The 126336-nt window shown below is 44.6% G+C and overlaps 4 protein-coding genes across 10 annotated transcripts; 2 read left to right on the top strand and 2 right to left on the bottom strand.

Moving 5' to 3' along the window:
- Positions 1 to 15715: 15715 nt before the first annotated feature.
- Positions 15716 to 76552, bottom strand: kcnh1b (potassium voltage-gated channel, subfamily H (eag-related), member 1b). The gene is made up of 11 exons (XM_040147171.1): positions 76480 to 76552; positions 67057 to 67180; positions 66841 to 66947; positions 65778 to 65906; positions 64277 to 64395; positions 57694 to 58086; positions 50692 to 51121; positions 39614 to 39813; positions 38839 to 39091; positions 31923 to 32119; positions 15716 to 22164 (listed from the first exon to the last, which is right to left on the bottom strand). Exons 1-11 carry the CDS (start codon positions 76550 to 76552, stop codon positions 21316 to 21318), a joined length of 2874 nt encoding a protein of 957 aa, XP_040003105.1. The 3' UTR covers positions 15716 to 21315.
- Positions 76553 to 79789: 3237 nt separating this feature from the next.
- Positions 79790 to 92131, top strand: rcor3 (REST corepressor 3). 2 transcript variants are annotated; one of them, XM_040145166.1, is made up of 12 exons: positions 79791 to 80161; positions 80267 to 80323; positions 82371 to 82448; positions 82541 to 82593; positions 83251 to 83412; positions 84291 to 84415; positions 84842 to 84920; positions 86659 to 86874; positions 88446 to 88523; positions 88743 to 88800; positions 89422 to 89666; positions 90600 to 92131. In XM_040145166.1, the coding sequence occupies exons 1-12, from the start codon at positions 80038 to 80040 to the stop codon at positions 90981 to 90983; spliced, it is 1659 nt and encodes a 552-aa protein (XP_040001100.1). In that variant the 5' UTR covers positions 79791 to 80037; the 3' UTR covers positions 90984 to 92131. The 2 variants fall into 2 exon arrangements, with proteins under 2 accessions (XP_040001101.1, XP_040001100.1); XM_040145167.1 differs by lacking the exon at positions 80267 to 80323 and having other exon boundaries at positions 79790 to 80161.
- Positions 92132 to 94122: 1991 nt separating this feature from the next.
- traf5 (Tnf receptor-associated factor 5) lies at positions 94123 to 107060 on the top strand. 4 transcript variants are annotated; one of them, XM_040145161.1, is made up of 11 exons: positions 94123 to 94912; positions 97503 to 97775; positions 99351 to 99414; positions 99847 to 99948; positions 100722 to 100886; positions 101171 to 101248; positions 101950 to 102024; positions 102116 to 102208; positions 103030 to 103170; positions 104609 to 104771; positions 105698 to 107060. In XM_040145161.1, exons 2-11 carry the CDS (start codon positions 97507 to 97509, stop codon positions 106282 to 106284), a joined length of 1737 nt encoding a protein of 578 aa, XP_040001095.1. In that variant the 5' UTR covers positions 94123 to 94912; positions 97503 to 97506; the 3' UTR covers positions 106285 to 107060. The 4 variants fall into 4 exon arrangements, with proteins under 4 accessions (XP_040001095.1, XP_040001094.1, XP_040001098.1 ...); XM_040145160.1 differs by lacking the exon at positions 94123 to 94912 and adding an exon at positions 95396 to 95765; XM_040145163.1 differs by lacking the exon at positions 94123 to 94912 and adding an exon at positions 95964 to 96017.
- Positions 107061 to 108655: 1595 nt separating this feature from the next.
- On the bottom strand, positions 108656 to 123389 carry LOC120799786 (NACHT, LRR and PYD domains-containing protein 12-like). 3 transcript variants are annotated; one of them, XM_040145151.1, is made up of 11 exons: positions 123279 to 123389; positions 120763 to 120888; positions 120581 to 120658; positions 117963 to 119724; positions 117669 to 117842; positions 116483 to 116656; positions 114585 to 114758; positions 114028 to 114201; positions 113253 to 113426; positions 111171 to 111217; positions 108656 to 111062 (listed from the first exon to the last, which is right to left on the bottom strand). In XM_040145151.1, exons 1-11 carry the CDS (start codon positions 123331 to 123333, stop codon positions 110536 to 110538), a joined length of 3465 nt encoding a protein of 1154 aa, XP_040001085.1. In that variant the 5' UTR covers positions 123334 to 123389; the 3' UTR covers positions 108656 to 110535. The 3 variants fall into 3 exon arrangements, with proteins under 3 accessions (XP_040001085.1, XP_040001086.1, XP_040001087.1); XM_040145152.1 differs by having other exon boundaries at positions 120581 to 120634; XM_040145153.1 differs by having other exon boundaries at positions 110809 to 110925.
- Between the last annotated feature and the right edge of the window lie 2947 nt (positions 123390 to 126336).

The raw sequence follows: 126336 nt of genomic DNA, 5'->3' as shown, positions 1-126336 counted from the left end.
CCTTAAACGGGTCAGTGGACATTTTCCACTATTTTCTGACATTAGATTGGCCCCAACGATTTATCAACAAAATAATCAGCAGAGTACTAATGAAAATGGCGGTTAGTTGCAGTCCTGTATTTAATGTGGTTTGCATATATATGAATTTTTTTTCTTTCTTTTTTTTTAAGGGGATGGATCACAAAGTGAAACGGCTCCTCTTTAGATTTGAGGAAAAAATCAGGAGACTTTTTTTTTTTTTTTTAATCATTTTTGTCAACACAAAAACTTTAGTAGCACTTTTTAGTAAAACCATTATAAATGGTTTTACTAAAAGCAACTGGTCAGACCATAAAGAAGCTGCTACGAGACTCAATCGAAAAGTACAGTTTCATCTTCACATTATCTGTAAAGGCTGTTTCACTGCAGTTGTCATAAAACTATAATACAAAGTTATGGATCAGTGGGAAGTCACATCACAACCTGTCAGTCTTCGCTGAAAAGTTGGTGGATTTTTGATTCCCACGTTTGGCAACGTCCGAAATTCAAAACACTTCATCTATGTGGCAGATGTTGAGTTTTTGCCTCACAGAATCACGACATGCTGGGATGATAAATGCTAAATACAAGCTAGCAAGTTTTTAATTTTCTTTTTTTTATTGCAAAGCATCAAAACCACCGCAAAAAATAAAGCATTGCACAATAGAGGAACCCAAAGGCAGAAATGACTGAATTGGATGTAACTACATTTTACCCCCGTTCTTGACGGAAAGGGAGCAGCTACGACCCGAAACTTCTCGTTTGAGAGCAGCTGAAACACAGTCGACTGTTCAACAGTGTAGATTTTTATGCGAGCAGCAGGGTTAAACCAGAAAACACCTGAAGGCTTTTAATTCGTACTGTTTTCATGCTTTTACTCCCCTCAAAATCTACACTTCTAGCTAGCATGTTAGCCAGTCAGCTTTTTTCGCTTCACATTCTGCTGAAGACCTAATAATTCAGTAACACAATCCGTTTTTCCCTTTTTAATAAATTTGCTAAAATTTTTATCATTTCTGTTTTTGCTTTGCCATTATCGGGTATTGAGTGTAGACCCATGAGGGGAAGAAATTAATTTAAACGATATTTTCTGAATGAACAACCTTGCTCGTACTCCATTGGCGTGTTCGTAGAATGACAACACAAAACAGAAGAAACAAGCAAATCAGTGGATCCATTTGAGATGCAACTTGTGGAAGCTTTGTGGACGTGACGCCATAAAAGGGAAAATATTGGATGAACAAACGGCTTATGTATGACTTTGTAAAATGCAGCAACCTTACAGAAATGTTGGCTGGCCACGGACGCACGGAACGTCAATTCTACATGGGTCCATTCAAATTCATTTCAATCAACCATGTATCATCATTCATTTAAATATGAGGGGTTTTTTCTTAAAAAAGCGACCTCCCTAGCTAACATAAGCTAACTAAAACCAGATCCACGTCCAAACTAATTTCATTTCTAAAACTGTCTACATCTCACAACCACAGCTTTAGTTTAACTCGTCGTTACAGTTCTCATGTTGTTATTCTGCAATCGTGAGTTTGATTGGCAGAGTAGAGGTAATGTGCCATTACTTGGTGTCAACACGGTGTAAAGAAAGCTCAGTAGCATGTTAGCAGTTAGCTTTATCCTAACAGGTATAAAGAGAAACCGATGCTTAGCCAGCTAGCTAGGTAGCAGCACCTTCCAGAGTTTATATACAAAGCTCCCAACACTTTATTTGAACAATCTGAAAGAAAAGTTTGGTTTCGATTTTCACAGTCTCCGTAGCAGAACTGGCTTTTCAACAAAGTATAGCAACACGGCAAAAATTAAAGCGGAGGTAGTAGCAGGAGTAAAACCTGAGTGCACCACAAGGGTAAAGAAGTCCAGACTATTCTGCAGTCGGCGTTGGTGGACTACACATCATGTCCACTGAGCCGCTCTGTTCATAGATGCAAAGGTTTGGTGACACTTTTTTTTTTTACAACAAGTCGATATGATTAACAAAGATTAAGTCTCCTTGATGGGTTTCCCCCGTGAATATTTGCAAAATGGCCTATAATAGAGATTCCTCAGGTACCTTTAAATCTTTTAAGTCGGGTCCTTTATTTTAAATGTTGAACGACAATAAAATAAAGCAATAAAAAGAAATTAAGGTAAAGTGAACTTAATATAAAGAGTTACCATGTTAGATTCAACTGTCAACATGCCGGATGTGTTTTTTGATTCGTTTTGAAGTAAATCGATCGTAGGAAAGTGACCACCCCATAGCTACACAGCTACCGTGACAGGATGGGGACTGATATCACACAACCACACCTACGACCTCAAACTGTGAGAATCAAGAGAAATTTAAAATAGCCGGTAAGAAAAGGACCCCAGCGCTGAAGATTTAGCTAGCATGCAAAACAAAAAATAATGTGGTGCGGGCATTTAAATAAACCGGCCAGTCTGTCTGCGGTGTTGAAAGTTAGCTACAACAACAAAATGAGACTTCAAAGGCTCCACTTGGACAAAAGAAAATGTTTTTTTTTTCTCCATTTTATTTAATTGTCTTTTTCCTCCATATAATACTTCAAATAAATCAAACTAGTTTTTAAGCACACCGTTACGTCACGATTTAGTAAGCTCATTACACAGATCTCTGACTTTCCAGTGTCTGATCTGGTGATATGTCTGACTGGGACCCTCCTGACCAACTGAATTCTTTGTTCCACTAAAACTGCTAGTGAAAGGATGGTTTTTCGGCGAGATGCCATTTAAATCTGCGTGAAACTTTCAGCCACATGGCAACGGTTGAAGGCAGAAAAACATAGCACAAACCCTCATTTCCTGAGTCTTGTCAGGTGATAATATCAGTCAGTGACGTCCCACGTGAAGCGAACGTCTCCAGACACTCCCACCGTTTTGAGCGAGTGGTGTGGCTACGATTACGTACAGACAAACACAACGAAATGAAGCGTTTTTGTTCCAAAACTTGTTCTACCCACTGAATGGAAAAAAACAAAAACAAAAAACAAAGTTTGACCAAAACCTAGAAGGTCCAATATGCAAATGTGTCTGATTTAGTCAGTTCAGGACTTCAAGTGCGTATCCTGCAACAACAGCACAGATAATTAAGCAAATTTTTCCCCGTTTCTATTGCAGACAGTGCCATGATTAGCAACCTCGTTTCTCAGTCGCAGTGTCTGAATCTTGACATTACAAAACTTCCACATGACGAAAAGTTGAATGTTGTGACGTTCACATTTCTTGCTGTATGTCATGTAAAGCTTCGTGTTGTTCGGGAAGTGGGCTACTTGAAGGGTTTTGATCTGACAGAGGAATGTGAGGCAGGAGCTGGCCTCCCGTCAGATTCGAGGGTTTAATCAGCAGCCGGTTCTGGCTCTTCTGAGACTCACAACACAACAACCTGGCAACCTGACGGTCTGAACTAAGAACACAGGGACAGCTGAGATTGTTCTACCAACAGTTTCTCTTTGGGTAGGAATGATGTACAGGCAACAGTCATTACAGTCTAATGAGCCAAAACAGATGGGAATTTGAAGAAAGGGGGTGAAGCTGGCAGTCCAGGTCTGGTGTAATCCGGATTAGTCTGGGGGTCTCAATCTCTGTGGTGTGTCCTCTGGTTTCACTCTGTTTTGTGGTTCCTGGATTTTAGTTTGTTGCGGGGGCAAAGATCCAACACACAGGTCTTCCTTTTCTTTGTCTTCCATATTTGAAAAGAAGATCCTCTCCATTAAGGACTCAGGTGAAGTGGGGCATTCGGGTGCAGGTTCTGGAAAAAGAGAAGGAACACATTGGATTTTTGATGGACCGCATCAGTTTTCTCCTTTTCACTCAGACAATTTTCTTCACTTTCACCGAACAAAGAAAACAAGCAAGAAAATCCGAACAACCAATGAAATTCCCTCAACATACAATGGTACATTGTGAAGATGGAAGCTCAACTCTTCTAGCCGGTTGAATGTGGCAGGCAGAGGTTAGGTTTAGGCAACTAAATCACTTTGTTAAAGTTCAGGAAAGATACTTCGAAAAAGACGATGTGTCCTGTTTCGTTCTTAAAGTCAGCATCAGACTTTCTAAGTATTTAACCACCATCTCTCCTGAACCTTAACCCAGAGCTTTGTCCTGCCTAAAGACGACTTTAGCAGATACAAAACCCTTTAACAGACGTGTCCTGCTGGGAAAGTTTCCCTGAGATGCTATTACTCCAGGGAGAGGAGAGTCCTCATCATTGAAGCTTTTCCTCTGGTCAAAGTGAAAAACCACCCGAAAAAGCAGAGAATGAATCCACAACAAATCCAGAGTCACGCTCTCTCCTCTCAGACGCTGGATGACTCTCGTTGGCGTCAAGAGTTCCTCATATCTGTGACACGGGCAGTTCTCAGCGGCTTGACAGATGGTACGGTCCGTTTCGACTCTACGTTTGGTAACTGGACGCTGTTAGGGCTGATCAACTCAACAAACATGCAATAAACCGCGAGGCTACGAACAACATGAAGCAACATTCTCTGGAGGAGCCGTTGTTACACGGAGGCTCCCTCCATTCTAACAGGATTTCTGATCTCGTGAACATGTAAGTGTCTAGACCTCAAATATAAGACAACCCTACTTCTACTTTTTTTTTTTTTCATAAACATCGTTTCCAGAAAACACATCGGCTTATATTTGAGCTAAAATGCTACGTTGACTGAGCATTTTAAACACTTTGGGGACTAATGAACAGTTTGCCAATCTTTCCAACAGCTGTTTCCTCGTTTTGTTGATTAAAAACTGTGCTCTGGACGGCATTACGTTTCTTACAAAGCCTCCCACGTCCGCCAATACAAACGACTTAAATACGAAGAGAATGACTGCAGGCTGCAGTCAGAACTGAATCTTGGGGAAATTCGCACCGGTGCGGTTGTCGGAAGTGCGTAGTTAGTAGGCTCGCAGAATAAAATCGTATCACACGAGTGTTGACACAACAGCGAAACCCAGACATCTGAATAAAACCTCGTCCGTTAACCTGGCAGATATTCAAGCCTGTTGTTGAGTCCCCAGTGTCGTCCTGTTATTATTTTTAGCTACACCCGCCTGGACTGACTTTTTAGTCCTCACGGCCAGTGGTGATTAATCTAGTTTCTCCTCCTTTATTTTATAATAAACTGCAGTACAGTTCAGCGTGTTTGGTTTATTGGTTCGAAAAGATATTTTGTCAGTTCTGCGATAAGATTGTTGACATCTGATGACATTTGCAGCTATAACATAACCTGTTTTTGCCTCGTAAACATCACTTTTTCCTCCTTTTCGAACCAGTTCCTGTGTTTTCGTGGATGGAGCGGTTCAGCTTTCTTCCATGCAACATAAGCCATATTTACCGCTTACGTGGCCTTTGCTACTTTTGTGCGCTTCATCCTTTTCCTCCTCATGAGGGTCACCTGAGGCCTCTTCAACCCTGCGATCAGCAGCAGCAACCTGGGCCGCGACTTGGTGAGCCAGCTTCTCAGTAGCGTCCCCTTGGGAAACCTGCGGGAACCACAGCAGTCAGTTGCAGCAAGGACATCTGCAGAGCTGGTAGGTTTTTGACACCATCTGGTTATTACTCATTTACCTCTTAGTCTTGATCTATAAAATCACAAATATAACTGAAAGCCTTCCTCACAGTCCAGTAAAAAAAAACAAAAAAACTGTTAAACACCATTTCAAGCAATTTTACGGTAAATTCAGTTCAACTTAAAGATCTCTCAGTATGTGTCCAAAAAGACAAACCTTTAGAAAATTCAGCCAAATGAAGATTTGTTTTTTGTTTTTTTTTAAGGCCATATTAATGGTTCTAAAGGAGGCTCATGTATAGAAATATCTCAACAACTACCGGATGGATTGCCATGAAATTTGATCCAAACATTCATGTTTCCTTCAGGGTGAATTGTAATTTGTCCGGTTTTGGTTTATGAACGAATGCCTGCAGAACCAATGAGACTCCCATCAGCCTCAGCTGGACTTTGTGTTTACTGCTAATAAGCTAATTTTCCAGATCAAAGTTGATATGATAACTAATAAGTAATCTTCTCTGTGGTTCTTTCAATCACAGCTCAGTAGAAGAGACTTCTCCAGCAGCTGAGGTCTGTGAACACAATCAGAAATTAAAGATCCAAAACAGTTCAGCTTTAAACCGTTGTTCTCCTCAAGGCCTGATGAAGAAAACTAAAGGGTAAATGTCTGCTAGTGGAAACCATCTGCCGTGATCGAGAACATGGAACAAAAACAGGAACTAGGCAGAAAATGCAAAACCACCGTCACATCAATGGGAGGTAGCGTTTTTTTTAACGGTTACTTTTCTCAAGTCAGTTTCAAGCCTCTGCAAATAAACTTTTTGGTAACGGACGGAAAAGAATGGAAACCAGTGGCGAACTGGAAAAACATGAGACGCATCAGTGGAACGTCAACTGTGCTAAACAGGGCTGAAACGTGCAAAGACAGACGGATCTTTCAGTAACTGTTGGCTCAGTAATATCGGTATACCCTGATCATAAACACCGGCGGTTTCAAAGGTTAACAGTTCATGGACTTTCTGTCCCACAGTCTCATGAGACATCATACACTGCTCTATCTTTTCCAACTGATCCCAATGGTGTGAGTATACACCGATCAGCCACAGTGTTAAAACTGGCAACTGGCCTTAACGCTGTGGCTGATCAGCGTACGTATCTATATCAGGCCACGTATCCGAACTTCGGATTGAAAACTTGTTCATTCTCTTCAGCATTTTCTGTCGTTTCTTCTTCTGCTCCAATGGGTCAAGAAACACAAAGAGTCAGACGATCAGACAGATGGAAACGAGTTTTAAAAGGACCCACATCCTCAATTTCAAACTTCTTTTTATTGATGTCGATCATAAATACAAAACTACAAAAATAAGATGCAAGTTGTAATAAACCTAAATTATCCTTCAATCAAACGGACATTGCAGAGGCAAACCAATCTGCCAGGAAATTAAGTTTGTTAGCATTTTGAGACCTTTGTTTTTTATTTTGCAGCTGTGACAGTGATGAAAAATTTAAATATATAATATATATATATGGGGCTAAAACTAATGATTATTTTCATTTTTGATGAATCTGCTAATTATTGTTTCGATTAACATCAGAAGACAGTGACGACGAAAAGTCCAAAACCAAAAGAAAAAGGGAATATTCAGTTTGCTGGAATGTAAGTAGGTAATGTATGCAATTTCTCATTTTGAGAACCTGGAACCATCGAGTTTCGTCATTTAGTCTATAGAATGTGAAAAGCTGCGAAAAAGCTTCCCAGAGCCCAAAGTGACGTCCTCACGTGCTTGTTTCGTTCGACCGACAAATCCTCTTTCACTTACTGTCGTATACAGATGAAGGAAAGCAGCAAAATCCTCCTGTATGAGAAGCTGGAACCAGCAAATATCTGGCATTTGTGCTCGAATTTGTGATCGATTTTCAAAGAGTTGCCGATTAATATCCGATAGCCTTCGGTTGACTAATTAGTGGACTAAGTGTTGCAGCTCTACAAATGTACGTTTTACACCATATATTTCAGAGCAGCAACACAATGTCGATTTTCGGACTTTCGTAGGTGCGGCCTTTTGTCCACGTCGCCATCGCTGTTGTCTCTGAACTTCTAATCCGAGATTTGACGCCTCGCGGCCCAAGAACTGCCTGACCAGTCGCACCGATCCAAACCTCGCGCTCTTTCAAATGAGAATGAGCAGGACAGTACCTCAACCAGTAACACTCCTCACCGAAGCACCATAGCAAAGGTTTTTTTAGCCTCCTTCAGACGCCAGCCTCACATTCTTGACGAACGCACTGCAGCTTTTTAACGGCAGTGGTGTGTCGAACGCCACGGCAGCTGCAACCTTTGTGTTTTTATACGAGTTGTGACCTGCTGAGCGCGATGGAAAAGAGAAAAAACCTCTCAATTGTTTGGACTTTGTGCTGTTCGAGCAAACTGAAAAACCAGCCAGAGAGAAATCTAGCAACGTTTAGACGTGGAAGGGCCTTGCTGACGCCATTGTTGTCGCCTGTGGGGCTTGACGTTAAATGTACCGAGGGTAACATTGTTTGTGTAGCTGACCCTGTGCACCCCCCCCCGCCCCTTAGCCCTCATCCTTTTCATTATCCTCATGTGATGAGCACCGGTTTAGCTCCTGGAGGTTTCAGAGGCAGGAGGATGATGCATCTTGACTTTTTTATTGAGTTGATTTCCTCTCCTCCATGTGAGGATCAGCTGTCGTCTTCAACACCTCTTCAGGTTCGACTTGAGTTCAGGATCCAACCTTGTTTCTGACCTCGTCTTTACCTTTCAGACTTTAGTCTTCTCTCGTTTTTTGTTTTCCCAATTTGTTTTCTTTTGTTGAGTCTTTTCTTCTCGTTTTCTCATTCTATTTTATTTTGTTCTTGTTCTTTTTTGCCCTGTTCTGCTCCTTACTTTTTCTTGATTGAGTTTCCCTTCTAGAAATCTCCTTCCTTTGCAGAGCCCTCTAATAAAAACAGGTTCAGTGCCTTACCTTCTTGCAGCTCCTCAATTCAAAAAAATCCTTGTCATAAATCAGACCATCCTGCTTTTGCAGCTGTTCTCTTCCCCCTCTTGTTTGTCTTGTCAGGTTTTCTAACGTCATCCATGTTGCTGTTTTCCCCCTACTCAAGCCTACCACCACCACCACCTCCTCCTCCACCTCCTTCCTCCTCCTCCTCCTCCTCCTCCTCCACAGTAGACATCTTTGTTGTTTTCTGTTACTGACCGGTCGCCGATGTCCTTAGAGTCAGAGGAACCAGGTAACTTTGACATTCTCCTCGTCCGTCCGGCCTGTAGCAGCTAGCAAGAGGAGCTCACTCTTAATATCTGAGTCACCTAACAAACAGGCTGACAGATCATCAGCAGCAACGTCACAAACGCTCCCTTCTGTCTGTTCCAGCATGAAAAGAACCATTCATCCCAAAACTTAGTAATCCACGTGAGAAGTTTATTTTTACAAACACTCACACATATCAGAGAATAGAGGTACCACTAAGTTGTTTTTCTGTGCAGCGGAGCAAATTTTTCAAAGCCGATCTCCAACTTTACGGCACCAACAAACCGAAAACACTTGTCTTAAATTCATCAGGAGTCCAAGTTCTCACTGTGAGGCTCTGAAATGTGTCGAGCTTTAAAGCTTTAAAAGTGGAACATGGGGTCCCAGTTGATGTTGTCCACATCCAAGCTCTCCATCACCTCCGCTCCTCAGCTGGGCACACAACTTAGCAGTACTCTACCTCCACTCCCTACCCCTGCACAAGGAACGCAACAGAAAGCAGTCCTTACCAATTGACCCCACACATTTGTTAGGTTATGCCCCCGGCGTCCCTGCAGAGGCACATATATGATCCCGGCTGCAGTTTTTTCCTCTCACACTAGAAGGTTCAGCCAGGATGCAAAAACAAATCTGCTAAATAATAGGAGGCCATGAACTGGGAGAGGGGGGGGGGCTTTAAAAAGGAGGGTCCACTCAGCACTTCTGACTGCGAGAGGCAACGGGTGATCCCAGGACACACAGCCAATCAGGGAGCAGACTTTACCTGTTGCCATGACGCCCGGCAGTGACTGGTATAAAGAGGTCCGGGGGGGTTTGGAGAGCGAAGGAAGAGGTTGTGCAGCCCCCCCTGTGCAGGGCTGCACAGAAACAACTAACACCTGCTGCGCCGCTCACATGTACATGTCGAACACGCCAACATCCAACATCCCGTCCGATTCTGACTAAAGCTACTCCATTCTGTATTCACTGGAAAAAGGAAGAGGCTCAACATCCAGGCCTCCGTTGCGCTCCATTCCTTTCTGTCCACTGTAGATGTGAATCTTTCTTTTTGGATTCTGTCTGAATCCGCTTGGGCATCGGCGGCACAAATAAGGCAGGCGAGAAGTGAAGTGAAGTGAAATGAGCGGCGGTCAGAACGTGTTGAGCGTAATCATTTAGACAGGTGTGAGTTTCTGGACAGCTCCACAACATATGCATAAATGTGCCGCTGTTATCTTGGCATTTCTAACAGGTAGCATTTTCTCTTCATTTTCTCTCGATAACGTGTCCGTCCAACAAATCCGATGAGTTCGTTTGATCTGGACAAGACTGGATTTCAGCTCTCAGAAAAGTCTCCTGATACTTTTAAGAATTTAATACCTAGATCCCCCCCGGAGCAAATATATCCTCCGTCATTTTGAGAAATTCAACATGAGTAGGGGTTTTCTGAGGAGATCCGACGCTCTGTATCAAGAGATTGTAAATACCTCCAGAATCGACCATACCCCCCCCCCACATCCAGGCCCCCAAGCTCTACAATTCTCCTTCTGTACCAGGTCCTCCTGGGAGGGAGCGACACATGTCACGTGTCCGGCACATGTCTGTGGTTACGGTGGAATTTCACCTCAACTTCGAGTATGAGCAGAAAGCAGCGATGAAAGAGGCCGTTTTAAAAAGGTGCCTAAAAGATGTCTGGGCGTCGTGGTCATCAGGTGATTCAGGTCGGGACAACTTATGATAAGTCATAACAACATTATACTCACCAAGTCAGAAGCCGGGATGTGGAAACACGGTGAGATCACCAACAAGAGGCCGGAGAAACACCAGCAGTCAGACAGAAGAGACGACAGCTTTGTGCTCCGACTGCTGGACATAAAAAATGGAACAAAATCGATGCAGCACAAACAGAGATAAACGTCTTTTTTATTACACGCATTCGTCTTCCTTGACTAAATGTGGCGCCTACTAGAGATGGAGTACAACAGCGTTTTATGGAAAATGAATTCGTTTTCAAATCTGCTCATTGAATCTTTACGAAGTAGTTTGTTCAGTCGGGACTGAAGACATCTGTAACAAAAGAATCAACTTGACTCTTAGTGAATTTATCCCTTTAATAAGACAACTGATAATTTTAATTGTGGTTTAAGGACCATTTAATTAACCATCAAACCTGAGCCTGGAACATTCTGCTGTGACGAAGGATCATGAGGATTTCACCACGCTTCTGTCACTGCTCCGTGACCTGCATTAACACACTAAAGGCCTTATACAGCTGTTTTCACATATGCAGTGGCGCCTCGCGACACCTGCCAATGAAAAACCCACCGCGAAAGTTCATTTCATCGCTTACGTTTCCATAAATTTTCCTCCTCCACTGTGAGGTTGTGAATTCTGCTCGGGAGCCCCTGATCCAGGTCTGCCTTTATTCTGTTGAAGTGATGTTTCGTGGGATTTGGCCGAACTTCCCCAGCAAGGAGAATACGGAGGTAAAACGGGCAATTTCCAGAAGCATGAAAACCTGTTTTGGTCATTTGGAGCTGAGAAGACGTCTCGGTAGTTATTCAAGTTTTATTACAATGTAGGACAGGTTACGATAACGCTCAAGTAATTTGTGCTCACCAAAGTAAGAGCTGGGATCCGGGAACACGGCGAAGTCTGACGGGCAGTGGTTGGGCAAGTATTCGGGTAATTTTACTTAAGTAAAAGTAGCAATACCTCAAATTAAAAATACTTGATTACAAGTAAAAGTCCAGCGGAAAAAGTAAAGAAGTGTCCTCAGATAATGTACCAGCAGTAAAAGTTCGGGACCAGACTCACTAGGGGTCTCTGTCACTTGGAGGTAATTTGCTAAAATGACTTTTGTTTTTCAGTCTCCTTTTATGAGGAATATGAATTCATTTGAAATATAGCTGAAACAGCAGCCGTTTACGCTGATCTTAGCGAACACCATTTAATCCCCTTCCGGCTGCAGACGAACTAAACCGGGCTTCAGTGGGTTACGGCCCCGATGGATCAGTATGACACGGATCACAAACCTGCTGGACATACAGTAGGTTTTAAAACTGTATGTGGGGAGCAACATTTATTTTGAAAGCTGACTGAAAGTTTCCCTTAAGCCATCTGTAGCCATTGCTCCATGGAGCATCACCGCTCTGGTCCAGGCTGAAACATCTCAGCGACTGTTGGGACGGCTTGTGGTGAAATCTCGTTCAGACGTTCATGTTCCCCTCAGGACGAACCCTAATAACTTTCACTGATCCTCTGACTTTTCCTCTAGCGCCATCATCAGGTCAACATTTGAATTTGTCCAGTACTTTGGCTTACGACCAAACACCTGCACAAGTAAGGACGTTCCCATCAGCCTTTACTCTGTGTTTAGTGCTAAACAGCGAATCTTAGCAGTACATTCACTCACGTGCTGTACATAAGGACACACTTGAGGTACTTGAGTATTTAAGTTTTATGCTATTTTATACTTTTACTCCACTGACATGTCAGTGGCAATTGCATTTTTTATTCTACTACATTTATTTTGCAGCTGTAGTTCCTGGTTACTTGCATGAGCACGTAAAATACAATCCATGGTTAAACAGTCACTTAAACCCAATAGTATATAAACTGGGTAAAATTAGCTTTTAATATAGACTAATAATCCAATAGTGTAACATATAAAAATATATTACCGGTCTTGGACGCTGCAGCATAGTGTGTAAAACATGGTGACACGTACGTACTTTGTCTAGATTTTCAATGCGGGACTTTTACTTGACGCAGAGTTGTTTTAAATACTTCTTCCTCCGCCGTCAGCATGTTAACACTGTTCCTGCGAGCATGTTCAGCTTGACGGCGTTAACATTTAGCTCAAATCAAAGTACGGCCATGCGGGGCTGCTAGCGCGGCTGTAGACTCTGACTTCCTAGGATTAAATATTCTAAACTCAGTGTTCAGTACCGGCTTCCTTTTGCTGGCACAAGCCTCGAAGTCACAGACGTATGTTCCCAATGTTCAAGAGCGAGTCTGCATATTAATCCGTGCCTTTATTTCCAGTCAACTTTTCCCACCAAAACATGTCATGTGAGTCCTAACAGACATGTTGATTTAACTAAATTCCTTTAGTAGACTTGATTTCTTGGTAGTTTCAGCTTTTTGTTTTAAATTAAAGTCTTAAACTTTTTTCCCAGTAATAATGGTCCGTCCTCCATTGTTTGACCTGGTCTAATCTTCAGTTCTATGAAGGATGAAACCTCTAGGGACCAGCCGGCCGTAACGTCCGCTGGCTGCTCTGTAGAGGGCGCTGTGGCATCAGGATAACGCAGAGATGCAGATGAGGGAGGAGCAGGGGGGAGGAAGGGGGAGGCTGTAGAGGCACGTTTAGTCTCAGACTGAGAGGATCACCCTGCTGTTCGTTCGCTGCTGCAGAGATCAACCTAGAGGAAGCGAGGAGGGGGGAGGAAGGGGGAGGGTGGCTGGCACTGCAATGCAGATCGTCAGATGAGGAGGGAGGGAGGGAGGGAGGAGGGAGGAGGGAGGAGGGGGCTGCCGGCTCTGCAGAAAGCAGATTTTTTTTTTTTTTTTTAATTCAAGGGGGAGGTTCAGGGATTCCCTGTTGGTTTGGAAAAGATCCAGAAGGAGGAGAAGCAGCGAGACGAGTCCAGCTCAGGAACAGAGAGAGAGACAGGTGGAAGAGGAGATACATGTCCTTTAACGTCTAAACGTTTAAAGAACTGATTCACATTTTAAAACAAAGACATAAATGATTGGACAAAAACGACCTTGATACGAATCTTCCCGTTGATGTAAGTGAAGAACACACAGCGACGTGTCCTGATGTAAGAAAATGACAGAAAATAACATCAGGATTTATCCTTAAACACTCACATTAGAAACAATGAATGATAATTACGCCGTGATCACGCACAATCCTGGTTTCTGATTGGCTGGCGGTCGGAAAAATCAAAATTTAGTTTCACCAAATCCGGGCTCATCATAAGTTAGACTGCAGGTAACCAGCCGGCTGGTGAAACTCACCATGAAAAACAGACTCAGGTGTTTTCCACCTGCTCTGTTACTTCTGTGGAATTCATTTATTTATCTCATACAGACACTTCTGATCTACACGAGCCCGATACACGGTGTTTGGGTGTTAGGGGATATTTAAGTGTAAAAATAAACTCGCCACTGTTTTGAAAATGATCTTTGGCATTTCTCAGCTGATGTCTACCGTCACTGTAGCTCACGTATACGTCAGCACTGATTTATCTGTGATGAGCTGAAATTGGTGGATGTTGGTCTGATTTACCAGTAAGACACACACACTTCACGGGGACCTGGCTGCACGTATCACTTGTCTTTACATTATCGTGCGGTTCTGGTGTATAATGACACCTGATAGCGCATTACTACTCTTATCAAGAACATCCCTCACTGGGAAAACAACATCTGTGCTTGTTTGTTCAAAGGCTTTAATCTTTCCTGTTTACCTGAGACCTGTAGTGGTCCTACGAGCAAAGGAGGACCTGGCATGGTGCAGTTGCTTAAGGAGGAGGATTCGTTTCGTGAATGGAAACTACGATGAAAAATATTCATTGTTGAGCTTTTTTTCAGGACAAAAACGACACGACTAAGTAAAAAGTAACCCTTGAAAATGAGAAATATGGCGAAATGTTTTTCGTCAACGGATAAAAACTAAACGCTAATGTGAAAGACAAAAGGACAAATGAACCAATTTCTGTTTTGATGCAAAGTCTCCAACTGGAGTTAATTTAACTGTTTGACCTGTTGCGATACTGTTAATAAGAAGCGTCTTACATTCAGCAATGTTAAAAAAAAACAACCTATGAAAACATTCAGGAAGCACGGCAACATTTATAAAAAGGTAAAATAATGTAACATTATCAAGCGCTGTGGATGCGGATGTAATGCTAACGATCTTGTGCTGCCATCAGAAGGAACGAGTAAGTTCCAGGATTAACGTCGTCAGTCAAGCGTCCAAATCTCCCTCTGGATGTTCGCCAAAGAAACATCACTCTCAAGATAAACCCAGACCATGAACCGTACTTCAGTAGACCGGTGAGTGAATCAGCTTCTGGAAGATCAGCCGCTCTGCAGTGGACAGTGGACAGCGGACAGTCTGTTGTATTACTGCAGAGAAGAGTCACATGGACGCTGGGTGGCAACAAGTAGACGCTGGTTTTTCCACTAACCTCACGGTAGACAAGAACGACGCCGTCAACAAAAATCAAATGGCAAACATTTGACTAAAACTAAAACGCATTTTTGTGAAGAGACTAAAACTAGATCAAAATGTCAGACTTGGACGCAGGAGACCAACAGTAAATGTTGCTTTATTTTGACCACGTCCGCCATCTTTGTCTAACCTCCAACAAGTAACCAAACTTAACCACACTTTTACCACCGAGGCGGCAGATCAGAAAAATGCTCATTTGAGTGTTTTTGTTTTCACGATTTTGCATTTTTTAATCAAATGTAATATATTTTTAAACTGTTTTTACCCACTTCTATTTTGTGCTTATGCTTTTTGTGGTTTTATCTTGCGTTTGTTTCACAAGATAAACCAATTACCCCCAGGGGAGAAATAAAGTGACCGATTGACTGCAACCCTCGATGCGCAAACAGTATCATCCTGTCAATCAGGGCAAAAGATCCGAAAACACTCACAAGTGTTTTTGTAATGTTCAAATGTGTTGTTTTGGAAAGCAATGACAATCCACCTGGTTCTTGTTTAGATGTGCGTACATTCCCTTTCGCGTATGAGCTGTTTCCTCAAAACCAGAATGATTTGTTGTCAAAATCAGTTCATCATTCCGAGCAGAAGTTAAATGGAAACCGCTCCAAAAAAAAAAGAAACCAAACTACAAAAATTACAAAGTATAAAATAATTTATTGTTGACATTTGATACGAGTTTTTATAAATACTCTTTGTGCTGATACAGTTTTCATTCCTGACAATAAGTGAAGAACAAATTCAGAATATATCTGTGGTTACAACAAGGTTTCTCTCAAGCTTTTCCTCCAAGTTGTGAATTTCCAAAACAGCACATACGTGATACTGATAGAGACTTTGTACCATTTTAACACAGAGGTGCTCTTCATGCACAGACGGCGGTTGCTACATACATGTGACCCACAGCAGAAGGTAGTAAAGTTTAGAGAGAACGAAACCTCAAAGTCCTTCAGATATTTAAGAAGCAAGGCAAAGTCAATCAGTTTCAGTCTTTCCTTAAAAAACAAAACGTAACAAAACAAAATAAAAACCCAAACAAAACAAAACACGGGTTTCAGACACCAGCGTCATGCAGGGACGACAGACGACCAAAGTGCATCAGTGTCAATACCGGCAGGGCTTGTGGGACGGCGTGAGATAAACTAAGTACCACAAACAACAACCAGTCTCTCAGTATGAACAGCATACATGGCAATAATTGCATATTATGACGATATATTATATATCACACCTACACAGGATACAAGAGATACCAAAGTCAAGACAAACGTACATCTCAGATTATCATTTAGACATTTCAGGTGAGTACATTTTTAAATGTCAAGTTACGTTTCCACTGATTAGCAGGAATAAAGCATCAAATGTGTCATGATGCTCCGGACATTTGATGTTTTAGCGCTTAAGTTCTCAGTTGTGACTGGATTTGATGGTAATTGTAGATAAGCCTACGTTTGTTCCGTTATCATGTTTGCAGATGATACTCAACTTAAAGCCGCAGAACATAACTTTTTATTATAAAAAAATAGGATTTATTCTACGTTATCAATCTAGTTTGACTAAAATCTGCTGTTAAATAATGCCGGGATCGGGGAGCAAACACTCCTCTGTGAGTGCTCAGTTCAGCTCCGTGTTGAAGCCAGAGCTTAAAAGGGCCGGTTAAACTCAAAACGACCATGGATGCTATTCTGTCTATGATGGGTGTTTGTCTAGATAGACATGGTCATGCGGTCATAAATTTGGCTTCGCAGACCTTCGCGGACATAGCAAGATGATGAAATTTACGTCAAATGGAAAACCCGTCACCCATGTGGACACGTAAGGTATCATTCTAGCATCACTGCATTCAGCTGTAGTTTCTCTGACATCCACTAGATTCAGGACCACGAAATCTCTGATTGTGTCAAAATGAACTGGAAAACCTCAACTTTTATCTTCAAATACAAAGTCCTGCTCTCAGTAAATAGTAAATATAAAATTCCTAATGAATGTTCCATTAAGGAGATACAAAGATGATAAAGACAAAATATGTTTGGGGGGTGAATTTACCTCAATTAACATGGGCGTCAGCCTATCACACTCAGCTGTGATGGTTGCTGCTTGTAATGTCTCAGCTCCACACGGATTTCACCCCATATCAGGATTTTCCAGTAGCTGACAGAGATGGTGACGAGCAGTAAAACCCAAACTCCAGGATTCAGAGCATCCCCTCAGAAACCTGTGGGAGAACTCAGAGACACTACAGAGGAGCTCGCACAAACTGTGGTGGCCAGTGGTGGGTGTTGTGGCGATGAAGGTGAGGCTAGCAACCACACGACAGGAAGTCAGTGGAATACCCATGGAGGAAAGCAGGGAGAATAAACCGAGATCAGCACTGAGCTTTATTGTCGCAGGTCAGCTGCATTCGTCAGTTCGTTTGGAGACACTTTTAAGGACACTCAGCCTCCATGACTGTTCACACCAAAATTTTGGGTGGTGCTGGACCCCTCACGCTGAGCGATGTAGCAAATATCAGCAATGTCACTTTTTAAGTTAACGGTGGTGACTTAAGTTTTCAGCTCTTGGCCGGACGATAAGTTAACAGTTCATTCAACTCTTCTCTCCTCTGAGGAGCACTGTACGAGATATGTATAAACTCTATGGAAAAATCTTCAAATCTATTTTGCCTCTGTAAGCAAAGCCACTGATGTCAATCAATCGGATCGATTTCTGCCTGAATCGCTGTTGTGTCTGGGCTCTCAGAATAACCTGATGACTGACGAGACGTGTTGGATGCAAACGTGACCAGCTGACTAGAGGAGGGAGAGACGAGTGAAACCAGTCGTGTTTCAAGGGGAAACCGTTGCATATAAAATCATTAAGGCTGACTGCGCTGAAAGCATTGGAACTTGGAGGGAGGCACAATGAAGATGTCGAAGCTAAATCCAAAGGAAGAACTGGCGATCCATGAACATCTGGTAGACTTAAAAAAACAACATGGAGGATCAGTGCTGAGACATTCAGCGGGTTTGAGTGCACGAATGACAGCAGACGACTGATCACCAGTCGCCGCTGTCGCTCTTCTGTGGACATTTGTCCAGAGGTGAAAACGTGGAGACACTTGTTTTCCGAACGCATCAGTTCATCGTTCACCTTTGTGTATCCCTCAACATGTTTCCCCTGCAGTTTCCCCTGTTGCTACGACTTGCCGCCGTTCAGGCTGAGCCTTCAGAGGCACGGCCAGCGGGTTCTGGAGAAGAAACAACGTCCTCCAGCAGTGAACGCACAACGAAGCAGACTCACAAAATCATAACAAAGATGTAAACGTTTGAGGAGAGGTACGACATTTCTCCCAGAGGAGGCACTGACTGACATGCTCCTCGAACACAGAAACGTTTTACCTAAAAGACTGGTGCCAATGACCAAAACGTACGGGTGACCTGCTTCATAACACAAAAATACACTTCTGTTGTTGTTTTGGAAACTTTCAGCCCCTCCAGCGTTCAAATGTTAGTCGATGCAGCTTTAATTGTTCATGAAATCTGAACAGATTTCACTACTTTTCACATTCAGGATGCTACTTGGCAAAAATCAGGGAGTGTATTTTTAAATAAGTGTATTTTAAATTCTGAAAAACGAGCAGAGGATGATGAGAAGAAGCTAACTTTCACTTAGTTTAAGGCAGCCACTTATTTCAGATAATTAAAACTTGAAGCAACACCGAATACTTCATGACTGCAAGGAAACTTCATCAGACTGATACAGTCGTCGTGTACAGAGTTTAGGTGACAGGCTGCAGTGTTCGGGCCGGACGGTAACATTACCGTCTACAGTGTTCTGTAATTCCCCAAATTTTCAACCCCTTTACAGTCATCCAGTCGGACCATGTGTGTGCAAATGCAGAAAAACTCACCAGCTCTAATCCACACTCTTACAGCACCGGTCTGATGGTTGTTTCCCAGCATGACGGAGTCTGCCTATTAGACAGAAATCAAATCTTCCAGCAGTTATATTGGGCATATCGAAAACAAGAACTGGAAATGAAACAGGCAGACCATAAACACCACAAACTACATCCAATCAACTGGTTTTGGTTGCTGATAGAGAACTCCAAATTATATAATACCTATAATACCCCACTTCCACCTAGTATTTGCATGTGATCTGAGTCAAGATATCTGATTTGGATCAGGGAAAACACGTTAATGCAGGTGAAAATGCAATCAGGTAGGCCAGACCAGATCTGGAGGTGGTTTAGGTCAGGCATAAATGACATCTGTTCAGTTTGGACACATTTTAAAAATGAGAATCCACCCTGTTATCTCAAGCTGCCTGTCAAAATAAAAGCCACTGATGAGTCCCTGCTCAGCAAGGAAAAATAGGTAGAGCTCGCACAGCAGCATCACTTCAAGAGTCTCTCCAGTACTACGATGAAAAACACGAGGGTCGTGGGCCGAATTGGCTCCAGTGCTAGGAAGCCACTCCACTGGATCTGATTATCCTCTTACAGCAAAAGTGAGCCTGGTTAGCTTTTAACTGTCTCCGTCTGCCACGTGACCCTGACCTTACATGTCATAGTGGTCCCTCGAGAGTATTTTGCATAACTTCCCTTGACCCAAGATGCGCCATGTGGCTGAAAAGACTGCTGACCCGGCCTACCTAGCTTACATGTTGAAATCAGATCACACTGTGGGCAGAACGGAGATGAGGAGAATGCTGCTTAATACCAAGCAAAGGCCTGTGAATAAATGTCATTATGCTGATAACATATCCAGATACAGATCCCATGTTAATGCCAGGTGGAAACATTTACACTGGGGTCTAAATACTATATATTTTTAAATAACATCAACGATTTCTTTCAAATACCTAAATTAAAGAGCATATGTACTGTAAGTCCAAACATATTACACTAAAAATTCAGATGCATTTAGGCAACCATAGACATCAGAATTATAAGCATCAAATATGTCTGTTCTTTTAAATTGAAGAACTCAATTATTAATGTGTTTGAATTTGGATGTGTTAGACCTGATCTCCATTCAGAGCTGGAGACTCACTAACTTGGAAACATGCAACTTTATAAAAACAAAATCAAAAATCAAGACTAACCAGTCAAACGTCCAGCTCTGTGCAAGAATGAAACATCAACATCAGAAACATTTAGGGCTTCATTTCTACCGTGCTGCATTAAATCTTTCACATTCACTCTGGATATACAGTAAAAAACACTGCTGATCCAATTCATCAGAGACTTCTCACTGAAGTCTTAACACACAGTGTTTCAGTCTGCATGAAAGTGGTGATAAATCCCAAATTCTCAGAGGAAAATGGTGCTAATGTCAGTTTCTCTGGTCAGATAGCATGTCTCACTGAGCAAAACCGTTTGACCATCAGCTGAAAGTCTGGTCCACAGTGTTCTTTTACCAGTTCAACAGCCTCCTGCTTTGACTGAAAGGCAGTCTTTTGACTGACGCTCTTAACAACCAATCACATGGCCGTGGCTTTGATATGATGTTCTGCAGCCGTCAATTCTCAAACATTGCTACCCAGAAAAACTACCAGCAAAATGTGGAGCCAGCGAAACCATGGCCACCATTATGTTTTTGACAGTTTTAAAGGTTTGGGACTTTATAGAAACAAGAATGCTTCTCAAATTGGCCTCTTCCAGTAGTTTGTCTAAACTGTAGTCATCCTCATGGACTGTAAATTTCAGCTTCTCCCATTTCACAATTTTACCCAAGATTACATTAACATCTATCTTCACTTTTACTTTCACTGAATCAATGGGATATGTCTCTGCTTGATTCCAGCATTCTACCAGTCTTGCCAATGAGAGTGGACCCTTCGGTATCTGGAGGCTCTGAGCAGCTAAACAGAGTTTGTGGACCAGACTTCGTGAGACCAGGTCAAAGTCGTCACCAAATCACAGTGCCAAAGTCCCTTTTAAAAGAATAACATTTAAGCCATCTGTTATTATTGCCGATATCCTTTAAAGGTCTGCAGGCTCCAAACTCTCCTGAGAACCAAAAGTGCCATTGTTACTGCCATGACTCTTCCTATAATCTCTGACCAAAGTAAAAATCGGACTCATCGTCATTCCAGTTTGACGTCATTTCAGTCTGCAACGTCTTGAACGGCGGAATGATGCTACGAACTTAACAAAGTGCTTTTGTCATCTGTGTGATATGGTCATTGACCACCATCAGCAAAGCTTCACACTGCAGCTAGAAGCTCTTCTCTAACATCTGTAAGCTGAACTGTTCAGGTTTGATTCTCATGGACTGATTCCACGTCGAGTTTAAGAGAAGCTGTCCTTATCGGAGTCGGGGGAGGGTGGCCGTGAGATCTCGAAGAAGGAGCCCGACGACTTCCTGGATTTCAGAAGTCGAAGCATCTCGGCTAACTGACCTTCCAGCGCTGCCATGCGACTGTTCAGAGATCTGATGTCTCCTCTTAATTCTTGTTTCAGCTCAAGGAAACAGGCTTGCATGCTCTGCTCCGGTATCGGACAGAAGACCCTCTTCTCTTCAGACTGAACTGGACTCCTCTCCTGTGGTGTTCTGGCATCGCCAACATTGTCCAAACGGAGGTCGCTCTTTGTGATGCCACTGTCGCAGGAGTCGGTTTTCTTGAGGGACATCTCGTCATGAGACTTAGTTCTATCGGGCAGCGTTTCCATAGACTCGGCCTTGGAAACGCTGCTCCATGACTCGGCCTTTACAACTGACTCCTTGAATCGTCCCCAGCCTTTAGCTTTTGGTGGCTCTGCGGATTTGCAGCCGGTCAGGTTTCCATTTTGGGTGGCGGGAGTGTGGAGCATGACTCGGCTAGAGGTCCTGCATGAAGAGGATGTGGAGGACGTCGAGGAGGTGGCTGTTGTGGCTGGGCACTCTGTCAACATGACAATACTGGTGGAGGCCAGGACCTCTGGACCTCTGGCCTGCTCTAGCTGAACGACACCTTTTTCCACATCACTGGCACCCTGACCAACCCGCTCGGCGGCAAGTCGGGCTTCCTTTTGCTGTCGGAAACGCTGGAAGAGTCGTCGGACTGGGTGGTCCGGAGGGAGATTCAGAGGAGCCTCGTTCTTCCTCTTTAACATCTCCTCCTCCTCACGCTTCACATCACTGATCTTCCGGAAGACAATCTGTTAAAAGACATTAAACCAGAGAAAGATTGGAACAGTTTCACAAAAAAAAGTCTTGACAGTGCTGTTCTTTGAGGGAATGGAGACTCAAAAACAGAGAGAAGGAAGCTTCAATAGAGTATAAACTGCTCCATAAAAGAGACATGGTTTACACACATTTAGGAGACAGGACGACTTGATACATGATAATACAGCTATTAATAAACTGTGGAGACTTATTGTCCCATTAATGACCAGGCTAGCATTAGCTTGCTTGCCAACTGAGAGTTGTAGGCCAGCTAGCGGCGAGAGGTAGGGACTCACTTAGCATTAGCATGTTCTCTGCTGGCTAACATGTTAATTGAGCCCTGAGGGAACCACCAGGTGATGCATGCTGAGGAAATGTTTCATGTTGCGTGTTGCGACGCCAAAAGATCCGAGACCAGATGTGAATAAGAGTTCCACCCAGAGCTTCAGGCCATCGTTTAAAACTGCACGTTTAACAGTGTCAAATGGAGAACTCACATCTGAAAGTGTGTTGATTGAGCATCTGCTGCTTCTGCTGTTAAAACAAGTTCATTCATTATTAAAGAAACATCTCTGTGCTGTACAGAGCTCTGACACCTGACTGGAAAAAAGAAAGAAATTATGTCAGAATCCTTTCTCTAAAGCTTTGATCTTAATGTCTGTGTAGAGAATGCGAAGACAGTTCAGGATTAAGGATCTTTATTCAAATTACTTTGGTGTGTAAAGACAAACATGAGGGGAGAGAGAAAAAAGAAAAAAAAAAACTCCTCTACTCCAAACATATTTGGTAACGTGAGTCTGTTTTGGAAAAGAAAAAAAACCCTGATGTGTTCTCTAAAAGAAGCAGAGGCCACTTTTGACGCATAAAGATGAACTCAGTCCCAAATTAAAGTCCTTTTCCAGTAAACAAACAAGTCCTTAAACATACTATGAGGTGTTTGCTGTTAAAACAATACCTTATTAATTTTGTATGAAACTGCTGTGTGTGTCTATTAGCTGCAATATGACTTCTGGCCACTCAGAATCTCGACACATTTCGGCCTAAAAGTAGTAATTAAAACTTTTCAAAACTTTTAAGGTGGGTTAAGGTAGGAAAAGATGGGAACTACTGGTCTAACACACATAAAAACAGTGGTATGGTCCTATAATTTCCTATAGCTATGGCAGGTGTGTCAGTCATCCAGGTGTTTCTTCTGCTTCTGAACTGAAGGTGACATTACTGCTGTACTTGCTTTTAATAAATGTGTCAAAAGCGTCAGATAATTGACTTTTAACGTACATCAACGGTACCGTGGGACTATTTGCTACATTTGACCTCTGCTGAAGCTGACGACGGCCTGAGTGTGTCTTTATTCTGCAGCGACAGCGCAGGGTGGCGGCGGCGGCGGCGGCGGCGGGGTTTTCCCCTCGGTGATTCAGTGAGCTCCTGACCTGCTGAAATTGGATCGTGTGGGCTAAGCAGCAGCAGGTGGACGGTTCTATCGGAGAGCTCACAGAGGTGATGAGAAGAGAGGAACACAGAACGTGAGAGAACTAATAATGTTCAACCACCGCTGGTCTGTTTCCTCTGATACAAACAATATATTAGACTGCTGCTCCTGTGCTCTGTTTTTAATATACAGCAGGCTGAGACTGCTCTCTGCTCTAATACACATCAGTCCCACAGTCCGCAGGGACTCTCGGTCCTAAACATTTAAAGAACTCTGTTATTACAGCCTTAAACCTGCATTTACTGATTTTTTTGGACACTTGTTTTCAGCAGAAAAAAAGCTGTAAAAAAATCACTGACATATCATCACATTTTAAGTTGATATGTTGAGCTTATTAGCAAACAGCTGCTTATTTCCACATCCAGCAGTTACAGAGCAACATGATGATTCATCTGGATCTGGTGTCTGTGTCCACCTGATGAATTCAAGTCCAGTACTCCCTCTCTTTTAGCTCTGGTTTTGGTCTCCACCAGCTCCTGAGGGAAACATCTGGCTCCTCAGCTGCTAAATGCTCCACTATGTTCACCAGCTGGTCTCTGACTGGGTCTGTCTGCTGTTTGCTGCATATCAGGTGGTGGACAGGGGCTTTTTTACAGCCATTTCTCTGAAAACATCTGGCTGCTGCTGCTGAAAACGACGCTATGAGAGCGAAGAGAGTGAACCAGAGCAGATAAACAATGAGCTGAAACTCACTGTGAAGCTCCGTGAAGCCGAGGGGAGCCGAAGATTCAGCTCGTAGTTCTCTGTAGGTTCATCACTACCAGAGACTCCTTTTCCATTGTCATTTGTTACACTGTCATTATTAAAATATTAATTATAGCTGCTTTAATTTAGATTTCAGAACACCTTTAAATACAAATTATTTCTTAACAATTTCTCAAAAACAAACCGTAATTTCATATTAATTATAGAGAAGAAAGAAGAGAGAGAATATACCAACCTACTATGTGAACCAGCAAAAGATACAGTGGCTGAGTAGTTTGGGAAACATGCCAATTCTCTTTCCTGCTGAGTTAGGAGCTAAATCCAGCAGCCAGCCAGTAGGTTTAGCTTAGCATAGAGATTGGAAACAGGGCTTAACAGCTAGCCTGGCTCTGTCTAAAGGTAAGAAAATCCACACATTGACACATTGTGGTGTTATGGGGGTGGAGGCAGTGGAACATGCGTCCTCACAGCAGGATATACTGTGGCGGCTTCGTATCAGTGCTGAACATGGTCAACCCCTGATGGTCTTCTCCTTCAAACAAGCTGCGTCCTGTGAAGTTAAACACAGGAGTGTCTGTGCTGGACACCTGAGATTTTTTGATCCCAGAAATCTCTGTTTTTAGTTCTTGTAGCTTCTACCTAAATCTCCGTGGTTTGGAGTTTAGCTCCACTCCTGTGTTCCTGATCCAACTCTCAGCCTCATTGTTCTGTTTACTCATCTGCTTCAGCTGCATCAGAGTTGTGTTTTCCTGCTGCTTCACAATAAAAGCCTCCTGCAATTGGAAAGCTTTTAATGTGACGTATCAGCAGCAGGAGACGTGTGTAATGTGTTCATCATCGCATCAGTGGAGCTTCTTTAGTGTTCTTCTTCAATACAAACAAGTCTGCACAATAAGGTATTGACATATTCTGCGCTAACTTGTCAACATTTTTTAAGCGTGGCAGGGAGGATTGGTGCAAACAGAGAAAAGCGAAAAGCACAGTGAGCTGAAAACAGCTGCAGGTGACAGAAGCCAGCACCACCTCCAACACCTCATCACGGTAAACAAAGCCTTTCACTTTGCCGTGCTGCGCTGTGGAAAAACACTCACACAGTTCCAGCTCGGTCCGCGTCGTCGTCGTGGCTGCTGACGGCTCAGCTCGGCGCCACAACCCCCGCTAAGAGTCCCGTCAGCGCCCCCTACAGGCTTCAGGGTTCATTACAGCCTCGATAGGAACAAACAACATCCCGATGACTTATCCCTTCTTAGAGTCTCATAAGTGGTGGAGCTAAAAATGTAAAGTTTGTCACGAGGATGGCGCTGGAGGAAAGATCGCGGAGTCATTAGAATTAGAAGGGTTCGTCCTGTGGGGGACAGGAATGAGGACAGGACGTTTTCTAACAATGTGACAAGGAAATTCTTATATTTCCTTCGTAAGTGTGGAAATTTTGAAAGGTCAGGGGTCAAACAGCCCGTGGGTTGAGAATATTTCAACATATTTTAGTTTACAAAACAAAACAAAAATCTCTCTAAAAAATTCCTAAAGACAAAGTGAAGAAATGTGGAAACATCTCACCACATCTGCTGATTTTTTCCCATTTAAAAGGCTGAACGTGAGACTATGAATCTCATTTTCTGCGCAGCTGCTGTTGACTGTGTCGAGATGAGGCTCTGACTGTGAGCTGTGTGGAAGCGGTAGTCTGAGGGTTTGGAGGTGAGAGCTGCCCGCCAGGTCGTTTCTCCTCACCAGCGTCATTATTGCACAGCCAAGCAGAACAGGACACGATGGCTTTCACATCGATTTACAGCAGAGAGAGAGGGAGGCTGTAAAACTAACCAGGGGAGAGAAAGAGAGCGGCTTCTGGCCAACATCAGTGTTTCAGACGCCGTCTAGATTCCCTGCTCTGCCCTGTGTTTGTTTTCATTTGATTTTATTCAACCTAAAACTCTCTCTATATTAAAAGAAACAGCTTCAATTCAAAATACTTTATCTGTCCCTCAAGGGCCAATTTATGGCAAGCGAGTTTGCAAACAAAAGTACACATAGACAATTCAATAACAGTATTTTGCCCAATTTAGCCCAAGTTTAAACCTTGTAAAGAAGCAGCTTCTCTATGACATGCACCTGTCTGAACTGTCATTTATTAAATATTCAGACAGTCTGGAGATCATAAATCTGTTTTTCAGTGCAGTGTCCTTTCGTTTCAGCTGTTTTCCAGAAATGAGGGTCAACATCTTGAAACCAGACACAAATTAAGACTGATCACTGCACTAAAGACAAGAAAACTGCACCTGACGATAGAGTTTTTTTTAACTTGTTTTGGAAAATGACTGCAATAACCTTGAACTACTGGCTGAGGTTTTGCTCGTGTTAAGAGATGACTTAACATGGGTTTAAAACGGACAAACGAGGGATTTTTGCTAGTGTGTGATGCTGACTGATCATCTCCTGCAGATTGTGTCTTTGATTCAATAGCAGAGTGTTGGGGGGTTTTTGGGGGTTAGGTTACACCCGGGACCTGGTTTAAAGAGGCCCCTGTTAGCGTTGTGAGAACAGGAAAAGAAAAGAAAAAAACTACGACAGGATAATAAACTTGATGGCATTCACCTATAACTCACTGATTTAATGCATCACACTGAAGATATGGTTGTTTACAATAGTTTGGAAAAATTCAATATTTTGAAGTGAAAAGTAAATACATTCATTGACTAAAAAATTGGGAGGGGGGGCAACAACAACCGTGGGCTCATTTAACTGCGAACAAGCTCAAAATTATTGAAAACTAGAATGGCACTCAGTGGAACACGCACCTCCGCCAAGGCCAAATGTCAACGAAAATGTCGAAAAACGCCCCGTCTCGCAACGTCAAGGAAGGCAATAAAAGAATTACTGGATCTGCCCCTTTAACCGGATCCACACCGAAACGTAATGGGTTCTTCCCAGGACCATGTCCCATCCCTCCACCAAGTTTGGTGCAAATTGGTTCAGTACATTTAATGGTAATGCCGCTGGAAAAAACAAACAAACAGACATATATAAAACTAGAAAATGTACTCAGTAGAGCGCAGACCTCGGCCAAGGCCAGTGTCAAACAACACACACCGGACTTCAGAGGGAAAAATGGAAATTCACAGTAAATGATCCAGATCTGCCCCAATACCTCTCTGTATAATTCAATGAGATTCAACAATTACTGGTCATTTTATGACTAATTGCAGTCGAAGGTTTTTTGTTACTTTTTTCCCGGTTCATTCTAAAGAGACCTTGGCGTATTTATAAGCGGTAGTATGATGTGTGTATGAGCGGCAGACTGCACCTGTATAGAAAAGGATTAAGATGTGGTCGCGTATCGGTAGGTATACTGGTTAAACGACTTTCTTCACTTCCTTTTTGTCTCCGCGACGTTGTAAGTGTAAAGAGGCCGAGTGTTTTCTGAAAGCAGGTGCGAGGGGCGTCTGACCGGGTGTCACCTATCAGGTGTTTTCTCTTCATTAGGAAAACTACAAGTAATTTCAGTACCTGTGGTTTTAAAGCAACGATTAGTTCCGCTTCATCTCAGTCCAGTGAAACGTGTCCTTCATTTCATCACGTGGCTCCAGACAGAGGCTGATAATTGATCGGGAATCCTGCTGGACCCCCATCGGACGAGGACAGTCCTATCATGTTATCATTTAGGTGGAGCCTGAAGGAACTTTATTGTTTCCCTGATGGTTTATAATCCGTGTCAAGGTTATGACGTGTGACCGGCAATAAAGAGTCAGAAAGTCTGTTAAACTCGGTGCTGTTTTCCCAGACTAAAGCCTCGTCAGTTCAGCGTTTATCATTTTAACATTCGAAAGTATTTTTTACCATAACAACAACTATTCCGTTTTTCTGTGAGACTCAAAATTCACTCTAGATTTAAATGAGAAGCAGAGACAGTGAAAGGACGGAATTAGTGAAAGCAATGGTCAGGTGAATTTGCACGCATGACATGAACAGGAGGCCTGGACATGAGTCGACTGATCACTTGTTAAATCTGTAGATCGGTGCATTGATTGCTGTTGTTTCGATCAACAGAAGGTCTTATTAAATGGACCTTTCTGGGTCAAGGACTGGTTAACTCCCGCAGCTGATAACCAGAGGGGGGAAGAAGAGGACGACAAGCAGCAGAACGACACAGACTCAACAAACTGCTCAACTTTATTAAAGTCTAATTAAACCCTCATCAGGTCCAACAGGATTTGGACTTCAGCTGTTAGCCTGTTAGCATTAGGCTAGCAGTACCAGCCTTGTCTCTGTTAGGTCTGACTGTTCCACAGAACCTGGCGCCGGTTTTAAAGGTCCTCGTCCGATGAGGTTGGGGGGTTGGGTGTGGGAGGGGTGGTTTCCACAGACCACACTCTGGACAATTTTCATAGGGACAGCGTTCTTCAATGGAAAGTAGTTCCAGTGAAGAACAGCATTGGCACTGCTGGATTTTTATTTATTGAAATGTATTGAAAATTTTTTTGGATTTTTCAGGAAGAAAATCCTCTGCACCAGACTCCACATTTTTGCACTGAGGCAAATACAGTATCTACAGTAACTTCGGCTTGGAACAATAAATTTTGATTTCATTTCTAAGTCTGCTGCCTGTTCCTCCTTATTTTTGATTTACTTCAGTGATTAGATACGTAATACTCTACCGGACACGCCAGAGAAAAAATGCTGCGACTCTCCAGAGGAAATGATATATGGATCCTGGAGGAGGTTTGACCTGATGGGGGACGTTAGAATAAAAACGTGTAGGCAGTAAAAAATAAGGTCACAGCTTCTCCAACTGACATTGTTTGTCTGATTTATTGATTGGTTCCATGGACTGAAGTCAAGGGTTTCAAATGATATGATATTTCCAGTGTGATGTTTAAAGCCCAGACCAACAGACATGCAGGTTCAGGTCTGTTCAGGTTTCGATTCATGGGCTGATTCATTTATTTCAATTTTTAAAAAGTGTGATATTATCAATGCTGACCTCGCTGAACGGGTGGAGACAAACAGTGAGAGATGGTTTCTGACTAAATCAGACGTTTCAACATTTAACGTAGTTAGAATGTGAGAACAACCTGGGATGTAACTCAGTTGTACGTCACTTTGGACACAAGCATCTACCGCATTAAGAAATGTAATCGTGAATGTGAATCACGGGGTTCGATTTGACCTCTAACAAAGAGGCCAAGAGCTATCAACATGACTTCACGTGGTCTGGTGCCATAAAATGAACTCAGTTAATTCAAGTGAAAGTCGTCAAGTCTTGATTAGAAATTTAAAAATAGGTAAAACAAACAAAACTGTCTGAGATTCATCTGCAGCTTATGTGCTGTTTGCCATTTTGTCTTTTACTGAAAAATCCGCCACTGCAGTGAAATAATATCAAGCTGTTCACGCTGCAAATCAACTTTCTGCAAGTGAGAGCGAGTGAGAATCAGCATCAAGAAAAAACAGTGAGGTGGTTCTAGAGAGTCTTGAGAAGTCATTTGAGCCTCGTTTGCAGACAGCGGACCTTTTATGTGATGAATGTACGAGCTGTTGTGGAATATGCAGATTGTGTTTTCAGGAGTAGAATCATTCGACAGGTTTGTGAGAAACGTCTCTGTGGTCCCGTTTCTCACGACCGGGCCCGTCGTCTCATAATCCGTCCGTGCCTGGACCCAGATAAGCAGCGGAGAAGGACGGATTAACCACGTCGAAAAATAAATACTCGACTTGTCCCTTCAGTTTTTTGCTAAAATCAACACTTGTCCATCATGATGTTACTGTCTGCAGCAGGCGGGAAAAACCATCCAGGACCTTTGTAAATGAAACTTAAGACTCTTTAATACCTTCTGAGTCTTTCTTTGTGGGAACTGAGTCTTCTTGGGACCGGCAGATACCCAGTGTCGGTCGGATTTCCATGACGTTTTCAGATCAAATACTGTTCGTATCAAGTCTTTTATTAAAACTAATCATAATGTCAGATAGAGTTTCACTCTGGCCTCCTCAGCATCAGGAAATATTTTAGGATTTAAATCCTTTTTTTTTTACACTACCCTTAAACGGAGAAAGGAGATGACAAGTCCTGCACCTACAACACGATGGAGGAAACATCTGCCGTGATCAGAGAGCCGAACCGACAACGGCTTCGTTCTATTTAGGTTTCTTTAATTGCCAGACAGCGGTGTGGCTGGTTCCTGTTTAAAGAACTTCGCCGCCTCCGGTTAAATGTTTGTGTTTCTCTATGAACTGAAGCTACGGGTTAGGCTGAGCAGAGCGTGTTTGAACTGCAGCAGCAGTCGAGGTGTGAACACAGCGGCCTGTCATCATCCACCTCCACACTGTTAGCTTTACTGACATCGCACCCGAGAACAAAGCGGCTTATGTAAAGTCTTCGGGCGACAACAGACCGATCCCATCGCCGAGCTGCGAGACGACCCGAGGTCACGTGACTCTCGCACACACTCAGCTCGACACACGAAAACGCACAATCGTGACTTTCTGTGGTGTTTTTGTCCCCGTGGTCTGATTTTAGCAGCATATTGGTCTTTCATTCAGTCATTTCTGTCTGTGACCGGGTCCTAAAGAAAAGACAGACTAAGGATGCTGTTGATTTTTACAGCGGGACTGAAGATATCCTGAGTAAATACAGGTTTAAACAAAGTAAAAATAACAGAAGAATCTTAGTGGAGCTATTTCAAGTTCAGGATAACACTCAGCAATAAATATTGACTGGTTCCTACTGGCACCTAAATGTTGGCACGGTGGAAGAAAAGAAGACTGTGGGGAACAAGAGTGTAACGACTGAGTATTTAACAGAAAATGAGTAATACATTTACACCATATATAGCACGTTTTTTTGTAAATGCTGGGGACCCGCGGGTACAGAACAATGGCGTTAGCAACCTTTTTTCGTACTGTGTGATTAATAACAACGATGAGGTTCTTTATCAAACGCTAAAGATCAGATGTGTTTGATCCACCGACGTCTATATGTTGTATTACCACATGACTTTACTATGCTACAGAAACTTGCCACAGCCATGATGTGTGTACCTGTGAGGAGCGGCGGCGGTGCTGGATCAACCTGCCTGCTAGAAGCCAACTTTTACGCATTTTTCCCGACTCGTCTTTACTCCAAGCCACACAGTGAAGTAGGAGACACAAATATGACTAAGAAGTCCCAGTAGTGTGGGTGTAGCCGTCTGCTGAAGGTGCCCCTGGAAACTGTGTTTTCTCTTACGCGCACACACAGCAATGTTTGTTAATGAGCGAAACTACAATTGATATTTTATATTGCACACTACGCATGAGGTCCGTGCGCTGTAACGTAATCTCGCCGTTCTCCCCTTTTCACACTTTCATTACGTAAAACGAAAACACCATTTTCCCCCCAAATTTCAGGTTTGTTTCCCGGTAGTTTCTCCCTCGTTTCCTTCCGATGCACCGACATCAGTGGGAACCAGTAAATATTTTATTGGTACCTGATTCAGGAAGCTACATTACACTGTGAGGTGTGGGGCTGTATTATAAAGTGTAACCCAGTTGAGTGAGCCCGTGAGAGGATGACGTGGACTGACTCACCCGCTTCCTCAGGTTGTAGGTGAGGACCAGGTTTCTGGCAAAGTGGTTTGCGAAGTTGGAGTAAAACTCCAGAACTTTCTGCAGCGCGTCTCGTTTGATGATGTGGAGGTCACAGTAGGTCAGCGCTCGGACGTTGGCGCAGGACTGAGCCAACGTCATCTCTTTCCAGAAGACGTCGCCGAACACGTCACCTTTACCTGCAGACAGACAGACAGACAGACAGACAGGTCACGGATCTGTCTCACCTCCACAACAACCCTCCTGGAGGTTTTAGCAGCTTTTACCAGCAGATCTGAGGCGTCAATGCAGTGTCACAAATTTCACATCTCCACCAAATCCAATCCTGTTTTTGAAGCTTTGAAGATGATAAAAGCCCAAAACATTTTAGGGTTGCAACTAACCATTATTTTCATTATGATTCATTCTGCCTATTATTTTCTCTATTTATCATTTAGAAAATAGAAAAAATATCCATCCCGCCTTCTCTCGAGTCCAAGGTGTAAAAACCCAAAGATATTCAGTTTACTAAGAGAATATAAAAAAAGAGAAAATCGGAAAAGAAGAATATTCGAGAGGCTGAAAACGGCACTTTTTCGCTTGAAAAATTACTCAAACGATTAGTTGCAAATGAAAACAGCTGCTGATTATTTTTCTGACGAGCAACTAATCCATTAATCGACTAATCGTTGCATCTCTGGAGTCACAACACAACGACCGGGTACAAAAACATATGAGGTTTTCTCTGCTTATCTGAACGTTTGAGTCGGACTGAGAGCGAACCAACGACAAACAGCAGCGACAACATGCTGCCGATGCAAACTCCACACTTCCTGTAGCTGCTTTTCACAATAAGGGACCTGCGTATGGCTTCGGTTGTAGTCATCAGACACTGGTCTGAACTTTGCATTTGAACATTTGAACAGCTTTTTCACACCGGATCAGAATCCTGAACCGTAATATAAACAGAACTGCATGTGCACCTGGTTTGGACTCTATCTGACCCTTTAGTTATGCAATGTCATCATACCAGCGTCGCATACTCGTACGATGCAAGCTAACTCAGTCAAACGTGTTTGTAGCAACACGTAAAGGAAACATCAAACCCTCAGTGAGCAGCCAGGCCCTGGTGGAAACAGGTAAAACCCTGGATGCAACGGCCACTTAGAGGACAGGTTCAGAATTTTTCTAATCCCACCTAAAATTGAAACAACTTTTCCTTGCCGTGATCATCCCTGCTGGAAATACTGGCCACTGAAAGATCCACTTCTAATACGCTCCTGGTGTAAGTGATGGGGGGGAAACACAAAGAGGGAATTTTCTACTATAGACTGTCACTTTGGAAGATACCTACCTACCGTGTTGGTAAGAGACCACTACGGTAGGTAGGCATCTCCCAACCCCCTTTTTCTCAGGATATGAAACGCTTTGACACTTATCCTGTTGTTCCCTGATATCTCATTAATTCGAGGAGAAGAGAGGTCTGATCATTGAAGCCCTTTATCTCGTATTAGTGAGACATGAAACATGGTCAAAAGCCACGTTACTGGATCTGGTCTCCTCAGAGAGACGGTGGAGGCGTCAGTTTGCATTTTTCTGAGCTCAGTCGTCCGCGACGGCCGTGACTCTCGGCCGTTTGACAGATTTTCTCCCTGGTTCATTTCTGCAGTGACGACGTCGGGAGACCCGGCCTCATTTTCAGCCCTCATGAGGTTATTACCTGTGTGGCAGCAGAACATGTTACACCAGCCCTGGGAAACTCCTGCAGGCTAAACTGAGCCGACCGAGCACTTTTACTCTTTTACTCTGGAAGACTCACTATTGAAGGAGTGAAAACACTCGCCAGCTACAAACAACCTGTAATGCAACACTCTGTCGAAGACCGTGTTACACCGGTACTCTCCGCGTTCAGAAAGAATATCTGATGTTGTCAAGACAACACCCACTTTCCAGACACAACGTCCAGCAAAAACAGGGAAATTGGTTTGTCTAACTCAGACCGTTAATCCTCACGTCTGCTTCAGATAAACTGAACGATCACTACAGATTCTGTCACTCCATCACTCATGGCGTAAAGTTCAGAGGGGGTCATTTAATGACCAGTAAGAACAGGAACAATGATAAGATCAAGCAGAACCTGTGTGACTAGTCCAGATGGGCAGCTGACTGTTGTTTTCGCACAGACCTGAAAACCCGTGAGCCTTTCTCGACAACAACAGCGTTACCGTGCTGTTCGGCGTCGGCTGATTGGTGCCAGCATCCTCCCGCTTTAGCTTTGTGCTGAATCATAACAGTGACACTCAGGCTGACAGAAACCGCCGCACGAGATTCACACGGACGGCTGCAGAGCAGCTGCTGCTGCTGCTGACAAACATCCAGGACCTGACATATAAAGCCTTTCAAATTTATCTGTGAAAACACAACATTGAACACCGAGACGGCGGTTTTATTACGTTCTGTATATCTTTGATCAAAGTCGACAGAAGCCTCTTCAGCTCAGGACAGATTTTCTGAAATCAAGAAATGAAATTCCCTCTAACTTTCTACATTTTTCCTCGTTTCAGGAATTTTCCACAAAATGAACGTCTACATCATCCGCTCATTGTTAAAATAAGTAGCCTTTATTGTATTTGCAGATTATTGGACAATAAGTGTCGCAATGCATTTTTTCTGGTTTCTGTGTTTGTTTGTTTTTGGTGTGTGTGTGTAACTATGAAATAAAATTGTCTAAGAGTCAGAATAAACTAGATCACATGGAGCAATTGCAGTAAAGAAAATATTATCAGGCTAAAGAACTTGTTAGGATGGAGATTTTTTTGCAGTGTAACTTTATGACAGATTACATCTAAACATCGGTGTTTTTGAGTCCCGGTGGTCTGATCCTCATCATTGTTACAGCGTCAGTCTCTTTCTCCGGGCATGTTTTGAAAAGATTTGTCTGCGTTTCTGCGGAGGAACAAGCGGAATTTGCCTGAAACACGCCAGGCCGATCTGAGACTTATCATCCACATCTTCGTCGTCTCTCTTCTGTCGTCTCTGGTGGAGACAGAAAGAGGGTCAAAATGATAAACGCTGTCATTAATGAAGAAGAAGAAGAGCGCCGCGGTGAAAACGCACATTTATCAAACACACATTTATGGTTTTGATGCAGCCTGCAACTGCTCTGAGAAAACATCTGTCTTAATGCGAAAAGAGGAAGTGAAGCTGAGGTGAACACGGTGACTTTAAATAGTTTCTAATGTGAAACTACAGAGGCAGCGGTGCACGGCTCACTGAGAAATCTGCTGTTCAAAAATCTAAATATTTATCCAGAGAGGAACTGAGGCTGACTCGCTCCACTGATAACACATCTCCTCTGGTAATCATCTGGAAGAAGAGCCAGAGATCTGAAGGGCAGAAGCAGGTCACCGAGGTGCAGCCGGCCTGCCTGAGTTCCTCTGAGCGTCTCAGTCACAGCGAAAAACAAAACAAGGGTGGCAGGATGACCAGCCTCCTGGCTGTAATTCTGAGTGAGCGATATCACAAATGTTTAACCGCTACAACATCTTCCAGTAGCTCTGCCGCAGAGGTGTCAACAGACTGGACTTTACACCGTCTGCGTGGTTTTCTTTCTTAACAAACAGCTACAAATAGGGAACACGCAAGCATCCTTTATTAACCAGGTAAAACTCGGTTTCAAAAGAGACCTGAGCAAAGTCTAGCAGCAGGGGCATCCAACATGGAATGTGAACACCCCCAAGTCAAAATAACCGAGTCAAAGAAGCAATGTTCTCGGCATTTTACAGTATCGAGAAACCCCACAGGTCCCAAAAAAGCACCCAATAGTGCAACGGATGCCGAACGACAGAGCTCGGTCTAATCCCAGAGTTAAATTCCCTTCTGTGTGTGATATTAAATCCTCATGGGAGCAGAACCACAGCATGACAACGGATGAGGATATCTGGGGTGAGACACTGCTATTCTTCCTCCGTCTGCGCCCGACACTTTTCCACTTGGATATGACCCTACAAGACCACACCAGCGTCACTGATAGATCTGTGTGTGTGTGTGTGTGTGTGTGTGTGTGTGGGGGTTAGTTATGATGCCCTGATCTTGCTGTTAAAATCCTATGTCCATTCATGGGGAATGTTCCAGAAGAGATCGTCGCTATCACTCCTCTTTTGGCTTCCTGATACCTTCGAGATTGGAAGCTCGTAACTGGCTCGTGTGATTTTATACCTCCTGGTTATTTTATTCATTGTTTTTATGCCTTTTCTGCAGTTTTACTTTATCATTTTATCACGGTAGCTCACGTCCTCTGCTAAAGCTCGTTCTTACTGTGTTAAGAAAAGTGCTGTGCTCTTCTTATGACTGGATGAAATTTCACTGGCTCACCAAAGTTAGTGGGGCTCATTTCCGTTGGGAACGTGAAAGTCTGAACCACATCTAATGAAACATCCAGAAGTTGTTGAGATTTTTTTAGTCCGAACCAAAGCAGCGACATCCACAGAGCCTCAGAGCGAGTTTGTAAAAAAACAAACTCCGATGTTTGACGCGGTTCGTGTTGACGCCCGAACACTGCTGAATATCAGGGAGCTGGTAAAGAGCTGGGAGGTTCTGCCAACGCCCAGAGTGAGCTGCATAATGATTCCGACAGCTGTTCGTTCAGCCGTTCTCCACCTCAGCGGCCTCCTCCATCGTCTTTCCCTCAGTGCGTTTCTGAACCGGTGAGCGCGTTCCCTCCGCCAAAAACCAAACACCAGGCAGCATGTTTCGGAAAAAACAAAAAACAACAAAACAATCCATGCATAAAAATGATGTTTTGCTTATTAGGGCCCTGGAGCGTAATTCCTGCGCACACTGACGGAAATAGTAAACGCGTTTAGTGTTTTGTTCTGCTCGTGGCAGGTGACTCCGCGGGATTCGGTGTTTTTGTTTCAGAGCTCAGGTGTTTCCTCTGGAGAGAGGCGGAGGCGGTGCCAGCTGGCAGCAGCACAAACTCGCTCTGAATGATCCATTTCTACTTCCGCGAACAGAACACGCTGACATTCCCCTTCTGATCCAGCTGAAGCAGATCTTATTAACCTTCGAGGGGTAGGTTATTACTTCAAATTTAGTTGGAGCTTCTGTTGGTTTTTCAGATTCACTAGTGAAAAGATCTGAATCACTCATTAGAAAGATTTTTCTCTTCCTGAACGGTTATTTCCCCTTTTGATCTGAATCGTGGATGATCTTATATCAGGAGCAGGGGGAGAACAACTGTTTCTCCTCATTTCCACTCAATCACACGTGAGACTGAGTTTAATTCAAATATATTTACATTATTTACACTTTCCCTAACACATCATTTTTATAAATTATAAAACATTCCAATCACAACCTGCATAATTAAGTCCTGAATTTTAGAACAGAATATAGATAAAGACAGACGCAAACAACTAGGATTTCTAAGAAGCGTATTCTGACAGTAGAAATGGCAGCGAAGTCAGCTGTAGTTGGACTGATCTCTACACGGGCTACAGAATAATGCAGTGTTTTAATAACTGTGCAGGTGTTTGCCAAACAGTTTTTGTGACGGGGAACATGAAGAGAGACGTAATAAAAAAACAAAACACTGGTGCACTGGCAGAGCTTAGTGAGCAAATATAAAGAGCCGACCAACAGAAGCCCCCGACAGAGCTGTAAAACCCGACTGACAGCTGATCCAGCTGTGATCCAGCTGTGACGTCTCGCTTCCCTAAAGCTCTCCTCGCATCTTTCCCCTGCATCCCACTTCAAATCATCAGCGGGAGGGAATAAGATGCAAGGAGAAGACGCGAGTGAGGGAACGAGTGGCAGGTGCGACTTGACTGACAGGTGACTGGAACCAAACCCGCTCTCTCAGGTTTGGGCCTGAGGTTGGGAGACACGTTGTGGAACAGTGGAGCAAACATGAGTTCACTCTTCTGCTGAAGGTGTGTGTGTTTGAGAGGTTTCCTGCTTTTCTGATTTTATACATTTAAACATTTCATGCTCTTTTACCCACATCATGAGGTTTGGGAAGCACGTGTGGAAACAATGGACTCGTTGTTTGACGTGTTTAAAAAACACATTTTTGACTCTGTGAACTAAAGATGAACATTTGGATGTAAACTGGGGTTTCGATAGACAAGATTACTCTAAAAATGTATTAGATTCCACTATAAATAAATCAGCTGAACTTCTTAAGCACCACTGATGCATTCAGTATGTAGTGCCTGCTCGGACACAGTGCCATTAAAGGAGAAACCAGAAGATAATCAGTGGTTTCACTTCTGTTTGTCAGCGCTGTGAGGGGAGAAAGCTGAGCCCGAAAAAGAAACTTCGTCACACACGATGCCTTAATGCTAACGGCGTTTTCAGCCTGCAGAAGGAGTGAAGTTACTAACGATCTCTGATTTCTGGTTTTTCTCAACAGAGATAGAGAAACCCATCACAGCTGGAGCCCCTCAAAATGGCACTGATGAGAGAAAACAAAACATCAACTAATAAATCATCATCGCAAACACTGTTGCGCTCTATTTGCAAAATTTTAAGAGCTAGATTTCTCGTTCTGGCTGAACCGCATCAGCGGGGGCAGCCCTATGATCACGAATGCTCCTGACTGACTGAGTTATAAAGTTACACCATCAGTCTCGGTTTCACACTTGTTCCGTTGGCTGACAACAGAAACAGACTAACATGTAGATGAGAGCAGCTTTATGGGGAATTCGGCTGGATTAAATCACCGTATATGTCAGAACAGAGAGGAGGATAGAAGCAGATGAAGGGCGGATCCAGCCATAGACTAGGCTTTGACCAAGTCTTGTTTCATTATCTCATCAAAGCTGAAAACTTCTTCCAAAACTGCCAGGACCCTAAAGTCTAACCTGAAGGTTCTTGGAACCAGGCTTCGAGTTCAGTTCTCAGTCAAGTTCCTCACCTAAAATGGCCACCACCTCGTCGTCCTGGATGACCTCCAGTGACCCCGACACCACGAAGCAGAGGCTGTCCACGCTCTCTCCGGCGTGGTAGATGAGGTCGCCCGGCGCGCTGTGGATGGTCTGGAACTCCATGGCGAGGGCTCGCAGGCAGCCGTCACTGGCCAGCCGAAACGCCGGGTGCTCCTTAAACACCTTCCTGTTGAGGTGGACGCAGATATCCGCTCGCATGTCCTTGGGACAAATCTGCAGCACCTGCAGACACAGTCAGATCGACCTGAGGTTACGCAGAGCCAGACCAGGACAGCATCAGTTATACTGTGACACATGTCCAAAAAGAAATTCTATTGTAAAAAGTACGCGGACAAACCTGGACTTTTGGTCTGGGCCCATTTGGTTGAAATATTAATGCTGCAACAATGATATTTTAGACAATAGTGTGTTTCCAACTTTGTGTCAACAGTTCAAGTTAGTCTCTTTCCTGTTTCAACATGACAACGGAAATGGTTTTCCCAGTTTGGTGCGGAAGAACTTGACTCGCCTGTACAGAGCCCTGACCCCAACACCAGACTATGAGCCAGACCTTGTCGCCCAACGTCAGTGACGGACCTCACTAAAGGGCCCCTGGTGACCAAAAACAGTCTGCAGAAATTTCAGACAGTGTTTGAAATTTAGGATCAAAGTCTCACATTGTGACTGCTGACCAATCAAAATAGGACATGAAATGACGGCGAGTATCGGCCAACTTTGACAGCGACAGCAGAACTGAGGTGTTACCTTGTCCGTGTCGATGCCTCTGGACATGGACCAGGTGGACACGATGTAGTCCATTACCCGCTCGCTGAGGCCTTTGGGGACTTGGTAGAGTTTGAGGAAGTCTCTCACGCTGTTGAGCATCTCGTGGTAGCGGTTGGTGTTGGCGTACATCTGCTGGAAGATGGTGGTGACATTACCGAAGATGGTGGCGTACAGCAGCGCTGCAAACAGGAAGTAAAGACCGTTTTGTTTTTTTTGTTTTGCCTTTGTGAAACTGACAACCACCAACAGTGATGGAAAGTAACTACGTCGGCGTGTTCGGCTGTTTCTGTACTGCAGCCGTCGAGGATCTACTCTGAACCAGCTTAACTGACGTCTGAGTTTTTAAGTCAAAAGAAGTTTAATAGTTTTTATTCTTCAGTTTGTGAGTAAGAGTGAAGGATTTTTACTTTTATCTTTCACTGGAGTCCAGACTTTTACTTTTAGCAGGTTGATAAACACGGGCCCTGATGTGTCTTTGTGTCTATGGACAGATTAACTGTTAGTGTCACTTCGAAGCCACAGCTCAGCTCATTAATACAAACTGCTGTAGTACATCCCTGACTCAGCCACCCACTCCCTCACAGCCTGTCAGCAGTATGGACCCGGAGTCACCGGATCAATACCGACCCTGTCCACCAGCAGCAGCAGCAGAAACCTGCCGTCAACTACTCAGAGTCAGCTCCACTGAGCTGCTGTCAGTGTGCTCAAAGTGCCAGAGTCGTTCCAGGACTCACGGTGACCTTCATAAAAGTTTACGGCACAACCTCAGCACAGCGGCGGGGCCGAGCTAACGCTGAAACAGCATCAGCATGTCAAGGCCGCGAGCCAGGTCTGGAGCTTGACCGCTGAGAAGCTGCACACAGCAGTTGAGGTGTTTGTTATTTTTATCTTGCCGGATAAAAGATAAGAAAGGTTTCAGAAGCTCACAGCTACATTTATTTATTCACAAACAGACGTTTAAATTTAATCCAGATCTTCCTCACGTCTACAGAAAAACAGACTTTTAGATCTCAGCAAAGCTGCGTCTTTAACCTCTTTCTTTTTTTTTGATCCTGACCGAAATGCGTCTTCAGCGACAAGTATCAGGTATAAACAAGCCAAAAGCACATACTCTAATAATAAAAGTCAGAGAAACAACTAAGTCATTATTGTTCATTATTGTTGGAAATACTAATAAACAAACTTTTCTCTGGAGCTGGCCTTTATTTACACCATCTCTTCGCATAATCTCATAATCATTTATCTTCCATTGCCCATTTCCAATCATGCCCTCTGGAGTGTGCAGGCTATGTAAGTTATATACGTTGTATATTGCCTTTTTATTATTTTTATAAAAACCTTATCATTGAATATCTTGGTGACGTGTTCTTTGATGAAATAGTTTGCGATTTAAATCATCATTTTTTCCAGTTTCAGACAAAGTCTTCGTTCTGCTAGCTGTGTTTAGACAACATTCAACATATGACAACTTCGCTTCTTTTTGTTCAATGAAAAAAAGATGCTTATTTCTCAAAGTATGAAATCTTGAGCGAGTGCTGCTGTAGAAAGAGCCCAAAAAAAAGTCTGATAACCTAGTTTTATCATTTCAACATACGAATCAGAGGAGTGCTCATGCATCAGATCTAATTAGAGCTGGAACAATTAGTAGATTTACTGATTATCAGTTGAAGACAAAAGTTAATAGACACAATTGTTATATTTAACTATTCAATTAAGGCCAATATCAAGCAAAAATGTCAAACATCTCTGGTATTCAACTGTTTTTCACTGAATATCATTGGGTTTTAGACTGCTGGAGAAAATAAGACATTTCAGTGAGACTTCACCTTGGACTGACAAAGTGTGATGGACAGTTTTCAATATTTTCCTATGTTTTATAGACTAAACAATTAATGAAAAATATAATCAACAGATTGATGGACAAGGACAATATTCATTGGTTGCAGTCCTAAGTGTAATAAAATCGATGCTTTTCTGGGACATTAATGCAAATTAAAACTGGAACAGTGTCATATGCTGACACGTCAACGAGCATTGACGCATGATGGAGCAAGTCTAAATACTGCTGGTGTGGAGGCTTAAAGCTACGATGGACCGTTATTTATTATTATTTAATGTAATAATAATAATAATAATAATAATGTATCAAATGACAATGTGATAACAATGTGACAATGGAAAAAGAGAATTACCCGTTGAATCTGCAGCTCCCCTCAGCTTTATGGAGCTTTATAGTGAGTTTCAGCTCAGAGATTATCTGTTGGGACCAGAGCTTTACGGTTCTGGTTCAGTCTCACCACTCTCAAAGCGTTGTTTTCGGAGAAATGGCTGTAAAAAGCCACTGTCCACTACAGCAAACAGCAGACAGACAAAGTCAGAGACCAGCTGATGAACATACTGGAGCATTTAGCAGCTAAAGGGCCAGATATTTCCCTCAGGTGCTGGTGGAGACCAAAACCAGAGCTAAAAGAGAGGGAATACTGGACTTGGATTCATCAGGTGGACACATATATGACTCCAGATGAAGGATCATGTTGCACTGTAACTTCTGGATGTGGAAATAAGCAACTTTTTGCTAACAAGGTCTACATATAAACTTAAAATGTGATGATACGTCAAGGATGTGTTCACAGCTTGTTTCTTCTGCAAACACGGGGCCAAAAAAAATCAGTCAATGCAGCTTTAAATATTAGATCATCATACACTGCTGGTGTGTGTTAGTCTGCTGGTATATGTAAGTATAGAAAATATTTATGTAGGTGGTTTAATCTTGGAAATTAACCATTTACGGTAACAATAACTTTCCTGGTGCCTTCACAGAGGCAGCGAACAGTCTGTCTGAGAGCACTGAGAGATGAAGGATGTTCTGGAAAAAAACTGGACTAGCTATTTCTGTCCTTCCTCTCAGATACCATCCTAATGTCATAGTAAGCATTATAACACTCACACTCGCTATGCTAATAACCCAAACTCTCATCCTGGATCCAGTATGCTGGCTGTCATAGCAACCACTTTCCATCAGCCTCCAGCAGCTCACAGACACTTTGTGGGCCAGGAAACTGTTAGAAGGGGGCTGTGGTGGTGCTGGGGGGGGTCAATCAAACACTCAGCTTCCTTCAGTGTTCCTCATGAATTTAAAAGGTTGTACCCAGCCTGCACTCCAGCCTCAATACAGTCTAAGTACAGTTTCCGTACAGCAGCCCCCGAGGGAGAACCTCTCAGAACAGGATGAATCCCCTGACTGCAGAGCTTAATACTCACCAACGGGAAGTGAAACTTGGTTAGAAGTTAACTTTTCTGGAGACGCTGTGCACTTTTGATCTAATCTCAGTTGCATTTCACCGATGCTAAACAATGTTAGCAATGAATCATACATTTAGTGTCATTTACAAGTAAGTAATTGTACAGAAGGCTATGTAACAGAATGGAAAACTGGTAAGGCAAAAGGTAAAAAAGTTATTTTTCATTTGTTGGGATTTAAAGTCAGGGGTGGTGTCTGATGAAGTTTCTGGAAGGCTGAGAGTGTGAATGTGATCCAGACTAACAGACTCTAGATCCTGATTTGACAGGGGAGGACAGCAGCTTCCGATGAAGGAGACAAATTGTCAACATTAAAGCCCTTCATCCTTGTGCTCAGTGAGGAAAAGCTTTTATCCAGCAGACGTCCCCTTCTGCTCTGGAAAACCTCCACAAGCTCATTGTTGGCCTCCACTGCTAGATACTGTTGAAAAACTACTTTTACTGTACTTGAGAGCAATTTGAATTTGAATTAAGTAAGATTAAACCAGTGGTTCCCAACCTCTTAGGCGTGTGACCTCTTATTCAAAACCAGTGTGTAGTTGTGTGTCTTGTATAAAACCAGTGTGTAGTTGTGTCTCTTATATAAAACCAGTGTGTAGTTGAGTCTCCTTGTCATGTGTCAGATGTCTCTGAGTTGTTAACTGTTCAAATGATCCAATATTTTACTTATATAGTGAAGTAAAGACCAAAAACTGAAAACAGATCAGTGAATCATCTCACGAACCCTCAGATTTATCTGGTGATCGTTTGAAGGGTCACCCATAGGTTGGGAACCACTGGACTAAACTGTCTAACTGTATATAAAGTAGTTAAAGGTGCTATATGTAACTTTCTGTCACCAACTGTCTGTCTACAGTTAAGCCCAAACTATACTTTCTGCAGAGCTACTAGTGCCTGCAATGGTCCAGGTCTAGTAAATTTTGTCATCTGCTCATGTGCGAGGGTCCGTGCAGACCCCTTTGGAGTATATCTGTTAGCAACTGTCTGTCTTCCTTTCCATTCAGCTTTTAATAGCAATGAGACATCACTGTTTGGACTTTTTGTCAGCTTTTGGCTTTATGCTGTAAAGCACTTCAGTTTATCTTTATATTATTATCACAGCTATGATCATAACAGTTGACTATCACATGTTTTGGACATTTGGCCGCATTAAAGCTTAACAACTGAAAAATTAATTAGTAACAACCACCAGCTTTATGTTTACTGGCACCTGAGAATAATCCAGAACAAAACACAAACAGTCTCTGTCCCTGGTGGCATCCCCTAAGGACAGGGCAGCAGTGTTTATTACAGCCACAGTATGAACAAACAATACACTCATGATCTTTCTATTCTCAGAGTCTTAAAAGTAGCTGAGCAAAAAATATAAACTTTGTCCTGATGGTGGTGCTAGAGAAAAGGTAATGGGCTCATTAAAATTTACAGGGTTCATCCTCTGGAGAGCAGGAATAAGATCGGGACATTTCATGACCATCTGACCGGAAGTTTTTGAAATGTTTTTTTACGCACAGAGGTTTGGGTCAAGGAGAAATGATCTTGACGGTGGAACTAAAGTGGTCCGAGTGACCAGAACCATCAGGATCCATCCTCTGGTGACCTCTAGTGTTAATACTGAAACCAAGTTTCACTGCCTGCTTTTGTCAATACACATTGTTTTGAACAAAAGTATCGGATGGACAGACAATGGACAACATTACTGTTCTTACACCACACAGCTTGCAGGACATAGAAGCACTTGGTGGGCCCTTCTAAAACTCACTGGGAAACATGAGTGTAGTTAATTACATATTAACAATTGAGGTTGTTGATGAAAAATGTGTTAACTTTCTGTTTGTAGAGAGAATTTGGGGGGTTTTCCCTTTAAAGCTGATGCAGGTGTATGAGGAGCCTTATAATTCTGAATTTGGATTTAACAAAGTGATTCTAATCTAATGGCTTTACCGTCTATTGTAGCTGGTTTGTTTAACGCTGACGTACACGTTTACTACACACCTCAGACACACATTATTGTCTGTGGTGTAAAAATATTACTGTGCAGAGCTGCAGGATCAGTGCAGTCTCCTCCAACTTTCAGGCTGAATCAGGCATCATGCTGAGCAGCTGGATGTGTGCAGACAGTAGCAGACAGCAGGGAGGACATGAGTCCAGCTGATCTGACAGTACAGTTAATATTTCAGCGAGGAACTCCACCACACCAGACCGCGACATGTCAGGCCTCATCACATCGCCGAGGAAGCGGCTGCTAACGGAGAGGATGGCTGTCTGTCTGTTTGGATCAGAGACGGGCCTTTCTAAATCTGTGAAACGCTGACGAGCTTCACGGGGTTCGAACAGCAGAGAGCGGCGCATTGACGAACGCGGTCACCTCCAGCGTTACGATCAGACTCTGTAGTACCTACGGTTATTCCTGAACACGTAGACCAGGTGAGTCTCCGGGAGAAACCAGCACAGGTCAGCAGCAGGTAAACAGTAAACGTCAAACAACAAACAACACAGTGGGAAAGTTAAAAATTACGACAATGACATAAAAGTCAAAGCTGACTGTGTTGTTTCCTAAAGGCCCTGCACACATTTTGCACATTTTGTGTGCCAGTGTTTTTATTTGTCCCTTTGCAGTCAGAGAGCTACTCTGTAGCAGTTGTTACACTTGCCAAACAAATCACTTGGTCCTCATCCTAAAAGCCTTTTCTCTCGTAACCGTAACACTGAAACGCGCTGTTTGAAAATATCGACAAGTTTGTAAGCTAAACTAAGCCAAGCAGCCTGATTCAGCCTGATGAACCAATAGAAACTGGTTGCGCCAACTCATTGTGAAAGAGCAACGGCCAATGAGGAAACATCAGCCCTTAGTCACGCGTCAATTGGCTGACCAGCGGTGTAACTTTATCAGCCATTCAGTCGCCGACCTTAACGTTTATAGGGCTGCCAAGCCAAAAACTAGTTAGCTGACCTTAGGTAAAATAAAAAATGTTTTTTTCAAATTACTAACCCTCTTTGACCACTGGACTAAACTACAGGAACTTCTCTCTGACTTTTTAAGTGCCGTACTGCATTTATTTTGAATACCTTGATGATGCGATGGTATCAATCAGTACTGATGGTACGGTATCAATTGGTGGTGTTGTTTTATAACATTACAACTGTTTTATTCCTGTTATTCATGTCTGTCTTTCGGTGAATCTGTTAGCATTTGTTGCTATGAGTCACTTTATCCATTTACAAACTTTCAAAGTCTCATCTAATGTAATCCAATCCAAACTCTTTTTTTTTGTTTTGTTCAGAGTGTATTAAAACTGTTCCTAAGACTCCACATTAGAGTCCCTGCATGACTGAGGTGGAATCATCCAGACAAACATGACAAGCGAGGATGCCCAGCTGTTTTATATGAGCCTGGAGCCCGATGGTCAACATTTAGTCACTGTTTCTCACACTGATGAGCTGTGTTTGTGTAACTGTGGGAAAATGACACCACATTCATCAAACTACAGGCTGAAGACGGAGCAGACGAAACAGAGAATCAATCACACAAAACAGGAGGAGCTCGCAGGGTTCCGACGAGAGAGAGAGCAGAAACCACCGGAACAAAATACTGCAACCTCACATCAGTCTCAGGCCGACTGACAGGGACGAACACCGGAGAACAAATACATCTGGGTCAGGTTGTCTGATGGTTTTAAAGATTTGTTTCCAACAGCACTATTTGTAGACATTGGTGTAAATTGGGTCTGTATTTCCCGTTATGGTTTATGATTGCTTATTTTTCAGGCGACATGCAGCAGCTCGCGTGTGGTTCAGTCATCACAAACTCCTGCTGTGCAGCAAAACCTTGTTAGAACACACAAAAAATCGTTTTGAATTCTAATTTAAAGGCCACAGTTTTAAAAGACACCACATACACGTTTGTGGGGAAATGAGTTTAAAATGATGCACAAGGCATCTATAATATTTCCATGTAATGGAATGATGCACTCATAAAAACACGGGAGCTTGCGAGTTAATTCTTGTCCTTGGAAGCGGCAGTTTCAGGTCCACTTACTAGCACGTTCCAGGGCTTTGAACCATGTAGCACGAGCTTAAGAGGAAGGACTTTGCTAAAAGGGCTTAGAAAAATGTTCATTTTGTTAGAAAAAAGGCTTAAAAACACGTAAAGTTCCACGACAACTGAGCACACGCCATCCGCCGATGAAGACTGTCTGATACACAGTTGAAAGCTCCGGAACAAGCTAGTAAGTGGGTCTTGAGTTGAGCTAGCGGTGTCAAAGCGGAGTCCTGACTATTGAATATTTCTACTCGGTGTAAACATCATATGGTTGCGTGAAGAGCTGGAACAAGAAGATACAGATTCCGTATGATTCTGTCTGACTGGATTAACAACATTAAAAGGTCATTAAGAGGAAACAAAGGGCAGATGTTACGGGGTTTTAACTCAAGTTTGTTGTTTGCATATGTTAACGTACCAGAAAATGGCAGACTGTTCCTTTAAATGAGATTTTTAACAGCTGCAGAGCTGCGGTCTGCGTGGGAGGAGGCAGAGGAGTCGTTTTTGATAACAATATTTGACAGCGTCAAACAGTCGACTTGCTCTGTGCTCTCTGCTGTGCTCCAAAGCTGTTTCACAGACAGTGATCGATGTCATTATGAGACTTCAAATTACTCAAAAGACGCAGCCGACGAAAACACTAAATTACCTCTCCGGTGGATCAAGGTCACTGTGATCGAAAAACAGCCCCCGGTCTCCCTGTTTTCTCTGTCTGTCTGTCTCTAAGACATTATTAGCTTGTTTTGTCGTCAGAGATCAGTGGTGTTTATTGATGACAGTAAGTAGCGGGATGAGTTCTGCTCAGGTTCAGCCAAATGCTGCAAAACTGATAGGACGGTGCTTCACAGTACAGATGGATAATGACCCAAAACAAACTGCAAAGGCAACACAAGAGCTTCTCACGGCAAAGAAGATTTGTACGCATCAATCAACTATTTTCTAAATAGCATTCATGAAAAAAAGGGGATAATATGCTGTTTTGTATGGATCTATGGTGCTTTATCAGTCACACGGCCGATGGATGAACTGTTCACCACCCCGATGAACGCCAGATAGCCGAAAACGTTTGGTGAATAACTGTAACTGAGTTGTGAGACATGTTTTCATTTTGATCCACCTGCTGTTTGCCCCAGCACATGAACAAGTTTCTCCAGACCGTGCTGCCTTTGTTTGCAGATGGAGGACAATCCTCGGTGTTCGACTTCTACACTGAGGATTTTAAATTTCACAGATCAAATATTTAATTCTTCCTACGTTTGAATGGGTCGAATTTCAAATAAAAACCGACAGCCCTAATCTGCAGAGTCTGAAACCCTCACCGTGAATATGAGTCCGACCGCCGAGTCAACCATCAATAAATTATTGACGGACCTGTCCGACTCTGAATGTACGTTTCCTCTCCTTTGTTTTTGTGCGGAGCGATTGCAGGATGTTGTGTTCGTTTTGCCGGGAAAAGGCGGATGAAGGACAAAGTTCCTGCCGTCTGAAGGTCTCACGGGGTCATTTTATAAAAACTTACAGACTCACCCACTCTTGTTCGGGACCGTGTGACAGCGAGCTTCACGGTTCACGCGTTCATACTGACAGTGACAAAGCTGATCATTCTTGCGTTTATTCAGGTTTAACTGAACCTAGCGAATAACGCATGTTGATGCAGGTGGTTCCATTGGTCAAGTCAAAACAGCTCCTGTATTATTGATGAATTAATCCGACTTTGAATCACATTTCGTTTCACTGACACAGCGAGATCACAGATTACGATATCACTGGGAAAAGTGAGTCCCTGATTCCAGCAGGAATCTGTGTGTTCCTGTTTGTCTGTGTGTGACTATGGGAGGAAAAGGTGCTTTTGCTTTGAGTCCAAAGAGTTAAAGCTGCACTAATCGACATTTTGATATTAACAACAGATCGAGTGAGTGTGTAATGTGAAAGGGGTCTCTGGTAGTTGTGAACTCCACAGCTTTACGGAGCTTTTCTATTTATTTTTTTTTGCCTCTTTTAAACCCTTATTATGTGTCTTAAGGGTGTAGCTACAGATTTTACACACAGCTGCTATAGTTAACGTGTGCCCTCTCAAAAATTTAACTACGTCTTAGAGACACGGCAGCAATGGAAACACCACGCGCAGACGACAAGAACTGTGATTGGCCAGCACGGGCTGCTTTTATTTTCTCGACAGGCTTCTGATGGTGGTCTGTCCCCGCTTTGAAGTGATCCGATGGGGCTTTTTTGATGCACTTTTTACAGCACTAGCTGTTAAAATCCTCCTGTGACCATTTTGGGAAATGCTCCCTGCAGAAGATCAGAAGATCCCTGCTCTCACTACTCTTTCAGCCTCCTGAGGCTTCTGAGATGGAGGGAAGCTGCTCCAACCATATTTTCTTCATTTCAAATCTAAAGCTTCTGTGTCTTATAAGTATGGATTTCCATTTTAAAATTCTTTGATAAAACCCTCACATGATCGCAGGAATAAACTTTTACTTATTCTCTCCCCCCCTTTGTCCTTTATTGGCAGTGGTCTCAGCCCTGGGTGCAGAGCTGAAGAGTGTCTGTTCTGGGGAAGTAACATTGTATTTGGTCTGGGGAGGGAGGGGGAGTGACCTTTTTTTTTTTTTTTAATAAAAGTTTTCCAGTTAATGAAAAAACAAGGAACCTTGAGAGAAAGTTTCTGATGGTGGGAGAAACTGTAGAAAGCGAAGACAACAGGAAGCGGGTTTAAGAAAGACTCTGAAACATCTCCACTGCAAAGCTTCTGCTCACCACGATAAAAGAGCTCCATCACAGTGAATAAAAGAGTGTAACTACGACTACTTCAGCTGCTGGTGACACTGCAGCAGTGTCCTGTTCTGGAGTGAGACAAGTCAAACCCCATAGTCACTCTGGAAGTGAAGGAAAGAATGTAAACACAGTAACCGTGGGATATATCTATCTGTGACAGGACTCATCACTTATCTGTGAAAGTCCAGCTTTAGTGAATGGCTGCTGGAGAATGTGCAGCAGTTAGCAGCTAAGGAGCCAGATATTTCTACTGGTGGAGACCAAACCAGAGATAAAAAGGGGAGTGAATACTGGACTTGGACCCAGCAGGTAGACACAAACACCACCCCAATGGGAGGAGCGTGTTACTGTGTAGGTAGCTGGTTGCTAACATGTTAAGCACAGCTACTCTATAATCTGATAATATGTCAGATGTTTACAGAAAGTCACGCTGCCTTCGAGTGACAAAAAGACCTAAATAGATGAATGCAGCTTTAAATATGCCTTAAAGCTCGGAAATGCACTTAAAAAAAAATGTATTTAAGAATATTTAATTCATGGCATTTAAGTCACTCATTTGTTCTTGATGATGTCTAATTTTTACTCTTTTTTAATTTATATACTTTCTTTTAATACGATTACTGTCAGCTGACTGGTGCTGAATTCTTCGGTTCATTTTTTTGTCTTGTCGTCATTTATTTTCTTTGCATTTATATGTTTTTTCCCAAACCTGTTTTATATGTTGGTTTACTTTTTTTATCTTAAGCTGGGGGAGGTCCCCTCGATCTCTCCTGACATCTGTTTTCCTTCTGTTATCTGGTTTTATGCTTTTGTATACTGTGCAAATAAAACTAAAACACTTTCCTATTTGCAACATCACAGTAAGTGACAACACTGAGAACAGATGTTGTATACATCTGGCAGATATCAATAACTATGAAATGAAATGAGGGTGACTTACATCCGATCATCATCATGGCCACAGCGAAGATCTTCTCTCCGTCTGTGTTCGGTGCAATGTTTCCGAAGCCGATGCTGGTCAGACTGGTCATGGTGAAGTATAGCGAGGTGATGTAGACCGAGTCTTTGCTGGGCCCGCCCTCCCAGCGACCTGAGCCCGAGGCGTTGAATCTGTACGGCGTCCCCACCGTCTCTCCCAGCAGGTACAGCCAGCTGTCCATCCTCACGTCGTTGGTGTCCTCGTCGATCACCTCGTAGTCTCCGATGCTGTACCAGATGCAGGCCAGCCAATGGGCCGCCAGGCCGAACACGCACACCAGTAAAACCAGTACAGCAGCACCGTACTCAATGTAGTGATCCAGCTTCCTGGCGACCCGACCCAAACGCAGCAGACGGACCACTTTGAGAGAACTGAAGAGACTGCTGATCCCCTGGAGACGAAGGAGGAGGAGAAAAGAGATAAGGAAAGGAGGAGAGAAAGAGGAGAAGATGAAATAAAGGATTAGGAAACAAGACATGGAACATGGGGAGGAAAATGACGAGGAAAGAGAAGAGAATAGTTTCTTTTATCATTCAGATTTCGAGAGCGCCAAGACTACAGTGTAACCACCAGATTCCTGTCAGAAGAGAAAAGTTCCTGAAACCTTCGGGACACTAACAGCTCTTTTCCTCTGCGGGAACCTACCGACTGTAACTGAACTCGTAGCTGTTGTCCCTGGTTCTGCTGTTGTTTCCACTGGCCTCCACCCGGTTTTCAATCATTGTTTTCCTCTGTCAGGACCAAACGAACCGAACTTTGGGCATAAAAGACGCCTAAAACGCTGCACTAGACCCAAGATGATGATAACATTTGGGGGACAAAGTAAAAGGAACACATATAGTCCAACACAGCAGCCCTGAAGTAAACATAACCTCTGTAAAGCCGGTAATGGTTTACAGGACAGCAGGCTGATATGAACTAAATTATTACTGAATATGACAATATTTGCCAACATATGTAATACCGTAAGTTTAACAAACTGATTCAACTGTATTTTGATGTGACATAAAACACATTAGTTAAGTGTTACTCCAAATTGTGTTACAGATGTCTTTTAGACTGAGGGCTATTTGTGTGCAGAGTGGAAACTTTTATTGATGCTTTTATTTTGTAAACGCTTTTATTGATTGAAAATGCTGCACTGAGCTCGAAACACGCTGAACATCTGTGTCAGATTACCGACAGTTTCACGGCCCTTCTCCCTTCATCCCTTTTCTTCCTCGGGAGGAATCAAACAAACGTTTCACTCCTCGTAAAGTGTCGCTGTCTGCTGGTGTTTTTTTAAAAATCACATTTGGTGACAACACTCGATCATCAGGTGTCTTTACTCCGTCCTACTATGACCACCACAGACCACTAGTGGACACTGGACAGCTGCACTGCTCAGGTCATTGATTACCTGATCAGTTGATTGACTCCTTCTGGCTGGTCACTTGGTTGATTTATTGACTTGAGGAGAGCTCTAACTGGATCTGATCGGTCCGAAGATGTTTCATCTTCTGTGAGTCATGTAAAAGTTAATTACTCAAAAAATATCGTGCAGCGGAGCACTGAGCGGATTATTCCACTTTTTGTAATAATCACTTCTGATTGGTTGCACAGCTTGCCATGTTTCAGTTTGCTTATTTCTCCCTCTGTTAAAATGTGATGCCACTAATCATCTTGTCTTTCCCTGCAACCTGCCCCTTATGGTTTTTATGTTTCCCCGAAAACTTCCAAACCACTACGTTGTTTGAAGCCACTCATTTAAATTAAATGTCCAGCGGGGGGATTAAAGTTAGAAGAGGCAGGCCTGTGACTGGAAGGTGAACGTCTGAAATCCTGGAGCAGCAGGATAAAACTGGGCAGGGAAAGTGAACGAAGCAGCACTTGCCCCGCCCTCATTATCACCGCTGAGGTGCCCTTGAGCAAAGCCACCGGCCAACAGATCAGACTGCGGTCGCACTGAGCGGCTTCCAGGTGCGAATATCTGCACCCGACTGGCTAAAAAAAAAAAAACAGAACTTGGTTCTCAGTGAAATTTCCCTGAAGAAATAATGGTAAAAACCAGAATAGGGCCCCATTCAGACTGGATTTATTTCTCCAGGGGAGGTGCAGGGACTTTAACATCACCTGTGCTGGTCAGATCCTGTCTGAAGCGTATGTGGGTAAATTTTCAGCCCCACTCCAGTAATAATTACAGCCCCAGTAGCGTACGGTTTTTTTAAGTGGATCTCTGAGATTTTTCAGCTGTTTGTCCTTCAATTTTTCCTTTGTTTTTTATTTATTTATTTATTTTTTTCATTTGAAAATGAAAAATGTTTTTGTTAATCTGATAGATGGAAACATGCTAACACCAACATATAGTCTATCCGGGCACCAATATGACGACAGAGAGCGATCAGAAGAACAAGACCCCATAAAAGCTCATAAAATATGCCGTCGTCATGTCAGCCACAGGGGCTACTGTTCCCTTTTGAGCCCAGTTTTTTTAAGCCTATATTTATTTACATTTTGACAGGTTGGCACCATTAAAAAATGCCGAATTAGGTGTTAGCAGTTCCTGTTTGCTGTGTACCAGTGAACGTACAGACAGCTGTCACTGCATTACTCTGGTACTGAAGAAAACTTAAAAACCTGATGATTCTCAGGCAAGTTCTGAAGCTTCTTTTTTTCCTGTGACTTCTAAGCCCGTTTATGGAGGTTTGTTCTGGATGGACATCAGATATAATAATATCTTTGGGAAATGTAAGCCCCACTGAATGATATCAACATGAGCTCAGATCAGATTTGAGTTGTGATTTGGCTTCGTCCTGCTGAATGTCCCTGTCTATTACCAACCATTTCCTGCTATTTCCCGATGGTTAAGATGTCGTCTGGATAGATGAGTTAAATTATCGTGGAGAACATTGAACATGTTATTCCCTCCCCCTGTCATGTTCGTAGGCATTTGGTCATAAACCAAAAAAGCAGAAGTTTTGGCCTGATGATGGCGCTAGAAATCAGAGGATCATCGAAGTCAGTCGGATTCATTCATCTTGGCGCCATGAACATCTGTATGAAACTTCACTGCAATCTGTGCGGTTGTCGCGGAGATAGTTGTTTTAGTCTGGGCCCAAGTGGTGGACTGACCGAGTCTGCTGACCCTAAAGCTGTTTCTAGCACGGCTTTAAAAAAAGAAAAGAAACATTTACAATTTCATATGATTATGTGTGATTACGTGTGATTATCTGAAAATAATGCATACCCTCCAGCCAATCACAAAACCAGTTTACACAATAAAACACGCTGTATAACCCTGTTACGTAATAATCCTTACGGATTCTTGAGTTCGGCGTTTGTATCTTTCACAGAGTCTCAGATCCTCTTCTCGACTCTCCATCACTGCTTTTAAAGTCAGGATGGATGAACTCCGTATGAAACATGTATGAAACACGCAGCAGCTGCGGCCGCTCTGCCACCTACAGACACACATCCTCTGCGTGTTCGACTCGTGTTTCACATCACTGCAGCCTCTCATCAGAGCACTCAGCTGCGTCTCCAGCTCCTCTCGTCAACAACACTGTTTCCTCACTGGGGGAGCTCCCAGAATGCACTGTTCCCCCATTAGCAGCCGTCGCCGCCGGCGCTGAGACACACTGAGCCTGGACGCCGCGGCTGAGGGGAGAACGAAAAGGTTGATTTCACCCTGATGGGCTGAGGCGAGGGGTTAGATCCCCCGACGCTTCATCTCCCTTCACTCAACAACTTTGTTTTTCTCTCCTCTCTGGAAGCCAACGCTGGACTTTTTGTTTTCCAGTGATCACACAATTATCATCTAATGATCGTGACATAACAAGGTTTGTTTTCCTGTTATGACAAAAATCATTTTTCTGTGCTAATGAAAAAGAACGTATTGATATGAAGCCGAGAGCCATCATGGCTGGCTCTTTTCTTTTACGCTGGGATCACTAATTATTTGGATTCACGAACACGACAATTAGTTCGGTGAACTTCACGGGCCTCCCCAGGCACCAGACCTGGATCCAGCAGAACTCCCTTGGGATGTGGTAGAACAGATTGGCAGCATGAATGTGCGGCTGACAAATCGGCAGAAATGATGCGACGCGACCGTGTCAGCGTGGACCAGAATCTCAGAGGGAAGTTTCCCACATTTTGTTTAACGCTGCGAAGGATTCATGCCGGCCACTGTAAATTATACCTATTTCATATCCTATGAAAACGGTCTGACGTGAATTCTGAGGATTATGCACAGTAGCCAAGACATGGTTTTACAATGACATGCTGTTGCTGTTGAGTTGATTGACCAGCTTAATTTAAATCACAACCACTCAGGCAAAGAAGGAAAATACAGTATGTTTTTGAGGTCATAGGAGTAAAAGGGGGCAATGAACTGAAGTTGGGTTGTTGGTCTCAAAGAAACAAAACAACACCTTCAGACTGTTTGATTCCTCCTGGAGACCTAATGGAAAATTCTACAAAAAGATAAAGACATGAGGCGACAAATTTTTATTTGATTTCGTTTTAGTGTGTGAGGTGTGCTGAGGCGGACTGACCCTTTACTTTCATTTATGTGCGAGGTTAGCCCACTTCGGACCGTGTGGTGCTCTTCGTGTAGTCGGTGGATGAGCCGAGCGTCTGATTCTGGATGACATCGGCCATCTTTAAACAGATCTGTAACAGACTCCTGTGCTCCGAGGGGTCGTTTTACAGCAGCTTAAGATAAAGTGGATTATTCTGTTCAAAGAGGATTCCCCCTCCGCCTTTTCTACCATCCACTCTGAATGAAACATTTGAGTGACGGGCCAGGCTGTAGAGATTTATCCGTTTCGACTGATTTAAAAGATACGCTTGTTGCTAAACTGGAGGTTTAGCATTTTCGACACGTCGGCTCTGATGTCCCCCGTCCTGACCTTTCTCTCTGCTTCTACAGGAGGTAATTACATGCTGCAAAGTCACGGGATGAATGTAAAACAGTCCACTCCATCATCTTGATTAGACTCACAGCGGCCACATCCTGCAGTCGCGTTGCATCATCTTTAATTTCATGCGTCGGCTGGATGGCTGCTGCGGGTCACATGCGACGGCGAAGGACTGCGTTCACCTCGCAGCACAGAGCCGAGGTCTCTGTGCTGCGAGGTGATTTACATTACTGTCGTTTTACAAAGCTCAGTACTCAGTGTGAAATTGCTTCCTCGCAGGCAGCTGTTGGTTCAACATCCACGTCGGTATGGAAGTATGAAAATCCACCTGCAGAGACTGAAACTTGCTGCAGTGAGATCATCTATCGCAGTCAACGTTCAGGGTCAGATTTTCTGAGCCAAACCAAAACGAGTCAGTCTGAAAACACTTGTCTGATTTTAATCCTGCACCGCTGCAGTGAATCTAAATTCACGCCAGCTAACGAAGACCTTAAACACAGTGAGGTGCTCAGCTGAAATACTGATCGAAGGAATCGATAAATTTGTACTGTTTCGCTTTTCAGAACCAGAATCTGACTCCGCTCTGCCTGCCACGGTTAAATAATGCTGTCGGTTCAACGAAAAAGGTCAGTGACTGAATCAAAAAAAAAATTCAAATAGGAGCGAAACATGAGCAGGAAGCCTGCAGGAAATTCCCAGACTTTCCTCTGACAAACCTGCTGCTCCTGCAGGGCCCATTGGATAAATGTGTATATGTCACAGCTTCCTCCTCTCCCCGCCCACTGGAGCACGGTCATTTCTCTATATGCACCTCGCTACTGTTTGCATTATGTGGTTAGATTCTGAACTTTATTCAATTGTACCTTCTGTGCGCAGTCCCAGTACAGTTCAATCTGATCTAACGAGCGATTTAGAATCAAATCACTGTTTGTCTCCTGCCGATAGAAATAAGGATCCTCTACCACGCTGATGAAGTCTTTTCCTGCCCCAACACACGTTCAGAAATCTGAAACCTTCCAAACGTAGTTTATAAAATGGTCAAGTGTGTCAAGTAATGTAAAGTGCATATGATTTGCAGTAAATGGGCAAAAACGTGCAGTTAAACTGGTGTGTTCCCCCCGAGCCATCACCACTCCAGTGTGGATCTGGACAAAATCGCAAACAGTCAAGAAAAACAGACCACACACACACACACACACACACGCACACACGCACACACGCACACGCACACACACACACACACACACACACACACACACACACACACACACACACACACACACACACACACACACACACACACACACTCACAGCCGTGGACTCAGGAGAGAGCAGTCTCTCTCAATATTCTCAGGACCTTTGGGAAGACTGCAAGACAGAGGACTGGGTGGACACACACACACACACACACACACACACACACACACACACACACACACACCACACACACACACACTCACAGCTCATTCAGGATCATGCAGTAACTCTGTCCTCTTGGGAGGGACCTTTTGGTGAGAAGAGACCAGACAACAGGGTGCAGGAAGCCTTTTTACACACTAGTTGAGAAATCTATGACTCGTGCTGAAGCTCCTCAGATGATTCCCTTATAGGCTGAAATATCAATAACAAAGACTGATGGATCACATCAAATGTTTCAGTCATGTTTTGTTTTTTTCATTCTTATGAAAAATAATGAAGTCATGTGATATGATGATTCGAAGATTTCACAGGATTTGCGCAAAGTGAATTTTACTCAGTATTTTGATTTGATCTGGTCTAAAATAACAGCAGTTGAAAATCACAGTCCTATAATATTAATGTCATTATCGGAAAGTCAACTGAATAAACTGAATCCCTTTGGATTTTTAGACTGTTGATCGGACTTCTGTGTGAATGACCGCTCCGGTGTTTGCCATGGGCATCAACCGACGCACATCAAATGGCTCGATGCTCAGCGATGCGGCCGGCGCGTACCGCGCGTTAGCTCTGCTTACTTCCTCACGTTGTTTAAGGGAGCCGTGGTTCTGTGGCATATCTAACAGACTGATAAAACGCCACTGACCTCGTCGACGTTCTCGAAGGCGTTGATGACATCATAAGGCAAGCAGGACAGCAGGTCGATGACGAACCAGGTCTTGACGTAGTTCATGCGGATGAGTTTTGGGTCGGAGATGACCTCTCCTGCGGGGCCAACGAAGGTGGTGTGGAAGTTGAGGACGATGTCGACGAGGAAGATGACGTCCACGATGCTGTCCACCACCAGCCAGGTGACGTTGTTCTGCTTGGTCTTGAAGGAGACGTTGTAGGGCACCATGATGGCGGTGTAAAAGGTGAGGATGAGGATGACCCAGTCCCACGTGGTCTTGAAGAGGCAGTAGTGCAGGATGATGTGTGGCGGCGTCTTCGGGGTTTCCTGTTTGTACTGAGGCAAGATCTCTGAACCAAGCTGGAGAACCTGAGACACAGGACAAAATACAATACACAGAGCGTTAGGCTGCAGGTCTTTGTTTCAACACAGGGGACAGAGTCATCCTATCTACAGGATGTGACCAAATCCCCATGGAGGTAACGCTCTTCACAGTCCTCATGTATAAATAAATTCATTAAGTTACATTTTCACCAAAATCGGCCACAGCCTCAGATCTGAAGTATTCAACTCGTCCTCATTCCTAAACAGCAAAACCAGTAGTTTGTGATTGTTTTCCCAAACAACACGAGGTTTACAAAAACGTTTCATATGACGTTTTTGGATCCATCGTGTGAGCTTTGACTGCAGCTCTTTTAGTGACCTCGTCTTGCTGTGTCCTCTTCTTCTGCGGTGGTTTAATGGCAGTGGCTGGAGAATCGGCTCCACCAACCAACTCCTGATAGTCACGTAACAGTAGTGGATAGAAAAATGCATCAATTCGCATTTTCTTGGGCAGATTTTCTCAAAATTCAGTTTAAATTTGTGCTACATTTGGATAAAAAGGTGACTGATGTTCCTAGGAAGTAAAGTTGGAAGCAGCAGGACAACAGTTGTTATTCGCACGACCACAAGAGGCAACTCCAACAAAAACGTATCTAGGTCATTTTAAGTGTTTCAACAAAAAAAACGATGTGTCGTTTTTTAGGTGAGGACCGTCTCAAAATATTGGAGAGCACCAACTTGTAGAAGATGGTGGATTTTTGCTCTGGTAAAACAATATAAACAAGAGTGAAGAGTCACGCTAGCATTTCTGCGAGGCTGTACTGAGGTATAGTGGTGCTTTAAATGCTAAAGTCATTAGGTTTAACATGCTCCCAGTGACAATGCTAACATTTACTAATTAGTGCTAAACAGAGCGATAGAGTCTGATGGGAATGTCATTAGTTCTGCAAGCATTCGGTCATGGAGCATATTAAAAGTTTGCTCCGACGATGGCGCTAGATGAAAAGTCACAGGATCACCAACGTTATTACAGTTCATCCTGAGGGGAACATGAATGTCTGTGGTTGCTCTGTGTCTGTGCTTTTATCATTTTATCCATTTATACCATTTATTTTCTCCGATGATTAAAATAAAATTAAGTTAAGTTAAATCAAACAAATTAAAGTTGAAAATGGGAAAACCAGCTACTCATTCAACAAATTAAATAAAATTCATGCACAGCTGCTGAAAATGTAGGAAAAGAACATTTTATTTTCCTAAAATTCTGTCACTTAACTGCGTGTATGAAATCAGTAAATAAACTTGCTTTCTTTTTATAAAACACTGTAAAATAAAATGTTTTAATATGACCAGAGTCCTAATGGAGAGTACAACAAACAGCATCACCCCAGTGAACCACCCTAATAAAACTAATTCATTAGTCCCAACACTAATTATCTTTCTGCAGTTAATGGAAGGATTAGTCACAGCTAATTACAGCTGAAGAACGTATCGGCAACATGAAGCCTGCCGGCATCGTGCTGATGTTTGGGGGAAAACTGATAAAGTACGATTAACAAATCTTATTTTTTTATTATGTTGACCATGAACTTTAAAGGGACAAAACAGGAGTGTGTGTTAAACAACAAGCCAAGAGGATGTATGGTTTTATTTTAAGTGATTTTAATGGAACCGGGATGTTCTTTTAAGATCAAAATGTTTTTGCCATAGAGAATTATTTTACACAAAGCCCCATAAAACCAATTTTCAGCAGCCTTGCCAACTTGTTTACTGGTACTGTGAGTTGATGATCAGTGAAGAAGAACAGAACACAACTGAACTTAATAATCAATAATTAAAACTCTCTAGTGAAAGGTCCAAACACAGTAAAGCCTGTCAACCAACCTGTCGTGTTTGATTATCAGTTTACCTTTCTTTAGTTTTGACAAAGTGATTATGATTTGAATGCAAAAATCTTTAAATGTAAAAATTATGATTAGAGAAACAAACTAAATAAAGATTGTATCATGCCAAACTCTCAAAATATGACACTGTGCCTTCATGAGAAAATAACTTCTAACTAATGGGATTCTGAAAACCACATTTACAGATCCCTGAGATATAAATTACTAATTTCTAATTTCTTTACTACAGTTATTAGATTTATTATAGTTATTATCACAGGGTTTCCCCTCAGATTCATTAGTGTGTGGGTCTGTTGTCCAGCTCAACACTTCCAGCAGCTCCGTTCAGACTCCCTGACTGGAAAAAATACTGTGTAAGATTGTGAGGACTGGACACAGCTCAGTGCTACTCAAAGGACAACAAACATACAGTCACTGCCAATAATCAGTGCTGAAATGTGTCCATTGTTTTCCATTTTTTAACAGCGTTGTGAAACCCTCAGCTGGTGGTGGTGCTACCCCCCGTCAGTCACATGACCGTCACCTTTCGGGTCGTAACGGTCCCTCGAGATTCTCCCTCCGAAATCGCTCCCTTTTCCCTTCCTATGAAACCTTCTCTCTGCACTTGGAGTGTACACAACATTTATCCCATCAAACGTGATCTGGGTCCAGCTGAATTACATAAAAACCACACTGGATTTCAGTAGCTTGTGGGGTCGCAGTGGTTAAAAGAGAGACGTCGTGGTTCAGAGGTGTCCATCTGGATGTCAGTTGGAAAAAAAGAAAAAGAAAAGAAAAATTCAAGAGTGCTTATTCCTTTCTCCCTCCTCCTCCAACTCAGATCCAAGAACAGGGGTGAGGTAGGTGAGAATGGAGCTGAGCAGTCCAGAGATTCTCCAGAGCCTCCTAGCTAACGAGTCACTTTCACTTTTGTGTGATCCAATCTGCCTTTTCACTGCAACTACAGTTCCTCCTCTTTTTAATATTCCAGATATTAAGATATTTCTGAACCTCAAATCAATGAAAGATGAAATGCTTCTGAGCTTTTTAAGGATCCACAGGAGCTCTGGTGAGCCATGGATGAATGAGGAGTACTCAGGAAGAAAAAGGGGCCAACGTTCATGTTTAAAAACAGGGTGGTTGGCTCAGGAAGCAAAACCCATTGAACCACTGAAAGCAGGCTATTAGTAAACAACAGGAACTACTTCCATCTATCAGCCCATCCAAACACTCTGCTCTGCCAAATAACAGGAAGACAGAGGACGTCAGAGGTACTAAAAGCTGTTGATGCTGTTGGCTTTGTTTCAGATCAATTTCAAAGGAGTTCATCAAAAGCACTTCTTATCTCATAAGAGAAACAAAAAGAGCAATATTCAGCTCAGTCTTTTTGTACCGTTACATCAGCTCTGTCTTGTGTCATTCTGTATTAAACCTCATTACTTTTACTGGTCAGTTGATTTCTGCCATCGTCGGAGTAATAAGTGCCGTCATTTACAATCTATCAAGTTCAGGCCTGTGCTCAGCTCCTGGCAGCTGGAGTGGATCATCTGTTATAAAGTCTAAAACAAATGGAAAGCTGCTCAGATGGAACCCATGTACCACAGGACACAGGGGAGGGCACCTACAGGGAGATTCTGCCGGTGCTGTTCACTTCTGGACGTCTGGATTCATGGTCTCTTATTGAATAACCCTCTCTCTGTATCGGTCCAAAGGTCTTATGAAAGGAGAGAAGACTTTCTCAGAGACATTACAAGAGAGGAGACAAACCACTTAAAGCATTTTGAATAGAAAAGTCCTTAACGCCAAAGATGGCAGTTGTGTGACACGTATCCCCACCGTTTCCCCCCAAAAGCCAATCGTCTGCTTTATAACAGCCGGATGGGAAACATATCCAGCCAACCGTGTTGGCGCGCTGACGCAAGCGAAACCTTGTGCATGCGTAGTAGAAGTATAACCTGTGGGAAAAAGCGTTATATTGGGGCAGAGTCACTGAACTTTTCAAGCAGTTTTTAATCAGATTTGACTGGTGATTCTATACGTGCAGTTTTTTTATGTCCATGTGACCACTGAAAGTGAAGTTACGTGTCTCTCCCCGTTCATTTAGATAGGGGCCCGGTCTTACTAGCCTGAAATAAGTGCCCAGGGATTGCAAAGATGGCTGCCAAGTGGGGGGACTTGGATTTCATTTCAACAAGGCAGGAGGAGAAAGTACTGTATCTTCACACTACCCAACAATATTTACTCACTCGTGTAGTTAAGTAACTAGGTTACAGTTGGTTTTCTGCTCTGATCTGATTTCTTAAACAGTCGTGCAAGCGAAAAACCGAGCTTCTGTATTCGGGGTACGGAATTAGAGAAACATGACTTCCACAGCTAGATTTCTCCTGGAGAAAGATCATTTAAATAAGCCCCGTTTGCACATAACCACGTTTCTAACAGCAGGTTGACACATGAGCATGTGCTTCAAACAGATAAAGTATCACTGTGACAACAGAGCAACCGGATGAAAGTCAAGATCATCAAATGTAGAGATGCAGCTTAAAATCGAAAATAATTTATGAATTCAAAGTCCAACTAAAACTGAAACCAGTGCGGGGTCATATAAACAATATGAATCTGATCGTGATGGAAACGTGTATTGCTTGACAACGTAGTAGAGACCAATCGCATCACAGAAGCAAAGTTATGCCTACCCAGTCATAATGCAGCGCAGTGAAAAGCTCACTCACCCAAGCATGCAAATCAGGGTTGGTTGTGACAAGGTCCACATAATGTTGCTTTGATCAGGAGTCAGACAGACGGGAAAGACAAGCACTCCTTCATAAAAGACTTTTTTATGTTGGCACAGAAAGAAACAGCTCAACAGTCACAACAACCTGAAACCTGAGGACATGCTGGGGGTAAACGAGGTAACAAGACAAGACATGAGTGGTGTGGAGAGACTATGGCTGCTTAAGCCACAGAAAGGATGAGACAGCCCCAAACAGGACTACTTCAAGTCGGACACAAAACAGACTGATGATATACACTCAGTTACCTGTTCATTTGGAACACCTAGCTAGAACTCTATTGATTTATACAGAGAGGTGTTTTATTATTTAGCTTTTCCCTTAATAGATGTAAACTGAGTGGACAATATAACAGAAACACCTGTCAGTATAACACAATGTGGTTCAACGGCAGCCCAAACTACATTCTCCAAAATAACCATAAAGTTGAATCAACAACTCTGTAAAACATCTGACACAAACTGAACATTTTGACCTTCACAAAAGAGGATGCAGGACTGTTGTATTAGACTGCATTAGTCTTAGCTAGCTGTTCTTAATGAACCTCCAATATATATATGTATATTGTTATGTCTGCTAAACATCCGTCCGAGTTAAGACAGGATCATCATAAAGCACACAGAGTGGAAGCGAACAGCCTCAAACACCATCAGTGAGACCTATTCCCTTAAACAAGTGGCAAAGAGAGATTGTGAGAGTGAGTGGTGGCGTTTTACAGGACTTTCTAATAATCTTTCCCCCTCGTGTTTAACAAGCGAGGTGGGAAAAACATTAGAAACACCTCTAAATGTACGTCATGTCATCCTGTTAAAGACCACTGCAAACTACAACCTCAATAATAAACATACTTAAATGAATACCTCTCTGACAGTGTCAATCCAATCTGAACATTATCGTCTGTGTAAAGGGGAGGAACTTGGTTTCTTGTGTGTGAACACACTGACTGGTCTGTCACACAACAACAGGCATTGGCTAGGGGCAGCTGTCATTTTAAGTAGGTGTTCAATATGATAGTCAGTTCCCTCCTTTGCCCTCTGGATCCACACACTATTGAACGATAGTAGTTATATAGTAGGTACTGGACGGTCATTGGTTTTTGCTTTCAGCTCCCAAAGCAGAAACAGCTGGAATTTGTCCAGAAATGTTTTTGCATTTATGCCTTGGTATTCACCAAAATCAGTTTCTCAATACATGTACATGTGAGGCATAAAATGCACCATGAAGTTTCAGAACAATGCATCATTTGAGACCTGTAACACTTGAATCATGAGATTCAGGATTTGTCACTATTTAAACACTGCCCGCAGTTCTCTGGTTATCCAAAAACATCCATCAGGCTCATCTAATTCTCAGTTGATGTTAACTGGACTTAAATCTTATGCTTTAAAACTGAGCTCACAAGATGTAGTAGTGGCTTTGAAAGACTAGGTTTTACCTTATCAAACAGTATAGATAATTTCTCCTCCACCAGGTGATGTGTCTTATGGAAAGATACGTCCCATTTTTCTCTACCAGGTGAAGGTTTTAATGTAAACGGAAAGAACTTTCGTGAAATGATGTTACCTCTGCCAACCGTGAGTGCTTATGGACGTTTTCTCCTTTATGGACAGCTGGGGCGAGCTGCTGCAGAACTCCTCGACTGCTGGTCAATGCACGAGTCAGACGGGCAAATTTACCCCAACCTGCCGAAAACACAGAGCAGCAGCATCATCGGACTGAAACCTCGATGAAACATCAGTAAACTAGAAGGGCACTCAGTAGAGCGCAGGCCTCCGCCAAGGTGAATGTCAAACAACATACACCAGACTTCAGAGAAAAAAACATTCAAATTCATAGTAAATTATCTGGATCTGCCCCAAAATGTAATGGGGTCTTCCCTGGCCCATGCCCCATCCCTCCACCACGTTTGGTGCAAATCGGTTCAGTAGTTTGCGAAATTCTGCCGACAAACAAACAAACCAACAAACAAAGCAACAGACAGATATGGGTGAAAACATAACATCCTTGTTCTGTTTTCTTTATACCTGCTCCTACTGGGAAACATTATTAGTCAGCATGACGTCAAATACCACTGTTACGCAGATGATACACCACTGTATACATCTGTTTTGCCAGACAACCCCTGTTCTTTGAATGCTCTTATCTTAATGCTGTCTCACTCTTACCAACATTTAGATTAATAAACATTTTTTTAAAAACTCAGTAAGCAGAAAACAGAGATTCTACTCCTAAAAAAAAGAGACAGTCACTGTTTAGTTGTCTGTCCAAACAGATTAAGACTCAAGTTACAGATCTAGCAGTGGTTCAAACTTTGATCTAAATTTTATTTTTTCATCTTGGGACATCGCCAAAATCAGGCCATTTTTAACTCGAACGATGCTGAATTGCTGATCCATGCTGTTAGTACAAGTCTCTTAGATTATGAAATCTCTGTTTATCAGGCCACCTAAGAAGTCTTGAAGAAAACTGTGGTTTATTGATAATACTGCAGCCAGAATTTTGGACTAATACAAAAAAAAACACTGGTTTACCCTGCACTGGCCATCTCAAACTATTAGAAATAATTTTAAAGTCTTCTTGTTTATAAAGCCTCACACAACCTGCACCTTCCTATATAAGCGACTGCATAAACGATTTTATTTTTCAAGAACTTTCATATTTTCCACTGCCTTACTTTTACAGGTTCACCTTGGTGTTTCTAAAATACACAAAAGACCTATCTTTTTAATTGTGCTTCTAATTTGGGGTGACCTTTTTCTTTATTGTTTATTTTCATTTCTGTTTTTGACCTAACATGTTTTTTAATCCTGTTTTGTATGGCACTGTGGGCTCTATCTTTGCATGAAAAGTGCTACACAAATAAAGTCATTATTAGAATTATCAGTATACATAGTAGTAAAGCTTCTTGTCTGTCCTGGAGCCGAACAGTGAGACAGTTCATCCCAGAAACAAAATAATATGTTCAATACAGTTAATCATTCTGTAACAAAGTCTGTAATGGGGTGACCACAGAACACTACCCTGCGTTTCGGAGTTATGTTTTTCATAATTCAACGCCACCCACCTTTTGATGAGTCATCCTCAATTGGTTGTTTGAAGGCGGTGATGTCACTGAAAGTGCAGAGAAACAGGACGACCTTGTCCTGCTCGTTCCTGATTGGAGCGATCTTCACAAAAAACCAAACTGGCATCCCTGCAGCACAAACGGAGAGAAAATCAGTCTGATGTTCCAAATTTCAATATACTCCAATGACAATAACTGGAGTTTGAGTTTTGGAATATTTCAGTGTGGTGCTGCCTTTATTCTGAGCATTGAAACTGTGTCCATAGTTTCAAATAATTCAGTTCACTCTCAAACGTTTTTAATTAATTTTAATCAGACAGCATGCAGTAATCATCCACATGGGATGAATTCTGTTTTAATTAAAGCTCTTCTTCTACACAATCCAGAGCAGAATGAAAACAAAACATGACGTATTCGTAAAGGTCTTCAGAGTCCGAAGCTTTATATCCAATCAGAAAAGGACAGACAACTGATCTAACAGGAACAATAGTGCAATATAAAAGGTAACTATGTCAATAATTTGAGCATAATTAACACAAAAAAACAGGTTCATTTAGATATAATGCATACTTTTATGGTGCAGTGTAATTCATATTATAGGCAATATTTGGGCTAAATGTGGACCCATAGGATCAGTCTAAAGATAATCAAACTTTCAACTCTTGTTACTACTTTTATCCATAATTACAGCCTCTCCTGACCGATCTCATCTGGCCCTGATCCGGATACATTTCTGCTTCCAAACCATTGCTTATGGAAAAAAATGTGCGGAAGAAAAATAATGAAAACCTGCACTAAATGAGTGAAACTGCTGATTCGGGGAGCTGAATGGTCGGTCAGACAGCTCTCTCTACAGACGGTCTCTATCGCCAAGTTTGACCAGCTCAAACGGCTGAAAGGCCGCCAACTGTCAGCACGATGTGTGTCCCAGTTCAGGACATAAACTGGGTCTCGAGGTCTTGAGATCCGTGAGTTTCTGGGATTTTTGGGTTTCAAGTCAGTCGAAACACTTTGTGAGTACACGACATAGTTATTCAGTATCGTCGAAAACGGAGGCACTCACGGTTTTTCTTGTACATCAGGATCTCAAAAGAGTTCATCTCGTAGTTCTCAAAGGTCTGTCGAACCTTCTCGCTCGTCTCCTTGTCTGTCAGCTCTCCGTACATGAAGCTGCAGGAGGAAACACAGTCCTTCCAGTGCTTGTACAGTACACAGACACTAAGGACAATCACCAGCTCTCACTGATCCAACAACAGTGTTTGTTGGTGTGTTGTTGTACCTGCAGGTGCTGCTCTTCTGCATGACCTCGGCTCGATGGTAACCGGACAGTTTGCAGAAGCCATCATTGCTGTAGACGACAGGCCAGTCCACGATCTGTGCGTTCCCCAGCACAAAATTGGTATCTGACCACAGAAACCGGGAGGTTAGAATCTCTCCTACCTCAGTGGATCACATGACAAAAACATTTTATAATCATGTCTTACGCACGACAGGGCTGCACAATTGATTAGGGATGCAATGGTCAACAGTTGTTTTTTATTATCAACTAGTCTACAAATTATTTGCTCAATTAATCGTTTGATTTATAAAATAAATATAAATATAAAATGTCTGACGATCCAGAGCCCACGGATGTTTTCAAATGTTTTGTTTTGTTCTTCCACAGAGCTAAACATAACCCAGAGCAGATTATGATCTTAGAAGAGTAGGAAAACCAGAAAATATTCATAACTGAGAAGTTGAAACCAGTGATTTTTTTTTTTTTTTGCAATTCTTGCCTAAAATTGACTGAAATGATTGATCAATTACCGTGAAATTGCTGCCAATTAATTTTCTGGTTATAGAGAAATCAACTAATAGCCCAATTGTTGCAGATCTATAGTTGATAGACTTTCATTAATTAACCCATCAGATAACACAAAGCCAGATGCACTGCTGCATCACGTACATCTGAGTTAAAGGTAAACTGTCTGACTAATCACAGGTGGTTTTCTTTTGGCTGTTTGGCTGTGTTGTCAAGTCGATATCGGCCCATCACAGATACATCGGTATCAGCGTATATGTTGGCCAATACAAAAACTTTTTTTTTTTTTTTTTTTTTTTTTACAGGACGTAATGCGGAAAAACATACTTGGGGTAATTTAGGAAAGGTGTCATCACACAGTTTGTCCAGCAGAGCGCGCTCCGACTCCATTGCTTACAATGCTCTCAGCACTGTCTGCAGCACATGTAGCAGAGTACCCATCACAGCTGAGCAGACGGTGGTGCCGGGTCAAGCGGCGTCTCCGCGGCAAGTTGCCAACTAGTTTGTTAATTACATTGTTGGAAAGTTCATAACCAACAACCCCATCGTTTTCCCTTTTCAGTATAACTGACCTATACCGTATGCATGTAAAGAATATCGGCTGATATACTGATGAAAATCGGTATTCGCCTCAAAAATCCAGTATCTGTCGGGCTCTACTGTGAACCAGGACTTGACATTAGGGTAAGAGCGTTTAGTATTTCGGGCACATACTGTGTTATTAATATTCTGTCTGGACACAGCAGAACAAACAGCTAACTGCCACAGCACACCAGCAGCAGCTCAGAGAGACAAACACACCATTTTTACATCAGCAGGAAGGTTTATTATTCTTCGATCAGATAGTTTACAATTTAAAATTTTAACCATTTAAGGCCCTATCAGGACTGGATTTATTTCTCTTGGGGAGGGAGAGTGATTTTAACATTAGCTGTGCTGCTCTGTTATTTTAATCACATCCGGAGCGCGTATGTTAATTTTTTTAAATAATTACAGCAGCAATTACCTATTACTTACTGTCCTCCGTAAATTTAAATTGTTTTTTCAGTGTGAAGAGCTGCTTGTCCTTCTTTTTTCTTTCTCTCTTTTGAAAAAAAAAAAAAAAAATCAGTTCGGCAAGAAGTTTGACTTTTGTGTGAAAATGAAGGAAGTCAAAAATGTTTTTGCTAATCTGATCAGGAGACATGGGCTGTTGTAATGTCAGCTACGGGCAGGTACTGGTATTCTCTTTGAGCCAAGTTTTGTTAAGCCTCTATTTGTTTACAGTTTGGTAAAATGTCACCATTAAAAGTAGCCGAATTAGCTATTAGCAGTTTCTGTTTGCAGTGTGCCCATGGATGTACAGACAGGTACCACTGGATGAATGTGATACTGAAGAAAACTCAAAAACCTGATGATTCTCAGGCAAGTTCTGAAGCCTCTTTTTTTCCTATGATTTCTAAGTGGATTTATGGAGGTTTGTTCACGATGGACATCAGAGATAACGACATCCTCAGGGAGTGAGAGTCACACCGAACGATATCAATACGATTGTGTTCAGCTTTGACCGAGTTATGACTCCGTGGAGAAGGAGTGCGGTTTTTGACTCAGATTCACCTCATGCAGTATCTTTGCCTCCCATTCAACAACTTGTAGTGTGGTCCAGTACGACACCACCTTTAGGTATGACCCCATTAACGAACACATGATTGAATTTACACATTTGAAATGAAAATTTTCAACAATGTCAGCATAACCTTTAGAAAGACTATCAATTTAAAATAATAAATAATTTAATAAAGTGGCCTCTGACTGTATGTGTCATGCAGCTGTTTTGAATGTTACCAGTCAACAAAGCGTTTCCTGTATAGCTCTGATATTATTTTTCCTCAGTTTCCACTATAATATTACAAAGCCTGACACTTACACATTCAGGTATGACTTCCTGAATGTTTCACACAGCTACATTCATTCTCCGAACAAAAGCCTGAGCTGAGTCCCAGCACAGAAGAGGATCGTGTGCACAGTGCAGCCTGCAGGCTTTAACATGCTCAAAAAACAAAACAAAAAAGGTGAACAACATGACTGCTCCGATGCAAAATACACGAGAGAACGTAATGTCACACAGCTCGGGATGGAGATTTATTTTGAAAAGGAGAAACACACAGGGCACAGTCACAACAAATAAACCAAGTGGATGTCGGTCACACTTAAATGCATGTTAATGTTTGAAAAAGCTAAAAAAAAAAATCATTTAGCTTCTGTTTTTTTGTCATTTGTTTTAACAGATGACAAAATATACATACACAAAGCCTTCGAACACAGACGACCCTAAAATAATGGCAGCACTTTACTTTAAGTGTCACTATTTACCATTCATACTCAATGAGAACAAAATATAAATGTGCTCAAAGGAGAAGTTGTAATTGCCAACAAATACTAAAAGGAATGATAAATGAACACAATGTCTTTATAGCTCCTTTACAACTACTTATAATATACGGTATTTAGACAGTCATGGTGTGTTATAAACTGTTTATTAATCGTTGGTATGCTGCTGACGTGAGGCTGAAACTTAGGGAGTACATAAAATGGCTGCACAACACCGAGCAATCGTTGCACTGATTGGGATGATTCCTAATCATTTCTCTGACCCCATGACCTTCCCTGCAGCGCCACCGCCGGGACAAGTTTTCCCTTTTCCTGTCGTGTCGTGTGATGAAGAGCGCAGCCCCTCGGGGCCGCTCTTCGGAATTTAAGGCTCGATTTCATTCTTGGCATTTTAATTACCGGGGGTGAGCCGGGCTCAGCCGCAGAACGTCGTGTTAATTAATTGTTTATCATTACAGTGAATTAAACGGCAGCCTGGACGCCACTAATCCAGCGTCCATGAGCGCTCTGACACCGCTGGTCAGTTTCCCCACTGCATGAGTTTAAGAGGGAAAATCTGTGTCTGTGTTTCTATTAACGGGCGATCATCTGGACTGAGTGTGTGTGTGTGTGTGTGTGTGTGCGCGTCGCCTGCATCGACGGAGTTGTGTGGCTCGTTTCTCTGCCGGAGCCCTGTGGTCTGTGGGGGTTTTTTGCGACGCAGTGCCGGTGTCAGCCTGAACATGGTCTTGCACGGGTTTGAGGACCAGTCTGGACTCGCTCGATTCGCAGACTGGTTCAGGGAGAGAAAACATTCGCATTTGTTCGATCTATTTGTAGATAAACAGGGTTTCTGCAGTTTTCAAACCGTTACATTTAAGACTTTCGTGACCTTCTTAATTCTATATGCAACGTAATGCCTGTGTCACCGTCGTACCCATGGGAATAAAATGGCCTAGAATAATTGATCACATCACGTTTTTTCAATGCTTTCCAGTAGTAGATGACAATAATTCCTAATTACATAGTTTATAAAGTTTGGGCAAACCTGGACCCAAATAAGCAGCATTAAATGGATGGATGGACGAAGCCGTTAAACGTGATTAATTCCCTTAGGTTTCTACTAAAATCAACACGTGCCCTTCAGGGGCCGGTGATCCTTGTAGCTACTGTAGGAGCAGCAGCGGCGACGGCAGCGTTGCGACGGCGCTGACTGAAAAACCCAGTCCGCTGTCACAACGGTCGCGCTTTCGGCTCAGAGGTGTGCGACGCCCCCCTGACAGCCGCAACCACAAACAGAGACTTCTCATAACTGACGTCACTGCCTCCCACAGCAGCAGGAGACCTTTCGTAAATGAATGTTAAGACTTTCGAAAACCTCCTAAGACCTTTTTTTAAAGACCCAATTAAATGGGTTTGAGGCATCATCGAAACTGAGATAAACTGAAGTTTATAGCGTTCGTTAATACTTCAGAGCAGTTAATTCAACTTTATGGTCATTGTAGGGCTGTAGTTTGCGATGTTACCATATTCTGTCCAGCTCATGTGTGCGACTAATAGAAACACCTTTCAATATGCAGTACAGTACCTGAACATCAAAGGCTCCACCTTCAGATGTTGTAACTGATTGCATTAGAACAAGCCGGTAGAGAACGTGCACTTTGAGCAGTAAAATCTCGAGTTGCCTAATTCTGCAGCCGCGGTTCGTCGGCCTAAATGTAAAGTATAGAAAACGCAGAATCTGACTCTGGCCCCTAAAAACCTGGTCACAAACCGGAAAAAGGTTGAGAAAGTCTGGGTAAGTGGTGAGAGATTAAAGGTTAAAGAGGCCAAACAAAAAAAACTTCAAGACAGAAAAAAAATGACCCTTTGGCTTCACGAAAACCTTCACAGGCTATAGGATAGTCATACGCAACGGGAAGCGTCCAGAGAAAGAGACACGAGGGTTCACACGACAGCGAGGATTATACATACACATACAGGATTTAACCAGAGCTCTAATTAGACCCGGTGCTCGTTTCTATGTATGTATACAACACAGGTCGGTGGGTGGGGAGGGACACATGTACACGACAGCGTGTGGAAACACCGGTCTGTACCTGTCTGCCTATGTGACAACGTCCAAACTGAAAAGGTGAAAAAGAAAAGTGGTTAAAAGGAGCAGACACAGTTGAAGCAGCGAGAACAGAGACAAACTAAAACTACGTCAACGTCAGTAACCTCGAGAGGGAGGGAGGGAGGGAGGGAGGGAGAGAGAGAGGAGGGAGGGGAGGGGAGGGAGAGAGGGGAGGGAGAGGGAGAGAGGGAGGGAGGAAGAGGGGAGGGAGAGGGAGAGAGAGAGGGGAGAGGGGAAGAGGGAGAGGGGAGGGAGGAGAGAGGGGAGGGGAGGGAGGGAGAGAGGGAAGGAGAGGGGAGAGGGAAGGAGAGAGAGAGAGAGGGAGGGGAGGGAGAGGGGAGAGGGAGAGAGGGAAGGAGAGGGGAGGGAGAGAGTGAGGGAGGGAGGGAGGGAGAGAGGGAGAGGGAGGAAGAGGGAGAGGGAGGGAGAGAGAGAGAGAGAGAGGGAGCGAGGGAGAAAGAGAGAGGGAGGAAGAGGGAGAGAGAGGGGAGAGGGGAGGGGAGGGGGGAGGGAGAGGGGAGGAGAGAGAGAGAGAGAGGGGAGGGAGGGAGGGGGGAGAGGAGGGAGAGAGAAGGAGGGAGAGGGAGAGAGGAGAGAGAGGGAGGGGAGGGAGAGAGGGAGGAGGGAGAGAGGAGAGAGAGGGGAGAGGGAGAGAGGAGGGAGGGAGGGAGGGGAGGGGAGAGAGGGAAGGGAAAGAGGGAGAGAGGGGAGGAGAGGGGAGGGAGAGAGAGAGGAGAGAGAGAGGGAGGAGGGGGAGAGAGAGAGAGGAGAGAGAGAGAGGGAGAGGGGAGAGGGAGAGAGAGAGAGGGAGGAGAGGGGAGAGAGAGGGAGAGGGAGAGAGAGAGAGAGGGAGAGAGAGAGAGAGGGAGAGGGAGAGAGGAGGGAGGGAGGGGAGGGGGAGAGAGAGAGGGAGGGGAGGGAGAGGGGAGGGAGAGAGAGAGAGGGAAGGAGAGGGGAGAGGGAAGGAGAGAGAGAGTGAGGGAGAGGGAGAGAGGGGAGAGGGAGAGAGGGAAGGAGAGGGGAGGGAGAGAGGAGGGAGGGAGGGAGGGAGAGTGGGAGAGGGAGGGAGGAGGGAGAGAGGGGAGAGAGGGAGAGAGAGAGAGAGAGAGGGAGCGAGGGGAGAAAGAGAGAGGGAGGAAGAGGGAGAGAGAGGGAGAGGGAGGGAGGGGAGGGAGAGGGAGGAGAGAGAGAGAGAGGGAGGAGGGGAGGGGAGAGGGGAGGGAGAGAGAAGGAGGGGAGAGGGAAAGAGGGAGAGAGAGAGGGAGGGAGGGAGAGGGAGAGAGGTAGGGAAGAGGGAGAGAGAGGGAGAGGAGAGGGAGGGAGGGGAGGGGAGGGAGGGGAGAGGAGGAGAGAGAAGGAGGAGAGGGAAAGAGGAGAGAGAGAGGGAGGGGAGAGGGAGAGAGAAAGAGAGAGAGAGGAAAGGACGGAGGGAGGGAGGGAGAGGGAGAGGGAGAGAGAGGGAGGGAGGGAGGGAGGGAGGGAGGGAGAGAGAGAGAGAGAAGGAGAGAGGGAGAGGGAAGGAGAGGAGAGAGAGGAGGGAGGGAGGGGAGAGGGAGAGGGAAGGAGAGGGGAGGGGAGAGGAGGGAGGGGAGGGAGGAGAGAGGAGAGGGAGGAAGAGGGAGAGGGAGGGAGAGGGAGAGAGAAAGAGAGAGAGGGAGGAAGAGGGAGAGAGAGGGAGAGGGAGGGGAGGGAGGGGAGAGGGGAGAGAGAGAGAGAGGGAGGGAGGGGAGGAGAGAGAAGGAGGGGAGAGGGAGAGAGGGGAGAGAGAGGGAGGGGAGAGGAGAGAGAGAGGGAGAGGGGAGAGAGGGAGGAGGGAGGGAGGAGAGGGAGAGAGAGGGAGAGAGAGGGAGGGAGGGAGAGAGGGAGGGAGGAAGGAGAGAGGGAAGGAGGGGGGAGAGAGGAAGAGGAGAGAGAGAGAAAGAGGGAGAGAGGGAAGGAGAGGGGAGGAGAGAGTGAGGGGAGGGAGAGAGAGAGAAAGAGGGAGGGAGGGGGAGAGGGAGGGAGGGAGGAAGAGGGAGAGAGAGGGAGAGGGAGAGAGAGAGAGGGAGGGAGGGGGGAGGGAGCGGGAGAGAAAGAGGGAGAGAGAGGGAGGGGGGGAGAGAGAGAGAAAGAGGGAGGGAGGGAGGGAGAGAGAGAGGGAGGGAGGGAGAGAAAGAGGGAGAGAGAGAGGGAGGGAGAGAGAAAGAGGGAGGGAGGGGGGAGGGAGAGGGAGAGAGGGAGGAAGAGGGAGAGAGTGCGGGAGGGAGGGGAGGGGGGGAGAGAGAGGAAGAGGGAGAGAGAGGAAGAGGGAGAGAGAGAGAAAGAGGGAGGGAGGGAGGGGGGAGGGAGCGGGAGAGAGAGGGGGGGTTGCCGAGGACCCAAAACAAAAGTAAAAGCTGAGCAAATGGGGGTCGGGGGGGTCGGGGTGTGATGACTTCACTCTTTTAAAGGGAACACAGCCTGGCCACTGAGAAGGAGCCGACCGGTGCCTGAGAGCTCCTCCTCACATCCTACTCACCGGTTCCTCCCTCAAGAATAATGAAAACTCTTATTACTGCGAATCGACGGCGGATTTCGAGACCCGCGTGAGCCGGAATAGGAAAAGCGGCACAAGCCAAATTCGGTCCGATTCCACTGCATTGAAGTGGAGGCCGAAATCTCACGTGGGTATAAAACCAAAACCATCTGCTTGGAGAAAGATCCCTGGAATGTTTTGGGGGGAACTGCCCCTTCAAGGTTCCTGTGACATGACCGCAATGTGTCTCTGGGCGATTTTAAGTCTCTCGAAACCCCGGGGAAATCTTCTGGCACCTTCCGGTTTTGTTCATTAGTTGTGTAAACGTCGGCGGCAGGTCACCGTCAACGCCATCCAGTGGTTGTTGTTTTTAAACAACAACAGCTGCAGAGTTGCTCTCAAGTCTCAGCGGCTTCAGCAACACTTTCATGTTACGCATTCAGTTCAGTGTTAATAAAAACTACCACTCATCTTTAAAAATACCAGCTAGCTGGAGTTTTTACCTGTGAACGTAAAATGGGCTGAAACTAACTATTACTTTCAATATCAAATTATTTAATTTAATTCACTGCAGCAGCAGGAAGCAGGAAAAGTTTGGGATCTTTTCTCAACGGGTGACTTGAACGATGGATCGATCACCGGAACCGTTGCGATTGATTTTCAGTCTGTTGCTAAACATTTAAATTTAAATTTTTTTTTTTTTTTTTAAACGAAGTCAAGACACGGCCAATAATGAGAAGGAAGAGGATGAAGGTAAATATGTGTTACTTTGCTTTAAAACATGAAAATATGTATTACTTGGTTTTTTAAATCTGAACGTAGGTAAACATGGCTCAACTATACGAAGCTGAATCCAGGGTGGACGAGGTGTTTAGCCCGAGATAAGGCTGGATGACCAACTGGGCCAAGTGGGCAACTTCGCAGGGGCCCCGGGCCCCGGGCCCCAGGCCCTGAGGCGCCCCAGAACCCCCAGGTTTACTCAACTCCACTTCTGTCTACAGAAGTTGACTAAACATCAACGACGACACCTTGTGGACCCGGTCTCGTAGAGGGACCCAGTCAGGATCTCGTTCTAAAAACCCCCTTTGCTTTAGTTTATATTGTGTTCATTTGTGGTGAAGTTGAATTTGAATCAAATTCCTGTCATTTTTCTGTGTTTCGCGTAATTAACAGGCAGAAAAGTTCGTATTATTCCATCGTAGGAGAACTGAGGCTGCAACCTTTGATTATCTTCTCTATCAATACATCTGACATTATTTCTTCAGTAATCGATGGATCGCTCGGTGTATAAAACGCCCTGAAGCCCAAGCTAACGTTTCCAGATTGTTTTTCCCCTTTTCTTTCTGACCAACAGTCAAAAATCCGACGTGTTGAGTTTATTTTCGTAAAAAAAAAACCAAGCAAATATTCACATCTGAGAAGCCGGGACCAGTGAATCTTTGCCATTTCCGCTTCACTGATTACCGCCAATCGATTGATCGCCTAATCAACCAATTATTTCAGATGTAGAGCGGGCTACTGATTGGTTTCTGGCCACGTATCCTGGAGGTCAAAAGGGGCCCCGCCAACAAATGTGGCCCTGGGGCTTCCTGGGAGGTCAATCCAGCCTCGTCTGAGGGTCTGGGGCCCAAAGGCTTTTAGTTTAGTTCATTTCCTGTGAAATGCCCGGTTGTTTTCCTCTACGTTTAACCGGTCACCGTCTTACCGGTGCCTGCTTAAAACGAATCAATGGCCCGGTAAATAGTGGAAGTGCCACCCAGGTAGTGAGCCGGACCTGTGCGGGTTTTCCTACAACGACGGAGCCCGTCTCAGTGGAGCTGCCTGACGGTCAAGCCACCGAACCGAACCACGAGTCATGCCGGTAAACTGACAGGCTACCGCCGCTTAAATTCAGGTGTATAAACCGGACGGAACCGGAACGCACCGGACCGGACCCTACCGTTGGACCTTCGGACGATGTTCTCCAGGAACGTGTTCTGCGGGGCCACGAGACCCCGCCGTCCTCCCGCCATCCTGCCGTCCTCCTGCAGCGCGAGGCAGAGCCGCTTCCCGCCGCTCACATATCTGATGCCGCACGAGCCCCGCGCGCCGTACCGTAGGAGCTCGTGCTCTCTCTCTCTCTCGCGGCGGGCTCGTCATTGGCAGATGGCTGCAGCACGAGCTCGGAGAGCCGAGCCCACAGTGGGTCTGACAACGGTAGAGAGAGCTTAGAAAAGAATGGGAGACACAGTGAGAGAGAGAGAGAGGGAGGGAGGGGGAGAGAGGGGGGGGGTGAGAGAGAGAGAGGGAGGGAGGGGGAGAGAGAGGACGGTGAAGCGACACCGACAGAGAGTGAGAGAGAGAGAGAGGGAGAGAGAGAGCGAGAGGGAGAGAGAGCGAGGGGGGGGGCGAGGGGGAGAGAGAGAGAGAGAGGGCGAGAGGGAGGACGGTGGAGAGAGAGAGAGAGAGAGGACGGTGAAGCGACACCGACAGAGAGTGGGGGTGAGGGAGAGAGAGAGAGAGAGAGGGGGGATGGTGAAGCGACACCAACCGAGAGTGAGAGAGAGGGGGGGATGGAGAGAGAGAGAGAGAGAGAGAGAGCGAGAGGGAGAGAGGGAGGGAGGGAGAGAGAGAGGACGGTGAAGCGACACCGACAGAGAGTGGGGGGGAGAGAGAGGGAGAGAGAGAGAGAGGACGGTGAAGCGACACCGACAGAGAGTGAGGAGGGAGAGAGAGAGAGGGAGGGGGGGGGCGGTGAAGCGACACCGAAAGAGAGTGAGAGAGAGGGGGGGGTGGAGAGAGGGAGAGAGAGCGAGAGAGAGGACGGTGAAGCGACACCGACAGAGAGTGAGGAGGGAGAGAGGGAGGGAGGGAGGGGGAGGTAGCGGGTACATACATCATTACATCACTAACCGTTGTAATTAAAGGGTCAGTCCAACCCATATTTGCGTGACGACCTCTACCTGTAGTTAGGGCGGAGTTTCACACCTGAGATCACGTGGGTTTGAAGAAACAAACAAAACAACAACATTTAAGGGAACGGCTCGACATCTTGGAAAAGTCGACGCTCTGATGTCTTTAAGCCGAACGTGACACTTTTCTATTATTTACATTGATTTCTGTCCTTTACCGAGTCGATTTAACGACTGTGTGTAATTTAGCCTTTAATCGCGCTGACTGTTGTCGACCCACCTCATTGTGATTTATGTGAAGGGGCTGCAGCAAAACTGCAATTTCCCTTCGGGTTCATTAAAGTGCTCTACCCACGGTACTCTGGTAAAGTAGCTAGCGCCCTTTACGAATCCGATGAGAGAAGCCCGCCGGCTACACTAGTTCAGCGGATGCGGAAACAAATGTTTTACGACGCCCGCGTCGGAGCCGCGCTTCGGTTCAATCCGAACGAAGAGCAAACGTGGACGCGTCAGTTACTCTGGGGCGTCGCTGCCGGCCGCTGATCGGAACGGCGGCCGGCAGCTGTAAAGGTAATTCTCACCGCGAGTTCGTCGCCTCCGGGGACCTTCTTCACCGGCAGGTTGAAACATCAAACGATGGACCATTGCTGCTTTAGTGTGAATACGTCCTAAGTTCATCGACTTAACGCTCGATTTCATTTTCAGAAACACACTGGGGGTTTTTTTTTTTCCCACCTTCAGTCCCGGTAACTCGGGGCAAAGGGGAACCTGTCATTTTAGGTTGAACCGGTGGTTAACTGCGGAAATCGGCGTGAGGGGATCCGATCCGTTGCCGCTTGCACCAGTACGGGACTCAGGCTGAGATGACCGAGGCCTCGATCCAGCTCCTGCATCTTTACCCCGTCGGTGTTGGCCACAGACGAACTGACGCACCGTGATGTGGAGGCAGGACAGTTCTCCGCAGTGAGAGCGCCGGCTGGTTTCGGGCCCGCGGCTCTTTTTTTTTGTTGTTTTTCCGCCCGGGGCCCCTTCTGGATTCCAGCTCCGAGTTTTTTATGTGGCGAGGGTTTTGAGATCTCGGCAGCGGAGCTGAATAAAATATCAGTTTTGGTGCCTGGAGAATCAACAAGAAGAGGAAGCATTTTTTCCACTGTCTTTACAGAAATCATGTCCCCGTTACTCTGGATAATCCGCAGAACTCACTGTCGACAGAGGAACCGATGGATAAATTATAGTAAAAAAAAAGGTTCGTGTTCCAAAGCTTGGAGCACGAAGAACTGAATCTTATTCATCTCCTCGGCCCTGGGGGGTGGCGGCCATCTTGGTGGTGGAGATCTTCTAAACCTTAAAACGCTCCCTGCAAATCAGTGAAGTGAGAAGGAGAGGACTTCGGTTCGGTTCGGTTCGGTTCGGTTCTTTCGGGTGAACCGGTCCTTTAACTGCGTCGTCTCATGTCCCGTATACAGACTAATGCTGTTAATCGTGGGGCCTATTTTAATATTCGATCCAAAGTTTCCAGGTTTTTCTTATTTGTTTATTTTAAAAACTTTACTTCCTGTAGCGTAAATGCACACGGAGTGAGTTTCCCCGGTAAAGCTGATCTGAGCTGAACCGGGGCCAGGGACGGACCCGGTTTTTGGTTGTTGTTGTCTCTGTAAAGGTCGTTCTGTGTCTTTTAGCTGAGCTCTGTGACGAGAAGTAACGGCAGTCGACGGATGGATCCAGACCAGGATCCATCCGTCGGTAGACTGAGTGCAGAGAGGGGGCGAACCCGGACTAATGTCTGCGGGGACGGAGCCCGGGTCTGACTTTCTGCTGGGGGGTCGACTCGGGTCGGGACCGGACCGTGCAGGTGGGGGGCTCCGGGCTTTTTTCCCCTCGGGTGCTGCTGCCGACCGCTGCGCGGCGTCGCCCTCTGCCGGCGCCGAGGGGTCAGCGCAGGGAGACCGATAAACAGGCAGAGGACCCGGACTTGACAGGCCGAGCGACGGTCAACGTTTCGCCAGCGTCAGGACCTGGACCTGTAATAATGTCATAACGTCCAACGCGTGAAAAAGCTGTGACACGTATTCATTTGACATTATGACGTTTGCATTTCATTTGTCCGTGAGATTCAGGACTTCCGGGTTTTCACCCGGTTTTGGTTTCTTTTATTTTGACCTGAACCGCTAAGTCTCGGTTTTCCCGCTGTTTTCCGTTTATTTACATTTTAGTTTATTAGTTTGTGTCGGCGGAAGGATCCGCCGCCCCGGGGCTCCGCAGCGGCGGTCGCCGCACCGCCGCCCGGCGGTGCGTAAAAAGCCTTCCGCCGCGGTGGTTAGGCCCGGTGCGGTCACGGCTTCGAAGCGGGAAAAATCTCCCTCGCGGGGAGCATTTTACACATCCCGACCACGCGGAACGCGGAGGGGACTCCGCCGCCGTTACCGCCGATGTTTTGCTGCCGGCGGCCACCGTGTAAAAGGCGGCGGGAGCGGGCGGAGGAGCGCCACAGCGACACGCACGGCGCCGCGGCGAGCGAGCGAACGGCAGCGGAAAAAAGCTCCGGCTCCCGCTGACATTTTATCTCCCGACAGCGCAGCCGAAAAACGGCGACTCCGAGCGCAGCGATGCCGGGCATGATGGACAAGGGCTCGGAGTATCTAGGGAAAGGTCGCTCGAACGGCACCAAGAGTCCGTCCAACGCTTCCAACGGACATTTTTCTGACGAAAGCGGCAGCGACGACGAGCACGGTGAGTGTAGCCTCGAACAGCCTCCCGTCGCTCCCCACGTCCGCGTTCTGAACGTGAACCCTTGAAAACAAAACGCCTCCTGTGTGTGTTGCTGGTGTTTTCCAGATGTCGGGATGCGGGTCGGAGCGGACTATCAGGCCAACATCCCCGAGTTCGAGCCCGGTGAGGTTTTTACTGGTTTTACTGGCTCGCACCCGAGTGACGGACGGTGGTAGCCTCGGCGCAGACACGGCAGCGCCGACCGTAACTGCACTCGCCGCTTCACGTCAGTGTGTCGGTGGGTTCAAACCGCGGCTGCGGCGTCGGTGAACAGTTTAAATCCGGTTTTCACTCGGCGACTTTCGCCGGTTAATGAGCCGAAGGGAGACGCTGCGGGGAGAATCCTGAACCGAGGCTACCTCAACTTCTCACTCGCAACTTGCGACATTTCACCGAGCGAAGATTAACGAAGTCGCTCTTCGGCGCTCCCGCTCGCCCGTTCCTCCGGCGGGGAGCCCGTGGGACGCTCGCTGCGGTAGAGGGAAAGGAAAGCCGAGAGTAACGGCGATAATAAAATAACCGGAACTTTCCAACAAGTAAATGCGGTCAGAATAAAAATGTCGAGTTTTCAGTGGACTCTGGAATAGAGGACATCAGGGCTGCAGTTAATGACAGAGACATTCATAATCGATTAATCTGACAGCTACTTTCACGATGAAGCGTTTTCGTCTCTTGAATGTAGAAAACTGGGGGGGTCCATCGCAGTGTCCCAGAGCCCCGGAGGACACAGGTCCAAAACCCGAGAAAATTCATTTATATGGACGTAAAACGGAGGGAAGCTGGTACCGACAGATGTTTTTTGGGCTCAAACGACTAGTGGATTTAAAAAAAAAAAAAAAGTTGGCGACGAATTTTCTTTCGACTCATCGATTAATTGAATGATTGTTTCAGCTCTGGAGAAGAAACTCTAGTCCGGATTTTTTTTCAAACATATTCTAAAACCTTACAGATGTCGTTAGTAGAGCGGCCGGTATTCCGTCTCCTCCGCCGTTAAACGAATTTGGGTTTGTGTTTGTCTGTTGACCAGGGCTCGCACCGAGTGGGGCGTTTCGCAGTGTAACGACAGACTTGTCCTGGTGGACGGAGTGTGTAACGGCGACTCTGCTTCAGCACGCTGCCTCTGACGGTCACGGTCTCCCGTCGGTGTGATCAGGTCAAACCCGATCGGGCTTTAGACCATTAGAGAGGCAGGCAGGAAAAACGAGCGGAGGGAAATTCCTGCTTTGAGACCTCACTTTTTAAGAAGCGGCACAATCACTAGAAGTTGCGAGTTAGAGCCATAGTCGCTCGTAAAATAAAAGCCTAACAAACACTGCAGATTTAAATAAAGTTCATTCACTTTGACTGCCGCTATTTAGCAGTTAACCAGCATGTAAACCTGTAACAACTGGTTTATAAAACACACTGTAATGTAGCTGTAAGCAGATATTAGTGCTCATGGAAACCCGTGAGCGGAGCCCGGTGTTTAAACAGATAATGAAAGACAGACAATCCGGCAAAACCACAGCTGGAGTTAAATAAAATACGTCTTCGTGGCAGTTACACCTCTTCACAAACACTGCGGGTCGATACACACCTAGAATGCTCCTATGTCTGCTCATACCCACCGAAAGTTACGGACCCAAAGTGTCTCCGTGACAATCATCCTGAAAAAATCAGTCGCTTCTTTAAACTCGGTTCGTCAGTTCAGTTTTGAATTATCTGTGTCCCTCTCGTATTACGAATCACAGGGGACATCGTACACATAAATAAAAGGGAGCTCCTAATTAAAAACGAGGCGATTTGGAGATCCGGCAAAAAGTGACCCTCCGTAAACTGGTTTCACAGAAACCGACCAAAAAGAATAAAGAAAGAAAAGGAGTCGCTCCGGTGATGTAGTGTCTCACTCACACGAAGGAGTTGGACGGGTGAAACGGATTAAAAGCGAGAGACACATCCGGACTTTTAGTCCACAAACACGGGATCCTACATTTCCCATAATGCAACTCAGTGGCCTCTCTCATTAGACAAGAGACGGCTACTGAAAGCTCCCTAAGTTTTCACAGGCAGAGCAGCGACGAGTAAACTGCGCCTGGTGCGTCAAATTGGCGGCGAGAGTGAAAATCAAAAAACGCAGCTGAATTAAACGAGCCATGTTACTGACTTTTCTGGGATGTTGGTCCTCGTTCAGGTTCCACCAAGTACACAGATAAAGACAGTGGAGGGATGCTGGTCTGGTCTCCGTACCACACCATCGTCGACTCCAAATGTAAGTCAACTGGTCCTTGTCTCTGAGAAGCTTCGGTCCTCTCTCAGGACCCCGGATAAGACTGAACTAACGGTCTGTGTTTCCCTCCACAGTGGATGAATACATCGCTATAGCCAAAGAGAAACACGGATACAACGTGGAGCAGGTGGGTCCCTCCGTGTTCTCGGTGTTACGGGCTCAGAGGACGTGCGCGTGAAGCCGGTTGAAGTTCTGTCGGTCGCTCCGTTGCAGTTTTCGGTCCCATTTTCTCCAGCAAAACTCAGCTTTTCCAAACCAGCCCCCAGGGTGTGTAAATCTGAAAATTTGAATTTGGCCGCGTTGACCGACGGCGGCGATGATCCCGGAGAAGAGGGGGAGGCTGAGCGGAGGTGTAACGGGCCGAAACCCGTTGAACAGAGGACCGCGGAGCTGCTCAGTCACAGTCGACTGTGCGGCGGCCGAAGTTGGGAAGTTGGCGGCTAAGGTCTTCTCCGATCTCGCTCCTTAAACGTCAGCGTAGCCCATCACACGACGTTAGTTTGCACTCGTGCGGATCAGAAAGTAAGGATTTGGTCGGTACATTCTCGCCTGGTGCTGCCTCCGTCTGTCGTTTACCAGGTGGAAAGAGGACGAAGACGAGGAGATTCGACTGGTCTCACGCTGCTCGGGGGTTTCACAGAGCTGGAAATGTTGTGTGGGCGCAAATCGTCTTCACACAACAGCAGCTTTTTGAAATGTAGACGGTTTAATGTGCTTGTATCCTGGAGCGTCTGCGTGGCGCTAACGCAGCGTGTGTGTGTGTGTGTGTGTGTGTTCCCTCCAGGCTCTCGGCATGCTCTTCTGGCACAAACACAACATAGAGAAGTCTCTGGCCGACCTGCCCAACTTCACTCCGTTTCCGGACGAGTGGACGGTGGAGGACAAGGTGCTGTTTGAACAGGCCTTCAGCTTCCACGGAAAGAGCTTCCACCGCATCCAGCAGATGGTAAAGACCCAACGCGGCGACAACGTCCTCGCGTCGCTCACGTACAGTAATGTCATTGTCGCGGTCGCAGAGCCACCCGCTTGAGTATCTGTTTTCAGCTGCTTTATACGTCTACCTCACGACATTCATTTGACGGCTACAGTTACTAGTTACTTCTCAGATGAAGGTTTTACATTTAAATTCAAAGATCAAACCAGCGGTTCCCAACCCGGTTTTGGTTTTGAGACCAGTTATATGAACTCACTGTCTCTGAGTTGTTTTCAGTTCTGCCGGAGAAAGATTTCACCTGAAGCCTCCGGATTTAAATAATTTAAATAACTGTCTGAGGAGGTGAAACGATCTCATATTTCACAAAAATCAAAGATTGAAGTCCAAGGACTGAAAACAGATCAGTGGATCAGATCTTTGTTTCTTCTTCTGTCCTCTCCCGTGAATCATCTGACGACCCCTCAGGTGACCCCTGTGGAGGGGCCCGACCCCCGGGTTGTGAACCGGTGGACTGACCCCCCCGGTCTATGACGTAGCTAAAAGCAGGTCCAGCTGGAGCAGGTCCAACAGTAAAACGCTGCTGAGGGGCGACAACTTAGCAGTCTGAACATGTCAGAATCGGGTCGGTCAACTTTTACTGTTGATGCTTTAAGGACATTTTGATGAAAACTCTTCTCTGCTTTGACCGAAGCAAGACTTTCACTTGCAGTGGAGTATTTTTAATTTTCTTTCACCTCAGTTTATTTCTGAGAGATGAATCTCTGGTGACGGTCATTTGACAACACTCACGGTCGCTTCATTTTCAGTTTGGCCCAGACACCATCCAGAAGACTCCGCGTGGCCCAGTACTTGTTGGTGGTAAATGTTGAATTTTACTGTGTTTCGTTCAGTTACCGGACAAATCCATCTCCAGTCTGGTGAAGTACTACTACTCGTGGAAGAAGACTCGCTCCAGAACGAGTCTGATGGACCGACAGGCTCGCAAACTGGCCAACAGGAGCAACCAGGACGACAGGTACGGCTCCCTGATCAGCGCCGATGCCTGACGCAGACTCTGTCATGCGGAGAAGGTTTCCCCGAGTCCACGGTGATGTCTTCGGATGTCTTGTTTCGTCTGAGCAATGATATAATGATATAAAAAAGAGAAAAGCAACAAATCTTCACACTGAAGAAGCAGGAGCCAGAAAAATTTTGGCCTTTTAGCTTGAAAAATGGTCCAGACTTGACTATCAGAATTGTTGCAGGGTAAGTTTTTGTCGATGGACCGACCAGATCATTTCTGTTTCAAAAAGACTTTTGCATTCGGACCAGAATTCTTTGTCAATTCTCGTGTTGCTGCTCTTCCTCGTCGTTTTGACATCATGTTCCTCGGCTTTCTGTGTCGTTGTTGTTGTGTGACGACGCGTAACGACTGAACCGTGGCTTGTCCGTGTCGCCGTAGTGACGAGGAGATGGAGGAAGCCAATCCCATCGAAGCCAACGACAGCGACTACGACCCCAACAAGGAGGCCAAGAAAGAGGTACGTGGACGCGCCTGAGCTGCCGCCGCCGTGGCGACGACACGCCCGAGGCCTCGGTACAGTTGGTTCCTGTTAAAATCTCTGGAATCCAAGGTGGGAACTGGGAATCCTTCAGATTTATTAATTATTCTTCTTCAACCACAAAAGACAGAATTAATGATCTCTGTAATACAGTGGGGCCGCATCTAGTATTTATTCATTTTTACTGCCGATGAATGGATGTTTTTTTTCAGTTAACGACTTCATCTACAAAATATCAAGATAAAAACAAACTACATTACGTCTCCAAAGCTCAAAGTGTCTCGAAGCTGCTCATGTTTCCCGAACGAAATTAGAAGCTGGGTCCTGATGTTGTTTGCTCTCATTTCTACTTTTATAAGCAGCGTAAATGATGAATATTTGAACAAAATAGCCAATATTCAGTTTTAGGTTCTTCGGCTGAGTGATTAACAGATTTCCATGACTTTAAATCTATTTAATGACCGGACATTGTGATTTCTGTGTAAACATGGAAAGTTTGTATAGTAAATTAACCACAACAATTCAAAACTACACTTACATAAAAGGAGGACGGGGCGATAATCCAGTGTCCTTTATCGATTATAGATGGAAGCGTATAGTAAATATATGATAATGTCTTATTATTTTCTAAACTTCATACTGTGCAAATGAATGATTTAAAGCAATTGATAATTTAAAAAAAAACTAAAATACAAAATGAGTTACTCTAGGTTTTGTTTTACACACTTGGAGGGTTTGGTCTGATGATGCATAACGGCGGAACACAGTTCACCCCGTTGAAAATCAATATCACTATTTTAATGTCTTTGTCATATTATGATATATACGTATACAGAGAGATAATGGAAAAGATATTTATTATTAATGTGCTGATATGGTTCTCGGCCATTTCAAAGGAAGATGGCTGCCAGCTGCCTGTTAGGGAACAACTGAAGGGATTAAAATATGTCTGAAAAAACTGAGGACAGTAAAGTATATCATTGGTCCGCCTTAAAATATTTCTGAAAATATTTTCCATGACTTTTCCAAAATCTACGATGATGTCTAATTTTTTCAAAAAAGGTTTCCAGGCCAGGAAAACGCTATTTTCAAATTCCACGACCTTTCCGGGTTTTCCACGACCGTAAAAACCCAGTTTATTGGCTTTGCTCCACAAACAGCTGATGAACAACAAAGTCACCCGACACTGTCACGTTAGCGAGGAGCTAACCCTAGGTAAATAATGGAACCGTTTCATGTCAATACCAAATCAGTATGGAGTCTCAAAGCTGCCAAAATGTGGTAAAATGTCTTCACACGAATCAAACGTATAACAAAATACATCAGTAAATAATATTAGACGTTAGCTGAGGGGTGAAAAAAATGTGTGAACACTTTATACTTCATGGACACGCCTACCTCATTATCTACTGGCGCGTAAGGAAGTGTGGAAGTTCGGAAGCGTGGTGAGGAAAGGGAAATATCCTGAGGTGGAAAAGAGAGAAATAATTATGCCGACGAAAGAAAAAGGTTAAAGGAAGAGCATCAAGCAATATAATTCTTTTCACGTTGTATTTTAATTGTTTAACTAACACTGATATTTATTGATGCATCGTTACATTTTTGACTCATTACTTTTTACAGCATTTTGTCAGTGTCAGGGCTCCGTAAACCAGCATTTGAATTCAGCCTTACACAGCTCTTCCCTCTCTCTCTCTTTCTGTCCTCTCACCTTCAGACCCAGGTGGAGCCGACGGTGCCGGGCTCTAAGGTGGCTCTGGGTCGACGGGAGCACCAGACCCTGCAGCACCGACACCACCAGCGCTCCCGCTGCCGCCCCCCGAAAGGCATGTACCTGACCCAGGAAGACGTGGTGGCCGTGTCCTGCAGCGCCTCCGCCGCCAACACCCTCCTCCGTCAGCTGGACATGGAGCTGGTGTCCCTCAAGAGACAGGTTGGGGGCGCTAAAGCAATCCTCCTCCTCGTCCTCCTCAGTCCTCCCGTAGACCAGGGATCTGAGAAAAACCCCTCATTTCTATCAGTTATGACAACATTGACCCAACTACTGATCCAATAAGTCCGCTATAACTCCAAGAGCTGTACTTCAGGATCAGGATCTGGGCCGATCCAGGCCTTTTTTGAGGGGTCCCGGTTGTTTTTCAAGCCTTTGTTTGCTCTGAGTACCGCAGCTGTCAGAGGCACCCCAATGCAGATCGTTTTGCATCTATTTCAGCAGCGTTTCCACACCTCTAAAGTTCCCCTGCTGTTTGAAAACTGCATTTGAAATGACGTCTTTTGTTCCTACCGGAGATGAAGAGAGTCTGATGAAGCCTTCCTGCCACAGCGGGACCAGACTGACTCTCCTCCTCACAGAGATTGTAAAGAAAAAAAAAAGAAATAATACTATAGCGCAGAGGTTTTTTCAGACTGTGAGGCGAGTGCAAACGGGGGAACGGAGGGAGAGACGTAAGGCAAAGACACAGTGAGGTGGAAGGGACAGGTGCATGCTGTAGTTCTACAAAAAAAAAAAGGGAATTTAGTTAATGTAGCTCGGTTGCTGGTTTGGCCCTTTTGGCCTTCTCAGGAATCTGAACACAAGCTTTATATCCACAGTTTTAGATTAAGTGTGACTTACACTCTGTGAGGACGTCATCTCCATATAAACGTCCATAAACCCGCCTTAAAAACAGAGAGAAAAAAAAAGGACCCCCCCTTGTAACTGCAGAACTTGCCTGAGAATCATCAGGTTTTTAGGTTTTCTTCAGTGTCACGGTAATCCAGTGAGAGAGGGGTGTACGTCCATGGGCACACTGCAAAAAGGAACTGCTAATAGCTAATTCGGCTACTTTTAATGGTGCCATTTTACCAAAATGTAAACGAATATAGGCTAGAAAATGGGGCTAAAGTTGTGGCCCAGAGCTAATTCACCGATTGCAGCTGTCTCAGTTTTTGAGGGGGCTGCCGCAGTGTGTGACTTTAAAAGCTCACCATAGAAAATATTGGAGGAAACCATCAAAGGAAAGCTGTGACGTAGGCTGTATTTTCTTACTGCTGAGCTGTTCAGCTCTCAGAAATATTTATACTGCTTCACTAATTTTAATAAAAACGGCTGTGAGCCGTTTAATGTAGGAAGAGATAAAAAATGTATTAGTGAGAAATATCAGAATATCGGGTGCTCAGGAATAAAGGACTCAGATCAGGGACAAAGAAAACGTCCTGGTTCAACCTTCATTTGCTGCATTCAAAACTTTTCAATTTAACAAAACTAGTGACTAAAATGTCACCATACCAGACAAGAACGATCAAAAATACTAACAAAGATCACCAAGGTTCTAAAGGTCGACTTTTCCTCTAAGGTCAGTTCTCTTTGTTGTTCTTAGTGCTGCATGTCAAAGCAGTGGATGTTCTTTAATGTGTGTGCAGGACATGGTTACAGGTCTGTTAACAGATGTATGTGCACTGAAAGTTCACCGTAGACCCTTGGAAACAGCAAACAGACAAAACAGTTTCTGTCTCGTTCTTCAGGTCCAGAACGCCAAACAGATGAACAGTGGACTGAAACACATGTTGGACCCTGGGATTGAAGAGTTCAGGCTCCCTGAGGTACAAACTCACTGACGCTCACCATTTCCTCGTCTCACAGCTGTCAAATCAAATATTTTGTCAGGAAACTACATGAAATTCATCAGAAATGTTCATCGGTATAAACCATTTTTGTGCAGCGATAGTTTTCTGCTTCGGGGTAAAAATCCCTTTAGTTCTAGATACGAACTGTCGGCTTCTACTGGTCGATCACTGTAACTCTGATGTTTAATCTTGTAGTGTAACCAGAAGGTGAACGCTCGTTGGACCACAGACGAGCAGCTCCTGGCTGTTCAAGGTGAGCTTCAGCACTGTTTCTTAACAACAGCGGGTAAAAGAGTTTGAAAGGGGCAAAGATCTGAAATCCAGCAAACAACGCACATCATAAAGGTCATCTGAGCTTTTCATGTAGGTGAACACTGTTTTCATATCTGCCTGTTGGTCTTTAATGCAGCTGTAGTTGATGTTTTTCTAATAACAAGATCAAACGACAGTGCGAAAAACTACGTGACAATGTGGAAGGAGTCTCCTAACGAGAATTACCAGCCGAATCGGAGCTTTACACTGAGTTTCAGCTCGTCGTTTATCTGTCCGGACCACAGCTCTACGGTCCTGGTTCGCACTCACCGCTCTCGTACGGCAGGCAGCTGTTTTCAGAGAAACAGCTGTAAAAAAGCCACCGTCCGCTACCTGCTCAGCAGCAAACAGCAGACAGACCCAGGCAGAGACCAGCTGGTACTCGAAGCTCTAATGACCACCAGATGTGGCCGCTTAGAGTCCCGTGACGACTTCCCCTCAGTCCTGAACCTCTCCCCAGAAACACCCTGTCAGCAAATTTTGTACCAGATAGAATCTGTGCATTTTAGTGGCAGTTTAAGATTTGGTTGCATCTCTATAAACCACCTGCGATGTTCTCCAGGTGTCAGGAAATACGGAAAAGACTTTCAGGCCATCGCAGACGTCATAGGCAACAAGACGGTGGGCCAGGTGAAGAACTTCTTTGTGAACTACCGGCGGCGGTTCAACCTGGAGGAGGTGCTGCAGGAGTGGGAGGCCGAGCAGGGAACACGAGCTCCTAACGGAGACAGCGCCACCTCCGGAGAGGAGGGAAAGAATAGCTCCACCACTCCGTCAGGGAAGAGCACCGACGAAGAGGACGAAGAGGTGAGACATTTCCCTTTATATTCATGTTGTATCTGTTTTATATACTGTGTTGTGTTCGTGTTTTCAAGCATTTACTGCTGATCATTTTCCAAATCATCCCTAAGTTTTTTAGACTGGTTTCCTTTCTTACAGCAGACGTTGGTTTCACTTAAAGGTCCCGTGTTTAAGTAAAATAAAAATAAAATCCATCCACTTGTCTGCAACATTTTTCCCTTTTGGAAGGCCGTGCAGTGATTCCTTTGACGCACTGCAGCCGCGAATAATGCGCTTTTTTTCGGTCTCCGTCTCAACGGACCCACCTGGGAAATGATGTAAATACAGTAGTTACGTTGTGATGTCACTAAAATGCAAATTAGTGTGCGGCGTGATCTAGCGGCTTTTCAATCGGGCTTTAGCTACTTTCCGTTGAAAATAGCTGCCAACACTGTTCTGTGAGAGTGGAAATCATTCGAACGAGTAAAGGCAATATTTTGGAAATGCTCTGTACTTAAAGGTATGAACATTTAAATTTAGTAGTGTGACCCTTTAAGGCCCATGGTTCTCAACCTTATCGACTTGTGACAACTGTAGAGTGAAAGCCTTTGTCACAGTCTGAGAGTTTTGAGCAGATCAGGCAAATTTGATGCTAATTTCTTGGAATGTTTCATTTTGAGTAAATTTTAGGGGCCTGAACAAAAAACTATCCTGTATTTAATAACAGACATGCGTCAGTGAGTGAGAAACATTTCAATGATTAATTTGTGTGGCAGTGTTTTTTTCTCCTTTCGTGTCTTGTTAATTGTCCTGTGACTGACCTCCAGGCTGGGAACCATTTTAAGGGTCAAATTGAGAGTAAAAATGGGTTTATATTAATGTTTTTCACCATGAGGGAAATAAAATATCCATCCAGACATGCAGTGAGATAACTCTTGCCCCGCCCCCTCCTCTCTGCAGGGTCAGGTGACCTCCTCAGGTGCGTCTCCTGCTGCCTCCTCTTCTTCTACAGCTCAGACTCCGGTGATGTCCAGCACCTCCTCCTCCTCCCTCCATCAGCCGCCTCCCCTCCTTCGGCCCTCCCTGCCGGCCACGCCCTCCCTGCACCGCCAGCCCCCGCCCCTCCAACAGCAGGCTCGCTTCCTGCAGCCCCGTCCCACCCTGCAGCAGCCCCCGCCACTCATCCGCCCCTCTAACCCCCTGCCCCCCCGCCTCAACCCCCGCCCTCCGGTTCCCATGACGCTCGGCGGCAACCCCGGGGGGTCAGGTCCAAGCTCCACCCAGCAGCCCTCGGGCCTGGCCATCCACCAGTCGGAGACGGCCTCATCTTCCTCCCTCCATTAACGAACGTCAGACTGAATTGCTGTTGAAGAGACACAAGAAAGAAAATATTCAGTTTCAAATTGAAGCTGCTGCGTTCAGGCCTGGTGGGAAAATCTTAGGGACTTTGTGCAGTTTTTCACTGCTTTTGATCACCTTTTCGACCCACACGAACAGACACATTTGAAAGACACATTGACAAAAAACAAAATCCAAAATCCTAATCTGAGTTTTTAATATTTGGTGAAGAGTGCGTTAGGGGTCAAAGTTCGTCTTTCCCACAGGACTTAACATGTAGCGTACCTGCTGGCTGATGGGCACCTGGTTCTAAAGTCTTTGTCTTGTACAGGAGGTTTGACTAGAAGTAATTCAGTCTTCAGACAGATAAGTAAATCTCAGTCTTTTCAGTCATCAACTAATCCTCAACAGACATTACATGGCGTCCCACAGGGTTCAATCCTGGGTCCCTTTATTTTTCTACATCAGTACGTGTCCTTAACCACAAACAGAAATGGCACAGCAGTAAAACATTTCAAAGCCAGTGATTTAGTCAGTCTCATAATCTGCCTTTTTAAATACAGCAAGACTAAGAGTCTGCAGCCATGCTAGCAGCCCTGTGAGGCCTTACTGAGGCACAGTGGTGCTTTGAGTTAAGTGGTAATGTCGGCATGCTAACGTACCCAGTGACAGTGCTAACATGCTGATGTTCAGCAGGTATACCGTTAACGTTAACCATGTCCACGATCTTAGCATGCCAGCATCTGCTAATTAGCACGAAAAGCAAAGTACAGCTGCGGCTGATGGGAATGTCATTAGTTTTGTAGGTATTCGGTCATAAACCAAAGAGTTGGACAAATTAATTCTCTGACCTGATTATGGTGCTAGATGAAAAGTCAGGATCACAAAAGGTATTAGAATATATACTTCATGGGAATGATTTTAATTGAAGCTGCAACGATTATTTGATTAGTCATTTAGTCCATTGACAGAAGCCTAATCTGCAATTATTCTGATGATCGATTAACTGAGCATTTTTCAGTCAAAAATACCAACAATTGATGGTTGTAGGTTCTCGAAATGCCAGGATTTAATGCTTTCTGTGTCATATGATAGCAAAGAGAATATTTTGGTGTTTTTAGACTGTTGGTTGAATAAAACAAGCTATTTAAATAGTTTTTCTTTGGGCTGTTGGAAATTTTAAACAGATTAATCAAGGAAATAATATCCAGATTAATTAGTAATGAAAATATTCATTAGTTACAACCCTAAATTCAGTAATTGAGATATTTCAGTCTGGACCAAAGTGCTGGACTGACAGACCAACACTGTCCCTAGAACCATGATGCTCCCGTGGCTAAAAAGCTGGATGTCACATTACGCTCTACAGCCAAATGCATCCAAATCAGAAACGATGACCTGCTAATGTTTAGGGTCTAAGGATCCTGTAAATTTAGAACTTGAGTCAGTGTGATTGCTTTAAGTATGGAACCTAAGTCTCGTCAGTTCAGTTTTGTTGCAATCCCCCTTTCAGGGTTCACGTTATCTCTGCTGTGAGCTTAATGACCTCGTGACCTTTCCCCCTAGCGGCACCCTCAGGCCAAACTCTACATTTTTAGCTCCACTAAGATTCTAAGAGTAAATAAGTCTTCAGGATGTTGTTTGTTCATATAGTGGCTGTAAAGAACACTGCAGACGGACTGTAAACTGTTAGTCTTGTGTTTAAAGGATCAGTCCGGTGACATTACTTTTTTTCGTGTTGTCGACCAATCGCATGTGCAGACCCAAACCGAGTACGTGTCAGTCCGTCACTCAGCACTTTCTGACTTCCCTCCTCCGTCTGTGGCTCTCAGCTCCGAGCCCATCGGTTCCTACTGAAGACGTAAATCTTTAAAAAAAAAAAAAAAAAACTCCAAAAAGTACTTTTATTTTAAAAAAAAGTCTCAGTAATTTCCCCTAAAACAGCTGCTCAATGCAGGAGGAAACAGGGCCCATGTTGGGGACTGTTTTCAGCGGCGGATTAACCCACATCTGGTGCTGCAGTGGGGTGCGTGGGGTTGGCCGGTGCAGGCGTGACGTGTTTGGGACAGCGGTTGGTCCCTTCGCCGCAGGGGGCCGAGACCCATCGGGCTTTGTCAGCCCTCGTCCGTACGAGACGTCCGGCGCCGGTTTGGCTCTGCACACGGGGACTCGTTGACGAGACGAAAAGTACAGGGCGTCACCAGACTTGTGCAGATGGTTAGGAGGTGGAGGCTGAACCGAAGGCCTCGGTGTCGTGTACAGTAGCATTAGACATCAGCATGTACAGTTTGGTATTTATTTGAATAATTTGTAACCCGCTGTCCATCCGATCAGCTGTCGGTAACTTGTTAGCTAACTGTGACGAACAGCCGCCGTACATTTGGTTTTATAGTCGCTGTGATGCTTTTAGAAAACACTAAAGCGTCGCTCAGACGCCCTTCAGTATCTGTGGAAATGTCTCCGTCAGCCAAATGACAAAAGTTCCTCACTGTTCTCGTCATTGTTTTTTTGTTTTGTTTTTTGGGGTCAAAGTTCTCAGAGTAGCTGTTGTTGTTGTTGTTGTTGTTGTTGTTGTTGTTGATGTTGTTTCTTTGTTTCTCTACATGTTGAAGATTCATTTGAAAACTAAAACTCTGAGCTTCAGATGCGCTGTCAGTCTGTCTTTTTTTTATTATTTATTCTACTTATTCCTGGTGCTGCCAGTTTGGACTCGGTGTGAAAACGTCCTAGTCTCTTGGACGCAGATGTATCACGACATTAAATGTGACCGGAAGCCTAGAGCCACACACGGGGCCCCCCTTTGCGTTTCAGTGGTTGGGGGCCGCTCTCGTTAAAGACGACATCTGTACCATCTGACTGTTTTCAGGTAGATTGTGCGCGGCGGTGGGAGAACGGCTTCATCTTCCGGTGAAGCAAAGGCAGCTGTAGGATCCTACCACTACAAAACTGTGATTATCATGAAGAAGAACATGAATTTCTCTTCCCTCCTCTCCCAGGAGTCACCTCACGACCCCTCGGGTTCACCTGGTGGCCCCCGTGGCGGGGCCCCGGTGACCTAGACCCTCTCCCAGTGTGTGACGTAGCTGAGACCAGCTCCACGGTCCTGGATCGCGGATCTGACCGTGTGACGTGGGTCGGTCAGAATGAGGTCATGTACTTGACCGTGATTCTTCTGGGCTCTTACTGGAGCGAGGGATCCGGGTTCTCCTCCCGCGTCTGCGCAGAGCCGGCCGCCAGTTTGCCTCCGACGGGTCCGGGGACCTGGTCTGTCTCTCGTGGTGCAGGTATTTCTGAAGTGCGGTACTGGTACTTTCGCTCGAGCGGACGACGGCGGCGGAGAGTAACTACGTGCTCGTTCCCAAACGCTGCGCTGGAGCACGAGCAGTGAGGGGCTCGCGCTGGACTTAGGCGCCGAGGTCTCCGCTCACGACTTTTGTTATGGTCGCAGGTTAAGACGAGACCGGAGAAATCCACAAGTTACCCGGCGACGACTCTTGCGTCGTGAGCCCGATCGTTTCCCCCCCAATCGTGAAAACCTGCCCCCCCCGCGTCGGGAGCACCTGGACGTGTGTGATGATGGTCTGAAGTGGCACCGGGGGTGTTTGCTCCCCGTGGCGCCGACGCCGGTGGGGCTCGCGGTTCATTTTCTCCTTCGTCACAGGCAAAGTGTCTCGGATGTAGTTTCCTCCGGCCAGTTTTACCCGAACTGTCTCCGCTCCGCGGCGGTAACAGCCGCCGCCGCCGCCGCCGCCGCCGCAGCAGCAGGTTAATGTTAAGTCACTTCCTGCAGTTACAATTTCCTCCTCCTCGGCTGCTGCCGCCGCCGCTGCGGGTCCGTCGACTGTCGGTGATCAATACCGATCGATAGCATCGATCCGCCGGGCTGCAGTGCGGGGCCGTTTCCCGGGGATTTCGGAGGGATTTCGCCGAGCGAGGTAAGAACATCCGCCGAAAACTGGAGTCTGGACCGGTGCACCGAGCGTCTGTGGAAACTGAAAGTAAAGAGGCTCCGAGCAGCAGGAGTCTCAAAGTTACCGGAGGCTAGAGGGAGGAAAGGGAGAGCGCGAGCGTTGGGAACGCGCGGGCCGGTGCGTGCGAGGGGTCGACGTGCCGGGCAGCGGCCGTCGGGGCCGCTCCGGTTGGGTGAAGTGAGCAGAGCCACCCCCCACCCGGCGGCGGGGATTCCCCTGCAGTCTGACCTCACTGTAATCCAGACCCGGTTTCCTGGATTCGTCCGCATCCCGCCGTCGACGCCGCTGCCAGTGACCGTTACGGCCGTTAGAGAGGAGGCTAACCGCGCGCGTGGCACCGGCACGTGCCGTGCTGCTGACACCTGGGAGTGACACGTCCGGTCTCCGTCCACGCGGTTTTTCATCAGCCAGACGGACTTTTTTTTTCCTCTGGTAGTCGTGGCCTCGGTTTCACGTTGCGCAGGTCGGTGTCTGGGATGTAACTGAGTACATTTACTCAAGTACCCTACTTAGGTACAGTCTGAGGTACTCGCTGAGCTGACTAGGCCGGGTTCGGCAAAAGTGGGGCCCCTTTCTGGCAAATGCTCCGGGGGCCACTGCTGCAACAGACGCTCGGTCGGCGCAACCATGTTTGTGCGAAATGACACAACCCTCCTGAGCCCCAGCTGCGGACTCTCAGACCAGACCAGACCAGACCCCCTTCTTCTTCACCCGGGGGTTTTCAAGTTCGGTGGGGGACGGCCGGGACACTGAGCTACAGCGGATGTTAAAGCGCACACAGACTTTCAGCCACGCCCGCAGCGATGATGTCACACAGGTAAAAAAACGACTGTGGCGGGGTTTTTGCGAAGTTCAGTAAAAACAAGTAAAAGTAGGTTTTAAGGAGAGACTTAAAAGAAGTCGGTGATTCTGCTCGTTCCAGAGTTTCGAGGCTCTGACTGCGAACGCGCTGTCCCCTCTAAGTTTCCAGCCTCGCCCGGGGATCTCGTGCCACGAACTGGTCCCTGTGCAACTCAGAGGTCAGATATATGAGATGGAGCAAGGCCACCAACAGCCTTAAAAGTCAATGGTAAGATCTTACGATCAATTGTAAGACGTACTGGGAGCCCAGTGTCCGGAGGCTGAAGCTGGCGTCGCTTCTCTTGGATCCTGTTAAAAGTCTGGCGGCTGAGTTCAGCAGCGTCTGGAGCCTATTAACAGATTTCTTGTTGAGGCAGGTGAAGAGGCCGGTGCGGTCTTCGAGGCGTGAGGAGATGAAAGCGTGTGTCTGTACAAGATAAAAAATGGATCGTACTTAATGATCTTTTTGGGAAGATGGAAACATGGAAACGTTCTGTTGCGTGCTGCTGAAAACCTTCGGATTCTTGGCGGCAGGCTGGACGCGTTCCAGCACGGAACCGGCGGTTGTCGGGATTTTATTTCGCTACGTTCTGGGAACCAGCGACGGCAATCTCCGCTTCGCCCGGGTTCGGCTTTTCGTTGATAGAGACCCGATAGAGTAAATCTAAGAACGTTTAAGTTCCGTCTTTATCAATGATTCGTTCATTCGTTGAAAACATAGAGATGAAATGAATTTCTTTTACCTGAGGCGAAGTGTTGGCATGGATTTGTCTTACAGCCCTGAGTAGCGTCTGCAGGCCTCAGGCTGCAGGTGCAACTTCCGCCAATCAGAGGGTTGGGTAGAAGAGGCTATGTAGCCTGACAAGCCCCAGCGCGGGGCAGGCGAGGTCCGCAAAGCGCTTGCTGCTTCAAACTGCTGCGGGTCAGCTGTAATAGAGCGACAGGGTGGGTCAAGATGTGCGTCGGGACCTGCACCCTGTCATCTGGGTCTCGGACTGGCTGGACTTTCGGAGGACACCGTTCACAGGGATTTTAGTGAGGAAACCTGAATTCAAGTGTAATGGTAATTAAAATGAAAATGATTTAATGTTAGTGTAAACACTGTGTCCAGCCTTTTGTAATTTGTAAACCATGACCATGACCGACATTTTTACATCACCGGTGCTCCCCGGTCATAGACTCAGGATTAGGGAGTAAACTCTAGGCCCCGAGTCCTGCCTCTCAGACTCAACCTCCTCTCAAGTTTTATAAAACTCACCGAGTCCCATGTCGGCCAATGAGGAAACCTAACACCCCATAATCAAGACAAGCTCCTCCAATCAACTGGTTCTGTCGGGAGCTGGACGGACCCCAGGCAAAGTTATCGCTTTGCCAGTGGCGGAAGAAGCACTCGGATCCTTTTCCTGTGGAAGCGAGTGCATCGTTAAAAAGCCCTATGTTTGATTACAGGTCACAATAGGTATCATCACATATTCCTGAAGAGGACGGGAGAATATGCAGGAACGTGACTAAAGCGTTCCATCATAATTTGGTAGTTGCTTTTAAACGTTATGTTCTAACAGTCTGTGTTGTAGAGCAGCTGAGATTAGCGTTATTGCTCGGTCTGTGACGATCCGACTGTTGCAGCTACAACTTAGCAAAAAGGATCAAATCACAAGAATTAAATAACTTGTAATAACCACCTGCATGATCTGTTTGGTCTGGCCTCCTGCAGACTCATGGCCACCGCAGATACAAAGCTGGGAGGATCCCCGGAGTCCAGTTTGCAGTCGGAGGAGTCGAAGCTGGGGTCAGAGGAGTCCAGGATGAGGTCGACCGGCCCCGTGGGCTCCTGGGAGTCGGAGCTGGCCTCCATCCAGCACTCCCTGAAGTTTGTGTTGAAGCTGAGGGAGGAGTTTGTTTGTCCCATCTGCAGTGGAGTCGTGCTCAACCCCCAGCAGAACTCCTGTGGACACATCTACTGCTTCCACTGCCTCCAAGGACTGCTGTAGGAGCCAGTCCGCCTTAAAACACACTCACACAGACACAGTCCACGTTAAAACACACTCACACAGACACAGTCCACGTTAAAACACACTCACACTGACACAGTCCACGTTAAAACACACTCACACTGACACAGTCCACGTTAAAACACACTCACACTGACACAGTCCACGTTAAAACACACTCACACTGACACAGTCCACGTTAAAACACACTCACACTGACACAGTCCACGTTAAAACACACTCACACTGACACAGTCCACGTTAAAACACACTCACACTGACACAGTCAACCTTAAAACACACTCACACTGACACAGTCCGCCTTAAAACACACTCACACTGACACAGTCCACGTTAAAACACACTCACACTGACACAGTCCACCTTAAAACACACTCACACAGACACAGTCAACCTTAAAACACACACACACTGAACACAGTCCGCCTTAAAACACACTCACACTGACACAGTCCACGTTAAAACACACTCACACTGACACAGTCAACCTTAAAACACACTCACACTGAAAGTCCACTTTACTATGTGGGCTGGTTTCAGACCAAGCGCTGCAGAGTGAACGGGTCTGTCCCAGTACCCACAGTCGTGGTCTTGAGCACTCAAGTGTGTGTTCACGAGGCGACGGTAGTAGACGGGCGTGTCCCATCTCAGAAAAACACACAGAACATCTGACCCACCCCTGATAGACAGCGATGTTCGGGGCTAAATGCTTCCCGCAGTTCCCCACAGTCCAGCGCTCAACACCGGTCCAGGTGTTGGCAGCAGCTGGATGCTGGTTTTAGGACTGAGAGGTCGCGAGGAAGTTTAAGTTTATGACGCGGTGCATTCAGGCCTGAATATTACTCATGTCCAAACCCTACAAAGTCATGTCAGAACCTCCTCACGTAACAATTAACAATCAGTTCTTCTTCATGGGACTGACACTGTAAGAATCTGTCGCTGTCAAGATGAATATTCAGTGTATCCGTTAATATCAGGATTTGAAAAAATCCATCAAAATACTATAATGTTTTGTGTCTTTTATGTACCGTGGACTACGAGCTTGTAGATGACCCCATTTAAAGTCTTGTATTCCTCCTCTCAGGTCCTGACTGTGCTTTTTTACTTCCATCTCATTGTAACGGTGAAACTGGTTGGTTGATGTGGTCGAGCTCGATCGTGCAGCGCGCCAGTGTTTGCACGCGCGACGGGACGTCCTCATTAATCTGGCCTGTCCCGTGACCGAGCTTTTTTTCAAGTAAACGATGCTTGAGCGGATTCTACTGGCGTCTGAGTTCCCTGGATTATCCGTAACCCTCCTCACCAGCAGAGACCAAACTGGTTTTTGGTCACCAAGTCTGGACCTACCATTGTGTCATGATCATTCCCTTTATTTAAGGCTACATCCCGCTCTATCTGACTGCATAATGAGATTACAGTAGGCTGTAGTTTACAGCAGCAGCCTGTACGGGACCAGTATGGGTGGGCTGTTAGTCGGGCCGCACGTAGCTTATAGCTCCAGTCCGTGAAGCTCCGTCTCGGTAAGAACTCCAGTCTGCTTTGTGTTTCAGGGAGAGTTCTTCACCGTCCAGCCCAGTTTGTCCAGTGGACGGAGCCGTGATCACACCAGCTGAGGCCAGTATAAACCAAACATATAGCCGCACATACACGCAGCTCCTCCTCGGACTCCCGTGTTAATTTCTTACTGTCAGCAAATCTCATGTGCAGAAGCAAACCACCGATGTTTCTGTAAAAAAAAAAAAGCTCACAAATACATTTATACTTTTTCTTTTTTAAAGTAAGTAATTTGAGGAGGAAACGGTGCATTTATTAAGGACTATTTTCAGCGGCGGATTAATCCACATTTGGTGCTGTGGTGAGCATTTGTGGCAGCAGGAAGGTGAGGTTGTCAGGTGTTTTTAATAGTGTCCTACGGCTCAGAGGAAGAAGACGTGTCAGGCTGTGGATACACACACCGTTCTGGTTGGTAGGGGACGTTCAGTGTCGGGTCAGTCTGGGACTGGTTGAAGGATAAAAGGACGCTAATCAAGAGTTTTGTCCCTGCAGGTTTTCCAGGACAACTGCTGCAAACGAGAGATCTCCAGTTTAGAGGTGTTCTGCACCAACTCCCCGGCATGTACCTCTGTCATCACGTTACACCAACTGCAGGTAGACTCCATAAACCAGCAGAGTGTGTGTGGCTATGCAGAGAGTTGACCTTGTCACTCCTCACGTGGATACGCCGAGCTCGGGGCAGCAGAGACCGGGGGGGGGGGGCGATAATACACTCTGGGCCGCATTTACTAAGAAAATGCTGTTGTTGCCGACGCGTGCTGCGGTTTTTCGCGGGTGGTTACGCGGTCAGCTCCCGGACTCCAGCTGGTACCGAACCTCCAGACAAACTCTGCCAGCGTCAGCTCCCGTTCGCTGGCGGAGTGAGAGAGGCGGAGCAGGTGGAGGCGGAGAAGCAGCCAAACAAGAAAACAAAGAAAAGTCTAGTTGCAGCCTGTAGTGACTCTGTGACGGTCGAGTTCAACATCAAGTTTGATGAACGCCAACCGCAACAGCCATATATTCGTTTGTGTCAGGGTGTTTAGATATTGTGTTCATTAATACCAGCCTCATTTCTTCATTTTCGTTTCTGACAGTCAGGTTTCAGTTATTTACAAGCCTGTGTTTAACGCAGGTTTCTCTTGCCGTTACAGGCTCTTGTAAATCCCATCTGCGCTTGCGGCAGAAGGGATTACGGTGTTTGCGACTGCTTCTCGGAGGCAAAACTGACAGTCGTAAATAGCGTGACCTCAGTAAATGTTCCTGTTATTTGCATAATAGATGTAAACTCAGCAATCCGCCTGATAAACACGTATAAAAGCACAGTTTTGTGGAGCTCGGAGCCGACAAAATCTTATCATCAGAATCGTGTATCTTTTCGTCTTCTGCAGGAGCACCTGAGGTCCTGTCAGCATGAGCAGCTGCAGTGCACCAATCCAGGCTGCAGGGCGGTGCTACAGAGGAGATGCCTGCAGGAACACCTGACCAACACCTGTCTTCACCGGACGGAGCCCTGCCCACACTGCGGGCAACCGCACCGACTCAGCCTGATCCAGGTAAAGCCGCCATGCTCCGGCCGCGTCCTGTTCCTGGTCCAGCTGCCTCAGGACATGCTCAAGGACTCGATTTCAGGAGAGGATTTCTACCCTGCAAACATGCACCAGAAATGAGTCGGGGGGGGTTAAAGGGAATCTGCAGAGATGCCGTTCTTAGACACGACTTTAACTGAGAGTTTCCACCCCAGAGACAGGACACGTGACCACCGTGAGCAGTCACAGCTTTTCATCGAGCTGAAATGTTGAGTCCCGCTGATGTGTTGGTGGTGTCTCTGTGTTGTTAGGATCACGTGCAGAGCACGTGTCCAGACGTGGAGGTGGACTGTCCCAGCAGCTGCTCGCAGAAGGTTCCCAGACACAAGGTGAGCTCGTCCTCTGATTCGCACCATAAACCTGCAGATGCAGCGATCATCCGACGGCTGATTGGCTGAGTGTCGGCACGTGTGTTTGCTTTTCGTGCGGATTACTTCAATAAGAAAACTTAAAAATGATGAATCTCAGGCAGGTTCTGCAGTCATAAGGAGCGTCTTTTTCTCCAAGCAGATTTTTGCACGTTTACTTGGGATGTACGTCAGAGATAATGACGTCCTCGGAAAAAGCAAGTCACACTGAATCCAAAATTATGCGTTTCAAATCTGTGTGATCAGATTTGACTGAGTTATGACTCAGGTTTTAAAGTAAGCTTCTTTAACTCCAACACCGGCAGGTACATTGCTGCATGTCTTGACGCTTTACCGCCACATGTGTGAAATCACCGAAGGAGTGTAGGTAGTGCAGGGATGCATTGCATCACCCGCGTTCACGTGTGTGTGGGGGGGCGACAAAACAAGGAAGCCACTAATAGAAAACAGCTCCATGGCGCCTCTAGAGGACTAAAACTCCACAGGCTCCTTTTAATTTATGACTGCCGAGATCAGCAGCAGGACTAGTGTTGGTGGGACGACAGGATGACAGTTACTGTGAACATCTGTGATTCCACAGACTTGAGAAAGTCATAATTGACCAATCGGAGTCAAGAATGAGTTTGTCCATGTTGTGCGTGTTTTGTTTTTTTTTCTTTCAGCTGACGGAGCACAGAGAGTCGTGTCCTGAGGTTCACGTTTTCTGCTCTTATAAGAAGTTCGGCTGCTCTGTCCAGGTGTGTTCATCCGACGAAGCAACAAAAAACACCCCGGTGCTCACGCTAACATTTTCGAAGACGCTGATCTCTGAAGTGTTGTCTCCTGCAGGATAAAAGAGGGAAAGTTAAACTGCACGAAGACGCCGGTGTCAACCATCACATGCTGCTGGTCCTGAGGAGCAACACCAACCTGGAACAACAGGTCTGCCAAAGAAAAACTGAAAGCAAAAGTCGGACAAAAGACCCCTTTTCGCTTCGCTGACGGCTCCCAGTAAATTTAATGTAACGCAGCGACGGTTTGATTCGGCAGACGTCTGCGTCGGTCGTTGGCCCAAATTCTCCTTTTAAAATCAGTAAAAGAAGACCAAGCTCTGTTAAACATACCTCAGCTATCCACCTTATTCCCAGTCCCGTGATATCCTGCAGAAGTTATGGGCGTCCGTGGTATGCCACGCTTGTCTTTCCTCTCCCTTTTTTTTAAGAGATTGTTGGGAAACAATAGATGTGGGAACAGCCGGTCACACCTTTTAACAAGATAATACGATCATACCTCCGCCCCATAGTACAGAGGCGCTGAAGACGACCCGAACAAGCAGCCTGCCATATCACAAAGCAGCATATTTATTAGTTAGTTAGGTGACTCGTTCTGTTGCTACTGACGGTGAACCGAGGACCAACCTAAAAAAGCCCCGAGGCTTATCAGTGCTTTACTTCGGTCTACCCACATTGATATGAATGGGATGAAATAATGTAATACGATACAGTTCAAAAGCAGCACAAACTGCATCCAGAATGATCAGTTGAATAAACACCAAGTTACAGTTTCAAGGATTTATCACAGGGCTGCTGAATCCCACTGCATTCGTTTTAGCCAGGTGTACCTAATAAACTGATAACTGAGTGTGTATGATATAGCTTGAAACCTGAATGACGCACAGATCTAATTCTTGCCAATGTTCCTAGAGATTTCTGACTGCAAAGCGTTAGAGAGCGTTCACCTGAGACTGCTGTCTCCTCCGTCAGGTGGGGGTTCTCCAGGAGGAGGTGCTGCTGAGGCAGCAGGAGGCCCAGGCCGACGGCCTACTGCTCGCCGGCCTGCAGAAGAAAATCCAGCCGCTGCTGCAACAGAGCAGCTGCCACGAACGCAGCGTCGCTACAGCTCAGGTTAGCGCACAGTTTAACTCTCCCTCTCCCTCCTCTGGTCGCGTCTGATCATCCCCGTCTCGACCCCCATTTCCTCTGAGCCCTCGGGTCTCCATCATCCCGGATCATGTAGGAGTTGTGAGCTTGAAATTTATCCGTGCTAATGAATCCAAATCCTAGCTGCAAAATGGATTTAGTCCGACTCTCAGCTCTTTCCATTGGTTCCTACTGAAGATGGAAGTCTTTAAAACACCTCACAAATACAGTATACAGCTTCGTTTACCAAAAAAAAAAACCTCATTCATTCTGTTTTGAATAATTTTTGTATGACACAGAGGAATAAGATACATCAGGCTTTGATACACACACAGAAAACTTGTTAGTAGACGTTCAGTGGTGGTTTCAGTCTGCACAGTCTGGGATTTGTTGACAAGAAGGAAAGCTGTTAGTGTTACGTCGACGTCAGTTCGCGTTAGTACGATATTGTGACGTTAAATTAAGTCGCATCAACTACGACGATGAAGAAACGCAGATCAACGCTCTGAGCAGAAGGACGAAACTGAAGTCCGCGAGGGCGTCAAACACCTGAGCGGTTTGCAGACTCCGACTTTAGAGAAACATTTGGGCTCCGCTAGAATTTTTTCACTGGTAGAAAGTAACTAAGTACGTTTGCTCAGCTACTGTACGTATGTACAGTTCTGGGATACTTTGTTTCCGTTTTATGCTTTACTTTATACTTTTACCTCACCACATCTCAGAGGGAAACTTTATTACACTACAGCTGTAGTTACTAATTACTCCTCAGATCAAGATTTTACTTACAGAACATATTGTCAGTTCATAGAATGATGCGCTGTTAGAGATTAAACTACGCAACAGTATATAAAGTAGTTAAAAAATGAGCTCCGCATCGACCAGCTACAACATTAAAGTAAAATCAACATTGATAATAGAAATAACAAAGAAAGATGCCGTTCTGCGTAACGAGTACTTTTACTTTTTGGACTTTAGGTACGTTTTGTCGCAAGTCCTTCTTTACTTTTACTAAAGTGAAATTTTGAATGCAGGACATTTACTTGTAATGGGGTATTTCTGTAGTCTTGTACGGCTGCGTTCATGGTTTGAATACTCAAACCATGCTTTCAAAAGCTTATCCAAACTCTTACTATCACATCAAAACCTGCAGAGAAAATAGTTTCATGCCTACAAACGTGCCAACGATGATCACACCTTCTTAAGTGGTTCTTCATACCTTCTTAGATCCCAAACATCACAAAGTATCAGCTTCACACTTGTTCCTCAAAAACACATAATCACACGTAACCGCGTGTTTTAAAAAAATCGCGACGGTGTTTTCCTTCTTAAATCACACAATCTGGATTTGCCTGCGATCCCTGTGGTTCTCCGAGTCAGAGCAGCAGTATTTAACCACGTTACCTCTGTCTGTGTGTGTGATCAGAGGACTCTGAACAGGCAGGAGGACGTCCTGTCCACCGTCCAGCTGGAGGTCCAGCAGGTGTCCCGGGGACTCCCCGGTCTGGAGGAGCTGGAGCAGCTTAGAAAGTCTCTGGATGCCGTGATGCAGGAGGTGTCGGCGGTCGAGGCCCTCAGAGAACACCTGGGTAACAAAACCTGAAAACCTACCTTTATAAACCTGCTTTGAAACAGTTTTTCTGTCTCTACTGAAAATACCTGCTTCTTTTTTTTAAGGAGCAGGTTGATCTTATGTCCACACGCACCCCTAAACTGGTGTTTCCCGTTGCAAGAAAGTGCCGTTTACAGTCCAGCTGAATCATTTTTCCAATCTGAAACTGATAATGAGACCAATATGTGAAACTTATTGAACAGCGCAGCGATGCCCAAATTAAATCAGCAAGAAAGATGTTGTTTTTTTTTACAACTGAAAAACTGTAGCAGTGACCTGCCTCTCTGGTCTAGACACGAAGAAGATCCTTGAAGATCCAACCTGAAACTAATCAGGTTCGGGTGCGCTTAGGTAACTCCTAAAGTCAAAAATGTCCCACTTTAACTACTAAGATTCTCCCACTGGGACCAGTTCCTGGATCCCACAGTTTACAAATTGTGACATTGCAGCCGTCTTCAAAAATGAAATATGTAACTTTGCTGACTTCACCTGTCGGTTCAGACCCAGGTGACTTGCACGTTCATGTTTGTGAAACAGGACGTTTATGGAAAGAGTCAAAATGCTCAGTGTTTAAATGAGTGAAATGAAACCGAGCGGCGGCGTTTCAGTCTGATGACCAGGCTAGCTGTTGGCCACGGCGCAGAAACACCTGCCACCAGGAGACTTACGGAGCACAACGGCTTTCTCAGTTTTTGGTAATTTTGCAGCGAAGACCGGTAAAGACTGAGAACAGTTGACCCTAATCTGAAATCAGCAGTTCAAAAGGGACTGAAAACAGGACGACTCACCAGCTTCCAGCAGGAGGTTCAGCTGACGGGCGCCGGGTTGACTCCTTTTAAACACACCTACTAAGAAGGCTGGTACAACATTTCGGTAAATGCTGTTGGTATTTCCTTCCTCCAGGAACTTTGGAGGAGAATCTGAAGCATCAATCCGGCCTCCTGGATCTCCACGCCGCTCAGCTCAGTCGCAACATGCAGCACCTGCAGGAGCTCGAGGCCACGTCCTATGACGGCAAACTGATCTGGAAGATCCAGGACTTCAGGAAAAGGAGGGACGCCGAGGCCAAAGGTCAGCCGCTGTGCCTGAGCAGCAGGCCGTTCCACACTGGACGCTGCGGCTACAAGATGGCCATCAAAGCCTATCTGAACGGGGACGGCGAGGGAAGAGGGACTCACCTGTCCCTTTATGTGGTCCTGATGCCGGGAGACTTCGACGCTCTGCTGCCGTGGCCTTTCAGACAGACCGTGTCTCTGTCTATTCTGGATCAAAGCGGTGCCGGCAACCACCGCAGTCTCAACTTTAGACCCGACCCAACATCCAAAAGCTTCCAACAACCCGCCGCCGATTCGGTGAGCAATGTCGCTTCTGGATTTTCATGCTTCGTTCCTCTCGACAAGCTAGAGACTCCCCAGAATGCTGCGTATGTCAAAGACGACACGCTGTTCGTCAAAGTGAAGGTGGACATGGCAGGTTTAGAGAACCTGTAAGATTTCCTCCATCTCATGTATCGTAATTAATCTCTTTGGCGTCATCTGGTGGTCGACGCAGGAATGACCCAGTGGTAGACAGCAATGCAACACTGCATTCGCTTTGTTTTTCTTGTTTTCCTTCAGAATATGTCGTCAGAATAATTTGAAAAAAATTTAAACACACATAAAACACTCTAAATCCTAGTGACTAAAAGAGCAGTTCAAGATATTAGAAAATACTGGTTTTTCTTGTCGGGAGTCAAAGTCTGTTATATATGAAGCCTCGATCTTGCTCTTGGAAGGACGTGGATGTGGACTGCTGCGACCTTTCAAAGGGACGACCAACTGTGGACGCGCCCATGCACGTGTACATACTAGAATCAGGGATACGCATAAGCAGACAAATTCTCATGCACACCAGGAATCACGATGGCAACCTCCTGGGGTCTTAACACCGTTAAACCGTGAATTATCATCTACAGTTAAACAAGTGAGAAACAACACGTTGATCAGTGAGCTGAAGAGGTGCTGGTGGGCGGACTAAGTTACCTGTGGACAGAGCCAGGTTTGTTTCAGTCTGTTTCCCCCTGTCTCCAGTGTTTGTGCCAAGCTAAGCTAACCAGCTGCTGGCTGTAGCCTCAGAGTTGCTGTATAAACATGAGAGTTGTACCAGTTTGAACCTCTAACTCAAGAACAAAGAGAAGAAGAGCAGTCGGCAAAACGTTGAACTTTTTTATGTAATGCTTCAGGATCGCATCAAGGATCGTTTGGTGAAGCTCTGACTCATAAAATCTGACGAAGACTGAATGGAATTATTTTTGAAAAAGATTTTATTATCTCAAGATCATGAATATTATTTTATTATCTGAAAGTAACTATTTGTGCTCTGATCAAATTATTTAGGTCTCTTATACTGTGATCAGGATTGAATGATCAGGTTATCTGTAGCTATCAAACAGTTCAGTATTAATCAGGACTTGCATTAGTCTTTATCTCAGGAAAAGAAGCTGTTTCATCGTAGAATCGTGTCTGTAATTAGGTCATTACCTTTGGAAAAAGGAAAAAGAACAAAAACATAAAACAAAAACCGAAAACATAATTTGTTATCTCAGATGCAAGATGTAATGAAGTTGTGATCACAAGATAAAAGGGATGAAAACAATCATGAACTGCTGCTGTTTGTCCACAAGAACCGAAACACAGTTCGCTTTTTAGGGGACCCGCAGGACGTTATTTCTATATGTGAAAGTGGCATCTACTGAAACACTGCACTGTACTACTGTAGAGAGATCTCACTGTTCACAAGCAACCGTTAGTTCAACCTACGCTTACCACCCCTGTGGTAGCCCAAGGAGATGAAAAAGAAAAGATCCTGTAAGTCATTACAATGAGAAACTTTCTCAATATTCAAAGCTAGACGTGAGCTTCATGTATGCAGAATCCAGTAAAATAATGTTAAATGTGTTCCTACACACAATATTATCCAGATTAATGTTAAGGATAACATTATATTACTACATTTTGTCATTTGTACAAGAAGATACGCAGCCAAGTTTAGCTTGGTTGTCGAGAGCGCAGCAATATCTACAAGTTGCTTGCTCTACATCGGCGCTACAGAACCGGGGCTGCCTCCATCTGTTGTGCACTAGCTAGCTTTCAGCGAAGACAGAAAGCTAGCTAGTGCACATGACTTCATGATGGTTGGCCTAAGTCAAAATACTGAGAAGGTTTCTCATTATTTTGAGATACTAAGTCATTATTTCAAATTGTACGTTTCTCATTATAATGAATTATAGGGTTTTTGATTTTTTTTCAGCACATTGGTGGAAATGGGCTTCCATACTACTTCCGCTTACGAAGTCTCACTCAAAAATACCCAAAAACTGCAAAGGACCAAAAAAACAACAAAAAAGATTATGCTGAACATTAAATAAAGTCTGAGGACAAAAGACAGGATGAGGGGTTACAGAAAATTTGGCAACTTTAAGCTCTTCACTAGAATTTAAAAACAGAATTGTGTGAGTTAGTGAAGGTGGAGCCGCATGTGGGTTCAGCAGAGGTCAGTCTGTCTTGGGCGGAACTGACGTGGAAGCTGAAAGGCTGCTAGTCATGGGAGTGTTGACTGATTTCAGATAGGTTCAGGTTAGATCTCATAGAGGTTCAGGTGAGAGTGGATTCACGGTGTGATCCCCCCTGTAGGTCTGAGGGAAAATAGGACGAATGACCTCACATGTCAGTCAAACTCCATCATAGTTTGTTTACAAGAGTTTGTCGTTTTATTGTTGCTGTACAGAAGAAAGGATGGTTTGTCATTAACAAAGACAACGAGGTACTTTACCTTTTTGTGAAAAAGACGACTTAAGGTTTTATCAGGCAACTGAGCTGGAATAAATAATAAGAACAACGTTTTGTTTTTTTTGATTAAACAAAGTGTGATAAATGTGCTTCCTTCATTTTTTTCCCTTCCATCTGTTGACTAATGTCCCGCAGACACCGTGGAGGCGTTCTTGTCTTGTCCTCTTTAGTCCTAAATTTACGCGACGTTTCTACTTAACAGCATCTCGATGACAGTTTTGAAAAAAATCAAGAATGATATGAGCAGGAATGTGTATCAAATATTGCCCATTCAAGCAACAGGATGCACCTGGCCAGTCCACCCAGAATGCCTTTCTGCTGTTACGGTAGGCATATTTTTGGTGTTATTTTTGCCGACGTCATCGCTGGTTCCCCACACAACTATGTTTTTGTCTTTCCTAATCCCAGAGGCTCGTTATGACACACTCTACTTTGTAAAATACAAAAAGTGTCTGTCTTCAAGAGTGGTACATCTAAGAAGAAGTGTCATGTTTAGCGGCATCCACTAAACATCACATCCAGGTGCACAATCTCTGATCTCGGCTTGTTAGAGAAATTTGGCCTCATCAAAGTATTGTTGCAAGACGCCAAAAATCAAGGGACCATCGAGGTCCTCGTTGCATCGAACCTGTACCAGAGTCACTAAAGGCCACTGTATTTAACTACAAATGCAATACCCCCGATTTGGCCTGCAGATGTCACCATTTTTAGCACTGAACTGCTTTCGTAGCAGTTCAGCGCTTCAGAAAGCGCAGTTTCAACCACCGCTGGTTATCAGCGAGGCTGGTGTTTCACTTGGTGTGCTCTTGGTTGGGGTGGAGACGGTACCTATTTAAACAGTTTAGCACATTGCCCGATGACAATAACAGGAAAGCAGGAACACAGACACATCAGGAACACTAGAAACATGCAGAGAGGAAACAAAACAGAAGAAACGACAAAGACTGAGCGGAATACAGGGACTTAAATACGCAAGGGTAATAGGGGACAGGTGAAACCAATATACTCACAATAAATACACAACAGGTAAGAAGTAACAAAACAGGAAGCACAGACTCCATAACAGAATTAAAGGGGCAGATTGTGACAACAACCACATTTGTAGATTGAATCTTCTGTTTAGATGAGATTTTCTTCTTTGGATCCATGCGAGACATTTTTGACTGTGGCCTCTGTTTATCTCCGCCTCTGGTTGTCTGCAGATGTCCCAGGTCCAAGTGGGCCGAGGTGAATCCATAACTTACATATCCCAACAAGTAGAAGTCCCATTCGCAGCACAGGACTTCAGTGGTTTGGTTTCGGTGAGTCTTGGGGAAGATTCTTGGCGTCTTTTAAAGTGAACCGTTGAATCTTGTCAAGTTGAACTATGCTGAACTAACTCACTGGCAGCAGACACTGGAAGAGTGTTCTCCACACAAGAAAAATTGCCCCCTTAGCCCCAGGAATCAGAACAGTTTTTCTGGGAACATGGTGTGGAACCCTTGTGGGAGAAAGTAAGGCGTAGTTCTAACATACAATTACTGGTTCTTGGACAGGAAAAGGGGCAAACAGCAGATGACCCCATTCTCTACTTAACTAATATACCACAAACCTTTGAGGCAGTGATGGAGGAAACAACACAATGCAGTCCTGTGTCAGATTACAAATTAAATATAGGTAAGAAGCAACAGTAGTCAAGCAGCCAATATCACAAGTTATTAAACCTAAAATATAATCTGAAATGGGACCTAAATAAATCAAAAATATTTAGGGGTCAAGACTTTAACAAGCTTTATCAATACGAGTTTCGGGCCTTGGAGAATCAACTCAAGGACCAGAGAAATTATTACTGGGTAGAACATCTCGATTTTTCTTTCAGCAAACTGATAGGTAGCCCTTGAGAAACTTTAAAAGAGACACTACTTATGCTCACTCCTACAGTGAAGTCAGAGACACCGAGGAACTGGATTCAACCCAGAACCCAGGGTAGACAGGTTCAGTGAATGTGGCGTTGAAGGTGTGGAGGTGGATCGGTGTGCCAGAGGAGACTCTGTAGAAGGACAGAACGCCGGCAGGACAGTCCACATACACTGCTACTCTGTTAGAGACAGAGCAGGGAGGGAGGACTGTTTTGTTCTTTTCGTGACTGACATAATAACCACGTTTCGAGCAGCTCAGGCTCCAGGACTGGTTGGTCTCTCCAAACCTGCTGTCAAAACGTTTTCCTTTCCTTACGATTCCTCTGTAGCTCACTGCTATTTGAACTTCTCCTTCCCACTCGACCTCCCAGTAACGGCGCCCGGTCAGACCATCTCTACACAGCAGCTGATGCCAGTGGTCAAACCTCTCTGGATGATGAGGATATGGCTGCTTCTTCGTCACTACCGTCACCTTCCTCTTGTTGTCAGACAGTGTGAGGTTTCTGTGTGCTGAGTTTGGGTCCAGGGTGAGTTCTTCAGCATCTGATGGAGAGAACAAGACACAGGACAGCAGCGGTTTATCATCTAACACAACTGAAGCTTTAACAAGTGCTGCCTTGTTTTCATGAATCAAAGCTAAAACACACTCACACTTCCTCAGACCAGGTGTCAGCCTCTGCTTCCCACCGTGTTCCACCCTGGAGGAAGAAACAAAGTCAGAATGAACCTTCAGATGTTTCATCATCATTTATCTTCAAAAAATCTGGCAGACATTGTATGGATTGGTCAACCTGTCTAATTTTAGAATTATTTTCACAGCCACTATAGGTCTTTGTTAGGTAAACTTAAACATAGCTTGTTTATAATGCTGCTGTTTTTCCTCTTGACGAAAGTCTCGGATGGAGATTTAACGGAAGTCATTTATGATAAGGTTCAAATTAAATTCCAGGAAGAATAAAAGCTGTACATTATTGACTTCTATGTTGCATTAAGGAATGGCTAGTTGGATGGTCGAACAACTTCGGAAACGCCCTCCACTCATACTTTTCCGAAGTGGGAGTTGGGGGTGTGACAATTTCCGTAATTTTCCGAAACCAACAATCCTGCCCCCCTCAGGCAGTGATTGATCAGGTGGGCAGAGGTGCGAGGTGTTTCGTTCTTTAGGGAACTATTTCTGTCATACAAATGTCCTCCAGGAGAGGATCGATTATCGTGTCTCCCAAATCTCTATGACAGCAGGTTTTTCATCCCGCCATTGACGATGACTATTTGGAACAACTATGGATACTTTGCTCTCAAGATGTATTTGCCGTATTTTTTCTTGATGTTGTCGATTAAAGAATACGTCTGAGTAATCCTGTGAGTGATTGGTTAGATACACGACATGACATGAAAGAAAAATGATCTCATTCATTCAGTCGTTCATTCATTCCACAAAATTGTTGGTGCAGTTCTGTAGGCTTCTTCAATAATGGGGTAAGGACCGACGGTGGTGTAAAGGGTTTCCTTCCCCTAAAGCGTCTCCTCAATGTGAGGCTCTCCAGCACGCTTAAACTGGCGAGCAATTTGCTGCTGCGTCGGTTGCACTTGGAGGTTAGAGGTCATGTCATTGCAGGTATCGCGCTCCCGCCCTCTCTCTGAGAAGCTCAAACAGGTCTGGGCCTCTTGAGTGCCACAAACCTGTGGAGGGGCCATTTAAAATGCGTCATATTCCGTAGTCCAGGCTGAGTATATCTTTGTGGACAGATCTTGTCCTCTGACACTGATTCCCCATCACATGTCCTGACTCAATCCAAAGTATCAGTGCCAGGGCCGATCTGGGCATATTTTTAATGGATCGGTGTCGGTTACAATAAAGCCGAAGTGCTCCACTGTCTTTTGTCCACTACAACCGTCTAGTGTTGCATTGCTGCTCTCCTTTACGCCAGCCTACAGTGCAAGCGTTTGTGAATGTGAAAGATTATTTAGGCAAACCAGTGCGAGTGACTCTGAATTCTGAAGTCCACGTTAGCAAAATACAACAAATTCTCATTAGCAAAGAGCAGTGCACAAAACACGGTGCTAGCAGATTCTCAACTTTTACCTGGTGCTGACTGTGGCTTGGTTAAAATGACAACATCAGTGGTGGCAGATCACACCAGCCGTAAGTAAGTAACATCAGTTTTGTGAGTAACTTGATAACAGGCCAAAAATTAAACTTGGCAATTGTCTAGTTTGTGTGTCTGTACTCAACCAAAGATAATTTGTGTCGTTCTTCCTCTGTTCTGAGGTATCTTCAGGGTGATAGTGTGGTGCTCTGAAAGGCCAGTCGGCGGGATGGCCCTTACTTCGCCAGTTTGTTTGCCATTGTCAGTATGGAACCTCATACTTGCTAGCTTAAACACATTAAACGTTCTGCATTGTGGTTCCTGATCAGGACTCCGGTAAAAGGTTACTCACTGTGTCAGCGTCATTAGTAGTAGAAGTAGTTTTTGTACGAACTCTGTTTGACTAAAGCGAAGAAGTTCTTCACGTCAAAGAAAGCAGTGTGCCAGACAATCATATCTTACCAACACAGATCCTGGTCTGGCATCAGTTAGGAGGTCAGTCTCAGTGGAGACAGGGACCATCAGCACATCAGCTACTGTCTTCACTTTTATCACCTGTGCTGCTGTTACCGACTGTGAACCAACAGTCCTCAGCTTGTCAGTGTGACAGAGAGATAACGTGTGAGCTCTTTTAGTCTGTTCATACCTGAGAGTGTCCAGCCTCCAATGTGGATCCTCCAGCCCAGCAGACAGCAGCTTCACTCCTCTGTCTCCTGGATGATTGTAGCTCAGGTCCAGCTCTCTCAGGTGGGAGGGGTTGGATCTCAGAGCGGCGGCCAGAGACGTGCAGCCTCCCTCTGTGATCTGACAGCCTGACAACCTGGACACACACACACACACACACACACACACACACGCACACACTAAGCAAGGTTTGGTTTGGGGTATCAAATAAGAGTAATTTTGCCGCTTTTGTTAACAAGCGTTTTGTGAAATGATTTAATGATTTATTATAAAACTGTCAAATGCCAACAGAAAGTATAATTATCATTAATTGATGTAATGATCTTGTTTTTGGCTTTGTGTTACATTTGCTGGAGAAACATAAAAATTATATCCAGCATTCAAGAACTCAACGACCGGTGCTTGAACTGGAACAATAAGCCAGGAGTCCTCATAGGATACGCAGTGGCAGTAATGAGTTATACTCTAAGTAAAGGTATGCAGCTGGGCTGAAATCTAATGTGCCGGTACTTCCATACTTAACGATGAAGGCAGAATGAAAGAGAATAATGAATCTCCCTTGCGTAAATTCGTTCTCATCGACTAAAACTTGTATTCCAGAAGGGTGGCAACACACATCTAGGAGTAATCTAAAGGATGAAGTCCTACAGACTTTTTAAAAATCTTCTCCGACATTCATACGTCTGTAGAGCAGCATTTAAATGTTCCATCCACCGAACTAATAGTCGTCTCCTGACCTGAGAGTTTCCAGTTTACAGTGAGGACTCTCCAGTCCGGCAGAAAGCAGCTTCACTCCAGAATCCTGCAGGTCGTTGTGACTCAGGTCCAGCTCTCTCAGACTAGAGGACGTAGAGCTGAGAACTGAGGCCAGAGCTTCACAGCTTCTCTCCGTCAGGTTACAGCCAACCAGTCTTAAAAAAGATGCATAGTAAACATGTGAAAACATTAATTTCTACATTTAACTGGAGATATACCTACATTTTGGTTGGCACTACTTTTATAGCATTTTCTGAAATCACAAGTGATCGACTGACATAAGAAAATGCTTCTAAATTATAAATGTTTGTCTCATTGGTAATTTAGGTCACTCTCTATAGGTTGACACATTGACACTGATAAAACCTCTACAAAATCACATCAATTAAGTACACGATAAACTCACAAAGCACCTTTGGCAATAGACACAGCCTCATTGCCTGTGAGGAAAACAACAGTGGTGCTGGTAACGACTGTGGACCAACAGTCCTCAGCTCGTCATTGTGAAGAAAAGAAATAGCATGTGGGCTCTTCATACCTGAGAGTGTCCAGCCTCCAATGTGGATCCTCCAGCCCAGCAGACAGCAGCTTCACTCCTCCGTCTCCTGGATGATTGTAGCTCAGGTCCAGCTCTCTCAGGTGGGAGGGGTTGGATCTCAGAGCGGCGGCCAGAGACGTGCAGCCTCCCTCTGTGACCTGACAGCCTGACAACCTGGAGACACACACACAGACACACACACACACACACACACACACACACACACACACACACACACACACACACACACACACACTGTGGGTAGGAATCTTCTTGAATGTACCTAGCACCTTTTTATTCTGATAATTGGTGCCAAGATTTGATTCAAAATCAATTCTCGACTCAATATGGAACATAACTGGCAGTTAAGCGAACTGGTCTTGATGAAGGTCTCTGTGTGACCGAACACACAAACCGGAAGGTTGGCGAGAGTACACAGATTTAAACTATGATGATTTGTTATGGTTTGCAATGGTATGTTGTGGTCTTCTGCCTCCATGAGAATATTTAAATTATAATTTGCTACCACCACTGGCCGAGTGAAGTTTATAAAAGAACAGAAATTGGTGTACGTGTTCTGAAGTAAGGGAGAAAGGAGGGCGCCGTTGTGCTTCTAGTAACATTATCAATGTCTGCAGCAGTGGAGAGCACTCTCTCCGCTGTAACGTTAATAACAGGGAAACCCATCTTTATCCACAGTGCTGCAATGGCGTAGTTCTTTTGAAATAAACCAGACTATGGACCAAGTTCACTTCTTTACCTAATCAGAGTTGGCTGAAGTGTTGTTATGCGGTTTGTTATGCGTGTGATGGTCGGCCAACTCAGAGTTTGGTACTTTGCTTTTGCGAACGTTAGCCTGTTGGTGACGGTGAACAAGATATTCATAAATTACTTGACCATCTTACAAAGGTAGCTGTCAGGTTAATAAGTCCCAAATCCACCCAAATGCTGACTTATTTTACGGAAGATAACTCTGGTATGTTTGTGCTGCACATTGTACGGTTGCTTGACTGTGCCCTCGCGGCTGGCTGCTGCCATTTTTTGTTCGTTCAACATAACTTTATTAACGACAGAAAATCTATCTTTGGAATCTGAGAATCAACTCTGATTCATGGAAGATGAAAATCACGATTCTTATGTGAAGAGATTTTTCTCCACCCCTAACAAACACACCTGAGTTTCTGTCTATCAAAAAGAGTAATTTTGCTACTTTTGAGTTGAGCTATGGCTTTGAAAGGGTTTATGATAATGCTGTCAAATTCAGGCAGAAGGTGTAACAGTCAGAAGTTGACTTAATGATCTGCTTTGTGTTAAATTTGCTGGAGAAATACAAAAATCATACCTAATATTCAAGGACAAGAACCAGGGCTTGAACTGGAATAATAAGCCTGGAACCTTCAAAGGATGCACATGCAGAATTTGGGGGCACAAATTGTTTTAAAGTATTATTCATTTGATGGATCAAATAAATGATACAAATACAAAATAGTAATAGTAGTTTGCACTAATTATAAAAAAAATGTCCCTGCCTGGCTCTGAGCACTGATTATGGAGAGTTAGAAGGCATGAGCAGAATTTTTTTTTTTTTTTCTTAGCAGATTTTCCAACATCACATATTGTCCCTGGCATGGCTGAACATTTGAGCCGACAATTGGCCCATTTAGCTCAGTCAAATATCTAGAGATTAGAAAGTAGCGGTAATGAGTTACACTGCTGTTACTCCTATACACCTTTCGATTTCAAGACCCAACAACGATGGAAGCAGAAAAGAATTCATCTTTCCTTACATACAATCATTCTCTGGCACTAAAAATTTGAATTCCAGAAGGGTGGCACCACGCATTTAAATTCGACATTCGTTCTTCTGTAAAGCAGCACTCAAGCGGTCGTCTCCTGACCTGAGAGTTTCCAGGGAACAGTGAGGACTCTCCAGTCCGGCAGAAAGCAGCTTCACTCCAGAATCCTGCAGGTCGTTGTGACTCAGGTCCAGCTCTCTCAGACTAGAGGAAGTGGAGCTGAGAACTGAGGCCAGAGCTTCACAGCTTCTCTCCGTCAGGTTACAGCCAACCAGTCTTAAAAAAGATGCACAGTAAACATGTGACAACATTAGTCTCTATATATACTGTGAGTTATAACAACATTTTGGTAGCCAATACTTTTATAGCATTTTCTTAAAACATACAACTTTATTTGAATGACCGAGGAAAATACTTCCAAATTACAAATGTGACAATTCTGGTTCACTTGGGTTGACAAACTGACACTGATAAAGTCTCTACATAGTGACCTCAGTTAAGTACACTTACAAAACACAAGTGAGTGCGTTAGAATTCACACTTTTCAACTTCAAGCCAGTAGTTCGTAAAAAAGCAGCAGTGGCAGGAATTAGATACAACGGCTCTTGTTAAAAAGCAAGATTCGTCAGTCTGGTCAATATTACAAAGATTTTAAAGCATGTAGAATAACGCTCAGTGGCTCAGTTTATTAGGTACAGTCCTCTCTCTTCTCTCACAAACAATTGAATTCTGGACATCGTGGCCTTCTCTCTTTTGTAGCAGTTGTACAATATGCTACATATGTACTGTATGTTTCTTCCTCCCCTAACAGCCTAAAAGGCCTAACTTACACTTTCACTTCACTTCTTTAACTGATCTCCTTGCACTTTTTCTTTTTGAACAGATTTAGTACTTGGTGCCTACTCCAAGATCTCCTCCTGTACTGAAGCTTGAGTGTTATCCCTCACTTGTAAGTCACTTCGGATAAAAGTGGTTGCCAAGCGAGTAAATGTAAAGCCTCCCCCCTGCTTCCAGTTTTTGTGCTAAGCTAGGCTGAACGTGTGCTGGACCTCTCTCTGTACCGGACCCACAGAGATGAAACTGATGTGTAACATCCATGTGTAACATCTGGCTTTGGAGAAGACAGCGAACAAGGGATTTCACTAAATTATGGATTTGTCTTAAACCTGTTTGGAAGATTGGAGGGGTACATGATTACTACATACGAGTGACTTGCACCACCCATATGCATTAAATACACTGTGCAGCACCTAAACTGAGGTGCCTGGAGGTGCAATGGTCGTAGTACCTGAGTCTTTGGAGTTTACATTTGGGACTTTGTAGGCCATCAGAGAGCAGCTTCGTCCCGTAGTCCTGCAGTTTATTTCTGCTCAGATCCAACTCCTCCAGACCAGAAGACTTCAAGCCGAGAACTGATGAAATATACTTGCAGCATCTGTCAGTGAGGTTACAGTCACTTAACCTAAAATGAAAAGCAAAATAACTTAACATTTTGTACTTTCACACTTTCCTCTGTCCTAGCACACTTAGACATAACCTCACAGCCACAGAGTAGTTGGGTTTCTTATGGTAAAACACTTACAAAGATGTCTTTGACGCTTTGACCACTGGCAGCAGCCTCTCCAGGACTTCATCTGATCTGTGGTATTTCTTCAGGTCAAAGACGGCCGAGTCTTCGTTGGAAACGAGCAGCAAAAAGGCCAGAGCTGACCAATGTGCAGGGGAAATTTTACTAAAATCTCCTGACCTCTGATACCTTTGGACTTGCTCTACCAGAGACTGGTCACCCAGCTCATTTAAACAGTGGAATAGATTGATACTCCGGTTGGTACGAGACAGGTTCCTGATCTTAATGTGAATGTAGTTGATTGTCTGCTGGTGGCTCTGCAGACGTCTTCTTTTAAATCCAAATACTTGCTGAAGAAGTTTCAGATTTTTATCCTGTGACAGGCCGAGCAGGAAGCGCAGAAACAAGTCCCATTGTCCATAATCGCTGTCCAAAGCCTTATTCACTGCGTTTTTGTGGAGAAGGGCGATAGGAATTTCTCCGTTTTTTGGCGCCACAGTCACGCTCCTACGGCTGGGAAGCAGATTTTCTCCGCTATCTATGAAGGTCTCCAATACATACAGAGCTGCAAGAAACTCCTGAACACTTAAATGTACAAAAGAGTAACACTCGTGTCTGTGAAGACCGTATTCTTTTCTTATGATCTGTGTACAAACTCCTGAAAAAACTGCAGCTTGTTTCAGATCAATTTCACAATCTTTCAGATCTTCTTTATAGAAGATGATGTTGCCCTTCTGTAGCTGTTCAAATGCCAGCTTTCCCAATTTCATGATCAAAGCTTTTTCTGCTTCACCTGCCTGATAATCCCTCTGTTGTTTTTGCTTGGTCTGGATGATCAGGAAGTGTGTGTACATTTCAGTCACAGTCTTGGGCAGCTCATTTTCGTGTGTGTCTGCGAGGAGACTCTGGAGAGCCGTGGCTGCAATCCAACAGAACACTGGGATGTGGCACATGATGTAAAGACTTCGCAACGGCTTTGACTGAAGATGACTGAAGATCTTCTGAGCCATGTCCTTGTCACTAATTTTCTTTTGAAAGTACTCCTCCTTCTGCTCATCATTAAAGCCTTGTACCTCGGTGACTCTGTTGATGAACTCGGGAGGAATCTTACTGGCTGCAGCTGGTCTACCTGTGATCCAGACCAAGGCTTTGTGGAGGAGGTTCCCGTTGATTAAGTTGGATAGCAGGATGTCTAGTGTCGCAGCCTCCATGATACTGCGGCACATTTGATTTGAGTCCAGGGGGAACGTGCTTTCGTCCAGGCCGTCGAAGATGAACAAAACAGTAGAATTTTTGAAGTTGAGTATTCCCAAATCCTTCACTTCTTCAAAATAGTTACCTATCAACTCAGTAAGACTCAAACGTTTGTCTTTTATTAAATTCAAGTCTCTGAATGTGAATGGAAATATGTACTGGATGTTTTGATTGGCTGTTCCTTCTGCCCAGTCATGAGTAAATTTCTGCACAGCGACAGTTTTTCCAATGCCAGCAATTCCCTTCGTCAGGACTCTCTGGGGAGGGTTCTCTTCATTTGATAAAGGTTCAAAGATGTCATTAAGGTGGATTTTCCTCTCCTCACTCGTACACCTTGTATATTCTAATTCAATCACTTCATGTTCACTATTAACCTCGCCATTGCCTCCTTCTGTGATGTAAAGCTCCGTATAGATCTTGTTTAAAGGAGTTGCTGATCCATCCTCTTTCGGTCCTTGAAACAGATTCTTTGTTTTATTTTGAAGGTAAGATTTTAGTTCAGCTTGGCACCTTTGGATGTTTTCTGAAAGATGAATTAAAGTATAGTGACATTAATGACAATTAATTGCTCATAACCTGTTAAGTTAGCATATGTGTGCTAGGTTTTTTGGACAAACTTGAAAAACCAAATATCCCAGAAAGAGACCTGGATCACACTAGTTCCAGACTTGAGTTTACCTTGGGTTACGACGGATTTCTGGTCCATGTAAATGCAAAAAGAAAAAAAGAAAAAACAAAATGTATCGAACCCAACAGGACTCCAGAATTATGCTATATGGTTAAATCAATAATAATAAATCTGTTTAATTTGAGATGATTACACCAATAAAAGGTAGCTATGCTGGTAGGCTATCAAGATTCAGGTTAACAACACTTGTTCAAAAAGCAAAACATCATGCAAAGTGCAGGATGGACAGATGTTTAACACTCAAACATCTGTAAAATCAAAAATATGTAAAGGCCCTCTCGCCCATATGGCAGAAAAGGTGTATCTAAGGAAAGATTCAGTTCATGATTTTTATCATTTTATTTGGATAAAATTCAACTTGTCTACTTTGTTCTTCCCTTTCTCTGTGGTGATAAAGCTTTCAAAAGAGGAGCACTGAAAAAATGTTTAAGAACAACTGATACAGACACATATTGATGGTTTATTTAAATTAAGGCTTTTTTGGTTGTATTTGATGAAATAGGAGAAATCGCCACACAACACGTTAACAGTTAGCTAACAGCTAATAATCACTTGTGTGCAGCCTCATTACTTCCCCTCTCTGTTTTACTTGGCTGCCAAACTTTGCAAACAATTCACTCTAAGTAGGTGCTACCAGCAGGAAAGTGCAGTAAAAAGCAGTTTTGTGGTCTGATTGTGAAAAGCACGATACCTTTGGTTTTGGGAGGAACAGCGTCAGTCTCAACTGTCCTGGCAGGTGATTGGACTGAAAGAGAAACGTGGAACATCTCTTGAGAAAGACACGCAAAATAAATGCATTTAGTTACATTTTAGGCAATTATACAATTCAGCATAATAATGCATTCGATTTATAAATTCAGGGGAAACATTTACCATATGTGTTGTTGACATTGAGAGTTAGATCCCTTTTCACATGAACACCGGTAAACTGAGGTGTGTTGACGACACCTCCACTCTGGGCAGTGACTGTCATGTTTCCAGTTTCCTTCTGAGTTATAGCTGCATGAAAAACAGACAAAATGATCAGGAGCCAGGAGCCACGACTCAATTTCCTCCATTCATCACCTTACCAGTGAATAAGGGGTTCAGAGATTCTGTTTTGTCATAGATGATTTAGCAAAAATGTTAAGACGAAGAACAACTACAGCTCGGTAAAAATGTGACACATGGGACTGACACACATTTAAGTTTGACCTGATAACATTCGTTGGACTTTTCTTGACCTACGGGTACACACATGGAGCCCAGTTGGTTTCAGCTTGACGGGATGACGTAGGGGGCCTTGTGGGCCCACCACTCATAAGATTGGATGTGAGCGTTGGGTACACCACCAATTGTGGCCTTGTCATGCTGAGCCCAGGATATGAAAACTGGTTGTAGGACCGTGGTACATCAACACTCCTTGACTGGGAAGGAGTTTGTGCAGGAGTTGGACCAGTAATGGCTCTGGAACCAAACTTCTTGATAAGGGTTGAACTCAGGGTTGAAAGGTGCCGACTAAAGATATTGTCAAATGGACTCCTGTAACCGACTAACATGTCCACTACAGAGGATGCAGAAGTTGAAAGCTCAAGGGAGGCCATGTCCATTCCTCTGGCAGACATCCAGACAAACGGACATGGCCTCAAAAAAATCCAAAGCATAAAAGCTCAGTGGCAAAGGTGCCAAAGTGCGTCTTCAATGACGAGTGCAGGTCTGGCTGACTGAAGTGATGGTTTCCATTTTTAAAAAAGGGGACCAAATGTGTGCTCCAACCACCAGGGTGTTACAGCCTCCCTGGGAATGCTTATGTTCAGGAAGAAGGGAAGAAAAACAGAGAACCCAGCAACAGTGAAAACAGTGAAAAGGTCAGAAAAAGGAAAAAACAGTGGACTAGGTGTTTACCTTAGCAAAGATACAGGAAAACTCATGTGAGTTTCACCAGACAACACGTGTTTTGTGTTTGGTGCCACGTCAGCAGTAATGAAGACGCTGTGCTGAACTATCGTGGTGAAGAAGCTCTGGACTTACCGGTTTATCTTAAGGATCAATTTGAATTCCTAAAATAATTACAATGGAAAAAAAAAAAAAAAAAAAAAAAAAAAAGCATACAAAAAAAATACCCAAAAAAAAAAAAAAACACAAGTATAATAAATATATAAAACAGTCTAACAGTCTAGCTCAGATATTTTAAAAATAATACATTGTTAAGCAGTCCGAACACAACAAGTAGACATGACATAGCTAGCAGCTGAAAGATGCCTCTGGCGATGCCGAGAGGGGTAATAAAATAGTGAGAAACATTGATCAACTTTGTTTCGATCAGTTTTACCATTATGTTTACAAACATCACTGACGCAAACAAACCTACACAGCATCAGAAAAGTCTAACAGTTGTTGTGATGTTCTGATTTGATACAGATAAGTAAATGGGTCAGAGTGATACCAGACCTTAATCCTGTGTTTTTAGCTTTAAGATTGGAGCCACCTTTTCGCACATATTTGGATTATTCGATTTCTGTGCTGCAGACAGGGCTAGCGCTTAGTGGGAACAAATTTTACTCTAATTCTGCAAATAAATCATGATTCCAGCGCCATTAAAACGACATCCAGTTTGTCTTATTCCCAGGATTTAATGAAGACCTATGACATGACACAACTATCAAAGAAATAATGTTCTATAATGTTGTAAAACTACAAAGTGAAAGTCTCACACAGTAAATACAGTATGCTATGAAAGAGATTGAAATATGCTGATGAAAGTATTATACATTCTGAATTACTGATGACACACTTCATTATTTCCTTCTTTACTGATTCCCCTACTAACCACAAAGGCGAATGAGGTCCACTGAGGTCGAATATTTACTGGGCCGCTGCTTGTAAGAAATGATTGTGCATTGGTTTTAGTGCTGACGGGTCAAACTGGCAGAAGAACTACCAGGAACAGAAACCAGGACTTCTTGACTTGAACACTGGCAGGATATTCTGTCCATCCTGCGCAAATGTTTTTTACTGAAATAAGAAAACTTTGATTTTTTTGTGAAGAGATTTTATAGGCGGGTTCACACATTCATTTGCATTCATCCAATTCTATTATTATATTATATTATATTATTATCTATTTTTCCACAAAAAAATGACTTCTGAACATCATCCCACAGAATCATGTTTTGGACCCTTTTTCTTCCCTCACTCATCAGAGGAACACTTGGTGTATGTGGTGTTCTGCAGCAGAAGAACTGACAAGACAGGTTGGGTCAAGTCAAGTATCTTACAGTTACTGATAAGAGTCTGAACATCTGCTTTCTTTCTGCCTCAGGCAGAGCTGGACTGTGACTGTGACTCTTTTAAGCCTGTGTGCTCATAAATTGTGATACTTAATAAGGAAAGAAAAACTAGCATCTTACCGTACTGTGATGTTTCTGGATCCACAGTCTGGTCAGTTGTAAACCAGTTTCCCATTCTGCATTCCTTCACACAACTTCCCTGACTTCAGATGTGAAGAATAAAAAACACACTTGGAGCTGAAATGACAATGCAAATGCAATTTGATCACGTGAAAACAGGAAGTGGTCCCGTGTGGTTTTTTGTTAACGCCCATAATTCTCCATTAACCCATCTGTATCTCTTTGCGCTCAGTTAAATAGAAAGTAAAATACTCAAACAGAATTAATTTCAATGTTATTTTTATTTTTCAAATGAAAAGGTTTGTGAGAAATGGAAGAAGATGCTCAATAGCGATGAAACTTAAGTTACTGTTTTTGATATCACCAAACTTAAGTTTGAATGTAATGGGGAAAACTTTGTCCATTGTTTTAAATATCTTGGTATCACAGAGAATCATAAGTTTGCCATTCAAGAGAATTTGATTTACCTGTAGATATTAGATTTCGATTTTTTTTTGACAGGTTAGTCACGCCTGTTATATTGTGTGAATGTGAAGTATGCTGGTTTGAAATAATAGGAACAACGTCAGCCTCATCTGTCCCGACAGCTGAAAGAGAAACGTGGAACATTTCCTGAGAAAGACACGAATAATTAAATGCATTTAATTTTAGGCAATTACACAATTCAGCATAATCATGCATTCGATTTATAAATTCAGGGGAAACATTTAGAGTTAGTGACCGTCACAGGCAGCGACTGTCATGTTTCCAGTTTCCTTCTGAGTTATAACTGAATGAAAAACAGACAAAATGACCAGGAGCCAGGACTCAATTTCCTCCAGTCATCACCTGACCTGTGAATAAGGGGTTCAGAGATTCTGTTTTGTCATAGATGATTTAGCAAAGATGTTAAGACGAAGAACAAATACAGCTCGGTAAAGATGTGACACATGGGACTGACACACATTTAAGTTTGACCTGGTAACATTCGTTGGACTTACAGAACTACAGAACTACAAAGGTGAAATTGTTTAATATGTGAAAGGGATCCAGGTTAAAAACAAAAATGTGAGGGTGCCACCTGGGGATTCTATCGTTCTGCTCCGGGGACTTCAATGCTCATGTGGAACTTTCTGCACCTCCTGGGGGAAGCTGGGGACGTGACATTCAAGTAGGCCTTGTTCAAAGCCAGCTCAGCTGCTCGGAGTTTTGGCCAGAAGGTTGTCTGTGCTTGTCATGGCAACAACCGAAAACCTTACTGGTAGAGACCAGTGGTCAAGAGGAATGTTGAGCTGAAGAAGTCCTTTCTGGCTTGGTGGGCCCAGGGGACTCCCGAAGAACCAAACGGGTATCTGGAGGTCAGAAGAACCACAGATTCTTTAGTCACAGAAGTAGAAACTCAAATGTGGTTTTGAGGAGGACTCGTGGCCGTGTCCCCTGAGGTATTTTGTGGGGGATAACGACCAGCGCAAGCAGCGCTCTGACAGCTTGGTAATTTCCTGACCTTGAAATTCTGCATCTGTGTGATACTTTGGCGCAGAGCAATGCAAGGAAAACGCGCAGCAATGATGGAATAACGCTTAAAAAGTAAACCATGAACCATTTTGACTAATAGCAGCCAGTGGATGCATTTATATTGGTATAAAATAGTAACGTTTATTGTGCAGAAACGTCAGCAAATCAGTCTGCATTCATCTGTACTTCTACAAGTGTATAGTTCTAACAGTATCTGTTGTCGTCAGCTGCTCTATAATATATGTGAAAAGCTTGCAGCCATCTGATGGCAACAGGACACTTACATTGATAAATCAGCAGCCTCTAATTTCAGAGGTGTCGCGCCAGTGCACGGCCGTCCACTGTGTTTGCCTTTATTGAGTAACCTGCAGCCGACACCAGGCTGCTACAAATCAACCCCATACATAAAACACAGATTGGTGCGGTCACATAATTTTTTTTATCATTTATTTCTATCATCATCGTGCAAGTTAAATAAACACCCACACCATCCGCCTCTGGCTGCCGATTTGTGATGCTGTGCGTTCAGGTCATGCCGCTCGAAACCATCGAGACAACAATAGAATTTCCTGAAGAGGCCTCTTTTTTGCTGCGCTTTTGCAGTCATGCATCACTGTCATTGGCACAGCGGTTCGGGAGCAATGAGACCACTGATGTGTCTGGCTAAGAGCTTGCTAATCACCACAGCCTCCGATTTATTCCACTTCACCCAGCATTTTTGCACTTTGCACTGCTGCAATGAGCAGGTGCTCTGGGGGAAACCCACAAAGCCCATGTGCCCGAGACCCAAACCGTTGGGCTTGTGCGGTTACAATAGGGCCCTAGGTTTCATTGCCAACTTACAGTGATTGCAACCAGCCCACTTGTTTGTTAATCTCCTCAGTCAGAAGCCGGGGAGGTTTGGTGAAGAATCTAAGCTTGTGCTGGAGATACAGATGGACATTTTGGGGCCTTTTGTCAATCGGGAGTAAATAAAACATGAAGTATAAAAATGTAACATTCGGTCCTGCTTCATGCTACTTTGTGGAATGAACTGCAGGATAATGGAAATGTTACATGAATTTGAAAATAGCTATTACACCCAAAAACTACGGGGAAGTGCAGTTGAAGTAGTAGCTTTGTTACTCCCCAACGCTGACAGTAAGTCCCTACCCATCTCAAGATGTTGAGAAATGGGATTGTTTTTTTTTCTCCTTCTCCATACATACAGTGGGTGGACAAAAGGCCAGACACCCTCTCCGGTGTATTGCAATCCAATACTAGCGCATAAAAATGCTAAGAAGACTCAGTGTGCCACTACTCAACAAAAACTGAACTGTGTCTCCTCCGTTCAGGCCTGCAGAGGAAATGACGAAAAACCTTTCCTGTCGATGAACCACAGAGAGGAAACTTGCTGCTGAGTCAGAGTTCGTCTTATTGCACTTCTGAAATTTCCCACTACCTTATTATTGAGTCGGGCCCAGCTACCTCACTTATTAATGTTCAGTTTTTGTTGATACTTGTTGGTGTGGGGACTTTTTTTTGGGAAACTTGTATCTACTTTGCTACTGCAGTTGTGGCCCGT

This window comes from Xiphias gladius, chromosome 15, assembly GCF_016859285.1.
Source record: "Xiphias gladius isolate SHS-SW01 ecotype Sanya breed wild chromosome 15, ASM1685928v1, whole genome shotgun sequence".
Taxonomy (NCBI): Eukaryota; Metazoa; Chordata; class Actinopteri; order Istiophoriformes; family Xiphiidae; genus Xiphias; species Xiphias gladius.
Note: the sequence above shows the minus strand (reverse complement) of the source record. Positions and strands in the feature narration are given on the sequence as shown.

Bases quoted from the DNA above. Each gene is read 5' to 3' on its own strand.
- kcnh1b (XM_040147171.1), bottom strand. From the start codon at position 76,552: ATGGCGGGAGGACGGCGGGGTCTCGTGGCCCCGCAGAACACGTTCCTG. The intron at 65,907-66,840 runs GTGAGTGCCTCC...TTTGTGCTGCAG, and splicing joins CCTGATGTACAAGAAAAACC to GGATGCCAGTTTGGTTTTTT. The intron at 58,087-64,276 runs GTAACATCATTT...CCTGTGTCTCAG, and splicing joins AGCACTCACGGTTGGCAGAG to GTTCTCCAGCTTGGTTCAGA.
- rcor3 (XM_040145166.1), top strand. From the start codon at position 80,038: ATGCCGGGCATGATGGACAAGGGCTCGGAGTATCTAGGGAAAGGTCGC. The intron at 86,875-88,445 runs GTTGGGGGCGCT...CTCGTTCTTCAG, and splicing joins TGGTGTCCCTCAAGAGACAG to GTCCAGAACGCCAAACAGAT. The intron at 88,524-88,742 runs GTACAAACTCAC...TTAATCTTGTAG, and splicing joins AAGAGTTCAGGCTCCCTGAG to TGTAACCAGAAGGTGAACGC.
- traf5 (XM_040145160.1), top strand. The intron at 97,776-99,350 runs GTAGGAGCCAGT...TTTGTGTTTCAG, and splicing joins CACTGCCTCCAAGGACTGCT to GGAGAGTTCTTCACCGTCCA. The intron at 102,209-103,029 runs GTCTGCCAAAGA...CTCCTCCGTCAG, and splicing joins ACACCAACCTGGAACAACAG to GTGGGGGTTCTCCAGGAGGA.
- LOC120799786 (XM_040145151.1), bottom strand. From the start codon at position 123,333: ATGGGAAACTGGTTTACAACTGACCAGACTGTGGATCCAGAAACATCA. The intron at 120,659-120,762 runs GTAAATGTTTCC...GTCTTTCTCAAG, and splicing joins CAATGTCAACAACACATATG to AGATGTTCCACGTTTCTCTT. The intron at 114,759-116,482 runs GTCAGGAGACGA...GTGTGTCTCCAG, and splicing joins TGTTCCCTGGAAACTCTCAG to GTTGTCAGGCTGTCAGGTCA.